We start from the raw sequence: 144179 nt of genomic DNA, 5'->3' as shown, positions 1-144179 counted from the left end.
CTGCACCAAGGCACCCACCCTTTTGCCCTTGCCATCCATACGGCTCTCCCACCAACACTTCCCTCCTCCTTTTCCTCCCCTCCTCCTGTTTTTGACAGCCCTGACCACACTTCCCCACTACAGCAGACACTCTCCTCCAACACCCAACTACCAACAACAGCCACCACAACCTGCACCAAGGCACCCACCCTTTTGCCCTTGCCATCCATACGGCTCTCCCACCAACACTTCCCTCCTCCTTTTCCTCCCCTCCTCCGACTTTCAACAGCCCGAACCACACTTCCCCACTACAGCAGACACTCTCCTCCAACACCGGACTACCAACAACAGCCACCACAACCTGACCCAAGGCACCCACCCTTTGGCCCTTGCCATCCATACGGCTCTCCCACCAACACTTCCCTCCTCCTTTTCCTCCCCTCCTCCTACTTTCAACAGCCCGAACCACACTTCCCCACTACAGCAGACACTCTCCTCGAACACCCAACTACCAACAACAGCCACCACAACCTGACCCAAGGCACCCACCCTTTTGGCACTGGCATGCACACGGCTCTCCCACCAACACTTCCCTCCTCCTTTTCCTCCCCTCCTCCTGTTTTTGACAGCCCTGACCACACTTCCCCACTACAGCAGACACTCTCCTCCAACACCGGACTACCAACAACAGCCACCACAACCTGACCCAAGGCACCCACCCTTTGGCCCTTGCCATCCATACGGCTCTCCCACCAACACTTCCCTCCTCCTTTTCCTCCCCTCCTCCGACTTTCAACAGCCCGAACCACACTTCCCCACTACAGCAGACACTCTCCTCCAACACCCAACTACCAACAACAGCCACCACAACCTGACCCAAGGCACCCACCCTTTTGGCACTGGCATGCACACGGCTCTCCCACCAACACTTCCCTCCTCCTTTTCCTCCCCTCCTCCTGTTTTTGACAGCCCTGACCACACTTCCCCACTACAGCAGACACTCTCCTCCAACACCGGACTACCAACAACAGCCACCACAACCTGACCCAAGGCACCCACCCTTTTGCCCTTGCCATCCATACGGCTCTCCCACCAACACTTCCCTCCTCCTTTTCCTCCCCTCCTCCGACTTTCAACAGCCCGAACCACACTTCCCCACTACAGCAGACACTCTCCTCCAACACCGGACTACCAACAACAGCCACCACAACCTGACCCAAGGCACCCACCCTTTTGCCCTTGCCATCCATACGGCTCTCCCACCAACACTTCCCTCCTCCTTTTCCTCCCCTCCTCCTACTTTCAACAGCCCGAACCACACTTCCCCACTACAGCAGACACTCTCCTCCAACACCGGACTACCAACAACAGCCACCACAACCTGACCCAAGGCACCCACCCTTTGGCCCTTGCCATCCATACGGCTCTCCCACCAACACTTCCCTCCTCCTTTTCCTCCCCTCCTCCGACTTTCAACAGCCCGAACCACACTTCCCCACTACAGCAGACACTCTCCTCCAACACCGGACCACCAACAACAGCCACCACAACCTGACCCAAGGCACCCACCCTTTGGCCCTTGCCATCCATATGGCGCTCCCACCAACACTTCCCTCCTCCTTTTCCTCCCCTCCTCCTGTTTTTGACAGCCCTGACCAAACTTCCCCACTACAGCAGACACTCTCCTCCAACACCGGACTACCAACAACAGCCACCACAACCTGCACCAAGGCACCCACCCTTTTGCCCTTGCCATCCATACGGCTCTCCCACCAACACTTCACTCCTCCTTTTCCTCCCCTCCTCCGACTTTCAACAGACCGAACCACACTTCCCCACTACAGCAGACACTCTCCTCCAACACCGGACTACCAACAACAGCCACCACAACCTGACCCAAGGCACCCACCCTTTGGCCCTTGCCATCCATACGGCTCTCCCACCAACACTTCCCTCATCCTTTTCCTCCCCTCCTCCTACTTTGAAACAGCCCGAACCACACTTCCCCACTACAGCAGACACTCTCCTCCAACACCGGACTACCAACAACAGCCACCACAACCTGACCCAAGGCACCCACCCTTTTGGCACTGGCATGCACACGGCTCTCCCACCAACACTTCCCTCCTCCTTTTCCTCCCCTCCTCCGACTTTCAACAGCCCTGACCACACTTCCCCACTACAGCAGACACTCTCCTCCAACACCGGACTACCAACAACAGCCACCACAACCTGCACCAAGGCACCCACCCTTTGGCCCTTGCCATCCATACCGCTCTCCCACCAACACTTCCCTCCTCCTTTTCCTCCCCTCCTCCTACTTTCAACAGCCCGAACCACACTTCCCCACTACAGCAGACACTCTCCTCCAACACCGGACTACCAACAACAGCCACCACAACCTGCACCAAGGCACCCACCCTTTGGCCCTTGCCATCCATACGGCTCTCCCACCAACATTTCCCTCCTCCTTTTCCTCCCCTCCTCCTACTTTCAACAGCCCTGACCACACTTCCCCACTACAGCAGACACTCTCCTCCAACACCGGACTGCCAACAACAGCCACCACAACCTGCACCAAGGCACCCACCCTTTGGCCCTTGCCATCCATACGGCTCTCCCACCAACACTTCCCTCCTCCTTTTCCTCCCCTCCTCCTGTTTTTGACAGCCCTGACCACACTTCCCCACTACAGCAGACACTCTCCTCCAACACCCAACTACCAACAACAGCCACCACAACCTGCACCAAGGCACCCACCCTTTTGCCCTTGCCATCCATACGGCTCTCCCACCAACACTTCCCTCCTCCTTTTCCTCCCCTCCTCCGACTTTCAACAGCCCGAACCACACTTCCCCACTACAGCAGACACTCTCCTCCAACACCCAACTACCAACAACAGCCACCACAACCTGACCCAAGGCACCCACCCTTTGGCCCTTGCCATCCATACGGCTCTCCCACCAACACTTCCCTCCTCCTTTTCCTCCCCTCCTCCGACTTTCAACAGCCCGAACCACACTTCCCCACTACAGCAGACACTCTCCTCGAACACCCAACTACCAACAACAGCCACCACAACCTGACCCAAGGCACCCACCCTTTTGGCACTGGCATGCACACGGCTCTCCCACCAACACTTCCCTCCTCCTTTTCCTCCCCTCCTCCTACTTTCAACAGCCCGAACCACACTTCCCCACTACAGCAGACATTCTCCTCCAACACCGGACTACCAACAACAGCCACCACAACCTGACCCAAGGCACCCACCCTTTTGCCCTTGCCATCCATACGGCTCTCCCACCAACACTTCCCTCCTCCTTTTCCTCCCCTCCTCCTACTTTCAACAGCCCGAACCACACTTCCCCACTACAGCAGACACTCTCCTCCAACACCGGACTACCAACAACAGCCACCACAACCTGACCCAAGGCACCCCCCCCCTTTTGGCATTGGCATACACACGGCTCTCCCACCAACACTTCCCTCCTCCTTTTCCTCCCCTCCTCCTACTTTCAACAGCCCGAACCACACTTCCCCACTACAGCAGACACTCTCCTCCAACGCCGGACTACCAACAACAGCCACCACAACCTGACCCAAGGCACCCACCCTTTGGCCCTTGCCATCCATACGGCTCTCCCACCAACACTTCCCTCCTCCTTTTCCTCCCATCCTCCGACTTTCAACAGCCCGAACCACACTTCCCCACTACAGCAGACACTCTCCTCCAACACCGGACTACCAACAACAGCCACCACAACCTGACCCAAGGCACCCACCCTTTGGCCCTTGCCATCCATACGGCTCTCCCACCAACACTTCCCTCCTCCTTTTCCTCCCCTCCTCCGACTTTCAACAGCCCGAACCACACTTCCCCACTACAGCAGACACTCTCCTCCAACACCGGACCACCAACAACAGCCACCACAACCTGCACCAAGGCACCCACCCTTTGGCCCTTGCCATCCATACGGCTCTCCCACCAACATTTCCCTCCTCCTTTTCCTCCCCTCCTCCTACTTTCAACAGCCCTGACCACACTTCCCCACTACAGCAGACACTCTCCTCCAACACCGGACTACCAACAACAGCCACCACAACCTGCACCAAGGCACCCACCCTTTTGCCCTTGCCATCCATACGGCTCTCCCACCAACACTTCCCTCCTCCTTTTCCTCCCCTCCTCCTGTTTTTGACAGCCCTGACCACACTTCCCCACTACAGCAGACACTCTCCTCCAACACCCAACTACCAACAACAGCCACCACAACCTGCACCAAGGCACCCACCCTTTTGCCCTTGCCATCCATACGGCTCTCCCACCAACACTTCCCTCCTCCTTTTCCTCCCCTCCTCCGACTTTCAACAGCCCGAACCACACTTCCCCACTACAGCAGACACTCTCCTCCAACACCGGACTACCAACAACAGCCACCACAACCTGACCCAAGGCACCCACCCTTTGGCCCTTGCCATCCATACGGCTCTCCCACCAACACTTCCCTCCTCCTTTTCCTCCCCTCCTCCGACTTTCAACAGCCCGAACCACACTTCCCCACTACAGCAGACACTCTCCTCCAACACCCAACTACCAACAACAGCCACCACAACCTGACCCAAGGCACCCACCCTTTTGGCACTGGCATGCACACGGCTCTCCCACCAACACTTCCCTCCTCCTTTTCCTCCCCTCCTCCTGTTTTTGACAGCCCTGACCACACTTCCCCACTACAGCAGACACTCTCCTCCAACACCGGACTACCAACAACAGCCACCACAACCTGACCCAAGGCACCCACCCTTTGGCCCTTGCCATCCATACGGCTCTCCCACCAACACTTCCCTCCTCCTTTTCCTCCCCTCCTCCTACTTTCAACAGCCCGAACCACACTTCCCCACTACAGCAGACACTCTCCTCCAACACCGGACTACCAACAACAGCCACCACAACCTGACCCAAGGCACCCCCCCCCCTTTTGGCATTGGCATACACACGGCTCTCCCACCAACACTTCCCTCCTCCTTTTCCTCCCCTCCTCCGACTTTCAACAGCCCGAACCACACTTCCCCACTACAGCAGACACTCTCCTCCAACGCCGGACTACCAACAACAGCCACCACAACCTGACCCAAGGCACCCACCCTTTGGCCCTTGCCATCCATACGGCTCTCCCACCAACACTTCCCTCCTCCTTTTCCTCCCATCCTCCGACTTTCAACAGCCCGAACCACACTTCCCCACTACAGCAGACACTCTCCTCCAACACCGGACTACCAACAACAGCCACCACAACCTGACCCAAGGCACCCACCCTTTGGCCCTTGCCATCCATACGGCTCTCCCACCAACACTTCCCTCCTCCTTTTCCTCCCCTCCTCCGACTTTCAACAGCCCGAACCACACTTCCCCACTACAGCAGACACTCTCCTCCAACACCGGACCACCAACAACAGCCACCACAACCTGACCCAAGGCACCCACCCTTTGGCCCTTGCCATCCATATGGCGCTCCCACCAACACTTCCCTCCTCCTTTTCCTCCCCTCCTCCTGTTTTTGACAGCCCTGACCAAACTTCCCCACTACAGCAGACACTCTCCTCCAACACCCAACTACCAACAACAGCCACCACAACCTGACCCAAGGCACCCACCCTTTTGCCCTTGCCATCCATACGGCTCTCCCACCAACACTTCCCTCCTCCTTTTCCTCCCCTCCTCCTACTTTCAACAGCCCGAACCACACTTCCCCACTACAGCAGACACTCTCCTCCAACACCGGACTACCAACAACAGCCACCACAACCTGACCCAAGGCACCCACCCTTTGGCCCTTGCCATCCATACGGCTCTCCCACCAACACTTCCCTCCTCCTTTTCCTCCCCTCCTCCTACTTTCAACAGCCCGAACCACACTTCCCCACTACAGCAGACACTCTCCTCCAACACCGGACTGCCAACAACAGCCACCACAACCTGCACCAAGGCACCCACCCTTTTGCCCTTGCCATCCATACGGCTCTCCCACCAACACTTCCCTCCTCCTTTTCCTCCCCTCCTCCTGTTTTTGACAGCCCTGACCACACTTCCCCACTACAGCAGACACTCTCCTCCAACACCCAACTACCAACAACAGCCACCACAACCTGCACCAAGGCACCCACCCTTTTGCCCTTGCCATCCATACGGCTCTCCCACCAACACTTCCCTCCTCCTTTTCCTCCCCTCCTCCGACTTTCAACAGCCCGAACCACACTTCCCCACTACAGCAGACACTCTCCTCCAACACCGGACTACCAACAACAGCCACCACAACCTGCACCAAGGCACCCACCCTTTGGCCCTTGCCATCCATACGGCTCTCCCACCAACACTTCCCTCCTCCTTTTCCTCCCCTCCTCCGACTTTCAACAGCCCGAACCACACTTCCCCACTACAGCAGACACTCTCCTCGAACACCGGACTACCAACAACAGCCACCACAACCTGACCCAAGGCACCCACCCTTTTGGCACTGGCATGCACACGGCTCTCCCACCAACACTTCCCTCCTCCTTTTCCTCCCCTCCTCCTGTTTTTGACAGCCCTGACCACACTTCCCCACTACAGCAGACACTCTCCTCCAACACCGGACTACCAACAACAGCCACCACAACCTGACCCAAGGCACCCACCCTTTTGCCCTTGCCATCCATACGGCTCTCCCACCAACACTTCCCTCCTCCTTTTCCTCCCCTCCTCCTACTTTCAACAGCCCGAACCACACTTCCCCACTACAGCAGACACTCTCCTCCAACACCGGACTACCAACAACAGCCACCACAACCTGACCCAAGGCACCCCCCCCCTTTTGGCATTGGCATACACACGGCTCTCCCACCAACACTTCCCTCCTCCTTTTCCTCCCCTCCTCCTACTTTCAACAGCCCGAACCACACTTCCCCACTACAGCAGACACTCTCCTCCAACGCCGGACTACCAACAACAGCCACCACAACCTGACCCAAGGCACCCACCCTTTGGCCCTTGCCATCCATACGGCTCTCCCACCAACACTTCCCTCCTCCTTTTCCTCCCATCCTCCGACTTTCAACAGCCCGAACCACACTTCCCCACTACAGCAGACACTCTCCTCCAACACCGGACTACCAACAACAGCCACCACAACCTGCACCAAGGCACCCACCCTTTGGCCCTTGCCATCCATACGGCTCTCCCACCAACACTTCCCTCCTCCTTTTCCTCCCCTCCTCCGACTTTCAACAGCCCGAACCACACTTCCCCACTACAGCAGACACTCTCCTCCAACACCGGACCACCAACAACAGCCACCACAACCTGACCCAAGGCACCCACCCTTTGGCCCTTGCCATCCATACGGCTCTCCCACCAACATTTCCCTCCTCCTTTTCCTCCCCTCCTCCTACTTTCAACAGCCCTGACCACACTTCCCCACTACAGCAGACACTCTCCTCCAACACCGGACTACCAACAACAGCCACCACAACCTGCACCAAGGCACCCACCCTTTTGCCCTTGCCATCCATACGGCTCTCCCACCAACACTTCCCTCCTCCTTTTCCTCCCCTCCTCCTGTTTTTGACAGCCCTGACCACACTTCCCCACTACAGCAGACACTCTCCTCCAACACCCAACTACCAACAACAGCCACCACAACCTGCACCAAGGCACCCACCCTTTTGCCCTTGCCATCCATACGGCTCTCCCACCAACACTTCCCTCCTCCTTTTCCTCCCCTCCTCCGACTTTCAACAGCCCGAACCACACTTCCCCACTACAGCAGACACTCTCCTCCAACACCGGACTACCAACAACAGCCACCACAACCTGACCCAAGGCACCCACCCTTTGGCCCTTGCCATCCATACGGCTCTCCCACCAACACTTCCCTCCTCCTTTTCCTCCCCTCCTCCGACTTTCAACAGCCCGAACCACACTTCCCCACTACAGCAGACACTCTCCTCGAACACCCAACTACCAACAACAGCCACCACAACCTGACCCAAGGCACCCACCCTTTTGGCACTGGCATGCACACGGCTCTCCCACCAACACTTCCCTCCTCCTTTTCCTCCCCTCCTCCTGTTTTTGACAGCCCTGACCACACTTCCCCACTACAGCAGACACTCTCCTCCAACACCGGACTACCAACAACAGCCACCACAACCTGACCCAAGGCACCCACCCTTTTGCCCTTGCCATCCATACGGCTCTCCCACCAACACTTCCCTCCTCCTTTTCCTCCCCTCCTCCTACTTTCAACAGCCCGAACCACACTTCCCCACTACAGCAGACACTCTCCTCCAACACCGGACTACCAACAACAGCCACCACAACCTGACCCAAGGCACCCCCCCCCCTTTTGGCATTGGCATACACACGGCTCTCCCACCAACACTTCCCTCCTCCTTTTCCTCCCCTCCTCCTACTTTCAACAGCCCGAACCACACTTCCCCACTACAGCAGACACTCTCCTCCAACGCCGGACTACCAACAACAGCCACCACAACCTGACCCAAGGCACCCACCCTTTGGCCCTTGCCATCCATACGGCTCTCCCACCAACACTTCCCTCCTCCTTTTCCTCCCATCCTCCGACTTTCAACAGCCCGAACCACACTTCCCCACTACAGCAGACACTCTCCTCCAACACCGGACTACCAACAACAGCCACCACAACCTGACCCAAGGCACCCACCCTTTGGCCCTTGCCATCCATACGGCTCTCCCACCAACACTTCCCTCCTCCTTTTCCTCCCCTCCTCCGACTTTCAACAGCCCGAACCACACTTCCCCACTACAGCAGACACTCTCCTCCAACACCGGACCACCAACAACAGCCACCACAACCTGACCCAAGGCACCCACCCTTTGGCCCTTGCCATCCATATGGTGCTCCCACCAACACTTCCCTCCTCCTTTTCCTCCCCTCCTCCTGTTTTTGACAGCCCTGACCAAACTTCCCCACTACAGCAGACACTCTCCTCCAACACCGGACTACCAACAACAGCCACCACAACCTGACCCAAGGCACCCACCCTTTTGCCCTTGCCATCCATACGGCTCTCCCACCAACACTTCCCTCCTCCTTTTCCTCCCCTCCTCCTACTTTCAACAGCCCGAACCACACTTCCCCACTACAGCAGACACTCTCCTCCAACACCGGACTACCAACAACAGCCACCACAACCTGACCCAAGGCACCCACCCTTTGGCCCTTGCCATCCATACGGCTCTCCCACCAACACTTCCCTCCTCCTTTTCCTCCCCTCCTCCTACTTTCAACAGCCCGAACCACACTTCCCCACTACAGCAGACACTCTCCTCCAACACCGGACTGCCAACAACAGCCACCACAACCTGCACCAAGGCACCCACCCTTTTGCCCTTGCCATCCATACGGCTCTCCCACCAACACTTCCCTCCTCCTTTTCCTCCCCTCCTCCTGTTTTTGACAGCCCTGACCACACTTCCCCACTACAGCAGACACTCTCCTCCAACACCCAACTACCAACAACAGCCACCACAACCTGCACCAAGGCACCCACCCTTTTGCCCTTGCCATCCATACGGCTCTCCCACCAACACTTCCCTCCTCCTTTTCCTCCCCTCCTCCGACTTTCAACAGCCCGAACCACACTTCCCCACTACAGCAGACACTCTCCTCCAACACCGGACTACCAACAACAGCCACCACAACCTGACCCAAGGCACCCACCCTTTGGCCCTTGCCATCCATACGGCTCTCCCACCAACACTTCCCTCCTCCTTTTCCTCCCCTCCTCCGACTTTCAACAGCCCGAACCACACTTCCCCACTACAGCAGACACTCTCCTCGAACACCGGACTACCAACAACAGCCACCACAACCTGACCCAAGGCACCCACCCTTTTGGCACTGGCATGCACACGGCTCTCCCACCAACACTTCCCTCCTCCTTTTCCTCCCCTCCTCCTACTTTCAACAGCCCTGACCACACTTCCCCACTACAGCAGACACTCTCCTCCAACACCGGACTACCAACAACAGCCACCACAACCTGCACCAAGGCACCCACCCTTTTGGCACTGGCATGCACACGGCTCTCCCACCAACACTTCCCTCCTCCTTTTCCTCCCCTCCTCCTACTTTCAACAGCCCGAACCACACTTCCCCACTACAGCAGACACTCTCCTCCAACACCCAACTACCAACAACAGCCACCACAACCTGCACCAAGGCACCCACCCTTTTGCCCTTGCCATCCATACGGCTCTCCCACCAACACTTCCCTCCTCCTTTTCCTCCCCTCCTCCTGTTTTTGACAGCCCTGACCAAACTTCCCCACTACAGCAGACACTCTCCTCCAACACCGGACTACCAACAACAGCCACCACAACCTGCACCAAGGCACCCACCCTTTTGGCACTGGCATGCACACGGCTCTCCCACCAACACTTCCCTCCTCCTTTTCCTCCCCTCCTCCTACTTTCAACAGCCCGAACCACACTTCCCCACTACAGCAGACACTCTCCTCCAACACCCAACTACCAACAACAGCCACCACAACCTGCACCAAGGCACCCACCCTTTTGCCCTTGCCATCCATACGGCTCTCCCACCAACACTTCCCTCCTCCTTTTCCTCCCCTCCTCCTACTTTCAACAGCCCGAACCACACTTCCCCACTACAGCAGACACTCTCCTCCAACACCCAACTACCAACAACAGCCACCACAACCTGCACCAAGGCACCCACCCTTTGGCCCTTGCCATCCATACGGCTCTCCCACCAACACTTCCCTCCTCCTTTTCCTCCCCTCCTCCGACTTTCAACAGCCCTAACCACACTTCCCCACTACAGCAGACACTCTCCTCCAACACCGGACCACCAACAACAGCCACCACAACCTGCACCAAGGCACCCACCCTTTGGCCCTTGCCATCCATACGGCTCTCCCACCAACACTTCCCTCCTCCTTTTCCTCCCCTCCTCCTACTTTCAACAGCCCGAACCACACTTCCCCACTACAGCAGACACTCTCCTCCAACACCGGACCACCAACAACAGCCACCACAATCTGACCCAAGGCACCCACCCTTTGGCCCTTACCATCCATATGGCGCTCCCACCAACACTTCCCTCCTCCTTTTCCTCCCCTCCTCCTACTTTCAACAGCCCGAACCACACTACCCCACTACAGCAGACACTCTCCTCCAACACCGGACTACCAACAACAGCCACCACAACCTGCACCAAGGCACCCACCCTTTTGCCCTTGCCATCCATACGGCTCTCCCACCAACACTTCCCTCCTCCTTTTCCTCCCCTCCTCCGACTTTCAACAGCCCGAACCACACTTCCCCACTACAGCAGACACTCTCCTCCAACACCCAACTACCAACAACAGCCACCACAACCTGACCCAAGGCACCCACCCTTTTGGCACTGGCATGCACACGGCTCTCCCACCAACACTTCCCTCCTCCTTTTCCTCCCCTCCTCCTGTTTTTGACAGCCCTGACCACACTTCCCCACTACAGCAGACACTCTCCTCCAACACCGGACTACCAACAACAGCCACCACAACCTGACCCAAGGCACCCACCCTTTTGCCCTTGCCATCCATACGGCTCTCCCACCAACACTTCCCTCCTCCTTTTCCTCCCCTCCTCCGACTTTCAACAGCCCGAACCACACTTCCCCACTACAGCAGACACTCTCCTCCAACACCGGACTACCAACAACAGCCACCACAACCTGCACCAAGGCACCCACCCTTTTGCCCTTGCCATCCATACGGCTCTCCCACCAACACTTCCCTCCTCCTTTTCCTCCCCTCCTCCTACTTTCAACAGCCCGAACCACACTTCCCCACTACAGCAGACACTCTCCTCCAACACCCAACTACCAACAACAGCCACCACAACCTGACCCAAGGCACCCACCCTTTGGCCCTTGCCATCCATACGGCTCTCCCACCAACACTTCCCTCCTCCTTTTCCTCCCCTCCTCCGACTTTCAACAGCCCGAACCACACTTCCCCACTACAGCAGACACTCTCCTCCAACACCGGACCACCAACAACAGCCACCACAACCTGACCCAAGGCACCCACCCTTTGGCCCTTGCCATCCATATGGCGCTCCCACCAACACTTCCCTCCTCCTTTTCCTCCCCTCCTCCTGTTTTTGACAGCCCTGACCACACTTCCCCACTACAGCAGACACTCTCCTCCAACACCCAACTACCAACAACAGCCACCACAACCTGACCCAAGGCACCCACCCTTTTGCCCTTGCCATCCATACGGCTCTCCCACCAACACTTCCCTCCTCCTTTTCCTCCCCTCCTCCGACTTTCAACAGCCCGAACCACACTTCCCCACTACAGCAGACACTCTCCTCCAACACCGGACTACCAACAACAGCCACCACAACCTGACCCAAGGCACCCACCCTTTTGCCCTTGCCATCCATACGGCTCTCCCACCAACACTTCCCTCCTCCTTTTCCTCCCCTCCTCCTACTTTCAACAGCCCGAACCACACTTCCCCACTACAGCAGACACTCTCCTCCAACACCGGACTACCAACAACAGCCACCACAACCTGCACCAAGGCACCCACCCTTTTGCAACTGGCATGCATACGGCTCTCCCACCAACTCTTCCCTCCTCCTTTTCCTCCCCTCCTCCGACTTTCAACAGCCCGAACCACACTTCCCCACTACAGCAGACACTCTCCTCCAACACCGGACTACCAACAACAGCCACCACAACCTGCACCAAGGCACCCACCCTTTTGCCCTTGCCATCCATACGGCTCTCCCACCAACACTTCCCTCCTCCTTTTCCTCCCATCCTCCTACTTTCAACAGCCCGAACCACACTTCCCCACTACAGCAGACACTCTCCTCCAACACCGGACTACCAACAACAGCCACCACAACCTGACCCAAGGCACCCACCCTTTGGCCCTTGCCATCCATACGGCTCTCCCACCAACACTTCCCTCCTCCTTTTCCTCCCCTCCTCCGACTTTCAACAGCCCTAACCACACTTCCCCACTACAGCAGACACTCTCCTCCAACACCCAACTACCAACAACAGCCACCACAACCTGCACCAAGGCACCCACCCTTTGGCCCTTGCCATCCATACGGCTCTCCCACCAACACTTCCCTCCTCCTTTTCCTCCCCTCCTCCTACTTTCAACAGCCCGAACCACACTTCCCCACTACAGCAGACACTCTCCTCCAACACCGGACCACCAACAACAGCCACCACAATCTGACCCAAGGCACCCACCCTTTGGCCCTTGCCATCCATATGGCGCTCCCACCAACACTTCCCTCCTCCTTTTCCTCCCCTCCTCCTACTTTCAACAGCCCGAACCACACTACCCCACTACAGCAGACACTCTCCTCCAACACCCAACTACCAACAACAGCCACCACAACCTGACCCAAGGCACCCACCCTTTGGCCCTTGCCATCCATACGGCTCTCCCACCAACACTTCCCTCCTCCTTTTCCTCCCCTCCTCCGACTTTCAACAGCCCGAACCACACTTCCCCACTACAGCAGACACTCTCCTCCAACACCCAACTACCAACAACAGCCACCACAACCTGACCCAAGGCACCCACCCTTTGGCCCTTGCCATCCATACGGCTCTCCCACCAACACTTCCCTCCTCCTTTTCCTCCCCTCCTCCGACTTTCAACAGCCCTAACCACACTTCCCCACTACAGCAGACACTCTCCTCCAACACCGGACCACCAACAACAGCCACCACAACCTGCACCAAGGCACCCACCCTTTGGCCCTTGCCATCCATACGGCTCTCCCACCAACACTTCCCTCCTCCTTTTCCTCCCCTCCTCCTACTTTCAACAGCCCGAACCACACTTCCCCACTACAGCAGACACTCTCCTCCAACACCGGACCACCAACAACAGCCACCACAATCTGACCCAAGGCACCCACCCTTTGGCCCTTACCATCCATATGGCGCTCCCACCAACACTTCCCTCCTCCTTTTCCTCCCCTCCTCCTACTTTCAACAGCCCGAACCACACTACCCCACTACAGCAGACACTCTCCTCCAACACCGGACTACCAACAACAGCCACCACAACCTGCACCAAGGCACCCACCCTTTTGCCCTTGCCATCCATACGGCTCTCCCACCAACACTTCCCTCCTCCTTTTCCTCCCCTCCTCCGACTTTCAACAGCCCGAACCACACTTCCCCACTACAGCAGACACTCTCCTCCAACACCGGACTACCAACAACAGCCACCACAACCTGACCCAAGGCACCCACCCTTTGGCCCTTGCCATCCATACGGCTCTCCCACCAACACTTCCCTCCTCCTTTTCCTCCCCTCCTCCGACTTTCAACAGCCCGAACCACACTTCCCCACTACAGCAGACACTCTCCTCCAACACCCAACTACCAACAACAGCCACCACAACCTGCACCAAGGCACCCACCCTTTTGGCACTGGCATGCACACGGCTCTCCCACCAACACTTCCCTCCTCCTTTTCCTCCCCTCCTCCTGTTTTTGACAGCCCTGACCACACTTCCCCACTACAGCAGACACTCTCCTCCAACACCGGACTACCAACAACAGCCACCACAACCTGCACCAAGGCACCCACCCTTTTGCCCTTGCCATCCATACGGCTCTCCCACCAACACTTCCCTCCTCCTTTTCCTCCCCTCCTCCTACTTTCAACAGCCCGAACCACACTTCCCCACTACAGCAGACACTCTCCTCCAACACCGGACTACCAACAACAGCCACCACAACCTGCACCAAGGCACCCACCCTTTTGCCCTTGCCATCCATACGGCTCTCCCACCAACACTTCCCTCCTCCTTTTCCTCCCCTCCTCCTACTTTCAACAGCCCGAACCACACTTCCCCACTACAGCAGACACTCTCCTCCAACACCGGACTACCAACAACAGCCACCACAACCTGACCCAAGGCACCCACCCTTTGGCCCTTGCCATCCATACGGCTCTCCCACCAACACTTCCCTCCTCCTTTTCCTCCCCTCCTCCTACTTTCAACAGCCCGAACCACACTTCCCCACTACAGCAGACACTCTCCTCCAACACCGGACCACCAACAACAGCCACCACAACCTGACCCAAGGCACCCACCCTTTGGCCCTTGCCATCCATATGGCGCTCCCACCAACACTTCCCTCCTCCTTTTCCTCCCCTCCTCCTGTTTTTGACAGCCCTGACCAAACTTCCCCACTACAGCAGACACTCTCCTCCAACACCGGACTACCAACAACAGCCACCACAACCTGACCCAAGGCACCCACCCTTTGGCCCTTGCCATCCATACGGCTCTCCCACCAACACTTCCCTCCTCCTTTTCCTCCCCTCCTCCTACTTTCAACAGCCCGAACCACACTTCCCCACTACAGCAGACACTCTCCTCCAACACCGGACTACCAACAACAGCCACCACAACCTGACCCAAGGCACCCACCCTTTTGCCCTTGCCATCCATACGGCTCTCCCACCAACACTTCCCTCCTCCTTTTCCTCCCCTCCTCCTACTTTCAACAGCCCGAACCACACTTCCCCACTACAGCAGACACTCTCCTCCAACACCGGACTGCCAACAACAGCCACCACAACCTGCACCAAGGCACCCACCCTTTTGGCACTGGCATGCACACGGCTCTCCCACCAACACTTCCCTCCTCCTTTTCCTCCCCTCCTCCTGTTTTTGACAGCCCTGACCACACTTCCCCACTACAGCAGACACTCTCCTCCAACACCCAACTACCAACAACAGTCACCACAACCTGCACCAAGGCACCCACCCTTTTGCCCTTGCCATCCATACGGCTCTCCCACCAACACTTCCCTCCTCCTTTTCCTCCCCTCCTCCGACTTTCAACAGCCCGAACCACACTTCCCCACTACAGCAGACACTCTCCTCCAACACCGGACTACCAACAACAGCCACCACAACCTGACCCAAGGCACCCACCCTTTGGCCCTTGCCATCCATACGGCTCTCCCACCAACACTTCCCTCCTCCTTTTCCTCCCCTCCTCCGACTTTCAACAGCCCGAACCACACTTCCCCACTACAGCAGACACTCTCCTCGAACACCGGACTACCAACAACAGCCACCACAACCTGCACCAAGGCACCCACCCTTTTGGCACTGGCATGCACAGGGCTCTCCCACCAACACTTCCCTCCTCCTTTTCCTCCCCTCCTCCTACTTTCAACAGCCCTGACCACACTTCCCCACTACAGCAGACACTCTCCTCCAACACCGGACTACCAACAACAGCCACCACAACCTGCACCAAGGCACCCACCCTTTTGCCCTTGCCATCCATACGGCTCTCCCACCAACACTTCCCTCCTCCTTTTCCTCCCCTCCTCCTACTTTCAACAGCCCGAACCACACTTCCCCACTACAGCAGACACTCTCCTCCAACACCGGACTACCAACAACAGCCACCACAACCTGCACCAAGGCACCCACCCTTTTGCCCTTGCCATCCATACGGCTCTCCCACCAACACTTCCCTCCTCCTTTTCCTCCCCTCCTCCTACTTTCAACAGCCCGAACCACACTTCCCCACTACAGCAGACACTCTCCTCCAACACCGGACTGCCAACAACAGCCACCACAACCTGCACCAAGGCACCCACCCTTTTGCCCTTGCCATCCATACGGCTCTCCCACCAACACTTCCCTCCTCCTTTTCCTCCCCTCCTCCTGTTTTTGACAGCCCTGACCACACTTCCCCACTACAGCAGACACTCTCCTCCAACACCCAACTACCATAAACAGCCACCACAACCTGCACCGAGGCACCCACCCTTTTGCCCTTGCCATCCATACGGCTCTCCCACCAACACTTCCCTCCTCCTTTTCCTCCCCTCCTCCGACTTTCAACAGCCCGAACCACACTTCCCCACTACAGCAGACACTCTCCTCCAACACCGGACTACCAACAACAGCCACCACAACCTGCACCAAGGCACCCACCCTTTGGCCCTTGCCATCCATACGGCTCTCCCACCAACACTTCCCTCCTCCTTTTCCTCCCCTCCTCCGACTTTCAACAGCCCGAACCACACTTCCCCACTACAGCAGACACTCTCCTCCAACACCCAACTACCAACAACAGCCACCACAACCTGACCCAAGGCACCCACCCTTTTGGCACTGGCATGCACACGGCTCTCCCACCAACACTTCCCTCCTCCTTTTCCTCCCCTCCTCCTGTTTTTGACAGCCCTGACCACACTTCCCCACTACAGCAGACACTCTCCTCCAACACCGGACTACCAACAACAGCCACCACAACCTGCACCAAGGCACCCACCCTTTGGCCCTTGCCATCCATACGGCTCTCCCACCAACACTTCCCTCCTCCTTTTCCTCCCCTCCTCCTACTTTCAACAGCCCGAACCACACTTCCCCACTACAGCAGACACTCTCCTCCAACACCGGACTACCAACAACAGCCACCACAACCTGACCCAAGGCACCCCCCCCTTTTGGCATTGGCATACACACGGCTCTCCCACCAACACTTCCCTCCTCCTTTTCCTCCCCTCCTCCTACTTTCAACAGCCCGAACCACACTTCCCCACTACAGCAGACACTCTCCTCCAACACCGGACTACCAACAACAGCCACCACAACCTGACCCAAGGCACCCACCCTTTGGCCCTTGCCATCCATACGGCTCTCCCACCAACACTTCCCTCCTCCTTTTCCTCCCCTCCTCCGACTTTCAACAGCCCGAACCACACTTCCCCACTACAGCAGACACTCTCCTCCAACACCGGACTACCAACAACAGCCACCACAACCTGCACCAAGGCACCCACCCTTTGGCCCTTGCCATCCATACGGCTCTCCCACCAACACTTCCCTCCTCCTTTTCCTCCCCTCCTCCGACTTTCAACAGCCCGAACCACACTTCCCCACTACAGCAGACACTCTCCTCCAACACCGGACCACCAACAACAGCCACCACAACCTGACCCAAGGCACCCACCCTTTGGCCCTTGCCATCCATATGGCGCTCCCACCAACACTTCCCTCCTCCTTTTCCTCCCCTCCTCCTGTTTTTGACAGCCCTAACCAAACTTCCCCACTACAGCAGACACTCTCCTCCAACACCGGACTACCAACAACAGCCACCACAACCTGACCCAAGGCACCCACCCTTTTGCCCTTGCCATCCATACGGCTCTCCCACCAACACTTCCCTCCTCCTTTTCCTCCCCTCCTCCTACTTTCAACAGCCCGAACCACACTTCCCCACTACAGCAGACACTCTCCTCCAACACCGGACTACCAACAACAGCCACCACAACCTGACCCAAGGCACCCACCCTTTTGGCACTGGCATGCACACGGCTCTCCCACCAACACTTCCCTCCTCCTTTTCCTCCCCTCCTCCGACTTTCAACAGCCCGAACCACACTTCCCCACTACAGCAGACACTCTCCTCCAACACCGGACTACCAACAACAGCCACCACAACCTGCACCAAGGCACCCACCCTTTGGCCCTTGCCATCCATACGGCTCTCCCACCAACACTTCCCTCCTCCTTTTCCTCCCCTCCTCCTACTTTCAACAGCCCGAACCACACTTCCCCACTACAGCAGACACTCTCCTCCAACACCGGACTACCAACAACAGCCACCACAACCTGCACCAAGGCACCCACCCTTTGGCCCTTGCCATCCATACCGCTCTCCCACCAACACTTCCCTCCTCCTTTTCCTCCCCTCCTCCGACTTTCAACAGCCCGAACCACACTTCCCCACTACAGCAGACACTCTCCTCCAACACCGGACCACCAACAACAGCCACCACAACCTGCACCAAGGCACCCACCCTTTGGCCCTTGCCATCCATACGGCTCTCCCACCAACACTTCCCTCCTCCTTTTCCTCCCCTCCTCCGACTTTCAACAGCCCGAACCACACTTCCCCACTACAGCAGACACTCTCCTCCAACACCGGACCACCAACAACAGCCACCACAATCTGACCCAAGGCACCCACCCTTTGGCCCTTGCCATCCATATGGCGCTCCCACCAACACTTCCCTCCTCCTTTTCCTCCCCTCCTCCTACTTTCAACAGCCCGAACCACACTACCCCACTACAGCAGACACTCTCCTCCAACACCGGACTACCAACAACAGCCACCACAACCTGCACCAAGGCACCCACCCTTTTGCCCTTGCCATCCATACGGCTCTCCCACCAACACTTCCCTCCTCCTTTTCCTCCCCTCCTCCTGTTTTTGACAGCCCTGACCACACTTCCCCACTACAGCAGACACTCTCCTCCAACACCCAACTACCAACAACAGCCACCACAACCTGACCCAAGGCACCCACCCTTTTGCCATTGCCATCCATACGGCTCTCCCACCAACACTTCCCTCCTCCTTTTCCTCCCCTCCTCCTACTTTCAACAGCCCGAACCACACTTCCCCACTACAGCAGACACTCTCCTCCAACACCGGACTACCAACAACAGCCACCACAACCTGACCCAAGGCACCCACCCTTTTGGCACTGGCATGCACACGGCTCTCCCACCAACACTTCCCTCCTCCTTTTCCTCCCCTCCTCCTGTTTTTGACAGCCCTGACCACACTTCCCCACTACAGCAGACACTCTCCTCCAACACCGGACTACCAACAACAGCCACCACAACCTGACCCAAGGCACCCACCCTTTTGCCCTTGCCATCCATACGGCTCTCCCACCAACACTTCCCTCCTCCTTTTCCTCCCCTCCTCCTACTTTCAACAGCCCGAACCACACTTCCCCACTACAGCAGACACTCTCCTCCAACACCGGACTACCAACAACAGCCACCACAACCTGCACCAAGGCACCCACCCTTTTGCCCTTGCCATCCATACGGCTCTCCCACCAACACTTCCCTCCTCCTTTTCCTCCCCTCCTCCTACTTTCAACAGCCCGAACCACACTTCCCCACTACAGCAGACTCTCTCCTCCAACACCCAACTACCAACAACAGCCACCACAACCTGCACCAAGGCACCCACCCTTTGGCCCTTGCCATCCATACGGCTCTCCCACCAACACTTCCCTCCTCCTTTTCCTCCCCTCCTCCGACTTTCAACAGCCCGAACCACACTTCCCCACTACAGCAGACATTCTCCTCCAACACCGGACTACCAACAACAGCCACCACAACCTGCACCAAGGCACCCACCCTTTGGCCCTTGCCATCCATACGGCTCTCCCACCAACACTTCCCTCCTCCTTTTCCTCCCCTCCTCCGACTTTCAACAGCCCGAACCACACTTCCCCACTACAGCAGACACTCTCCTCCAACACCGGACCACCAACAACAGCCACCACAACCTGACCCAAGGCACCCACCCTTTGGCCCTTGCCATCCATATGGCGCTCCCACCAACACTTCCCTCCTCCTTTTCCTCCCCTCCTCCTGTTTTTGACAGCCCTGACCACACTTCCCCACTACAGCAGACACTCTCCTCCAACACCGGACTACCAACAACAGCCACCACAACCTGCACCAAGGCACCCACCCTTTTGCCCTTGCCATCCATACGGCTCTCCCACCAACACTTCCCTCCTCCTTTTCCTCCCCTCCTCCTACTTTCAACAGCCCGAACCACACTTCCCCACTACAGCAGACACTCTCCTCCAACACCGGACTACCAACAACAGCCACCACAACCTGACCCAAGGCACCCACCCTTTGGCCCTTGCCATCCATACGGCTCTCCCACCAACACTTCCCTCCTCCTTTTCCTCCCCTCCTCCGACTTTCAACAGCCCGAACCACACTTCCCCACTACAGCAGACACTCTCCTCCAACACCCAACTACCAACAACAGCCACCACAACCTGACCCAAGGCACCCACCCTTTGGCCCTTGCCATCCATACGGCTCTCCCACCAACACTTCCCTCCTCCTTTTCCTCCCATCCTCCTACTTTCAACAGCCCGAACCACACTTCCCCACTACAGCAGACACTCTCCTCCAACACCGGACTACCAACAACAGCCACCACAACCTGCACCAAGGCACCCACCCTTTTGCCCTTGCCATCCATACGGCTCTCCCACCAACACTTCCCTCCTCCTTTTCCTCCCCTCCTCCGACTTTCAACAGCCCGAACCACACTTCCCCACTACAGCAGACACTCTCCTCCAACACCCAACTACCAACAACAGCCACCACAACCTGCACCAAGGCACCCACCCTTTGGCCCTTGCCATCCATACGGCTCTCCCACCAACACTTCCCTCCTCCTTTTCCTCCCCTCCTCCTACTTTCAACAGCCCGAACCACACTTCCCCACTACAGCAGACACTCTCCTCCAACACCGGACCACCAACAACAGCCACCACAATCTGACCCAAGGCACCCACCCTTTGGCCCTTGCCATCCATATGGCGCTCCCACCAACACTTCCCTCCTCCTTTTCCTCCCCTCCTCCTACTTTCAACAGCCCGAACCACACTACCCCACTACAGCAGACACTCTCCTCCAACACCCAACTACCAACAACAGCCACCACAACCTGCACCAAGGCACCCACCCTTTTGCCCTTGCCATCCATACGGCTCTCCCACCAACACTTCCCTCCTCCTTTTCCTCCCCTCCTCCGACTTTCAACAGCCCGAACCACACTTCCCCACTACAGCAGACACTCTCCTCCAACACCCAACTACCAACAACAGCCACCACAACCTGACCCAAGGCACCCACCCTTTGGCCCTTGCCATCCATACGGCTCTCCCACCAACACTTCCCTCCTCCTTTTCCTCCCCTCCTCCGACTTTCAACAGCCCTAACCACACTTCCCCACTACAGCAGACACTCTCCTCCAACACCGGACCACCAACAACAGCCACCACAACCTGCACCAAGGCACCCACCCTTTGGCCCTTGCCATCCATACGGCTCTCCCACCAACACTTCCCTCCTCCTTTTCCTCCCCTCCTCCTACTTTCAACAGCCCGAACCACACTTCCCCACTACAGCAGACACTCTCCTCCAACACCGGACCACCAACAACAGCCACCACAATCTGACCCAAGGCACCCACCCTTTGGCCCTTACCATCCATATGGCGCTCCCACCAACACTTCCCTCCTACTTTTCCTCCCCTCCTCCTACTTTCAACAGCCCGAACCACACTACCCCACTACAGCAGACACTCTCCTCCAACACCGGACTACCAACAACAGCCACCACAACCTGCACCAAGGCACCCACCCTTTTGCCCTTGCCATCCATACGGCTCTCCCACCAACACTTCCCTCCTCCTTTTCCTCCCCTCCTCCGACTTTCAACAGCCCGAACCACACTTCCCCACTACAGCAGACACTCTCCTCCAACACCGGACTACCAACAACAGCCACCACAACCTGACCCAAGGCACCCACCCTTTGGCCCTTGCCATCCATACGGCTCTCCCACCAACACTTCCCTCCTCCTTTTCCTCCCCTCCTCCTACTTTCAACAGCCCGAACCACACTTCCCCACTACAGCAGACACTCTCCTCCAACACCCAACTACCAACAACAGCCACCACAACCTGCACCAAGGCACCCACCCTTTTGGCACTGGCATGCACACGGCTCTCCCACCAACACTTCCCTCCTCCTTTTCCTCCCCTCCTCCTGTTTTTGACAGCCCTGACCACACTTCCCCACTACAGCAGACACTCTCCTCCAACACCGGACTACCAACAACAGCCACCACAACCTGCACCAAGGCACCCACCCTTTTGCCCTTGCCATCCATACGGCTCTCCCACCAACACTTCCCTCCTCCTTTTCCTCCCCTCCTCCTACTTTCAACAGCCCGAACCACACTTCCCCACTACAGCAGACACTCTCCTCCAACACCGGACTACCAACAACAGCCACCACAACCTGCACCAAGGCACCCACCCTTTTGCCCTTGCCATCCATACGGCTCTCCCACCAACACTTCCCTCCTCCTTTTCCTCCCCTCCTCCTACTTTCAACAGCCCGAACCACACTTCCCCACTACAGCAGACACTCTCCTCCAACACCGGACTACCAACAACAGCCACCACAACCTGACCCAAGGCACCCACCCTTTGGCCCTTGCCATCCATACGGCTCTCCCACCAACACTTCCCTCCTCCTTTTCCTCCCCTCCTCCTACTTTCAACAGCCCGAACCACACTTCCCCACTACAGCAGACACTCTCCTCCAACACCGGACCACCAACAACAGCCACCACAACCTGACCCAAGGCACCCACCCTTTGGCCCTTGCCATCCATATGGCGCTCCCACCAACACTTCCCTCCTCCTTTTCCTCCCCTCCTCCTGTTTTTGACAGCCCTGACCAAACTTCCCCACTACAGCAGACACTCTCCTCCAACACCGGACTACCAACAACAGCCACCACAACCTGACCCAAGGCACCCACCCTTTGGCCCTTGCCATCCATACGGCTCTCCCACCAACACTTCCCTCCTCCTTTTCCTCCCCTCCTCCTACTTTCAACAGCCCGAACCACACTTCCCCACTACAGCAGACACTCTCCTCCAACACCGGACTACCAACAACAGCCACCACAACCTGACCCAAGGCACCCACCCTTTTGCCCTTGCCATCCATACGGCTCTCCCACCAACACTTCCCTCCTCCTTTTCCTCCCCTCCTCCTACTTTCAACAGCCCGAACCACACTTCCCCACTACAGCAGACACTCTCCTCCAACACCGGACTACCAACAACAGCCACCACAACCTGCACCAAGGCACCCACCCTTTTGGCACTGGCATGCACACGGCTCTCCCACCAACACTTCCCTCCTCCTTTTCCTCCCCTCCTCCTGTTTTTGACAGCCCTGACCACACTTCCCCACTACAGCAGACACTCTCCTCCAACACCCAACTACCAACAACAGCCACCACAACCTGCACCAAGGCACCCACCCTTTTGCCCTTGCCATCCATACGGCTCTCCCACCAACACTTCCCTCCTCCTTTTCCTCCCCTCCTCCGACTTTCAACAGCCCGAACCACACTTCCCCACTACAGCAGACACTCTCCTCCAACACCGGACTACCAACAACAGCCACCACAACCTGACCCAAGGCACCCACCCTTTGGCCCTTGCCATCCATACGGCTCTCCCACCAACACTTCCCTCCTCCTTTTCCTCCCCTCCTCCGACTTTCAACAGCCCGAACCACACTTCCCCACTACAGCAGACACTCTCCTCGAACACCGGACTACCAACAACAGCCACCACAACCTGCACCAAGGCACCCACCCTTTTGGCACTGGCATGCACAGGGCTCTCCCACCAACACTTCCCTCCTCCTTTTCCTCCCCTCCTCCTACTTTCAACAGCCCTGACCACACTTCCCCACTACAGCAGACACTCTCCTCCAACACCGGACTACCAACAACAGCCACCACAACCTGCACCAAGGCACCCACCCTTTTGCCCTTGCCATCCATACGGCTCTCCCACCAACACTTCCCTCCTCCTTTTCCTCCCCTCCTCCTACTTTCAACAGCCCGAAACACACTTCCCCACTACAGCAGACACTCTCCTCCAACACCGGACTACCAACAACAGCCACCACAACCTGCACCAAGGCACCCACCCTTTTGCCCTTGCCATCCATACGGCTCTCCCACCAACACTTCCCTCCTCCTTTTCCTCCCCTCCTCCTACTTTCAACAGCCCGAACCACACTTCCCCACTACAGCAGACACTCTCCTCCAACACCGGACTGCCAACAACAGCCACCACAACCTGCACCAAGGCACCCACCCTTTGGCCCTTGCCATCCATACGGCTCTCCCACCAACACTTCCCTCCTCCTTTTCCTCCCCTCCTCCTGTTTTTGACAGCCCTGACCACACTTCCCCACTACAGCAGACACTCTCCTCCAACACCCAACTACCATAAACAGCCACCACAACCTGCACCGAGGCACCCACCCTTTTGCCCTTGCCATCCATACGGCTCTCCCACCAACACTTCCCTCCTCCTTTTCCTCCCCTCCTCCGACTTTCAACAGCCCGAACCACACTTCCCCACTACAGCAGACACTCTCCTCCAACACCGGACTACCAACAACAGCCACCACAACCTGCACCAAGGCACCCACCCTTTGGCCCTTGCCATCCATACGGCTCTCCCACCAACACTTCCCTCCTCCTTTTCCTCCCCTCCTCCGACTTTCAACAGCCCGAACCACACTTCCCCACTACAGCAGACACTCTCCTCCAACACCCAACTACCAACAACAGCCACCACAACCTGACCCAAGGCACCCACCCTTTTGGCACTGGCATGCACACGGCTCTCCCACCAACACTTCCCTCCTCCTTTTCCTCCCCTCCTCCTACTTTCAACAGCCCTGACCACACTTCCCCACTACAGCAGACACTCTCCTCCAACACCGGACTACCAACAACAGCCACCACAACCTGACCCAAGGCACCCACCCTTTGGCCCTTGCCATCCATACGGCTCTCCCACCAACACTTCCCTCCTCCTTTTCCTCCCCTCCTCCTACTTTCAACAGCCCGAACCACACTTCCCCACTACAGCAGACACTCTCCTCCAACACCGGACTACCAACAACAGCCACCACAACCTGACCCAAGGCACCCCCCCCTTTTGGCATTGGCATACACACGGCTCTCCCACCAACACTTCCCTCCTCCTTTTCCTCCCCTCCTCCTACTTTCAACAGCCCGAACCACACTTCCCCACTACAGCAGACACTCTCCTCCAACACCGGACTACCAACAACAGCCACCACAACCTGACCCAAGGCACCCACCCTTTGGCCCTTGCCATCCATACGGCTCTCCCACCAACACTTCCCTCCTCCTTTTCCTCCCCTCCTCCGACTTTCAACAGCCCGAACCACACTTCCCCACTACAGCAGACACTCTCCTCCAACACCGGACTACCAACAACAGCCACCACAACCTGACCCAAGGCACCCACCCTTTGGCCCTTGCCATCCATACGGCTCTCCCACCAACACTTCCCTCCTCCTTTTCCTCCCCTCCTCCGACTTTCAACAGCCCGAACCACACTTCCCCACTACAGCAGACACTCTCCTCCAACACCGGACCACCAACAACAGCCACCACAACCTGACCCAAGGCACCCACCCTTTGGCCCTTGCCATCCATATGGCGCTCCCACCAACACTTCCCTCCTCCTTTTCCTCCCCTCCTCCTGTTTTTGACAGCCCTAACCAAACTTCCCCACTACAGCAGACACTCTCCTCCAACACCGGACTACCAACAACAGCCACCACAACCTGACCCAAGGCACCCACCCTTTTGCCCTTGCCATCCATACGGCTCTCCCACCAACACTTCCCTCCTCCTTTTCCTCCCCTCCTCCTACTTTCAACAGCCCGAACCACACTTCCCCACTACAGCAGACACTCTCCTCCAACACCGGACTACCAACAACAGCCACCACAACCTGACCCAAGGCACCCACCCTTTTGGCACTGGCATGCACACGGCTCTCCCACCAACACTTCCCTCCTCCTTTTCCTCCCCTCCTCCGACTTTCAACAGCCCGAACCACACTTCCCCACTACAGCAGACACTCTCCTCCAACACCGGACTACCAACAACAGCCACCACAACCTGCACCAAGGCACCCACCCTTTGGCCCTTGCCATCCATACGGCTCTCCCACCAACACTTCCCTCCTCCTTTTCCTCCCATCCTCCTACTTTCAACAGCCCGAACCACACTTCCCCACTACAGCAGACACTCTCCTCCAACACCGGACTACCAACAACAGCCACCACAACCTGCACCAAGGCACCCACCCTTTGGCCCTTGCCATCCATACCGCTCTCCCACCAACACTTCCCTCCTCCTTTTCCTCCCCTCCTCCGACTTTCAACAGCCCGAACCACACTTCCCCACTACAGCAGACACTCTCCTCCAACACCGGACCACCAACAACAGCCACCACAACCTGCACCAAGGCACCCACCCTTTGGCCCTTGCCATCCATACGGCTCTCCCACCAACACTTCCCTCCTCCTTTTCCTCCCCTCCTCCGACTTTCAACAGCCCGAACCACACTTCCCCACTACAGCAGACACTCTCCTCCAACACCGGACCACCAACAACAGCCACCACAATCTGACCCAAGGCACCCACCCTTTGGCCCTTGCCATCCATATGGCGCTCCCACCAACACTTCCCTCCTCCTTTTCCTCCCCTCCTCCTACTTTCAACAGCCCGAACCACACTACCCCACTACAGCAGACACTCTCCTCCAACACCGGACTACCAACAACAGCCACCACAACCTGCACCAAGGCACCCACCCTTTTGCCCTTGCCATCCATACGGCTCTCCCACCAACACTTCCCTCCTCCTTTTCCTCCCCTCCTCCTGTTTTTGACAGCCCTGACCACACTTCCCCACTACAGCAGACACTCTCCTCCAACACCCAACTACCAACAACAGCCACCACAACCTGACCCAAGGCACCCACCCTTTTGCCATTGCCATCCATACGGCTCTCCCACCAACACTTCCCTCCTCCTTTTCCTCCCCTCCTCCTACTTTCAACAGCCCGAACCACACTTCCCCACTACAGCAGACACTCTCCTCCAACACCGGACTACCAACAACAGCCACCACAACCTGACCCAAGGCACCCACCCTTTTGGCACTGGCATGCACACGGCTCTCCCACCAACACTTCCCTCCTCCTTTTCCTCCCCTCCTCCTGTTTTTGACAGCCCTGACCACACTTCCCCACTACAGCAGACACTCTCCTCCAACACCGGACTACCAACAACAGCCACCACAACCTGCACCAAGGCACCCACCCTTTTGCCCTTGCCATCCATACGGCTCTCCCACCAACACTTCCCTCCTCCTTTTCCTCCCCTCCTCCTACTTTCAACAGCCCGAACCACACTTCCCCACTACAGCAGACACTCTCCTCCAACACCGGACTACCAACAACAGCCACCACAACCTGCACCAAGGCACCCACCCTTTTGCCCTTGCCATCCATACGGCTCTCCCACCAACACTTCCCTCCTCCTTTTCCTCCCCTCCTCCTACTTTCAACAGCCCGAACCACACTTCCCCACTACAGCAGACTCTCTCCTCCAACACCCAACTACCAACAACAGCCACCACAACCTGCACCAAGGCACCCACCCTTTGGCCCTTGCCATCCATACGGCTCTCCCACCAACACTTCCCTCCTCCTTTTCCTCCCCTCCTCCGACTTTCAACAGCCCGAACCACACTTCCCCACTACAGCAGACATTCTCCTCCAACACCGGACTACCAACAACAGCCACCACAACCTGCACCAAGGCACCCACCCTTTGGCCCTTGCCATCCATACGGCTCTCCCACCAACACTTCCCTCCTCCTTTTCCTCCCCTCCTCCGACTTTCAACAGCCCGAACCACACTTCCCCACTACAGCAGACACTCTCCTCCAACACCGGACCACCAACAACAGCCACCACAACCTGACCCAAGGCACCCACCCTTTGGCCCTTGCCATCCATATGGCGCTCCCACCAACACTTCCCTCCTCCTTTTCCTCCCCTCCTCCTGTTTTTGACAGCCCTGACCACACTTCCCCACTACAGCAGACACTCTCCTCCAACACCGGACTACCAACAACAGCCACCACAACCTGCACCAAGGCACCCACCCTTTTGCCCTTGCCATCCATACGGCTCTCCCACCAACACTTCCCTCCTCCTTTTCCTCCCCTCCTCCTACTTTCAACAGCCCGAACCACACTTCCCCACTACAGCAGACACTCTCCTCCAACACCGGACTACCAACAACAGCCACCACAACCTGACCCAAGGCACCCACCCTTTTGCCCTTGCCATCCATACGGCTCTCCCACCAACACTTCCCTCCTCCTTTTCCTCCCCTCCTCCTACTTTCAACAGCCCGAACCACACTTCCCCACTACAGCAGACACTCTCCTCCAACACCGGACTACCAACAACAGCCACCACAACCTGACCCAAGGCACCCACCCTTTTGGCACTGGCATGCACACGGCTCTCCCACCAACACTTCCCTCCTCCTTTTCCTCCCCTCCTCCGACTTTCAACAGCCCGAACCACACTTCCCCACTACAGCAGACACTCTCCTCCAACACCCAACTACCAACAACAGCCACCACAACCTGCACCAAGGCACCCACCCTTTTGCCCTTGCCATCCATACGGCTCTCCCACCAACACTTCCCTCCTCCTTTTCCTCCCCTCCTCCTACTTTCAACAGCCCGAACCACACTTCCCCACTACAGCAGACACTCTCCTCCAACACCGGACTACCAACAACAGCCACCACAACCTGCACCAAGGCACCCACCCTTTGGCCCTTGCCATCCATACGGCTCTCCCACCAACACTTCCCTCCTCCTTTTCCTCCCCTCCTCCTACTTTCAACAGCCCGAACCACACTTCCCCACTACAGCAGACACTCTCCTCCAACACCGGACCACCAACAACAGCCACCACAACCTGACCCAAGGCACCCACCCTTTTGGCATTGGCATACACACGGCTCTCCCACCAACACTTCCCTCCTCCTTTTCCTCCCCTCCTCCGACTTTCAACAGCCCGAACCACACTTCCCCACTACAGCAGACACTCTCCTCCAACACCCAACTACCAACAACAGCCACCACAACCTGACCCAAGGCACCCACCCTTTTGCCCTTGCCATCCATACGGCTCTCCCACCAACACTTCCCTCCTCCTTTTCCTCCCCTCCTCCTACTTTCAACAGCCCGAACCACACTTCCCCACTACAGCAGACACTCTCCTCCAACACCGGACTACCAACAACAGCCACCACAACCTGACCCAAGGCACCCACCCTTTTGCCCTTGCCATCCATACGGCTCTCCCACCAACACTTCCCTCCTCCTTTTCCTCCCCTCCTCCGACTTTCAACAGCCCGAACCACACTTCCCCACTACAGCAGACACTCTCCTCCAACACCGGACCACCAACAACAGCCACCACAACCTGACCCAAGGCACCCACCCTTTGGCCCTTGCCATCCATACGGCTCTCCCACCAACACTTCCCTCCTCCTTTTCCTCCCCTCCTCCGACTTTCAACAGCCCGAACCACACTTCCCCACTACAGCAGACACTCTCCTCCAACACCGGACCACCAACAACAGCCACCACAATCTGACCCAAGGCACCCACCCTTTTGCCCTTGCCATCCATATGGCGCTCCCACCAACACTTCCCTCCTCCTTTTCCTCCCCTCCTCCTACTTTCAACAGCCCGAACCACACTTCCCCACTACAGCAGACACTCTCCTCCAACACCGGACTACCAACAACAGCCACCACAACCTGCACCAAGGCACCCACCCTTTTGCCCTTGCCATCCATACGGCTCTCCCACCAACACTTCCCTCCTCCTTTTCCTCCCCTCCTCCGACTTTCAACAGCCCGAACCACACTTCCCCACTACAGCAGACACTCTCCTCCAACACCGGACTACCAACAACAGCCACCACAACCTGACCCAAGGCACCCACCCTTTTGGCACTGGCATACACACGGCTCTCCCACCAACACTTCCCTCCTCCTTTTCCTCCCCTCCTCCTACTTTCAACAGCCCTGACCACACTTCCCCACTACAGCAGACACTCTCCTCCAACACCGGACCACCAACAACAGCCACCACAACCTGACCCAAGGCACCCACCCTTTTGCCCTTGCCATCCATACGGCTCTCCCACCAACACTTCCCTCCTCCTTTTCCTCCCCTCCTCCTGTTTTTGACAGCCCTGACCACACTTCCCCACTACAGCAGACACTCTCCTCCAACACCGGACTACCAACAACAGCCACCACAACCTGACCCAAGGCACCCACCCTTTTGGCATTGGCATGCACACGGCTCTCCCACCAACACTTCCCTCCTCCTTTTCCTCCCCTCCTCCTACTTTCAACAGCCCGAACCACACTTCCCCACTACAGCAGACACTCTCCTCCAACACCGGACTACCAACAACAGCCACCACAACCTGCACCAAGGCACCCACCCTTTTGCCCTTGCCATCCATACGGCTCTCCCACCAACACTTCCCTCATCCTTTTCCTCCCCTCCTCCTACTTTCAACAGCCCGAACCACACTTCCCCACTACAGCAGACACTCTCCTCCAACACCGGACTACCAACAACAGCCACCACAACCTGACCCAAGGCACCCACCCTTTGGCCCTTGCCATCCATACGGCTCTCCCACCAACACTTCCCTCCTCCTTTTCCTCCCATCCTCCTACTTTCAACAGCCCTGACCACACTTCCCCACTACAGCAGACACTCTCCTCCAACACCCAACTACCAACAACAGCCACCACAACCTGCACCAAGGCACCCACCCTTTTGCCCTTGCCATCCAAACGGCTCTCCCACCAACACTTCCCTCCTCCTTTTCCTCCCCTCCTCCTACTTTCAACAGCCCGAAACACACTTCCCCACTACAGCAGACACTCTCCTCCAACACCGGACTACCAACAACAGCCACCACAACCTGCACCAAGGCACCCACCCTTTTGCCCTTGCCATCCATACGGCTCTCCCACCAACACTTCCCTCCTCCTTTTCCTCCCCTCCTCCTACTTTCAACAGCCCTGACCACACTTCCCCACTACAGCAGACACTCTCCTCCAACACCGGACTACCAACAACAGCCACCACAACCTGCACCAATCCACCCACCCTTTTGCCCTTGCCATCCATACGGCTCTCCCACCAACACTTCCCTCCTCCTTTTCCTCCCCTCCTCCGACTTTCAACAGCCCGAACCACACTTCCCCACTACAGCAGACACTCTCCTCCAACACCGGACTACCAACAACAGCCACCACAACCTGCACCAAGGCACCCACCCTTTGGCCCTTGCCATCCATACGGCTCTCCCACCAACACTTCCCTCCTCCTTTTCCTCCCCTCCGCCTACTTTCAACAGCCCGAACCACACTACCCCACTACAGCAGACACTCTCCTCCAACACCGGACTACCAACAACAGCCACCACAACCTGCACCAAGGCACCCACCCTTTTGCCCTTGCCATCCATACGGCTCTCCCACCAACACTTCCCTCCTCCTTTTCCTCCCCTCCTCCGACTTTCAACAGCCCGAACCACACTTCCCCACTACAGCAGACACTCTCCTCCAACACCGGACTACCAACAACAGCCACCACAACCTGCACCAAGGCACCCACCCTTTGGCCCTTGCCATCCATACGGCTCTCCCACCAACACTTCCCTCCTCCTTTTCCTCCCCTCCTCCTACTTTCAACAGCCCGAACCACACTTCCCCACTACAGCAGACACTCTCCTCCAACACCGGACCACCAACAACAGCCACCACAACCTGACCCAAGGCACCCACCCTTTGGCCCTTGCCATCCATATGGCGCTCCCACCAACACTTCCCTCCTCCTTTTCCTCCCCTCCTCCTGTTTTTGACAGCCCTGACCAAACTTCCCCACTACAGCAGACACTCTCCTCCAACACCGGACTACCAACAACAGCCACCACAACCTGACCCAAGGCACCCACCCTTTGGCCCTTGCCATCCATACGGCTCTCCCACCAACACTTCCCTCCTCCTTTTCCTCCCCTCCTCCTACTTTCAACAGCCCGAACCACACTTCCCCACTACAGCAGACACTCTCCTCCAACACCGGACTACCAACAACAGCCACCACAACCTGACCCAAGGCACCCACCCTTTTGCCCTTGCCATCCATACGGCTCTCCCACCAACACTTCCCTCCTCCTTTTCCTCCCCTCCTCCTACTTTCAACAGCCCGAACCACACTTCCCCACTACAGCAGACACTCTCCTCCAACACCGGACTGCCAACAACAGCCACCACAACCTGCACCAAGGCACCCACCCTTTTGCCCTTGCCATCCATACGGCTCTCCCACCAACACTTCCCTCCTCCTTTTCCTCCCCTCCTCCTGTTTTTGACAGCCCTGACCACACTTCCCCACTACAGCAGACACTCTCCTCCAACACCCAACTACCAACAACAGCCACCACAACCTGCACCAAGGCACCCACCCTTTTGCCCTTGCCATCCATACGGCTCTCCCACCAACACTTCCCTCCTCCTTTTCCTCCCCTCCTCCGACTTTCAACAGCCCGAACCACACTTCCCCACTACAGCAGACACTCTCCTCCAACACCGGACTACCAACAACAGCCACCACAACCTGACCCAAGGCACCCACCCTTTGGCCCTTGCCATCCATACGGCTCTCCCACCAACACTTCCCTCCTCCTTTTCCTCCCCTCCTCCGACTTTCAACAGCCCGAACCACACTTCCCCACTACAGCAGACACTCTCCTCCAACACCGGACTACCAACAACAGCCACCACAACCTGACCCAAGGCACCCACCCTTTTGGCACTGGCATGCACACGGCTCTCCCACCAACACTTCCCTCCTCCTTTTCCTCCCCTCCTCCTACTTTCAACAGCCCTGACCACACTTCCCCACTACAGCAGACACTCTCCTCCAACACCGGACTACCAACAACAGCCACCACAACCTGCACCAAGGCACCCACCCTTTGGCCCTTGCCATCCATACGGCTCTCCCACCAACACTTCCCTCCTCCTTTTCCTCCCCTCCTCCTACTTTCAACAGCCCGAACCACACTTCCCCACTACAGCAGACACTCTCCTCCAACACCGGACTACCAACAACAGCCACCACAACCTGCACCAAGGCACCCACCCTTTTGCCCTTGCCATCCATACGGCTCTCCCACCAACACTTCCCTCATCCTTTTCCTCCCCTCCTCCTACTTTCAACAGCCCGAACCACACTTCCCCACTACAGCAGACACTCTCCTCCAACACCGGACTGCCAACAACAGCCACCACAACCTGCACCAAGGCACCCACCCTTTTGCCCTTGCCATCCATACGGCTCTCCCACCAACACTTCCCTCCTCCTTTTCCTCCCCTCCTCCTGTTTTTGACAGCCCTGACCACACTTCCCCACTACAGCAGACACTCTCCTCCAACACCCAACTACCAACAACAGCCACCACAACCTGCACCGAGGCACCCACCCTTTTGCCCTTGCCATCCATACGGCTCTCCCACCAACACTTCCCTCCTCCTTTTCCTCCCCTCCTCCGACTTTCAACAGCCCGAACCACACTTCCCCACTACAGCAGACACTCTCCTCCAACACCGGACTACCAACAACAGCCACCACAACCTGCACCAAGGCACCCACCCTTTGGCCCTTGCCATCCATACGGCTCTCCCACCAACACTTCCCTCCTCCTTTTCCTCCCCTCCTCCGACTTTCAACAGCCCGAACCACACTTCCCCACTACAGCAGACACTCTCCTCCAACACCGGACTACCAACAACAGCCACCACAACCTGACCCAAGGCACCCACCCTTTTGCCCTTGCCATCCATACGGCTCTCCCACCAACACTTCCCTCCTCCTTTTCCTCCCCTCCTCCTGTTTTTGACAGCCCTGACCACACTTCCCCACTACAGCAGACACTCTCCTCCAACACCCAACTACCAACAACAGCCACCACAACCTGCACCAAGGCACCCACCCTTTTGCCCTTGCCATCCATACGGCTCTCCCACCAACACTTCCCTCCTCCTTTTCCTCCCCTCCTCCGACTTTCAACAGCCCGAACCACACTTCCCCACTACAGCAGACACTCTCCTCCAACACCGGACTACCAACAACAGCCACCACAACCTGACCCAAGGCACCCACCCTTTGGCCCTTGCCATCCATACGGCTCTCCCACCAACACTTCCCTCCTCCTTTTCCTCCCCTCCTCCGACTTTCAACAGCCCGAACCACACTTCCCCACTACAGCAGACACTCTCCTCCAACACCGGACTACCAACAACAGCCACCACAACCTGACCCAAGGCACCCACCCTTTTGGCACTGGCATGCACACGGCTCTCCCACCAACACTTCCCTCCTCCTTTTCCTCCCCTCCTCCTACTTTCAACAGCCCTGACCACACTTCCCCACTACAGCAGACACTCTCCTCCAACACCGGACTACCAACAACAGCCACCACAACCTGCACCAAGGCACCCACCCTTTGGCCCTTGCCATCCATACGGCTCTCCCACCAACACTTCCCTCCTCCTTTTCCTCCCCTCCTCCTACTTTCAACAGCCCGAACCACACTTCCCCACTACAGCAGACACTCTCCTCCAACACCGGACTACCAACAACAGCCACCACAACCTGCACCAAGGCACCCACCCTTTTGCCCTTGCCATCCATACGGCTCTCCCACCAACACTTCCCTCATCCTTTTCCTCCCCTCCTCCTACTTTCAACAGCCCGAACCACACTTCCCCACTACAGCAGACACTCTCCTCCAACACCGGACTGCCAACAACAGCCACCACAACCTGCACCAAGGCACCCACCCTTTTGCCCTTGCCATCCATACGGCTCTCGCACCAACACTTCCCTCCTCCTTTTCCTCCCCTCCTCCTGTTTTTGACAGCCCTGACCACACTTCCCCACTACAGCAGACACTCTCCTCCAACACCCAACTACCAACAACAGCCACCACAACCTGCACCGAGGCACCCACCCTTTTGCCCTTGCCATCCATACGGCTCTCCCACCAACACTTCCCTCCTCCTTTTCCTCCCCTCCTCCGACTTTCAACAGCCCGAACCACACTTCCCCACTACAGCAGACACTCTCCTCCAACACCGGACTACCAACAACAGCCACCACAACCTGCACCAAGGCACCCACCCTTTGGCCCTTGCCATCCATACGGCTCTCCCACCAACACTTCCCTCCTCCTTTTCCTCCCCTCCTCCGACTTTCAACAGCCCGAACCACACTTCCCCACTACAGCAGACACTCTCCTCCAACACCGGACTACCAACAACAGCCACCACAACCTGACCCAAGGCACCCACCCTTTTGGCACTGGCATGCACACGGCTCTCCCACCAACACTTCCCTCCTCCTTTTCCTCCCCTCCTCCTGTTTTTGACAGCCCTGACCACACTTCCCCACTACAGCAGACACTCTCCTCCAACACCGGACTACCAACAACAGCCACCACAACCTGCACCAAGGCACCCACCCTTTGGCCCTTGCCATCCATACGGCTCTCCCACCAACACTTCCCTCCTCCTTTTCCTCCCCTCCTCCTACTTTCAACAGCCCGAACCACACTTCCCCACTACAGCAGACACTCTCCTCCAACACCGGACTACCAACAACAGCCACCACAACCTGACCCAAGGCACCCCCCCCTTTTGGCATTGGCATACACACGGCTCTCCCACCAACACTTCCCTCCTCCTTTTCCTCCCCTCCTCCTACTTTCAACAGCCCGAACCACACTTCCCCACTACAGCAGACACTCTCCTCCAACACCGGACTACCAACAACAGCCACCACAACCTGCACCAAGGCACCCACCCTTTGGCCCTTGCCATCCATACGGCTCTCCCACCAACACTTCCCTCCTCCTTTTCCTCCCCTCCTCCGACTTTCAACAGCCCGAACCACACTTCCCCACTACAGCAGACACTCTCCTCCAACACCGGACTACCAACAACAGCCACCACAACCTGCACCAAGGCACCCACCCTTTGGCCCTTGCCATCCATACGGCTCTCCCACCAACACTTCCCTCCTCCTTTTCCTCCCCTCCTCCGACTTTCAACAGCCCGAACCACACTTCCCCACTACAGCAGACACTCTCCTCCAACACCGGACCACCAACAACAGCCACCACAACCTGACCCAAGGCACCCACCCTTTGGCCCTTGCCATCCATATGGCGCTCCCACCAACACTTCCCTCCTCCTTTTCCTCCCCTCCTCCTGTTTTTGACAGCCCTAACCAAACTTCCCCACTACAGCAGACACTCTCCTCCAACACCGGACTACCAACAACAGCCACCACAACCTGCACCAAGGCACCCACCCTTTTGCCCTTGCCATCCATACGGCTCTCCCACCAACACTTCCCTCCTCCTTTTCCTCCCCTCCTCCTACTTTCAACAGCCCGAACCACACTTCCCCACTACAGCAGACACTCTCCTCCAACACCGGACTACCAACAACAGCCACCACAACCTGACCCAAGGCACCCACCCTTTTGGCACTGGCATGCACACGGCTCTCCCACCAACACTTCCCTCCTCCTTTTCCTCCCCTCCTCCGACTTTCAACAGCCCGAACCACACTTCCCCACTACAGCAGACACTCTCCTCCAACACCGGACTACCAACAACAGCCACCACAACCTGCACCAAGGCACCCACCCTTTGGCCCTTGCCATCCATACGGCTCTCCCACCAACACTTCCCTCCTCCTTTTCCTCCCATCCTCCTACTTTCAACAGCCCGAACCACACTTCCCCACTACAGCAGACACTCTCCTCCAACACCGGACTACCAACAACAGCCACCACAACCTGCACCAAGGCACCCACCCTTTGGCCCTTGCCATCCATACGGCTCTCCCACCAACACTTCCCTCCTCCTTTTCCTCCCCTCCTCCGACTTTCAACAGCCCTAACCACACTTCCCCACTACAGCAGACACTCTCCTCCAACACCGGACCACCAACAACAGCCACCACAACCTGCACCAAGGCACCCACCCTTTGGCCCTTGCCATCCATACGGCTCTCCCACCAACACTTCCCTCCTCCTTTTCCTCCCCTCCTCCTACTTTCAACAGCCCGAACCACACTTCCCCACTACAGCAGACACTCTCCTCCAACACCGGACCACCAACAACAGCCACCACAATCTGACCCAAGGCACCCACCCTTTGGCCCTTGCCATCCATATGGCGCTCCCACCAACACTTCCCTCCTCCTTTTCCTCCCCTCCTCCTACTTTCAACAGCCCGAACCACACTACCCCACTACAGCAGACACTCTCCTCCAACACCGGACTACCAACAACAGCCACCACAACCTGCACCAAGGCACCCACCCTTTTGCCCTTGCCATCCATACGGCTCTCCCACCAACACTTCCCTCCTCCTTTTCCTCCCCTCCTCCTGTTTTTGACAGCCCTGACCACACTTCCCCACTACAGCAGACACTCTCCTCCAACACCCAACTACCAACAACAGCCACCACAACCTGACCCAAGGCACCCACCCTTTTGCCATTGCCATCCATACGGCTCTCCCACCAACACTTCCCTCCTCCTTTTCCTCCCCTCCTCCTACTTTCAACAGCCCGAACCACACTTCCCCACTACAGCAGACACTCTCCTCCAACACCGGACTACCAACAACAGCCACCACAACCTGACCCAAGGCACCCACCCTTTTGGCACTGGCATGCACACGGCTCTCCCACCAACACTTCCCTCCTCCTTTTCCTCCCCTCCTCCGACTTTCAACAGCCCGAACCACACTTCCCCACTACAGCAGACTCTCTCCTCCAACACCCAACTACCAACAACAGCCACCACAACCTGCACCAAGGCACCCACCCTTTGGCCCTTGCCATCCATACGGCTCTCCCACCAACACTTCCCTCCTCCTTTTCCTCCCCTCCTCCGACTTTCAACAGCCCGAACCACACTTCCCCACTACAGCAGACACTCTCCTCCAACACCGGACCACCAACAACAGCCACCACAACCTGACCCAAGGCACCCACCCTTTGGCCCTTGCCATCCATATGGCGCTCCCACCAACACTTCCCTCCTCCTTTTCCTCCCCTCCTCCTGTTTTTGACAGCCCTGACCACACTTCCCCACTACAGCAGACACTCTCCTCCAACACCCAACTACCAACAACAGCCACCACAACCTGCACCAAGGCACCCACCCTTTTGCCCTTGCCATCCATACGGCTCTCCCACCAACACTTCCCTCCTCCTTTTCCTCCCCTCCTCCGACTTTCAACAGCCCGAACCACACTTCCCCACTACAGCAGACACTCTCCTCCAACACCGGACTACCAACAACAGCCACCACAACCTGACCCAAGGCACCCACCCTTTGGCCCTTGCCATCCATACGGCTCTCCCACCAACACTTCCCTCCTCCTTTTCCTCCCCTCCTCCTACTTTCAACAGCCCGAACCACACTTCCCCACTACAGCAGACACTCTCCTCCAACACCGGACTACCAACAACAGCCACCACAACCTGACCCAAGGCACCCACCCTTTTGGCACTGGCATGCACACGGCTCTCCCACCAACACTTCCCTCCTCCTTTTCCTCCCCTCCTCCGACTTTCAACAGCCCGAACCACACTTCCCCACTACAGCAGACACTCTCCTCCAACACCCAACTACCAACAACAGCCACCACAACCTGCACCAAGGCACCCACCCTTTTGCCCTTGCCATCCATACGGCTCTCCCACCAACACTTCCCTCCTCCTTTTCCTCCCCTCCTCCTACTTTCAACAGCCCGAACCACACTTCCCCACTACAGCAGACACTCTCCTCCAACACCGGACTACCAACAACAGCCACCACAACCTGCACCAAGGCACCCACCCTTTGGCCCTTGCCATCCATACGGCTCTCCCACCAACACTTCCCTCCTCCTTTTCCTCCCCTCCTCCTACTTTCAACAGCCCGAACCACACTTCCCCACTACAGCAGACACTCTCCTCCAACACCGGACCACCAACAACAGCCACCACAACCTGACCCAAGGCACCCACCCTTTTGGCATTGGCATACACACGGCTCTCCCACCAACACTTCCCTCCTCCTTTTCCTCCCCTCCTCCTGTTTTTGACAGCCCGAACCACACTTCCCCACTACAGCAGACACTCTCCTCCAACACCCAACTACCAACAACAGCCACCACAACCTGACCCAAGGCACCCACCCTTTGGCCCTTGCCATCCATATGGCGCTCCCACCAACACTTCCCTCCTCCTTTTCCTCCCCTCCTCCTGTTTTTGACAGCCCTAACCAAACTTCCCCACTACAGCAGACACTCTCCTCCAACACCGGACTACCAACAACAGCCACCACAACCTGCACCAAGGCACCCACCCTTTTGCCCTTGCCATCCATACGGCTCTCCCACCAACACTTCCCTCCTCCTTTTCCTCCCCTCCTCCTACTTTCAACAGCCCGAACCACACTTCCCCACTACAGCAGACACTCTCCTCCAACACCGGACTACCAACAACAGCCACCACAACCTGACCCAAGGCACCCACCCTTTTGGCACTGGCATGCACACGGCTCTCCCACCAACACTTCCCTCCTCCTTTTCCTCCCCTCCTCCGACTTTCAACAGCCCGAACCACACTTCCCCACTACAGCAGACACTCTCCTCCAACACCGGACTACCAACAACAGCCACCACAACCTGCACCAAGGCACCCACCCTTTGGCCCTTGCCATCCATACGGCTCTCCCACCAACACTTCCCTCCTCCTTTTCCTCCCATCCTCCTACTTTCAACAGCCCGAACCACACTTCCCCACTACAGCAGACACTCTCCTCCAACACCGGACTACCAACAACAGCCACCACAACCTGCACCAAGGCACCCACCCTTTGGCCCTTGCCATCCATACGGCTCTCCCACCAACACTTCCCTCCTCCTTTTCCTCCCCTCCTCCGACTTTCAACAGCCCTAACCACACTTCCCCACTACAGCAGACACTCTCCTCCAACACCGGACCACCAACAACAGCCACCACAACCTGCACCAAGGCACCCACCCTTTGGCCCTTGCCATCCATACGGCTCTCCCACCAACACTTCCCTCCTCCTTTTCCTCCCCTCCTCCTACTTTCAACAGCCCGAACCACACTTCCCCACTACAGCAGACACTCTCCTCCAACACCGGACCACCAACAACAGCCACCACAATCTGACCCAAGGCACCCACCCTTTGGCCCTTGCCATCCATATGGCGCTCCCACCAACACTTCCCTCCTCCTTTTCCTCCCCTCCTCCTACTTTCAACAGCCCGAACCACACTACCCCACTACAGCAGACACTCTCCTCCAACACCGGACTACCAACAACAGCCACCACAACCTGCACCAAGGCACCCACCCTTTTGCCCTTGCCATCCATACGGCTCTCCCACCAACACTTCCCTCCTCCTTTTCCTCCCCTCCTCCTGTTTTTGACAGCCCTGACCACACTTCCCCACTACAGCAGACACTCTCCTCCAACACCCAACTACCAACAACAGCCACCACAACCTGACCCAAGGCACCCACCCTTTTGCCATTGCCATCCATACGGCTCTCCCACCAACACTTCCCTCCTCCTTTTCCTCCCCTCCTCCTACTTTCAACAGCCCAAACCACACTTCCCCACTACAGCAGACACTCTCCTCCAACACCGGACTACCAACAACAGCCACCACAACCTGACCCAAGGCACCCACCCTTTTGGCACTGGCATGCACACGGCTCTCCCACCAACACTTCCCTCCTCCTTTTCCTCCCCTCCTCCGACTTTCAACAGCCCGAACCACACTTCCCCACTACAGCAGACTCTCTCCTCCAACACCCAACTACCAACAACAGCCACCACAACCTGCACCAAGGCACCCACCCTTTGGCCCTTGCCATCCATACGGCTCTCCCACCAACACTTCCCTCCTCCTTTTCCTCCCCTCCTCCGACTTTCAACAGCCCGAACCACACTTCCCCACTACAGCAGACACTCTCCTCCAACACCGGACCACCAACAACAGCCACCACAACCTGACCCAAGGCACCCACCCTTTGGCCCTTGCCATCCATATGGCGCTCCCACCAACACTTCCCTCCTCCTTTTCCTCCCCTCCTCCTGTTTTTGACAGCCCTGACCACACTTCCCCACTACAGCAGACACTCTCCTCCAACACCCAACTACCAACAACAGCCACCACAACCTGCACCAAGGCACCCACCCTTTTGCCCTTGCCATCCATACGGCTCTCCCACCAACACTTCCCTCCTCCTTTTCCTCCCCTCCTCCGACTTTCAACAGCCCGAACCACACTTCCCCACTACAGCAGACACTCTCCTCCAACACCGGACTACCAACAACAGCCACCACAACCTGACCCAAGGCACCCACCCTTTGGCCCTTGCCATCCATACGGCTCTCCCACCAACACTTCCCTCCTCCTTTTCCTCCCCTCCTCCTACTTTCAACAGCCCGAACCACACTTCCCCACTACAGCAGACACTCTCCTCCAACACCGGACTACCAACAACAGCCACCACAACCTGACCCAAGGCACCCACCCTTTTGGCACTGGCATGCACACGGCTCTCCCACCAACACTTCCCTCCTCCTTTTCCTCCCCTCCTCCGACTTTCAACAGCCCGAACCACACTTCCCCACTACAGCAGACACTCTCCTCCAACACCCAACTACCAACAACAGCCACCACAACCTGCACCAAGGCACCCACCCTTTTGCCCTTGCCATCCATACGGCTCTCCCACCAACACTTCCCTCCTCCTTTTCCTCCCCTCCTCCTACTTTCAACAGCCCGAACCACACTTCCCCACTACAGCAGACACTCTCCTCCAACACCGGACTACCAACAACAGCCACCACAACCTGCACCAAGGCACCCACCCTTTGGCCCTTGCCATCCATACGGCTCTCCCACCAACACTTCCCTCCTCCTTTTCCTCCCCTCCTCCTACTTTCAACAGCCCGAACCACACTTCCCCACTACAGCAGACACTCTCCTCCAACACCGGACCACCAACAACAGCCACCACAACCTGACCCAAGGCACCCACCCTTTTGGCATTGGCATACACACGGCTCTCCCACCAACACTTCCCTCCTCCTTTTCCTCCCCTCCTCCTGTTTTTGACAGCCCGAACCACACTTCCCCACTACAGCAGACACTCTCCTCCAACACCCAACTACCAACAACAGCCACCACAACCTGACCCAAGGCACCCACCCTTTTGCCCTTGCCATCCATACGGCTCTCCCACCAACACTTCCCTCCTCCTTTTCCTCCCCTCCTCCTACTTTCAACAGCCCGAACCACACTTCCCCACTACAGCAGACACTCTCCTCCAACACCGGACTACCAACAACAGCCACCACAACCTGACCCAAGGCACCCACCCTTTTGCCCTTGCCATCCATACGGCTCTCCCACCAACACTTCCCTCCTCCTTTTCCTCCCCTCCTCCGACTTTCAACAGCCCGAACCACACTTCCCCACTACAGCAGACACTCTCCTCCAACACCGGACCACCAACAACAGCCACCACAACCTGACCCAAGGCACCCACCCTTTGGCCCTTGCCATCCATACGGCTCTCCCACCAACACTTCCCTCCTCCTTTTCCTCCCCTCCTCCGACTTTCAACAGCCCGAACCACACTTCCCCACTACAGCAGACACTCTCCTCCAACACCGGACCACCAACAACAGCCACCACAATCTGACCCAAGGCACCCACCCTTTGGCCCTTGCCATCCATATGGCGCTCCCACCAACACTTCCCTCCTCCTTTTCCTCCCCTCCTCCTACTTTCAACAGCCCGAACCACACTACCCCACTACAGCAGACACTCTCCTCCAACACCGGACTACCAACAACAGCCACCACAACCTGCACCAAGGCACCCACCCTTTTGCCCTTGCCATCCATACGGCTCTCCCACCAACACTTCCCTCCTCCTTTTCCTCCCCTCCTCCGACTTTCAACAGCCCGAACCACACTTCCCCACTACAGCAGACACTCTCCTCCAACACCGGACTACCAACAACAGCCACCACAACCTGACCCAAGGCACCCACCCTTTTGGCACTGGCATACACACGGCTCTCCCACCAACACTTCCCTCCTCCTTTTCCTCCCCTCCTCCTACTTTCAACAGCCCTGACCACACTTCCCCACTACAGCAGACACTCTCCTCCAACACCGGACCACCAACAACAGCCACCACAACCTGACCCAAGGCACCCACCCTTTTGCCCTTGCCATCCATACGGCTCTCCCACCAACACATCCCTCCTCCTTTTCCTCCCCTCCTCCTGTTTTTGACAGCCCTGACCACACTTCCCCACTACAGCAGACACTCTCCTCCAACACCGGACTACCAACAACAGCCACCACAACCTGACCCAAGGCACCCACCCTTTTGGCATTGGCATGCACACGGCTCTCCCACCAACACTTCCCTCCTCCTTTTCCTCCCCTCCTCCTACTTTCAACAGCCCGAACCACACTTCCCCACTACAGCAGACACTCTCCTCCAACACCGGACTACCAACAACAGCCACCACAACCTGCACCAAGGCACCCACCCTTTTGCCCTTGCCATCCATACGGCTCTCCCACCAACACTTCCCTCCTCCTTTTCCTCCCCTCCTCCTACTTTCAACAGCCCGAACCACACTTCCCCACTACAGCAGACACTCTCCTCCAACACCGGACTACCAACAACAGCCACCACAACCTGACCCAAGGCACCCACCCTTTGGCCCTTGCCATCCATACGGCTCTCCCACCAACACTTCCCTCCTCCTTTTCCTCCCATCCTCCTACTTTCAACAGCCCTGACCACACTTCCCCACTACAGCAGACACTCTCCTCCAACACCCAACTACCAACAACAGCCACCACAACCTGCACCAAGGCACCCACCCTTTTGCCCTTGCCATCCAAACGGCTCTCCCACCAACACTTCCCTCCTCCTTTTCCTCCCCTCCTCCGACTTTCAACAGCCCGAAACACACTTCCCCACTACAGCAGACACTCTCCTCCAACACCGGACTACCAACAACAGCCACCACAACCTGCACCAAGGCACCCCCCCCTTTTGGCATTGGCATGCACACGGCTCTCCCACCAACACTTCCCTCCTCCTTTTCCTCCCCTCCTCCTACTTTCAACAGCCCTAACCACACTTCCCCACTACAGCAGACACTCTCCTCCAACACCGGACCACCAACAACAGCCACCACAACCTGACCCAAGGCACCCACCCTTTTGGCACTGGCATGCACACGGCTCTCCCACCAACACTTCCCTCCTCCTTTTCCTCCCCTCCTCCTACTTTCAACAGCCCGAACCACACTTCCCCACTACAGCAGACACTCTCCTCCAACACCCAACTACCAACAACAGCCACCACAACCTGCACCAAGGCACCCACCCTTTTGCCCTTGCCATCCATACGGCTCTCCCACCAACACTTCCCTCCTCCTTTTCCTCCCCTCCTCCTACTTTCAACAGCCCGAACCACACTTCCCCACTACAGCAGACACTCTCCTCCAACACCCAACTACCAACAACAGCCACCACAACCTGCACCAAGGCACCCACCCTTTTGCCCTTGCCATCCATACGGTTCTCCCACCAACACTTCCCTCCTCCTTTTCCTCCCCTCCTCCTACTTTCAACAGCCCGAACCACACTTCCCCACTACAGCAGACACTCTCCTCCAACACCGGACTACCAACAACAGCCACCACAACCTGCACCAAGGCACCCACCCTTTGGCCCTCGCCATCCATACGGCTCTCCCACCAACACTTCCCTCCTCCTTTTCCTCCCCTCCTCCTACTTTCAACAGCCCGAACCACACTTCCCCACTACAGCAGACACTCTCCTCCAACACCCAACTACCAACAACAGCCACCACAACTGCACCAAGGCACCCACCCTTTTGCCCTTGCCATCCATATGGCGCTCCCACCAACACTTCCCTCCTCCTTTTCCTCCCCTCCTCCTGTTTTTGACAGCCCTGACCACACTTCCCCACTACAGCAGACACTCTCCTCCAACACCGGACTACCAACAACAGCCACCACAACCTGCACCAAGGCACCCACCCTTTTGCCCTTGCCATCCATACGGCTCTCCCACCAACACTTCCCTCCTCCTTTTCCTCCCCTCCTCCGACTTTCAACAGCCCGAACCACACTTCCCCACTACAGCAGACACTCTCCTCCAACACCGGACTACCAACAACAGCCACCACAACCTGACCCAAGGCACCCACCCTTTTGGCACTGGCATACACACGGCTCTCCCACCAACACTTCCCTCCTCCTTTTCCTCCCCTCCTCCTACTTTCAACAGCCCTGACCACACTTCCCCACTACAGCAGACACTCTCCTCCAACACCGGACCACCAACAACAGCCACCACAACCTGACCCAAGGCACCCACCCTTTTGCCCTTGCCATCCATACGGCTCTCCCACCAACACATCCCTCCTCCTTTTCCTCCCCTCCTCCTGTTTTTGACAGCCCTGACCACACTTCCCCACTACAGCAGACACTCTCCTCCAACACCGGACTACCAACAACAGCCACCACAACCTGACCCAAGGCACCCACCCTTTTGGCATTGGCATGCACACGGCTCTCCCACCAACACTTCCCTCCTCCTTTTCCTCCCCTCCTCCTACTTTCAACAGCCCGAACCACACTTCCCCACTACAGCAGACACTCTCCTCCAACACCGGACTACCAACAACAGCCACCACAACCTGCACCAAGGCACCCACCCTTTTGCCCTTGCCATCCATACGGCTCTCCCACCAACACTTCCCTCCTCCTTTTCCTCCCCTCCTCCTACTTTCAACAGCCCGAACCACACTTCCCCACTACAGCAGACACTCTCCTCCAACACCGGACTACCAACAACAGCCACCACAACCTGACCCAAGGCACCCACCCTTTGGCCCTTGCCATCCATACGGCTCTCCCACCAACACTTCCCTCCTCCTTTTCCTCCCATCCTCCTACTTTCAACAGCCCTGACCACACTTCCCCACTACAGCAGACACTCTCCTCCAACACCCAACTACCAACAACAGCCACCACAACCTGCACCAAGGCACCCACCCTTTTGCCCTTGCCATCCAAACGGCTCTCCCACCAACACTTCCCTCCTCCTTTTCCTCCCCTCCTCCGACTTTCAACAGCCCGAAACACACTTCCCCACTACAGCAGACACTCTCCTCCAACACCGGACTACCAACAACAGCCACCACAACCTGCACCAAGGCACCCCCCCCTTTTGGCATTGGCATGCACACGGCTCTCCCACCAACACTTCCCTTCTCCTTTTCCTCCCCTCCTCCTACTTTCAACAGCCCTAACCACACTTCCCCACTACAGCAGACACTCTCCTCCAACACCGGACCACCAACAACAGCCACCACAACCTGACCCAAGGCACCCACCCTTTTGGCACTGGCATGCACACGGCTCTCCCACCAACACTTCCCTCCTCCTTTTCCTCCCCTCCTCCTACTTTCAACAGCCCGAACCACACTTCCCCACTACAGCAGACACTCTCCTCCAACACCCAACTACCAACAACAGCCACCACAACCTGCACCAAGGCACCCACCCTTTTGCCCTTGCCATCCATACGGCTCTCCCACCAACACTTCCCTCCTCCTTTTCCTCCCCTCCTCCTACTTTCAACAGCCCGAACCACACTTCCCCACTACAGCAGACACTCTCCTCCAACACCCAACTACCAACAACAGCCACCACAACCTGCACCAAGGCACCCACCCTTTTGCCCTTGCCATCCATACGGTTCTCCCACCAACACTTCCCTCCTCCTTTTCCTCCCCTCCTCCTACTTTCAACAGCCCGAACCACACTTCCCCACTACAGCAGACACTCTCCTCCAACACCGGACTACCAACAACAGCCACCACAACCTGCACCAAGGCACCCACCCTTTGGCCCTCGCCATCCATACGGCTCTCCCACCAACACTTCCCTCCTCCTTTTCCTCCCCTCCTCCTACTTTCAACAGCCCGAACCACACTTCCCCACTACAGCAGACACTCTCCTCCAACACCCAACTACCAACAACAGCCACCACAACTGCACCAAGGCACCCACCCTTTTGCCCTTGCCATCCATATGGCGCTCCCACCAACACTTCCCTCCTCCTTTTCCTCCCCTCCTCCTGTTTTTGACAGCCCTGACCACACTTCCCCACTACAGCAGACACTCTCCTCCAACACCGGACTACCAACAACAGCCACCACAACCTGCACCAAGGCACCCACCCTTTTGCCCTTGCCATCCATACGGCTCTCCCACCAACACTTCCCTCCTCCTTTTCCTCCCCTCCTCCGACTTTCAACAGCCCGAACCACACTTCCCCACTACAGCAGACACTCTCCTCCAACACCGGACTACCAACAACAGCCACCACAACCTGCACCAAGGCACCCACCCTTTGGCCCTTGCCATCCATACGGCTCTCCCACCAACACTTCCCTCCTCCTTTTCCTCCCCTCCTCCTACTTTCAACAGCCCGAACCACACTTCCCCACTACAGCAGACACTCTCCTCCAACACCCAACTACCAAAAACAGTCACCACAACCTGCACCAAGGCACCCACCCTTTTGGCACTGGCATGCACACGGCTCTCCCACCAACACTTCCCTCCTCCTTTTCCTCCCCTCCTCCTACTTTCAACAGCCCTGACCACACTTCCCCACTACAGCAGACACTCTCCTCCAACACCAGACCACCAACAACAGCCACCACAACCTGACCCAAGGCACCCACCCTTTGGCCCTTGCCATCCATACGGCTCTCCCACCAACACTTCCCTCCTCCTTTTCCTCCCCTCCTCCTACTTTCAACAGCCCGAACCACACTTCCCCACTACAGCAGACTCTCTCCTCCAACACCGGACTACCAACAACAGCCACCACAACCTGACCCAAGGCACCCACCCTTTGGCCCTTGCCATCCATACGGCTCTCCCACCAACACTTCCCTCCTCCTTTTCCTCCCCTCCTCCGACTTTCAACAGCCCGAACCACACTTCCCCACTACAGCAGACACTCTCCTCGAACACCGGACTACCAACAACAGCCACCACAACCTGACCCAAGGCACCCACCCTTTTGGCACTGGCATGCACACGGCTCTCCCACCAACACTTCCCTCCTCCTTTTCCTCCCCTCCTCCTACTTTCAACAGCCCGAACCACACTTCCCCACTACAGCAGACACTCTCCTCCAACACCGGACTACCAACAACAGCCACCACAACCTGACCCAAGGCACCCACCCTTTTGCCCTTGCCATCCATATGGCTCTCCCACCAACACTTCCCTCCTCCTTTTCCTCCCCTCCTCCTACTTTCAACAGCCCGAACCACACTTCCCCACTACAGCAGACACTCTCCTCCAACACCGGACCACCAACAACAGCCACCACAACCTGCACCAAGGCACCCACCCTTTTGCCCTTGCCATCCATACGGCTCTCCCACCAACACTTCCCTCCTCCTTTTCCTCCCCTCCTCCTACTTTCAACAGCCCGAACCACACTTCCCCACTACAGCAGACACTCTCCTCCAACACCCAACTACCAACAACAGCCACCACAACCTGACCCAAGGCACCCACCCTTTTGCCCTTGCCATCCATATGGCGCTCCCACCAACACTTCCCTCCTCCTTTTCCTCCCATCCTCCTACTTTCAACAGCCCGAACCACACTTCCCCACTACAGCAGACACTCTCCTCCAACACCGGACTACCAACAACAGCCACCACAACCTGCACCAAGGCACCCACCCTTTGGCCCTTGCCATCCATACGGCTCTCCCACCAACACTTCCCTCCTCCTTTTCCTCCCCTCCTCCTACTTTCAACAGCCCGAACCACACTTCCCCACTACAGCAGACACTCTCTTCCAACACCGGACTACCAACAACAGCCACCACAACCTGCACCAAGGCACCCACCCTTTTGCCCTTGCCATCCATACGGCTCTCCCACCAACACTTCCCTCCTCCTTTTCCTCCCCTCCTCCGACTTTCAACAGCCCGAACCACACTTCCCCACTACAGCAGACACTCTCCTCCAACACCGGACTATCAACAACAGCCACCACAACCTGACCCAAGGCATCCACCCTTTGGCCCTTGCCATCCATACGGCTCTCCCACCAACACTTCCCTCCTCCTTTTCCTCCCCTCCTCCTACTTTCAACAGCCCGAACCACACTTCCCCACTACAGCAGACACTCTCCTCCAACACCGGACCACCAACAACAGCCACCACAACCTGACCCAAGGCACCCACCCTTTGGCCCTTGCCATCCATACGGCGCTCCCACCAACACTTCCCTCCTCCTTTTCCTCCCCTCCTCCTACTTTCAACAGCCCTGACCACACTTCCCCACTACAGCAGACACTCTCCTCCAACACCCAACTACCAACAACAGCCACCACAACCTGCACCAAGGCACCCACCCTTTTGCCCTTGCCATCCATACGGCTCTCCCACCAACACTTCCCTCCTCCTTTTCCTCCCCTCCTCCTACTTTCAACAGCCCGAACCACACTTCCCCACTACAGCAGACACTCTCCTCCAACACCGGACCACCAACAACAGCCACCACAACCTGCACGAAGGCACCCACCCTTTTGGCACTGGCATGCATACGGCTCTCCGACCAACACTTCCCTCCTCCTTTTCCTCCCCTCCTCCTACTTTCAACAGCCCGAACCACACTTCCCCACTACAGCAGACACTCTCCTCCAACACCGGACTACCAACAACAGCCACCACAACCTGACCCAAGGCACCCCCCCCTTTTGGCATTGGCATGCACACGGCTCTCCCACCAACACTTCCCTCCTCCTTTTCCTCCCCTCCTCCTACTTTCAACAGCCCGAACCACACTTCCCCACTACAGCAGACACTCTCCTCCAACACCGGACCACCAACAACAGCCACCACAACCTGACCCAAGGCACCCACCCTTTTGGCACTGGCATGCACACGGCTCTCCCACCAACACTTCCCTCCTCCTTTTCCTCCCCTCCTCCTACTTTCAACAGCCCGAACCACACTTCCCCACTACAGCAGACACTCTCCTCCAACACCGGACTACCAACAACAGCCACCACAACCTGCACCAAGGCACCCACCCTTTTGCCCTTGCCATCCATACGGCTCTCCCACCAACACTTCCCTCCTCCTTTTCCTCCCCTCCTCCGACTTTCAACAGCCCTGACCACACTTCCCCACTACAGCAGACACTCTCCTCCAACACCCAACTACCAACAACAGCCACCACAACCTGACCCAAGGCACCCCCCCCTTTTGGCATTGGCATGCACACGGCTCTCCCACCAACACTTCCCTCCTCCTTTTCCTCCCCTCCTCCGACTTTCAACAGCCCGAACCACACTTCCCCACTACAGCAGACACTCTCCTCCAACACCGGACTACCAACAACAGCCACCACAACCTGACCCAAGGCACCCACCCTTTTGGCACTGGCATGCACACGGCTCTCCCACCAACACTTCCCTCCTCCTTTTCCTCCCCTCCTCCTACTTTCAACAGCCCGAACCACACTTCCCCACTACAGCAGACACTCTCCTCCAACACCGGACTACCAACAACAGCCACCACAACCTGACCCAAGGCACCCACCCTTTGGCCCTTGCCATCCATACGGCGCTCCCACCAACACTTCCCTCCTCCTTTTCCTCCCCTCCTCCGACTTTCAACAGCCCGAACCACACTTCCCCACTACAGCAGACACTCTCCTCCAACACCCAACTACCAACAACAGCCACCACAACCTGACCCAAGGCACCCACCCTTTGGCCCTCGCCATCCATACGGCTCTCCCACCAACACTTCCCTCCTCCTTTTCCTCCCCTCCTCCTACTTTCAACAGCCCGAACCACACTTCCCCACTACAGCAGACACTCTCCTCCAACACCCAACTACCAACAACAGCCACCACAACCTGCACCAAGGCACCCACCCTTTTGCCCTTGCCATCCATACGGCTCTCCCACCAACACTTCCTTCCTCCTTTTCCTCCCCTCCTCCTACTTTCAACAGCCCTAACCACACTTCCCCACTACAGCAGACACTCTCCTCCAACACCGGACCACCAACAACAGCCACCACAACCTGCACGAAGGCACCCACCCTTTTGGCACTGCCATGCATACGGCTCTCCGACCAACACTTCCCTCCTCCTTTTCCTCCCCTCCTCCTACTTTCAACAGCCCGAACCACACTTCCCCACTACAGCAGACACTCTCCTCCAACACCCAACTACCAACAACAGCCACCACAACCTGACCCATGGCACCCCCCCCTTTTGGCATTGGCATGCACACGGCTCTCCCACCAACACTTCCCTCCTCCTTTTCCTCCCCTCCTCCTACTTTCAACAGCCCTAACCACACTTCCCCACTACAGCAGACACTCTCCTCCAACACCCAACTACCAACAACAGCCACCACAACCTGACCCAAGGCACCCACCCTTTGGCCCTTGCCATCCATACGGCTCTCCCACCAACACTTCCCTCCTCCTTTTCCTCCCCTCCTCCGACTTTCAACAGCCCTGACCACACTTCCCCACTACAGCAGACACTCTCCTCCAACACCGGACTACCAACAACAGCCACCACAACCTGCACCAAGGCACCCACCCTTTGGCCCTTGCCATCCATACGGCTCTCCCACCAACACTTCCCTCCTCCTTTTCCTCCCCTCCTCCTACTTTCAACAGCCCGAACCACACTTCCCCACTACAGCAGACACTCTCCTCCAACACCGGACTACCAACAACAGCCACCACAACCTGACCCAAGGCACCCACCCTTTGGCCCTTGCCATCCATACGGCTCTCCCACCAACACTTCCCTCCTCCTTTTCCTCCCCTCCTCCTACTTTCAACAGCCCGAACCACACTTCCCCACTACAGCAGACACTCTCCTCCAACACCCAACTACCAAAAACAGTCACCACAACCTGCACCAAGGCACCCACCCTTTTGGCACTGGCATGCACACGGCTCTCCCACCAACACTTCCCTCCTCCTTTTCCTCCCCTCCTCCTACTTTCAACAGCCCGAACCACACTTCCCCACTACAGCAGACACTCTCCTCCAACACCAGACCACCAACAACAGCCACCACAACCTGACCCAAGGCACCCACCCTTTGGCCCTTGCCATCCATACGGCTCTCCCACCAACACTTCCCTCCTCCTTTTCCTCCCCTCCTCCTACTTTCAACAGCCCGAACCACACTTCCCCACTACAGCAGACTCTCTCCTCCAACACCGGACTACCAACAACAGCCACCACAACCTGACCCAAGGCACCCACCCTTTGGCCCTTGCCATCCATACGGCTCTCCCACCAACACTTCCCTCCTCCTTTTCCTCCCCTCCTCCTACTTTCAACAGCCCGAACCACACTTCCCCACTACAGCAGACACTCTCCTCCAACACCGGACTACCAACAACAGCCACCACAACCTGACCCAAGGCACCCACCCTTTGGCCCTTGCCATCCATACGGCTCTCCCACCAACACTTCCCTCCTCCTTTTCCTCCCCTCCTCCTGTTTTTGACAGCCCTGACCACACTTCCCCACTACAGCAGACACTCTCCTCCAACACCGGACTACCAACAACAGCCACCACAACCTGACCCAAGGCACCCACCCTTTTGCCCTTGCCATCCATACGGCTCTCCCACCAACACTTCCCTCCTCCTTTTCCTCCCCTCCTCCGACTTTCAACAGCCCGAACCACACTTCCCCACTACAGCAGACACTCTCCTCCAACACCGGACTACCAACAACAGCCACCACAACCTGCACGAAGGCACCCACCCTTTTGGCACTGGCATGCATACGGCTCTCCCACCAACACTTCCCTCCTCCTTTTCCTCCCCTCCTCCTACTTTCAACAGCCCGAACCACACTTCCCCACTACAGCAGACACTCTCCTCCAACACCGGACTACCAACAACAGCCACCACAACCTGACCCAAGGCACCCACCCTTTTGGCACTGGCATGCACACGGCTCTCCCACCAACACTTCCCTCCTCCTTTTCCTCCCCTCCTCCTACTTTCAACAGCCCGAACCACACTTCCCCACTACAGCAGACACTCTCCTCCAACACCGGACTACCAACAACAGCCACCACAACCTGACCCAAGGCACCCACCTTTTGGCACTGGCATGCACACGGCTCTCCCACCAACACTTCCCTCCTCCTTTTCCTCCCCTCCTCCTACTTTCAACAGCCTGAACCACACTTCCCCACTACAGCAGACACTCTCCTCCAACACCCAACTACCAACAACAGCCACCACAACCTGACCCAAGGCACCCACCCTTTGGCCCTTGCCATCCATACGGCTCTCCCACCAACACTTCCCTCCTCCTTTTCCTCCCCTCCTCCGACTTTCAACAGCCCGAACCACACTTCCCCACTACAGCAGACACTCTCCTCCAACACCGGACTACCAACAACAGCCACCACAACCTGCACCAAGGCACCCACCCTTTGGCCCTTGCCATCCATACGGCTCTCCCACCAACACTTCCCTCCTCCTTTTCCTCCCCTCCTCCTACTTTCAACAGCCCGAACCACACTTCCCCACTACAGCAGACACTCTCCTCCAACACCGGACTACCAACAACAGCCACCACAACCTGACCCAAGGCACCCACCCTTTTGCCCTTGCCATCCATACGGCTCTCCCACCAACACTTCCCTCCTCCTTTTCCTCCCCTCCTCCTACTTTCAACAGCCCGAACCACACTTCCCCACTACAGCAGACACTCTCCTCCAACACCGGACTACCAACAACAGCCACCACAACCTGACCCAAGGCACCCACCCTTTGGCCCTTGCCATCCATACGGCTCTCCCACCAACACTTCCCTCCTCCTTTTCCTCCCCTCCTCCTACTTTCAACAGCCCGAACCACACTTCCCCACTACAGCAGACACTCTCCTCCAACACCGGACTACCAACAACAGCCACCACAACCTGACCCAAGGCACCCACCCTTTTGCCCTTGCCATCCATACGGCTCTCCCACCAACACTTCCGTCCTCCTTTTCCTCCCCTCCTCCTGTTTTTGACAGCCCTGACCACACTTCCCCACTACAGCAGACACTCTCCTCCAACACCGGACTACCAACAACAGCCACCACAACCTGACCCAAGGCACCCACCCTTTGGCCCTTGCCATCCATACGGCTCTCCCACCAACACTTCCCTCCTCCTTTTCCTCCCCTCCTCCGACTTTCAACAGCCCGAACCACACTTCCCCACTACAGCAGACACTCTCCTCCAACACCGGACTACCAACAACAGCCACCACAACCTGACCCAAGGCACCCACCCTTTGGCCCTTGCCATCCATACGGCTCTCCCACCAACACTTCCCTCCTCCTTTTCCTCCCCTCCTCCTACTTTCAAGAGCCCGAACCACACTTCCCCACTACAGCAGACACTCTCCTCCAACACCCAACTACCAAAAACAGTCACCAAAACCTGCACCAAGGCACCCACCCTTTTGGCACTGGCATGCACACGGCTCTCCCACCAACACTTCCCTCCTCCTTTTCCTCCCCTCCTCCTACTTTCAACAGCCCGAACCACACTTCCCCACTACAGCAGACACTCTCCTCCAACACCAGACCACCAACAACAGCCACCACAACCTGCACCAAGGCACCCACCCTTTGGCCCTTGCCATCCATACGGCTCTCCCACCAACACTTCCCTCCTCCTTTTCCTCCCCTCCTCCTACTTTCAACAGCCCTGACAACACTTCCCCACTACAGCAGACTCTCTCCTCCAACACCGGACTACCAACAACAGCCACCACAACCTGCACCAAGGCACCCACCCTTTGGCCCTTGCCATCCATACGGCTCTCCCACCAACACTTCCCTCCTCCTTTTCCTCCCCTCCTCCTACTTTCAACAGCCCGAACCACACTTCCCCACTACAGCAGACACTCTCCTCCAACACCGGACTACCAACAACAGCCACCACAACCTGACCCAAGGCACCCACCCTTTTGCCCTTGCCATCCATACGGCTCTCCCACCAACACTTCCCTCCTCCTTTTCCTCCCCTCCTCCTGTTTTTGACAGCCCTGACCACACTTCCCCACTACAGCAGACACTCTCCTCCAACACCGGACTACCAACAACAGCCACCACAACCTGACCCAAGGCACCCACCCTTTTGCCCTTGCCATCCATACGGCTCTCCCACCAACACTTCCCTCCTCCTTTTCCTCCCCTCCTCCGACTTTCAACAGCCCGAACCACACTTCCCCACTACAGCAGACACTCTCCTCCAACACCGGACTACCAACAACAGCCACCACAACCTGCACCAAGGCACCCACCCTTTTGCCCTTGCCATCCATACGGCTCTCCCACCAACACTTCCCTCCTCCTTTTCCTCCCCTCCTCCTACTTTCAACAGCCCGAACCACACTTCCCCACTACAGCAGACACTCTCCTCCAACACCGGACTACCAACAACAGCCACCACAACCTGACCCAAGGCACCCACCCTTTTGGCACTGGCATGCACACGGCTCTCCCACCAACACTTCCCTCCTCCTTTTCCTCCCCTCCTCCTACTTTCAACAGCCCGAACCACACTTCCCCACTACAGCAGACACTCTCCTCCAACACCGGACTATCAACAACAGCCACCACAACCTGACCCAAGGCACCCACCTTTTGGCACTGGCATGCACACGGCTCTCCCACCAACACTTCCCTCCTCCTTTTCCTCCCCTCCTCCTACTTTCAACAGCCTGAACCACACTTCCCCACTACAGCAGACACTCTCCTCCAACACCCAACTACCAACAACAGCCACCACAACCTGACCCAAGGCACCCACCCTTTGGCCCTTGCCATCCATACGGCTCTCCCACCAACACTTCCCTCCTCCTTTTCCTCCCCTCCTCCGACTTTCAACAGCCCGAACCACACTTCCCCACTACAGCAGACACTCTCCTCCAACACCAGACTACCAACAACAGCCACCACAACCTGACCCAAGGCACCCACCCTTTGGCCCTTGCCATCCATACGGCTCTCCCACCAACACTTCCCTCCTCCTTTTCCTCCCCTCCTCCGACTTTCAACAGCCCGAACCACACTTCCCCACTACAGCAGACACTCTCCTCCAACACCGGACTACCAACAACAGCCACCACAACCTGACCCAAGGCACCCACCCTTTGGCCCTTGCCATCCATACGGCTCTCCCACCAGCACTTCCCTCCTCCTTTTCCTCCCCTCCTCCTACTTTCAACAGCCCGAACCACACTTCCCCACTACAGCAGACACTCTCCTCCAACACCCAACTACCAACAACAGCCACCACAACCTGCACCAAGGCACCCACCCTTTTGCTCTTGCCATCCATATGGCTCTCCCACCAACACTTCCCTCCTCCTTTTCCTCCCCTCCTCCTACTTTCAACAGCCCGAACCACACTTCCCCACTACAGCAGACACTCTCCTCCAACACCGGACTACCAACAACAGCCACCACAACCTGACCCAAGGCACCCACCCTTTGGCCCTTGCCATCCATACGGCTCTCCCACCAACACTTCCCTCCTCCTTTTCCTCCCCTCCTCCTGTTTTTGACAGCCCTGACCACACTTCCCCACTACAGCAGACACTCTCCTCCAACACCGGACTACCAACAACAGCCACCACAACCTGCACCAAGGCACCCACCCTTTTGCCCTTGCCATCCATACGGCTCTCCCACCAACACTTCCCTCCTCCTTTTCCTCCCCTCCTCCTACTTTCAACAGCCCGAACCACACTTCCCCACTACAGCAGACACTCTCCTCCAACACCGGACTACCAACAACAGCCACCACAACCTGCACCAAGGCACCCACCCTTTGGCCCTTGCCATCCATACAGCTCTCCCACCAACACTTCCCTCCTCCTTTTCCTCCCCTCCTCCGACTTTCAACAGCCCGAACCACACTTCCCCACTACAGCAGACACTCTCCTCCAACACCGGACTACCAACAACAGCCACCACAACCTGACCCAAGGCACCCACCCTTTTGCCCTTGCCATCCATACGGCTCTCCCACCAACACTTCCGTCCTCCTTTTCCTCCCCTCCTCCTGTTTTTGACAGCCCTGACCACACTTCCCCACTACAGCAGACACTCTCCTCCAACACCGGACTACCAACAACAGCCACCACAACCTGACCCAAGGCACCCACCCTTTTGCCCTTGCCATCCATACGGCTCTCCCACCAACACTTCCCTCCTCCTTTTCCTCCCCTCCTCCGACTTTCAACAGCCCGAACCACACTTCCCCACTACAGCAGACACTCTCCTCCAACACCGGACTACCAACAACAGCCACCACAACCTGCACCAAGGCACCCACCCTTTTGCCCTTGCCATCCATACGGCTCTCCCACCAACACTTCCCTCCTCCTTTTCCTCCCCTCCTCCTACTTTCAACAGCCCGAACCACACTTCCCCACTACAGCAGACACTCTCCTCCAACACCGGACTACCAACAACAGCCACCACAACCTGACCCAAGGCACCCACCCTTTTGGCACTGGCATGCACACGGCTCTCCCACCAACACTTCCCTCCTCCTTTTCCTCCCCTCCTCCTAATTTCAACAGCCCGAACCACACTTCCCCACTACAGCAGACACTCTCCTCCAACACCGGACTACCAACAACAGCCACCACAACCTGACCCAAGGCACCCACCTTTTGGCACTGGCATGCACACGGCTCTCCCACCAACACTTCCCTCCTCCTTTTCCTCCCCTCCTCCTACTTTCAACAGCCTGAACCACACTTCCCCACTACAGCAGACACTCTCCTCCAACACCGGACTACCAACAACAGCCACCACAACCTGACCCAAGGCACCCACCCTTTTGGCACTGGCATGCACACGGCTCTCCCACCAACACTTCCCTCCTCCTTTTCCTCCCCTCCTCCTACTTTCAACAGCCCGAACCACACTTCCCCACTACAGCAGACACTCTCCTCCAACACCGGACTACCAACAACAGCCACCACAACCTGACCCAAGGCACCCACCTTTTGGCACTGGCATGCACACGGCTCTCCCACCAACACTTCCCTCCTCCTTTTCCTCCCCTCCTCCTACTTTCAACAGCCTGAACCACACTTCCCCACTACAGCAGACACTCTCCTCCAACACCCAACTACCAACAACAGCCACCACAACCTGACCCAAGGCACCCACCCTTTTGCCCTTGCCATCCATACGGCTCTCCCACCAACACTTCCCTCCTCCTTTTCCTCCCCTCCTCCTACTTTCAACAGCCCGAACCACACTTCCCCACTACAGCAGACACTCTCCTCCAACACCCAACTACCAACAACAGCCACCACAACCTGACCCAAGGCACCCACCCTTTGGCCCTTGCCATCCATACGGCTCTCCCACCAACACTTCCCTCCTCCTTTTCCTCCCCTCCTCCTACTTTCAACAGCCCGAACCACACGTCCCCACTACAGCAGACACTCTCCTCCAACACCGGACTACCAACAACAGCCACCACAACCTGCACCAAGGCACCCACCCTTTGGCCCTTGCCATCCATACGGCTCTCCCACCAACACTTCCCTCCTCCTTTTCCTCCCCTCCTCCTACTTTCAACAGCCCGAACCACACTTCCCCACTACAGCAGACACTCTCCTCCAACACCCAACTACCAACAACAGCCACCACAACCTGCACCAAGGCACCCACCCTTTTGCTCTTGCCATCCATATGGCTCTCCCACCAACACTTCCCTCCTCCTTTTCCTCCCCTCCTCCTACTTTCAACAGCCCGAACCACACTTCCCCACTACAGCAGACACTCTCCTCCAACACCGGACTACCAACAACAGCCACCACAACCTGACCCAAGGCACCCACCCTTTGGCCCTTGCCATCCATACGGCTCTCCCACCAACACTTCCCTCCTCCTTTTCCTCCCCTCCTCCTGTTTTTGACAGCCCTGACCACACTTCCCCACTACAGCAGACACTCTCCTCCAACACCGGACTACCAACAACAGCCACCACAACCTGCACCAAGGCACCCACCCTTTTGCCCTTGCCATCCATACGGCTCTCCCACCAACACTTCCCTCCTCCTTTTCCTCCCCTCCTCCTACTTTCAACAGCCCGAACCACACTTCCCCACTACAGCAGACACTCTCCTCCAACACCGGACTACCAACAACAGCCACCACAACCTGCACCAAGGCACCCACCCTTTGGCCCTTGCCATCCATACGGCTCTCCCACCAACACTTCCCTCCTCCTTTTCCTCCCCTCCTCCTACTTTCAACAGCCCGAACCACACTTCCCCACTACAGCAGACACTCTCCTCCAACACCGGACTACCAACAACAGCCACCACAACCTGACCCAAGGCACCCACCCTTTTGCCCTTGCCATCCATACGGCTCTCCCACCAACACTTCCGTCCTCCTTTTCCTCCCCTCCTCCTGTTTTTGACAGCCCTGACCACACTTCCCCACTACAGCAGACACTCTCCTCCAACACCGGACTACCAACAACAGCCACCACAACCTGACCCAAGGCACCCACCCTTTTGCCCTTGCCATCCATACGGCTCTCCCACCAACACTTCCCTCCTCCTTTTCCTCCCCTCCTCCGACTTTCAACAGCCCGAACCACACTTCCCCACTACAGCAGACACTCTCCTCCAACACCGGACTACCAACAACAGCCACCACAACCTGCACCAAGGCACCCACCCTTTTGCCCTTGCCATCCATACGGCTCTCCCACCAACACTTCCCTCCTCCTTTTCCTCCCCTCCTCCTACTTTCAACAGCCCGAACCACACTTCCCCACTACAGCAGACACTCTCCTCCAACACCGGACTACCAACAACAGCCACCACAACCTGACCCAAGGCACCCACCCTTTTGGCACTGGCATGCACACGGCTCTCCCACCAACACTTCCCTCCTCCTTTTCCTCCCCTCCTCCTACTTTCAACAGCCCGAACCACACTTCCCCACTACAGCAGACACTCTCCTCCAACACCGGACTACCAACAACAGCCACCACAACCTGACCCAAGGCACCCACCTTTTGGCACTGGCATGCACACGGCTCTCCCACCAACACTTCCCTCCTCCTTTTCCTCCCCTCCTCCTACTTTCAACAGCCTGAACCACACTTCCCCACTACAGCAGACACTCTCCTCCAACACCCAACTACCAACAACAGCCACCACAACCTGACCCAAGGCACCCACCCTTTGGCCCTTGCCATCCATACGGCTCTCCCACCAACACTTCCCTCCTCCTTTTCCTCCCCTCCTCCTACTTTCAACAGCCCGAACCACACTTCCCCACTACAGCAGACACTCTCCTCCAACACCGGACTACCAACAACAGCCACCACAACCTGCACCAAGGCACCCACCCTTTGGCCCTTGCCATCCATACGGCTCTCCCACCAACACTTCCCTCCTCCTTTTCCTCCCCTCCTCCGACTTTCAACAGCCCGAACCACACTTCCCCACTACAGCAGACACTCTCCTCCAACACCGGACTACCAACAACAGCCACCACAACCTGACCCAAGGCACCCACCCTTTGGCCCTTGCCATCCATACGGCTCTCCCACCAACACTTCCCTCCTCCTTTTCCTCCCCTCCTCCTACTTTCAACAGCCCGAACCACACTTCCCCACTACAGCAGACACTCTCCTCCAACACCCAACTACCAACAACAGCCACCACAACCTGCACCAAGGCACCCACCCTTTTGCTCTTGCCATCCATACGGCTCTCCCACCAACACTTCCCTCCTCCTTTTCCTCCCCTCCTCCTACTTTCAACAGCCCGAACCACACTTCCCCACTACAGCAGACACTCTCCTCCAACACCGGACTACCAACAACAGCCACCACAACCTGGCCCAAGGCACCCACCCTTTGGCCCTTGCCATCCATACGGCTCTCCCACCAACACTTCCCTCCTCCTTTTCCTCCCCTCCTCCTACTTTCAACAGCCCTGACCACACTTCCCCACTACAGCAGACACTCTCCTCCAACACCGGACTACCAACAACAGCCACCACAACCTGCACCAAGGCACCCACCCTTTTGCCCTTGCCATCCATACGGCTCTCCCACCAACACTTCCCTCCTCCTTTTCCTCCCCTCCTCCGACTTTCAACAGCCCGAACCACACTTCCCCACTACAGCAGACACTCTCCTCCAACACCCAACTACCAACAACAGCCACCACAACCTGCACCAAGGCACCCACCCTTTGGCCCTTGCCATCCATACGGCTCTCCCACCAACACTTCCCTCCTCCTTTTCCTCCCCTCCTCCGACTTTCAACAGCCCGAACCACACTTCCCCACTACAGCAGACACTCTCCTCCAACACCGGACTACCAACAACAGCCACCACAACCTGCACCAAGGCACCCACCCTTTTGCCCTTGCCATCCATACGGCTCTCCCACCAACACTTCCCTCCTCCTTTTCCTCCCCTCCTCCTACTTTCAACAGCCCGAACCACACTTCCCCACTACAGCAGACACTCTCCTCCAACACCGGACTACCAACAACAGCCACCACAACCTGACCCAAGGCACCCACCCTTTTGGCACTGGCATGCACACGGCTCTCCAACCAACACTTCCCTCCTCCTTTTCCTCCCCTCCTCCTACTTTCAACAGCCCGAACCACACTTCCCCACTACAGCAGACACTCTCCTCCAACACCGGACTACCAACAACAGCCACCACAACCTGCACCAATCCACCCACCCTTTTGGCATTGGCATGCACACGGCTCTCCCACCAACACTTCCCTCCTCCTTTTCCTCCCCTCCTCCTAATTTCAACAGCCCGAACCACACTTCCCCACTACAGCAGACACTCTCCTCCAACACCGGACCACCAACAACAGCCACCACAACCTGACCCAAGGCACCCACCCTTTTGCCCTTGCCATCCATATGGCTCTCCCACCAACACTTCCCTCCTCCTTTTCCTCCCCTCCTCCTACTTTCAACAGCCCGAACCACACTTCCCCACTACAGCAGACACTCTCCTCCAACACCCAACTACCAACAACAGCCACCACAACCTGACCCAAGGCACCCACCCTTTTGGCACTGGCATGCACACGGCTCTCCCACCAACACTTCCCTCCTCCTTTTCCTCCCCTCCTCCTACTTTCAACAGCCCGAACCACACTTCCCCACTACAGCAGACACTCTCCTCCAACACCGGACTACCAACAACAGCCACCACAACCTGACCCAAGGCACCCACCCTTTTGGCACTGGCATGCACACGGCTCTCCCACCAACACTTCCCTCCTCCTTTTCCTCCCCTCCTCCGACTTTCAACAGCCCGAACCACACTTCCCCACTACAGCAGACTCTCTCCTCCAACACCCAACTACCAACAACAGCCACCACAACCTGACCCAAGGCACCCACCCTTTGGCCCTTGCCATCCATACGGCTCTCCCACCAACACTTCCCTCCTCCTTTTCCTCCCCTCCTCCGACTTTCAACAGCCCGAACCACACTTCCCCACTACAGCAGAAACTCTCCTCCAACACCGGACCACCAACAACAGCCACCACAAACTGCACCAAGGCACCCACCCTTTTGGCACTGGCATGCACACGGCTCTCCCACCAACACTTCCCTCCTCCTTTTCCTCCCCTCCTCCTTTTTTTGACAGCCCTGACAACACTTCCCCACTACAGCAGACACTCTCCTCCAACACCGGACTACCAACAACAGCCACCACAACCTGCACCAAGGCACCCACCCTTTTGGCATTGGCATGCACACGGCTCTCCCACCAACACTTCCTTCCTCCTTTTCCTCCCCTCCTCCTACTTTCAACAGCCCGAACCACACTTCCCCACTACAGCAGACACTCTCCTCCAACACCGGACCACCAACAACAGCCACCACAACCTGACCCAAGGCACCCACCCTTTTGGCACTGGCATGCACACGGCTCTCCCACCAACACTTCCCTCCTCCTTTTCCTCCCCTCCTCCTACTTTCAACAGCCCGAACCACACTTCCCCACTACAGCAGACACTCTCCTCCAACACCGGACTACCAACAACAGCCACCACAACCTGACCCAAGGCACCCACCCTTTGGCCCTTGCCATCCATACGGCTCTCCCACCAACACTTCCCTCCTCCTTTTCCTCCCCTCCTCCTACTTTCAACAGCCCGAACCACACTAACCACACTTCCCCACTACAGCAGACACTCTCCTCCAACACCGGACTACCAACAACAGCCACCACAACCTGACCCAAGGCACCCACCCTTTGGCCCTTGCCATCCATACGGCTCTCCCACCAACACTTCCCTCCTCCTTTTCCTCCCCTCCTCCTACTTTCAACAGCCCGAACCACACTAACCACACTTCCCCACTACAGCAGACACTCTCCTCCAACACCGGACTACCAACAACAGCCACCACAACCTGACCCAAGGCACCCACCCTTTTGGCACTGGCATGCATACGGCTCTCCCACCAACACTCCCCTCCTCCTTTTCCTCCCCTAATCCTACTTTCAACAGCCCGAACCACACTTCCCCACTACAGCAGACACTCTCCTCCAACACCGGACTACCAACAACAGCCACCACAACCTGCACCAATCCACCCACCCTTTTGGCACTGGCATGCACACGGCTCTCCAACCAACACTTCCCTCCTCCTTTTCCTCCCCTCCTCCTACTTTCAACAGCCCGAACCACACTTCCCCACTACAGCAGACACTCTCCTCCAACACCGGACCACCAACAACAGCCACCACAACCTGACCCAAGGCACCCACCCTTTGGCCCTTGCCATCCATACGGCTCTCCCACCAACACTTCCCTCCTCCTTTTCCTCCCCTCCTCCTACTTTCAACAGCCCGAACCACACTTCCCCACTACAGCAGACACTCTCCTCCAACACCCAACTACCAACAACAGCCACCACAACCTGCACCAAGGCACCCACCCTTTGGCCCTTGCCATCCATAGGCTCTCCCACCAACACTTCCCTCCTCCTTTTCCTCCCCTCCTCCGACTTTCAACAGCCCGAACCACACTTCCCCACTACAGCAGACACTCTCCTCCAACACCGGACTACCAACAACAGCCACCACAACCTGACCCAAGGCACCCACCCTTTTGGCACTGGCATGCACACGGCTCTCCCACCAACACTTCCCTCCTCCTTTTCCTCCCCTCCTCCTACTTTCAACAGCCCGAACCACACTTCCCCACTACAGCAAACACTCTCCTCCAACACCGGACTACCAACAACAGCCACCACAACCTGCACCAAGGCACCCACCCTTTTGGCACTGGCATGCACACAGCTCTCCCACCAACACTTCCCTCCTCCTTTTCCTCCCCTCCTCCTTTTTTTGACAGCCCTGACAACACTTCCCCATTACAGCAGACACTCTCCTCCAACACCGGACTACCAACAACAGCCACCACAACCTGACCAAAGGCACCCACCCTTTGGCCCTTGCCATCCATACGGCTCTCCCACCAACACTTCCCTCCTCCTTTTCCTCCCCTCCTCCTACTTTCAACAGCCCGAACCACACTTCCCCACTACAGCAGACACTCTCCTCCAACACCCAACTACCAACAACAGCCACCACCACCTGACCCAAGGCACCCACCCTTTTGCTCTTGCCATCCATACGGCTCTCCCACCAACACTTCCTTCCTCCTTTTCCTCCCCTCCTCCTACTTTCAACAGCCCGAACCACACTTCCCCACTACAGCAGACACTCTCCTCCAACACCGGACCACCAACAACAGCCACCACAACCTGACCCAAGGCACCCACCCTTTTGGCACTGGCATGCACACGGCTCTCCCACCAACACTTCCCTCCTCCTTTTCCTCCCCTCCTCCGACTTTCAACAGCCCGAACCACACTTCCCCACTACAGCAGACACTCTCCTCCAACACCGGACTACCAACAACAGCCACCACAACCTGACCCAAGGCACCCACCCTTTGGCCCTTGCCATCCATACGGCTCTCCCACCAACACTTCCCTCCTCCTTTTCCTCCCCTCCTCCGACTTTCAACAGCCCGAACCACACTAATGACACTTCCCCACTACAGCAGACACTCTCCTCCAACACCGGACTACCAACAACAGCCACCACAACCTGCACCAAGGCACCCACCCTTTGGCCCTTGCCATCCATACGGCTCTCCCACCAACACTTCCCTCCTCCTTTTCCTCCCCTCCTCCTACTTTCAACAGCCCGAACCACACTAACCACACTTCCCCACTACAGCAGACACTCTCCTCCAACACCGGACTACCAACAACAGCCACCACAACCTGACCCAAGGCACCCACCCTTTTGGCACTGGCATGCACACGGCTCTCCCACCAACACTCCCCTCCTCCTTTTCCTCCCCTCCTCCTACTTTCAACAGCCCGAACCACACTTCCCCACTACAGCAGACACTCTCCTCCAACACCCAACTACCAACAACAGCCACCACAACCTGCACCAATCCACCCACCCTTTTGGCATTGGCATGCACACGGCTCTCCCACCAACACTTCCCTCCTCCTTTTCCTCCCCTCCTCCTACTTTCAACAGCCCGAACCACACTTCCCCACTACAGCAGACACTCTCCTCCAACACCGGACCACCAACAACAGCCACCACAACCTGCACCAAGGCACCCACCCTTTGGCCCTTGCCATCCATACGGCTCTCCCACCAACACTTCCCTCCTCCTTTTCCTCCCCTCCTCCGACTTTCAACAGCCCGAACCACACTTCCCCACTACAGCAGACACTCTCCTCCAACACCGGACTACCAACAACAGCCACCACAACCTGACCCAAGGCACCCACCCTTTGGCCCTTGCCATCCATACGGCTCTCCCACCAACACTTCCCTCCTCCTTTTCCTCCCCTCCTCCTACTTTCAACAGCCCGAACCACACTTCCCCACTACAGCAGACACTCTCCTCCAACACCCAACTACCAACAACAGCCACCACAACCTGCACCAAGGCACCCACCCTTTGGCCCTTGCCATCCATACGGCTCTCCCACCAACACTTCCCTCCTCCTTTTCCTCCCCTCCTCCGACTTTCAACAGCCCGAACCACACTTCCCCACTACAGCAGACACTCTCCTCCAACACCGGACTACCAACAACAGCCACCACAACCTGCACCAAGGCACCCACCCTTTGGCCCTTGCCATCCATACGGCTCTCCCACCAACACTTCCCTCCTCCTTTTCCTCCCCTCCTCCGACTTTCAACAGCCCGAACCACACTTCCCCACTACAGCAGACACTCTCCTCCAACACCGGACTACCAACAACAGCCACCACAACCTGCACCAAGGCACCCACCCTTTTGGCACTGGCATGCACACGGCTCTCCCACCAACACTTCCCTCCTCCTTTTCCTCCCCTCCTCCTACTTTCAACAGCCCGAACCACACTTCCCCACTACAGCAGACACTCTCCTCCAACACCGGACTACCAACAACAGCCACCACAACCTGCACCAAGGCACCCACCCTTTTGGCACTGGCATGCACACGGCTCTCCAACCAACACTTCCCTCCTCCTTTTCCTCCCCTCCTCCTACTTTCAACAGCCCGAACCACACTTCCCCACTACAGCAGACACTCTCCTCCAACACCCAACTACCAACAACAGCCACCACAACCTGCACCAAGGCACCCACCCTTTTGGCATTGGCATGCACACGGCTCTCCCACCAACACTTCCCTCCTCCTTTTCCTCCCCTCCTCCTACTTTCAACAGCCCGAACCACACTTCCCCACTACAGCAGACACTCTCCTCCAACACCGGACCACCAACAACAGCCACCACAACCTGCACCAAGGCACCCACCCTTTTGCCCTTGCCATCCATACGGCTCTCCCACCAACACTTCCCTCCTCCTTTTCCTCCCCTCCTCCTACTTTCAACAGCCCGAACCACACTTCCCCACTACAGCAGACACTCTCCTCCAACACCGGACCACCAACAACAGCCACCACAACCTGCACCAAGGCACCCACCCTTTTGCCCTTGCCATCCATACGGCTCTCCCACCAACACTTCCCTCCTCCTTTTCCTCCCCTCCTCCTACTTTCAACAGCCCGAACCACACTTCCCCACTACAGCAGACACTCTCCTCCAACACCGGACTACCAACAACAGCCACCACAACCTGACCCAAGGCACCCACCCTTTTGGCACTGGCATGCACACGGCTCTCCCACCAACACTTCCCTCCTCCTTTTCCTCCCCTCCTCCTACTTTCAACAGCCCGAACCACACTTCCCCACTACAGCAGACACTCTCCTCCAACACCGGACTACCAACAACAGCCACCACAACCTGACCCAAGGCACCCACCCTTTGGCCCTTGCCATCCATACGGCTCTCCCACCAACACTTCCCTCCTCCTTTTCCTCCCCTCCTCCTACTTTCAACAGCCCGAACCACACTTCCCCACTACAGCAGACACTCTCCTCCAACACCGGACCACCAACAACAGCCACCACAACCTGCACCAAGGCACCCACCCTTTGGCCCTTGCCATCCATACGGCTCTCCCACCAACACTTCCCTCCTCCTTTTCCTCCCATCCTCCTGTTTTTGACATCCCGAACCACACTTCCCCACTACAGCAGACACTCTCCTCCAACACCCAACTACCAACAACAGCCACCACAACCTGCACCAAGGCACCCACCCTTTGGCCCTTGCCATCCATACGGCTCTCCCACCAACACTTCCCTCCTCCTTTTCCTCCCCTCCTCCGACTTTCAACAGCCCGAACCACACTTCCCCACTACAGCAGACACTCTCCTCCAACACCGGACTACCAACAACAGCCACCACAAACTGCACCAAGGCACCCACCCTTTTGGCACTGGCATGCACACGGCTCTCCCACCAACACTTCCCTCCTCCTTTTCCTCCCCTCCTCCTTTTTTTGACAGCCCTGACAACACTTCCCCACTACAGCAGACACTCTCCTCCAACACCGGACCACCAACAACAGCCACCACAACCTGCACCAAGGCACCCACCCTTTGGCCCTTGCCATCCATACGGCTCTCCCACCAACACTTCCCTCCTCCTTTTCCTCCCCTCCTCCTACTTTCAACAGCCCGAACCACACTTCCCCACTACAGCAGACACTCTCCTCCAACACCGGACTACCAACAACAGCCACCACAACCTGCACCAAGGCACCCACCCTTTTGGCATTGGCATGCACACGGCTCTCCCACCAACACTTCCCTCCTCCTTTTCCTCCCCTCCTCCTACTTTCAACAGCCCGAACCACACTTCCCCACTACAGCAGACACTCTCCTCCAACACCGGACTACCAACAACAGCCACCACAACCTGACCCAAGGCACCCACCCTTTTGGCACTGGCATGCACACGGCTCTCCCACCAACACTTCCCTCCTCCTTTTCCTCCCCTCCTCCTACTTTCAACAGCCCGAACCACACTTCCCCACTACAGCAGACACTCTCCTCCAACACCGGACTACCAACAACAGCCACCACAACCTGACCCAAGGCACCCACCCTTTGGCCCTTGCCATCCATACGGCTCTCCCACCAACACTTCCCTCCTCCTTTTCCTCCCCTCCTCCTACTTTCAACAGCCCGAACCACACTTCCCCACTACAGCAGACACTCTCCTCCAACACCGGACTACCAACAACAGCCACCACAACCTGCACCAAGGCACCCACCCTTTGGCCCTTGCCATCCATACGGCTCTCCCACCAACACTTCCCTCCTCCTTTTCCTCCCCTCCTCCTACTTTCAACAGCCCGAACCACACTTCCCCACTACAGCAGACACTCTCCTCCAACACCGGACTACCAACAACAGCCACCACAACCTGACCCAAGGCACCCACCCTTTGGCCCTTGCCATCCATACGGCTCTCCCACCAACACTTCCCTCCTCCTTTTCCTCCCATCCTCCTACTTTCAACAGCCCGAACCACACTAATCACACTTCCCCACTACAGCAGACACTCTCCTCCAACACCGGACTACCAACAACAGCCACCACAACCTGCACCAAGGCACCCACCCTTTGGCCCTTGCCATCCATACGGCTCTCCCACCAACACTTCCCTCCTCCTTTTCCTCCCCTCCTCCGACTTTCAACAGCCCGAACCACACTTCCCCACTACAGCAGACACTCTCCTCCAACACCGGACTACCAACAACAGCCACCACAACCTGCACCAAGGCACCCACCCTTTTGGCACTGGCATGCACACGGCTCTCCCACCAACACTCCCCTCCTCCTTTTCCTCCCCTCCTCCTACTTTCAACAGCCCGAACCACACTTCCCCACTACAGCAGACACTCTCCTCCAACACCGGACTACCAACAACAGCAACCACAACCTGCACCAAGGCACCCACCCTTTTGCCCTTGCCATCCATACGGCTCTCCCACCAACACTTCCCTCCTCCTTTTCCTCCCCTCCTCCGACTTTCAACAGCCCGAACCACACTTCCCCACTACAGCAGACACTCTCCTCCAACACCGGACTACCAACAACAGCCACCACAACCTGACCCAAGGCACCCACCCTTTGGCCCCTGCCATCCATACGGCTCTCCCACCAACACTTCCCTCCTCCTTTTCCTCCCCTCCTCCGACTTTCAACAGCCCGAACCACACTTCCCCACTACAGCAGACACTCTCCTCCAACACCGGACTACCAACAACAGCCACCACAACCTGCACCAAGGCACCCACCCTTTGGCCCTTGCCATCCATACGGCTCTCCCACCAACACTTCCCTCATCCTTTTCCTCCCCTCCTCCTACTTTCAACAGCCCGAACCACACTTCCCCACTACAGCAGACACTCTCCTCCAACACCCAACTACCAACAACAGCCACCACAACCTGCACCAATCCACCCACCCTTTTGGCATTGGCATGCACACGGCTCTCCCACCAACACTTCCCTCCTCCTTTTCCTCCCCTCCTCCTAATTTCAACAGCCCGAACTACACTTCCCCACTACAGCAGACACTCTCCTCCAACACCGGACCACCAACAACAGCCACCACAACCTGCACCAAGGCACCCACCCTTTGGCCCTTGCCATCCATACGGCTCTCCCACCAACACTTCCCTCCTCCTTTTCCTCCCCTCCTCCTGTTTTTGACAGCCCGAACCACACTTCCCCACTACAGCAGACACTCTCCTCCAACACCGGACTACCAACAACAGCCACCACAACCTGACCCAAGGCACCCACCCTTTGGCCCTTGCCATCCATACGGCTCTCCCACCAACACTTCCCTCCTCCTTTTCCTCCCATCCTCCTACTTTCAACAGCCCGAACCACACTAATCACACTTCCCCACTACAGCAGACACTCTCCTCCAACACCGGACTACCAACAACAGCCACCACAACCTGCACCAAGGCACCCACCCTTTGGCCCTTGCCATCCATACGGCTCTCCCACCAACACTTCCCTCCTCCTTTTCCTCCCCTCCTCCGACTTTCAACAGCCCGAACCACACTTCCCCACTACAGCAGACACTCTCCTCCAACACCGGACTACCAACAACAGCCACCACAACCTGCACCAAGGCACCCACCCTTTTGGCACTGGCATGCATACGGCTCTCCCACCAACACTCCCCTCCTCCTTTTCCTCCCCTCCTCCTACTTTCAACAGCCCGAACCACACTTCCCCACTACAGCAGACACTCTCCTCCAACACCGGACTACCAACAACAGCAACCACAACCTGCACCAAGGCACCCACCCTTTTGCCCTTGCCATCCATACGGCTCTCCCACCAACACTTCCCTCCTCCTTTTCCTCCCCTCCTCCGACTTTCAACAGCCCGAACCACACTTCCCCACTACAGCAGACACTCTCCTCCAACACCGGACTACCAACAACAGCCACCACAACCTGCACCAAGGCACCCACCCTTTGGCCCCTGCCATCCATACGGCTCTCCCACCAACACTTCCCTCCTCCTTTTCCTCCCCTCCTCCGACTTTCAACAGCCCGAACCACACTTCCCCACTACAGCAGACACTCTCCTCCAACACCGGACTACCAACAACAGCCACCACAACCTGACCCAAGGCACCCACCCTTTGGCCCTTGCCATCCATACGGCTCTCCCACCAACACTTCCCTCCTCCTTTTCCTCCCCTCCTCCTACTTTCAACAGCCCGAACCACACTTCCCCACTACAGCAGACACTCTCCTCCAACACCCAACTACCAACAACAGCCACCACAACCTGCACCAATCCACCCACCCTTTTGGCATTGGCATGCACACGGCTCTCCCACCAACACTTCCCTCCTCCTTTTCCTCCCCTCCTCCTAATTTCAACAGCCCGAACTACACTTCCCCACTACAGCAGACACTCTCCTCCAACACCGGACCACCAACAACAGCCACCACAACCTGCACCAAGGCACCCACCCTTTGGCCCTTGCCATCCATACGGCTCTCCCACCAACACTTCCCTCCTCCTTTTCCTCCCCTCCTCCTACTTTCAACAGCCCGAACCACACTTCCCCACTACAGCAGACACTCTCCTCCAACACCGGACCACCAACAACAGCCACCACAACCTGCACCAAGGCACCCACCCTTTGGCCCTTGCCATCCATACGGCTCTCCCACCAACACTTCCCTCCTCCTTTTCCTCCCCTCCTCCTACTTTCAACAGCCCGAACCACACTTCCCCACTACAGCAGACACTCTCCTCCAACACCGGACTACCAACAACAGCCACCACAACCTGACCCAAGGCACCCACCCTTTTGGCACTGGCATGCACACGGCTCTCCCACCAACACTTCCCTCCTCCTTTTCCTCCCCTCCTCCTACTTTCAACAGCCCGAACCACACTTCCCCACTACAGCAGACACTCTCCTCCAACACCGGACTACCAACAACAGCCACCACAACCTGCACCAAGGCACCCACCCTTTTGGCACTGGCATGCACACGGCTCTCCCACCAACACTCCCCTCCTCCTTTTCCTCCCCTCCTCCTACTTTCAACAGCCCGAACCACACTTCCCCACTACAGCAGACACTCTCCTCCAACACCGGACCACCAACAACAGCCACCACAACCTGCACCAAGGCACCCACCCTTTGGCCCTTGCCATCCATACGGCTCTCCCACCAACACTTCCCTCATCCTTTTCCTCCCCTCCTCCTGTTTTTGACATCCCGAACCACACTTCCCCACTACAGCAGACACTCTCCTCCAACACCGGACTACCAACAACAGCCACCACAACCTGACCCAAGGCACCCACCCTTTGGCCCTTGCCATCCATACGGCTCTCCCACCAACACTTCCCTCCTCCTTTTCCTCCCCTCCTCCGACTTTCAACAGCCCGAACCACACTTCCCCACTACAGCAGACACTCTCCTCCAACACCGGACTACCAACAACAGCCACCACAACCTGACCCAAGGCACCCACCCTTTGGCCCTTGCCATCCATACCGCTCTCCCACCAACACTTCCCTCCTCCTTTTCCTCCCCTCCTCCTACTTTCAACAGCCCGAACCACACTTCCCCACTACAGCAGACACTCTCCTCCAACACCCAACTACCAACAAAAGCCACCACAACCTGCACCAAGGCACCCACCCTTTGGCCCTGGCCATCCATACGGCTCTCCCACCAACACTTCCCTCCTCCTTTTCCTCCCCTCCTCCTACTTTCAACAGCCCGAACCACACTTCCCCACTACAGCAGACACTCTCCTCCAACACCCAACTACCAACAACAGCCACCACAACCTGCACCAAGGCACCCACCCTTTGGCCCTTGCCATCCATACGGCTCTCCCACCAACACTTCCCTCCTCCTTTTCCTACCCTCCTCCCACTTTCAACAGCCCGAACCACACTTCCCCACTACAGCAGACACTCTCCTCCAACACCCAACTACCAACAACAGCCACCACAACCTGACCCAAGGCACCCACCCTTTGGCCCTTGCCATCCATACGGCTCTCCCACCAACACTTCCCTCCTCCTTTTCCTCCCCTCCTCCTGTTTTTGACAGCCCTGACAACACTTCCCCACTACAGCAGACACTCTCCTCCAACACCCAACTACCAACAACAGCCACCACAACCTGCACCAAGGCACCCACCCTTTGGCCCTTGCCATCCATACGGCTCTCCCACCAACACTTCCCTCCTCCTTTTCCTCCCCTCCTCCGACTTTCAACAGCCCGAACCACACTTCCCCACTACAGCAGACACTCTCCTCCAACACCGGACTACCAACAACAGCCACCACAACCTGACCCAAGGCACCCACCCTTTTGGCACTGGCATGCACACGGCTCTCCCACCAACACTTCCCTCCTCCTTTTCCTCCCCTCCTCCTACTTTCAACAGCCCGAACCACACTTCCCCACTACAGCAGACACTCTCCTCCAACACCCAACTACCAACAACAGCCACCACAACCTGCACCAAGGCACCCACCCTTTGGCCCTTGCCATCCATACGGCTCTCCCACCAACACTTCCCTCCTCCTTTTCCTCCCCTCCTCCTACTTTCAACAGCCCGAACCACACTTCCCCACTACAGCAGACACTCTCCTCCAACACCCAACTACCAACAACAGCCACCACAACCTGACCCAAGGCACCCACCCTTTGGCCCTTGCCATCCATACGGCTCTCCCACCAACACTTCCCTCCTCCTTTTCCTCCCCTCCTCCTGTTTTTGACAGCCCTGACCACACTTCCCCACTACAGCAGACACTCTCCTCCAACACCGGACTACCAACAACAGCCACCACAACCTGACCCAAGGCACCCACCCTTTGGCCCTTGCCATCCATACGGCTCTCCCACCAACACTTCCCTCCTCCTTTTCCTCCCCTCCTCCTACTTTCAACAGCCCGAACCACACTTCCCCACTACAGCAGACACTCTCCTCCAACACCCAACTACCAACAACAGCCACCACAACCTGACCCAAGGCACCCACCCTTTGGCCCTTGCCATCCATACGGCTCTCCCACCAACACTTCCCTCCTCCTTTTCCTCCCCTCCTCCTACTTTCAACAGCCCGAACCACACTTCCCCACTACAGCAGACACTCTCCTCCAACACCGGACTACCAACAACAGCCACCACAACCTGACCCAAGGCACCCACCCTTTGGCCCTTGCCATCCATACGGCTCTCCCACCAACACTTCCCTCCTCCTTTTCCTCCCCTCCTCCGACTTTCAACAGCCCGAACCACACTTCCCCACTACAGCAGACACTCTCCTCCAACACCGGACTACCAACAACAACCACCACAACCTGACCCAAGGCACCCACCCTTTTGGCACTGGCATGCACAAGGCTCTCCCACCAACACTTCCCTCCTCCTTTTCCTCCCCTCCTCCGACTTTCAACAGCCCGAACCACACTTCCCCACTACAGCAGACACTCTCCTCCAACACCGGACCACCAACAACAGCCACCACAACCTGACCCAAGGCACCCACCCTTTTGGCACTGGCATGCACACGGCTCTCCCACCAACACTTCCCTCATCCTTTTCCTCCCCTCCTCCGACTTTCAACAGCCCGAACCACACTTCCCCACTACAGCAGACACTCTCCTCCAACACCGGACTACCAACAACAGCCACCACAACCTGCACCAAGGCACCCACCCTTTGGCCCTTGCCATCCATACGGCTCTCCCACCAACACTTCCCTCCTCCTTTTCCTCCCCTCCTCCTACTTTCAACAGCCCGAACCACACTTCCCCACTACAGCAGACACTCTCCTCCAACACCGGACCACCAACAACAGCCACCACAACCTGCACCAAGGCACCCACCCTTTGGCCCTTGCCATCCATACGGCTCTCCCACCAACACTTCCCTCCTCCTTTTCCTCCCCTCCTCCTACTTTCAACAGCCCGAACCACACTTCCCCACTACAGCAGACACTCTCCTCCAACACCGGACTACCAACAACAGCCACCACAACCTGACCCAAGGCACCCACCCTTTGGCCCTTGCCATCCATACGGCTCTCCCACCAACATTTCCCTCCTCCTTTTCCTCCCCTCCTCCGACTTTCAACAGCCCGAACCACACTTCCCCACTACAGCAGACGCTCTCCTCCAACACCGGACTACCAACAACAGCCACCACAACCTGACCCAAGGCACCCACCCTTTGGCCCTTGCCATCCATACGGCTCTCCCACCAACACTTCCCTCCTCCTTTTCCTCCCCTCCTCCTACTTTCAACAGCCCGAACCACACTTCCCCACTACAGCAGACACTCTCCTCCAACACCGGACTACCAACAACAGCAACCACAACCTGACCCAAGGCACCCACCCTTTGGCCCTTGCCATCCATACGGCTCTCCCACCAACACTTCCCTCCTCCTTTTCCTCCCCTCCTCCTACTTTCAACAGCCCGAACCACACTTCCCCACTACAGCAGACACTCTCCTCCAACACCCAACTACCAACAACAGCCACCACAACCTGCACCAAGGCACCCACCCTTTGGCCCTCGCCATCCATACGGCTCTCCCACCAACACTTCCCTCCTCCTTTTCCTCCCCTCATCCTACTTTCAACAGCCCGAACCACACTTCCCCACTACAGCAGACACTCTCCTCCAACACCCAACTACCAACAACAGCCACCACAACCTGCACCAAGGCACCCACCCTTTGGCCCTTGCCATCCATACGGCTCTCCCACCAACACTTCCCTCCTCCTTTTCCTCCCCTCCTCCTACTTTCAACAGCCCGAACCACACTAATCACACTTCCCCACTACAGCAGACACTCTCCTCCAACACCGGACTACCAACAACAGCCACCACAACCTGACCCAAGGCACCCACCCTTTGGCCCTCGCCATCCATACGGCTCTCCCACCAACACTTCCCTCCTCCTTTTCCTCCCCTCCTCCTACTTTCAACAGCCCGAAACACACTTCCCCACTACAGCAGACACTCTCCTCCAACACCGGACCACCAACAACAGCCACCACAACCTGCACCAAGGCACCCACCCTTTGGCCCTTGCCATCCATACGGCTCTCCAACCAACACTTCCCTCCTCCTTTTCCTCCCCTCCTCCGACTTTCAACAGCCCGAACCACACTAATCACACTTCCCCACTACAGCAGACACTCTCCTCCAACACCGGACTACCAACAACAGCCACCACAACCTGCACCAAGGCACCCACCCTTTGGCCCTCGCCATCCATACGGCTCTCCCACCAACACTTCCCTCCTCCTTTTCCTCCCCTCCTCCTACTTTCAACAGCCCGAACCACACTTCCCCACTACAGCAGACACTCTCCTCCAACACCGGACTACCAACAACAGCCACCACAACCTGCACCAAGGCACCCACCCTTTGGCCCTCGCCATCCATACGGCTCTCCCACCAACACTTCCCTCCTCCTTTTCCTCCCCTCCTCCTACTTTCAACAGCCCGAACCACACTTCCCCACTACAGCAGACACTCTCCTCCAACACCGGACTACCAACAACAGCCACCACAACCTGCACCAAGGCACCCACCCTTTGGCCCTTGCCATCCATACGGCTCCCCCACCAACACTTCCCTCCTCCTTTTCCTCCCCTCCTCCTACTTTCAACAGCCCGAACCACACTTCCCCACTACAGCAGACACTCTCCTCCAACACCCAACTACCAACAACAGCCACCACAACCTGACCCAAGGCACCCACCCTTTGGCCCTTGCCATCCATACGGCTCTCCAACCAACACTTCCCTCCTCCTTTTCCTCCCCTCCTCCGACTTTCAACAGCCCGAACCACACTAATCACACTTCCCCACTACAGCAGACACTCTCCTCCAACACCGGACTACCAACAACAGCCACCACAACCTGCACCAAGGCACCCACCCTTTGGCCCTCGCCATCCATACGGCTCTCCCACCAACACTTCCCTCCTCCTTTTCCTCCCCTCCTCCTACTTTCAACAGCCCGAACCACACTTCCCCACTACAGCAGACACTCTCCTCCAACACCGGACTACCAACAACAGCCACCACAACCTGACCCAAGGCACCCACCCTTTGGCCCTCGCCATCCATACGGCTCTCCCACCAACACTTCCCTCCTCCTTTTCCTCCCCTCCTCCGACTTTCAACAGCCCGAACCACACTTCCCCACTACAGCAGACACTCTCCTCCAACACCGGACTACCAACAACAGCCGCCACAACCTGACCCAAGGCACCCACCCTTTGGCCCTTGCCATCCATACGGCTCTCCCACCAACACTTCCCTCCTCCTTTTCCTCCCCTCCTCCGACTTTCAACAGCCCGAACCACACTTCCCCACTACAGCAGACACTCTCCTCCAACACCGGACTACCAACAACAGCCACCACAACCTGCACCAAGGCACCCACCCTTTTGCCCTCGCCATCCATACGGCTCTCCCACCAACACTTCCCTCCTCCTTTTCCTCCCCTCCTCCCACTTTCAACAGCCCGAACCACACTTCCCCACTACAGCAGACACTCTCCTCCAACACCGGACTACCAACAACAGCCACCACAACCTGCACCAAGGCACCCACCCTTTGGCCCTCGCCATCCATACGGCTCTCCCACCAACACTTCCCTCCTCCTTTTCCTCCCCTCCTCCGACTTTCAACAGCCCGAACCACACTTCCCCACTACAGCAGACACTCTCCTCCAACACCCAACTACCAACAAAAGCCACCACAACCTGCACCAAGGCACCCACCCTTTGGCCCTTGCCATCCATACGGCTCTCCCACCAACACTTCCCTCCTCCTTTTCCTCCCCTCCTCCTACTTTCAACAGCCCGAACCACACTTCCCCACTACAGCAGACACTCTCCTCCAACACCGGACTACCAACAACAGCCACCACAACCTGACCCAAGGCACCCACCCTTTGGCCCTTGCCATCCATACGGCTCTCCCACCAACACTTCCCTCCTCCTTTTCCTCCCCTCCTCCGACTTTCAACAGCCCGAACCACACTTCCCCACTACAGCAGACACTCTCCTCCAACACCGGACCACCAACAACAGCCACCACAACCTGCACCAAGGCACCCACCCTTTCGCCCTTGCCATCCATACGGCTCTCCCACCAACACTTCCCTCCTCCTTTTCCTCCCCTCCTCCTACTTTCAACAGCCCGAACCACACTTCCCCACTACAGCAGACACTCTCCTCCAACACCCAACTACCAACAACAGCCACCACAACCTGCACCAAGGCACCCACCCTTTGGCCCTTGCCATCCATACGGCTCTCCCACCAACACTTCCCTCCTCCTTTTCCTCCCCTCCTCCGACTTTCAACAGCCCGAACCACACTTCCCCACTACAGCAGACACTCTCCTCCAACACCGGACTACCAACAACAGCCACCACAACCTGCACCAAGGCACCCACCCTTTGGCCCTTGCCATCCATACGGCTCTCCCACCAACACTTCCCTCCTCCTTTTCCTCCCCTCCTCCTACTTTCAACAGCCCGAAACACACTTCCCCACTACAGAAGACACTCTCCTCCAACACCGGACCACCAACAACAGCCACCACAACCTGCACCAAGGCACCCACCCTTTGGCCCTTGCCATCCATACGGCTCTCCCACCAACACTTCCCTCCTCCTTTTCCTCCCCTCCTCCGACTTTCAACAGCCCGAACCACACTTCCCCACTACAGCAGACACTCTCCTCCAACACCCAACTACCAACAACAGCCACCACAACCTGCACCAAGGCACCCACCCTTTGGCCCTTGCCATCCATAGGCTCTCCCACCAACACTTCCCTCCTCCTTTTCCTCCCCTCCTCCGACTTTCAACAGCCCGAACCACACTAATCACACTTCCCCACTACAGCAGACACTCTCCTCCAACACCGGACTACCAACAACAGCCACCACAACCTGACCCAAGGCACCCACCCTTTGGCCCTCGCCATCCATACGGCTCTCCCACCAACACTTCCCTCCTCCTTTTCCTCCCCTCCTCCTACTTTCAACAGCCCGAACCACACTTCCCCACTACAGCAGACACTCTCCTCCAACACCGGACTACCAACAACAGCCACCACAACCTGCACCAAGGCACCCACCCTTTCGCCCTTGCCATCCATACGGCTCTCCCACCAACACTTCCCTCCTCCTTTTCCTCCCCTCCTCCTGTTTTTGACAGCCCGAACCACACTTCCCCACTACAGCAGACACTCTCCTCCAACACCGGACTACCAACAACAGCCACCACAACCTGCACCAAGGCACCCACCCTTTGGCCCTTGCCATCCATACGGCTCTCCCACCAACACTTCCCTCCTCCTTTTCCTCCCCTCCTCCGACTTTCAACAGCCCGAACCACACTAATCACACTTCCCCACTACAGCAGACACTCTCCTCCAACACCCAACTACCAACAACAGCCACCACAACCTGACCCAAGGCACCCACCCTTTGGCCCTTGCCATCCATACGGCACGGCTCTCCCACCAACACTTCCCTCCTCCTTTTCCTCCCCTCCTCCTACTTTCAACAGCCCGAACCACACTTCCCCACTACAGCAGACACTCTCCTCCAACACCGGACCACCAACAACAGCCACCACAACCTGCACCAAGGCACCCACCCTTTGGCCCTTGCCATCCATACGGCTCTCCCACCAACACTTCCCTCCTCCTTTTCCTCCCCTCCTCCTACTTTCAACAGCCCGAACCACACTTCCCCACTACAGCAGACACTCTCCTCCAACACCGGACTACCAACAACAGCCACCACAACCTGCACCAAGGCACCCACCCTTTTGGCACTGGCATGCACACGGCTCTCCCACCAACACTTCCCTCCTCCTTTTCCTCCCCTCCTCCTACTTTCAACAGCCCTGACCACACTTCCCCACTACAGCAGACACTCTCCTCCAACACCGGACTACCAACAACAGCCACCACAACCTGCACCAAGGCACCCACCCTTTGGCCCTCGCCATCCATACGGCTCTCCCACCAACACTTCCCTCCTCCTTTTCCTCCCCTCCTCCTACTTTCAACAGCCCGAACCACACTTCCCCACTACAGCAGACACTCTCCTCCAACACCGGACCACCAACAACAGCCACCACAACCTGACCCAAGGCACCCACCCTTTGGCCCTTGCCATCCATACGGCTCTCCCACCAACACTTCCCTCCTCCTTTTCCTCCCCTCCTCCGACTTTCAACAGCCCGAACCACACTTCCCCACTACAGCAGACACTCTCCTCCAACACCGGACTACCAACAACAGCCACCACAACCTGACCCAAGGCACCCACCCTTTGGCCCTTGCCATCCATACGGCTCTCCCACCAACACTTCCCTCCTCCTTTTCCTCCCCTCCTCCGACTTTCAACAGCCCGAACCACACTTCCCCACTACAGCAGACACTCTCCTCCAACACCCAACTACCAACAACAGCCACCACAACCTGACCCAAGGCACCCACCCTTTGGCCCTTGCCATCCATACGGCTCTCCCACCAACACTTCCCTCATCCTTTTCCTCCCCTCCTCCTACTTTCAACAGCCCGAACCACACTTCCCCACTACAGCAGACACTCTCCTCCAACACCCAACTACCAACAACAGCCACCACAACCTGCACCAAGGCACCCACCCTTTGGCCCTTGCCATCCATACGGCTCCCCCACCAACACTTCCCTCCTCCTTTTCCTCCCCTCCTCCTACTTTCAACAGCCCGAAACACACTTCCCCACTACAGCAGACACTCTCCTCCAACACCGGACCACCAACAACAGCCACCACAACCTGCACCAAGGCACCCACCCTTTGGCCCTTGCCATCCATACGGCTCTCCCACCAACACTTCCCTCCTCCTTTTCCTCCCCTCCTCCGACTTTCAACAGCCCGAACCACACTTCCCCACTACAGCAGACACTCTCCTCCAACACCGGACTACCAACAACAGCCACCACAACCTGCACCAAGGCACCCACCCTTTTGCCCTTGCCATCCATACCGCTCTCCCACCAACACTTCCCTCCTCCTTTTCCTCCCCTCCTCCTACTTTCAACAGCCCGAACCACACTAATCACACTTCCCCACTACAGCAGACACTCTCCTCCAACACCGGACTACCAACAACAGCCACCACAACCTGCACCAAGGCACCCACCCTTTTGGCACTGGCATGCACACGGCTCTCCCACCAACACTTCCCTCCTCCTTTTCCTCCCCTCCTCCTACTTTCAACAGCCCGAACCACACTTCCCCACTACAGCAGACACTCTCCTCCAACACCGGACTACCAACAACAGCCACCACAACCTGCACCAAGGCACCCACCCTTTGGCCCTTGCCATCCATACGGCTCTCCCACCAACACTTCCCTCCTCCTTTTCCTCCCCTCCTCCGACTTTCAACAGCCCGAACCACACTTCCCCACTACAGCAGACACTCTCCTCCAACACCGGACTACCAACAACAGCCACCACAACCTGACCCAAGGCACCCACCCTTTGGCCCTTGCCATCCATACGGCTCTCCCACCAACACTTCCCTCCTCCTTTTCCTCCCCTCCTCCGACTTTCAACAGCCCGAACCACACTTCCCCACTACAGCAGACACTCTCCTCCAACACCCAACTACCAACAACAGCCACCACAACCTGACCCAAGGCACCCACATTTTTGACATTGGCATGCACACGGCTCTCCCACCAACACTTCCCTCCTCCTTTTCCTCCCCTCCTCCTACTTTCAACAGCCCGAACCACACTTCCCCACTACAGCAGACACTCTCCTCCAACACCGGACCACCAACAACAGCCACCACAACCTGCACCAAGGCACCCACCCTTTGGCCCTTGCCATCCATACGGCTCTCCCACCAACACTTCCCTCCTCCTTTTCCTCCCCTCCTCCTGTTTTTGACAGCCCGAACCACACTTCCCCACTACAGCAGACACTCTCCTCCAACACCGGACTACCAACAACAGCCACCACAACCTGCACCAAGGCACCCACCCTTTGGCCCTTGCCATCCATACGGCTCTCCCACCAACACTTCCCTCCTCCTTTTCCTCCCCTCCTCCGACTTTCAACAGCCCGAACCACACTAATCACACTTCCCCACTACAGCAGACACTCTCCTCCAACACCGGACTACCAACAACAGCCACCACAACCTGCACCAAGGCACCCACCCTTTGGCCCTTGCCATCCATACGGCTCTCCCACCAACACTTCCCTCATCCTTTTCCTCCCCTCCTCCTACTTTCAACAGCCCGAACCACACTTCCCCACTACAGCAGACACTCTCCTCCAACACCGGACTACCAACAACAGCCACCACAACCTGCACCAAGGCACCCACCCTTTTGCCCTTGCCATCCATACGGCTCTCCCACCAACACTTCCCTCCTCCTTTTCCTCCCCTCCTCCTACTTTCAACAGCCCGAAACACACTTCCCCACTACAGCAGACACTCTCCTCCAACACCGGACCACCAACAACAGCCACCACAACCTGCACCAAGGCACCCACCCTTTGGCCCTTGCCATCCATACGGCTCTCCCACCAACACTTCCCTCCTCCTTTTCCTCCCCTCCTCCGACTTTCAACAGCCCGAACCACACTAATCACACTTCCCCACTACAGCAGACACTCTCCTCCAACACCGGACTACCAACAACAGCCACCACAACCTGCACCAAGGCACCCACCCTTTGGCCCTCGCCATCCATACGGCTCTCCCACCAACACTTCCCTCCTCCTTTTCCTCCCCTCCTCCTACTTTCAACAGCCCGAACCACACTTCCCCACTACAGCAGACACTCTCCTCCAACACCCAACTACCAACAACAGCCACCACAACCTGCACCAAGGCACCCACCCTTTGGCCCTCGCCATCCATACGGCTCTCCCACCAACACTTCCCTCCTCCTTTTCCTCCCCTCCTCCTACTTTCAACAGCCCGAACCACACTTCCCCACTACAGCAGACACTCTCCTCCAACACCGGACTACCAACAACAGCCACCACAACCTGCACCAAGGCACCCACCCTTTGGCCCTTGCCATCCATACGGCTCCCCCACCAACACTTCCCTCCTCCTTTTCCTCCCCTCCTCCTACTTTCAACAGCCCGAACCACACTTCCCCACTACAGCAGACACTCTCCTCCAACACCCAACTACCAACAACAGCCACCACAACCTGACCCAAGGCACCCACCCTTTGGCCCTTGCCATCCATACGGCTCTCCAACCAACACTTCCCTCCTCCTTTTCCTCCCCTCCTCCGACTTTCAACAGCCCGAACCACACTAATCACACTTTCCCACTACAGCAGACACTCTCCTCCAACACCGGACTACCAACAACAGCCACCACAACCTGCACCAAGGCACCCACCCTTTGGCCCTCGCCATCCATACGGCTCTCCCACCAACACTTCCCTCCTCCTTTTCCTCCCCTCCTCCTACTTTCAACAGCCCGAACCACACTTCCCCACTACAGCAGACACTCTCCTCCAACACCCAACTACCAACAACAGCGACCACAACCTGCACCAAGGCACCCACCCTTTCGCCCTTGCCATCCATACGGCTCTCCCACCAACACTTCCCTCCTCCTTTTCCTCCCCTCCTCCTGTTTTTGACAGCCCGAACCACACTTCCCCACTACAGCAGACACTCTCCTCCAACACCGGACTACCAACAACAGCCACCACAACCTGCACCAAGGCACCCACCCTTTGGCCCTTGCCATCCATACGGCTCTCCCACCAACACTTCCCTCCTCCTTTTCCTCCCCTCCTCCTACTTTCAACAGCCCGAACCACACTTCCCCACTACAGCAGACACTCTCCTCCAACACCCAACTACCAACAACAGCCACCACAACCTGCACCAAGGCACCCACCCTTTCGCCCTTGCCATCCATACGGCTCTCCCACCAACACTTCCCTCATCCTTTTCCTCCCCTCCTCCTACTTTCAACAGCCCGAACCACAATTCCCCACTACAGCAGACACTCTCCTCCAACACCGGACCACCAACAACAGCCACCACAACCTGCACCAAGGCACCCACCCTTTGGCCCTTGCCATCCATACGGCTCTCCCACCAACACTTCCCTCCTCCTTTTCCTCCCCTCCTCCTACTTTCAACAGCCCGAACCACACTTCCCCACTACAGCAGACACTCTCCTCCAACACCGGACCACCAACAACAGCCACCACAACCTGACCCAAGGCACCCACCCTTTTTCCCTTGCCATCCATACGGCTCTCCCACCAACACTTCCCTCCTCCTTTTCCTCCCCTCCTCCTACTTTCAACAGCCCGAACCACACTAATCACACTTCCCCACTACAGCAGACACTCTCCTCCAACACCGGACTACCAACAACAGCCACCACAACCTGCACCAAGGCACCCACCCTTTGGCCCTTGCCATCCATACGGCTCTCCCACCAACACTTCCCTCCTCCTTTTCCTCCCCTCCTCCGACTTTCAACAGCCCGAACCACACTTCCCCACTACAGCAGACACTCTCCTCCAACACCGGACTACCAACAACAGCCACCACAACCTGACCCAAGGCACCCACCCTTTGGCCCTTGCCATCCATACGGCTCTCCCACCAACACTTCCCTCCTCCTTTTCCTCCCCTCCTCCTACTTTCAACAGCCCGAACCACACTAATCACACTTCCCCACTACAGCAGACACTCTCCTCCAACACCCAACTACCAACAACAGCCACCACAAACTGCACCAAGGCACCCACCCTTTGGCCCTCGCCATCCATACGGCTCTCCCACCAACACTTCCCTCCTCCTTTTCCTCCCCTCCTCCTACTTTCAACAGCCCTGACCACACTTCCCCACTACAGCAGACACTCTCCTCCAACACCGGACCACCAACAACAGCCACCACAACCTGCACCAAGGCACCCACACTTTCGCCCTTGCCATCCATACGGCTCTCCCACCAACACTTCCCTCATCCTTTTCCTCCCCTCCTCCTGTTTTTGACAGCCCGAACCACACTTCCCCACTACAGCAGACACTCTCCTCCAACACCGGACTACCAACAACAGCCACCACAACCTGACCCAAGGCACCCACCCTTTGGCCCTTGCCATCCATACGGCTCTCCCACCAACACTTCCCTCCTCCTTTTCCTCCCCTCCTCCGACTTTCAACAGCCCGAACCACACTTCCCCACTACAGCAGACACTCTCCTCCAACACCGGACTACCAACAACAGCCACCACAACCTGCACCAAGGCACCCACCCTTTGGCCCTTGCCATCCATACGGCTCTCCCACCAACACTTCCCTCCTCCTTTTCCTCCCCTCCTCCTACTTTCAACAGCCCGAACCACACTTCCCCACTACAGCAGACACTCTCCTCCAACACCCAACTACCAACAACAGCCACCACAACCTGACCCAAGGCACCCACCCTTTGGCTCTTGCCATCCATACGGCTCTCCCACCAACACTTCCCTCCTCCTTTTCCTCCCCTCCTCCGACTTTCAACAGCCCGAACCACACTTCCCCACTACAGCAGACACTCTCCTCCAACACCGGACCACCAACAACAGCCACCACAACCTGACCCAAGGCACCCACCATTTGGCCCTTGCCATCCATACGGCTCTCCCACCAACACTTCCCTCCTCCTTTTCCTCCCCTCCTCCGACTTTCAACAGCCCGAACCACACTTCCCCACTACAGCAGACACTCTCCTCCAACACCCAACTACCAACAACAGCCACCACAACCTGCACCAAGGCACCCACCCTTTGGCCCTTGCCATCCATAGGCTCTCCCACCAACACTTCCCTCCTCCTTTTCCTCCCCTCCTCCTACTTTCAACAGCCCGAACCACACTAATAACACTTCCCCACTACAGCAGACACTCTCCTCCAACACCGGACTACCAACAACAGCCACCACAACCTGCACCAAGGCACCCACCCTTTGGCCCTTGCCATCCATACGGCTCTCCCACCAACACTTCCCTCCTCCTTTTCCTCCCCTCCTCCGACTTTCAACAGCCCGAACCACACTTCCCCACTACAGCAGACACTCTCCTCCAACACCGGACCACCAACAACAGCCACCACAACCTGCACCAAGGCACCCACCCTTTGGCCCTTGCCATCCATACGGCTCTCCCACCAACACTTCCCTCCTCCTTTTCCTCCCCTCCTCCTGTTTTTGACAGCCCGAACCACACTTCCCCACTACAGCAGACACTCTCCTCCAACACCCAACTACCAACAACAGCCACCACAACCTGCACCAAGGCACCCACCCTTTGGCCCTTGCCATCCATACGGCTCTCCCACCAACACTTCCCTCCTCCTTTTCCTCCCCTCCTCCGACTTTCAACAGCCCGAACCACACTTCCCCACTACAGCAGACACTCTCCTCCAACACCGGACTACCAACAACAGCCACCACAACCTGACCCAAGGCACCCACCCTTTGGCCCTTGCCATCCATACGGCTCTCCCACCAACACTTCCCTCCTCCTTTTCCTCCCCTCCTCCGACTTTCAACAGCCCGAACCACACTTCCCCACTACAGCAGACACTCTCCTCCAACACCGGACTACCAACAACAGCCACCACAACCTGACCCAAGGCACCCACCCTTTGGCCCTTGCCATCCATACGGCTCTCCCACCAACACTTCCCTCCTCCTTTTCCTCCCCTCCTCCGACTTTCAACAGCCCGAACCACACTAATCACACTTCCCCACTACAGCAGACACTCTCCTCCAACACCGGACCACCAACAACAGCCACCACAACCTGACCCAAGGCACCCACCCTTTCGCCCTTGCCATCCATACGGCTCTCCCACCAACACTTCCCTCCTCCTTTTCCTCCCCTCCTCCTGTTTTTGACAGCCCGAACCACACTTCCCCACTACAGCAGACACTCTCGTCCAACACCCAACTACCAACAACAGCCACCACAACCTGCACCAAGGCACCCACCCTTTGGCCCTTGCCATCCATACGGCTCTCCCACCAACACTTCCCTCCTCCTTTTCCTCCCCTCCTCCGACTTTCAACAGCCCGAACCACACTTCCCCACTACAGCAGACACTCTCCTCCAACACCGGACTACCAACAACAGCCACCACAACCTGACCCAAGGCACCCACCCTTTGGCCCTTGCCATCCATACGGCTCTCCCACCAACACTTCCCTCCTCCTTTTCCTCCCCTCCTCCGACTTTCAACAGCCCGAACCACACTTCCCCACTACAGCAGACACTCTCCTCCAACACCGGACTACCAACAACAGCCACCACAACCTGACCCAAGGCACCCACCCTTTGGCCCTTGCCATCCATACGGCTCTCCCACCAACACTTCCCTCCTCCTTTTCCTCCCCTCCTCCGACTTTCAACAGCCCGAACCACACTAATCACACTTCCCCACTACAGCAGACACTCTCCTCCAACACCGGACCACCAACAACAGCCACCACAACCTGCACCAAGGCACCCACCCTTTGGCCCTTGCCATCCATACGGCTCTCCCACCAACACTTCCCTCCTCCTTTTCCTCCCCTCCTCCTACTTTCAACAGCCCGAACCTCACTTCCCCACTACAGCAGACACTCTCCTCCAACACCCGACTACCAACAACAGCCACCACAACCTGCACCAAGGCACCCACCCTTTGGCCCTTGCCATCCATACGGCACGGCTCTCCCACCAACACTTCCCTCCTCCTTTTCCTCCCCTCCTCCGACTTTCAACAGCCCGAACCACACTTCCCCACTACAGCAGACACTCTCCTCCAACACCGGACTACCAACAACAGCCACCACAACCTGACCCAAGGCACCCACCCTTTGGCCCTCGCCATCCATACGGCTCTCCCACCAACACTTCCCTCCTCCTTTTCCTCCCCTCCTCCTACTTTCAACAGCCCTGACCACACTTCCCCACTACAGCAGACACTCTCCTCCAACACCGGACTACCAACAACAGCCACCACAACCTGACCCAAGGCACCCACCCTTTGGCCCTCGCCATCCATACGGCTCTCCCACCAACACTTCCCTCCTCCTTTTCCTCCCCTCCTCCTACTTTCAACAGCCCGAACCACACTTCCCCACTACAGCAGACACTCTCCTCCAACACCCAACTACCAACAACAGCCACCACAACCTGACCCAAGGCACCCACCCTTTGGCCCTTGCCATCCATACGGCTCTCCCACCAACACTTCCCTCCTCCTTTTCCTCCCCTCCTCCTACTTTCAACAGCCCGAACCACACTTCCCCACTACAGCAGACACTCTCCTCCAACACTGGACTACCAACAACAGCCACCACAACCTGCACCAAGGCACCCACCCTTTTGGCACTGGCATGCACACGGCTCTCCCACCAACACTTCCCTCCTCCTTTTCCTCCCCTCCTCCTACTTTCAACAGCCCTGACCACACTTCCCCACTACAGCAGACACTCTCCTCCAACACCGGACTACCAACAACAGCCACCACAACCTGCACCAAGGCACCCACCCTTTGGCCCTCGCCATCCATACGGCTCTCCCACCAACACTTCCCTCCTCCTTTTCCTCCCCTCCTCCTGTTTTTGACAGCCCGAACCACACTTCCCCACTACAGCAGACACTCTCCTCCAACACCCAACTACCAACAACAGCCACCACAACCTGACCCAAGGCACCCACCCTTTGGCCCTTGCCATCCATACGGCTCTCCCACCAACACTTCCCTCCTCCTTTTCCTCCCCTCCTCCGACTTTCAACAGCCCGAACCACACTTCCCCACTACAGCAGACACTCTCCTCCAACACCAGACTACCAACAACAGCCACCACAACCTGACCCAAGGCACCCACCCTTTGGCCCTTGCCATCCATACGGCTCTCCCACCAACACTTCCCTCCTCCTTTTCCTCCCCTCCTCCTACTTTCAACAGCCCGAACCACACTTCCCCACTACAGCAGACACTCTCCTCCAACACCGGACCACCAACAACAGCCACCACAACCTGCACCAAGGCACCCACCCTTTGGCCCTTGCCATCCATACGGCTCTCCCACCAACACTTCCCTCCTCCTTTTCCTCCCCTCCTCCTACTTTCAACAGCCCGAACCACACTTCCCCACTACAGCAGACACTCTCCTCCAACACCGGACTACCAACAACAGCCACCACAACCTGCACCAAGGCACCCACCCTTTGGCCCTTGCCATCCATACGGCTCTCCCACCAACACTTCCCTCCTCCTTTTCCTCCCCTCCTCCGACTTTCAACAGCCCGAACCACACTAATCACATTTCCCCACTACAGCAGACACTCTCCTCCAACACCGGACTACCAACAACAGCCACCACAACCTGCACCAAGGCACCCACCCTTTGGCCCTTGCCATCCATACGGCTCTCCCACCAACACTTCCCTCATCCTTTTCCTCCCCTCCTCCTACTTTCAACAGCCCGAAACACACTTCCCCACTACAGCAGACACTCTCCTCCAACACCCAACTACCAACAACAGCCACCACAACCTGCACCAAGGCACCCACCCTTTGGCCCTTGCCATCCATACGGCTCCCCCACCAACACTTCCCTCCTCCTTTTCCTCCCCTCCTCCTACTTTCAACAGCCCGAACCACACTTCCCCACTACAGCAGACACTCTCCTCCAACACCGGACCACCAACAACAGCCACCACAACCTGCACCAAGGCACCCACCCTTTGGCCCTTGCCATCCATACGGCTCTCCCACCAACACTTCCCTCCTCCTTTTCCTCCCCTCCTCCGACTTTCAACAGCCCTGACCACACTTCCCCACTACAGCAGACACTCTCCTCCAACACCGGACTACCAACAACAGCCACCACAACCTGCACCAAGGCACCCACCCTTTGGCCCTTGCCATCCATAGGCTCTCCCACCAACACTTCCCTCCTCCTTTTCCTCCCCTCCTCCTACTTTCAACAGCCCGAACCACACTAATCACACTTCCCCACTACAGCAGACACTCTCCTCCAACACCGGACTACCAACAACAGCCACCACAACCTGACCCAAGGCACCCACCCTTTGGCCCTCGCCATCCATACGGCTCTCCCACCAACACTTCCCTCCTCCTTTTCCTCCCCTCCTCCTACTTTCAACAGCCCGAACCACACTTCCCCACTACAGCAGACACTCTCCTCCAACACCGGACCACCAACAACAGCCACCACAACCTGCACCAAGGCACCCACCCTTTCGCCCTTGCCATCCATACGGCTCTCCCACCAACACTTCCCTCCTCCTTTTCCTCCCCTCCTCCTGTTTTTGACAGCCCGAACCACACTTCCCCACTACAGCAGACACTCTCCTCCAACACCGGACTACCAACAACAGCCACCACAACCTGACCCAAGGCACCCACCCTTTGGCCCTTGCCATCCATACGGCTCTCCCACCAACACTTCCCTCCTCCTTTTCCTCCCCTCCTCCGACTTTCAACAGCCCGAACCACACTTCCCCACTACAGCAGACACTCTCCTCCAACACCGGACTACCAACAACAGCCACCACAACCTGACCCAAGGCACCCACCCTTTTGGCACTGGCATGCACACGGCTCTCCCACCAACACTTCCCTCCTCCTTTTCCTCCCCTCCTCCTACTTTCAACAGCCCGAACCACACTAATCACACTTCCCCACTACAGCAGACACTCTCCTCCAACACCGGACTACCAACAACAGCCACCACAACCTGCACCAAGGCACCCACCCTTTGGCCCTTGCCATCCATATGGCTCTCCCACCAACACTTCCCTCCTCCTTTTCCTCCCCTCCTCCGACTTTCAACAGCCCGAACCACACTTCCCCACTACAGCAAACACTCTCCTCCAACACCGGACTACCAACAACAGCCACCACAACCTGACCCAAGGCACCCACATTTTTGACATTGGCATGCACACGGCTCTCCCACCAACACTTCCCTCCTCCTTTTCCTCCCCTCCTCCGACTTTCAACAGCCCGAACCACACTTCCCCACTACAGCAGACACTCTCCTCCAACACCCAACTACCAACAACAGCCACCACAACCTGCACCAAGGCACCCACCCTTTGGCCCTTGCCATCCATACGGCTCTCCCACCAACACTTCCCTCCTCCTTTTCCTCCCCTCCTCCTACTTTCAACAGCCCGAACCACACTTCCCCACTACAGCAGACACTCTCCTCCAACACCGGACTACCAACAACAGCCACCACAACCTGACCCAAGGCACCCACCCTTTTGGCACTGGCATGCACACGGCTCTCCCACCAACACTTCCCTCCTCCTTTTCCTCCCCTCCTCCTACTTTCAACAGCCCGAACCACACTTCCCCACTACAGCAGACACTCTCCTCCAACACCGGACCACCAACAACAGCCACCACAACCTGCACCAAGGCACCCACCCTTTGGCCCTTGCCATCCATACGGCTCTCCCACCAACACTTCCCTCCTCCTTTTCCTCCCCTCCTCCTACTTTCAACAGCCCGAACCACACTTCCCCACTACAGCAGACACTCTCCTCCAACACCCAACTACCAACAACAGCCACCACAACCTGCACCAAGGCACCCACCCTTTTGGCACTGGCATGCACACGGCTCTCCCACCAACACTTCCCTCCTCCTTTTCCTCCCCTCCTCCTACTTTCAACAGCCCGAACCACACTTCCCCACTACAGCAGACACTCTCCTCCAACACCGGACCACCAACAACAGCCACCACAACCTGCACCAAGGCACCCACCCTTTGGCCCTTGCCATCCATACGGCTCTCCCACCAACACTTCCCTCCTCCTTTTCCTCCCCTCCTCCTACTTTCAACAGCCCTGACCACACTTCCCCACTACAGCAGACACTCTCCTCCAACACCGGACTACCAACAACAGCCACCACAACCTGCACCAAGGCACCCACCCTTTGGCCCTTGCCATCCATACGGCTCTCCCACCAACACTTCCCTCCTCCTTTTCCTCCCCTCCTCCTACTTTCAACACCCCGAACCACACTTCCCCACTACAGCAGACACTCTCCTCCAACACCCAACTACCAACAACAGCCACCACAACCTGACCCAAGGCACCCACATTTTTGACATTGGCATGCACACGGCTCTCCCACCAACACTTCCCTCCTCCTTTTCCTCCCCTCCTCCTACTTTCAACAGCCCGAACCACACTTCCCCACTACAGCAGACACTCTCCTCCAACACCGGACTACCAACAACAGCCACCACAACCTGCACCAAGGCACCCACCCTTTTGCCCTTGCCATCCATACGGCGCTCCCACCAACACTTCCCTCCTCCTTTTCCTCCCCTCCTCCTACTTTCAACAGCCCGAACCACACTTCCCCACTACAGCAGACACTCTCCTCCAACACCGGACCACCAACAACAGCCACCACAACCTGACCCAAGGCACCCACCCTTTGGCCCTTGCCATCCATACGGCTCTCCCACCAACACTTCCCTCCTCCTTTTCCTCCCCTCCTCCGACTTTCAACAGCCCGAACCACACTTCCCCACTACAGCAGACACTCTCCTCCAACACCCAACTACCAACAACAGCCACCACAACCTGCACCAAGGCACCCACCCTTTGGCCCTCGCCATCCATACGGCTCTCCCACCAACACTTCCCTCCTCCTTTTCCTCCCCTCCTCCTACTTTCAACAGCCCGAACCACACTTCCCCACTACAGCAGACACTCTCCTCCAACACCGGACTACCAACAACAGCCACCACAACCTGCACCAAGGCACCCACCCTTTTGGCACTGGCATGCACACGGCTCTCCCACCAACACTTCCCTCCTCCTTTTCCTCCCCTCCTCCTACTTTCAACAGCCCTGACCACACTTCCCCACTACAGCAGACACTCTCCTCCAACACCGGACTACCAACAACAGCCACCACAACCTGACCCAAGGCACCCACCCTTTTGCCCTTGCCATCCATACGGCGCTCCCACCAACACTTCCCTCCTCCTTTTCCTCCCCTCCTCCTACTTTCAACAGCCCGAACCACACTTCCCCACTACAGCAGACACTCTCCTCCAACACCGGACTACCAACAACAGCCACCACAACCTGCACCAAGGCACCCACCCTTTTGCCCTTGCCATCCATACGGCTCTCCCACCAACACTTCCCTCCTCCTTTTCCTCCCCTCCTCCTGTTTTTAACAGCCCTGACCACACTTCCCCACTACAGCAGACACTCTCCTCCAACACCGGACTACCAACAACAGCCACCACAACCTGACCCAAGGCACCCACCCTTTGGCCCTTGCCATCCATACGGCTCTCCCACCAACACTTCCCTCCTCCTTTTCCTCCCCTCCTCCTACTTTCAACAGCCCGAACCACACTTCCCCACTACAGCAGACACTCTCCTCCAACACCGGACTACCAACAACAGCCACCACAACCTGCACCAAGGCACCCACCCTTTTGGCACTGGCATGCACACGACTCTCCCACCAACACTTCCCTCCTCCTTTTCCTCCCCTCCTCCTACTTTCAACAGCCCGAACCACACTTCCCCACTACAGCAGACACTCTCCTCCAACACCGGACTACCAACAACAGCCACCACAACCTGACCCAAGGCACCCACCCTTTGGCCCTTGCCATCCATACCGCTCTCCCACCAACACTTCCCTCCTCCTTTTCCTCCCCTCCTCCTACTTTCAACAGCCCGAACCACACTTCCCCACTACAGCAAACACTCTCCTCCAACACCCAACTACCAACAACAGCCACCACAACCTGACCCAAGGCACCCACATTTTTGACATTGGCATGCACACGGCTCTCCCACCAACACTTCCCTCCTCCTTTTCCTCCCCTCCTCCTACTTTCAACAGCCCGAACCACACTTCCCCACTACAGCAGACACTCTCCTCCAACACCCAACTACCAACAACAGCCACCACAACCTGACCCAAGGCACCCACCCTTTTGGCACTGGCATGCACACGGCTCTCCCACCAACACTTCCCTCCTCCTTTTCCTCCCCTCCTCCTACTTTCAACAGCCCGAACCACACTTCCCCACTACAGCAGACACTCTCCTCCAACACCGGACCACCAACAACAGCCACCACAACCTGACCCAAGGCACCCACCCTTTGGCCCTTGCCATCCATACGGCTCTCCCACCAACACTTCCCTCCTCCTTTTCCTCCCCTCCTCCTACTTTCAACAGCCCGAACCACACTTCCCCACTACAGCAGACACTCTCCTCCAACACCCAACTACCAACAACAGCCACCACAACCTGCACCAAGGCACCCACCCTTTTGGCACTGGCATGCACACGGCTCTCCCACCAACACTTCCCTCCTCCTTTTCCTCCCCTCCTCCTACTTTCAACAGCCCGAACCACACTTCCCCACTACAGCAGACACTCTCCTCCAACACCGGACTACCAACAACAGCCACCACAACCTGACCCAAGGCACCCACCCTTTGGCCCTTGCCATCCATACGGCTCTCCCACCAACACTTCCCTCCTCCTTTTCCTCCCCTCCTCCTACTTTCAACAGCCCGAACCACACTTCCCCACTACAGCAGACACTCTCCTCCAACACCGGACTACCAACAACAGCCACCACAACCTGCACCAAGGCACCCACCCTTTGGCCCTTGCCATCCATACGGCTCTCCCACCAACACTTCCCTCCTCCTTTTCCTCCCCTCCTCCTGTTTTTAACAGCCCTGACCACACTTCCCCACTACAGCAGACACTCTCCTCCAACACCGGACTACCAACAACAGCCACCACAACCTGACCCAAGGCACCCACCCTTTTGGCACTGGCATGCACACGACTCTCCCACCAACACTTCCCTCCTCCTTTTCCTCCCCTCCTCCGACTTTCAACAGCCCGAACCACACTTCCCCACTACAGCAGACACTCTCCTCCAACACCGGACTACCAACAACAGCCACCACAACCTGACCCAAGGCACCCACCCTTTGGCCCTTGCCATCCATACGGCTCTCCCACCAACACTTCCCTCCTCCTTTTCCTCCCCTCCTCCTACTTTCAACAGCCCGAACCACACTAATCACACTTCCCCACTACAGCAGACACTCTCCTCCAACACCGGACTACCAACAACAGCCACCACAACCTGACCCAAGGCACCCACCCTTTGGCCCTTGCCATCCATACGGCTCTCCCACCAACACTTCCCTCCTCCTTTTCCTCCCCTCCTCCTACTTTCAACAGCCCGAACCACACTTCCCCACTACAGCAAACACTCTCCTCCAACACCCAACTACCAACAACAGCCACCACAACCTGACCCAAGGCACCCACATTTTTGACATTGGCATGCACACGGCTCTCCCACCAACACTTCCCTCCTCCTTTTCCTCCCCTCCTCCTACTTTCAACAGCCCGAACCACACTTCCCCACTACAGCAGACACTCTCCTCCAACACCCAACTACCAACAACAGCCACCACAACCTGCACCAAGGCACCCAACCTTTTGCCCTTGCCATCCATACGGCTCTCCCACCAACACTTCCCTCCTCCTTTTCCTCCCCTCCTCCTACTTTCAACAGCCCGAACCACACTTCCCCACTACAGCAGACACTCTCCTCCAACACCCAACTACCAACAACAGCCACCACAACCTGACCCAAGGCACCCACCCTTTTGGCACTGGCATGCACACGGCTCTCCCACCAACACTTCCCTCCTCCTTTTCCTCCCCTCCTCCTACTTTCAACAGCCCGAACCACACTTCCCCACTACAGCAGACACTCTCCTCCAACACCGGACCACCAACAACAGCCACCACAACCTGACCCAAGGCACCCACCCTTTGGCCCTTGCCATCCATACGGCTCTCCCACCAACACTTCCCTCCTCCTTTTCCTCCCCTCCTCCTACTTTCAACAGCCCGAACCACACTTCCCCACTACAGCAGACACTCTCCTCCAACACCCAACTACCAACAACAGCCACCACAACCTGCACCAAGGCACCCACCCTTTTGGCACTGGCATGCACACGGCTCTCCCACCAACACTTCCCTCCTCCTTTTCCTCCCCTCCTCCTACTTTCAACAGCCCGAACCACACTTCCCCACTACAGCAGACACTCTCCTCCAACACCGGACTACCAACAACAGCCACCACAACCTGCACCAAGGCACCCACCCTTTGGCCCTTGCCATCCATACGGCTCTCCCACCAACACTTCCCTCCTCCTTTTCCTCCCCTCCTCCTACTTTCAACAGCCCGAACCACACTTCCCCACTACAGCAGACACTCTCCTCCAACACCGGACTACCAACAACAGCCACCACAACCTGCACCAAGGCACCCACCCTTTGGCCCTTGCCATCCATACGGCTCTCCCACCAACACTTCCCTCCTCCTTTTCCTCCCCTCCTCCTACTTTCAACAGCCCTGACCACACTTCCCCACTACAGCAGACACTCTCCTCCAACACCGGACTACCAACAACAGCCACCACAACCTGACCCAAGGCACCCACCCTTTGGCCCTTGCCATCCATACGGCTCTCCCACCAACACTTCCCTCCTCCTTTTCCTCCCCTCCTCCTACTTTCAACAGCCCTGACCACACTTCCCCACTACAGCAGACACTCTCCTCCAACACCGGACTACCAACAACAGCCACCACAACCTTACCCAAGGCACCCACCCTTTTGGCACTGGCATGCACACGACTCTCCCACCAACACTTCCCTCCTCCTTTTCCTCCCCTCCTCCGACTTTCAACAGCCCGAACCACACTTCCCCACTACAGCAGACACTCTCCTCCAACACCGGACTACCAACAACAGCCACCACAACCTGACCCAAGGCACCCACCCTTTGGCCCTTGCCATCCATACGGCTCTCCCACCAACACTTCCCTCCTCCTTTTCCTCCCCTCCTCCTACTTTCAACAGCCCGAACCACACTAATCACACTTCCCCACTACAGCAGACACTCTCCTCCAACACCGGACTACCAACAACAGCCACCACAACCTGACCCAAGGCACCCACCCTTTGGCCCTTGCCATCCATACGGCTCTCCCACCAACACTTCCCTCCTCCTTTTCCTCCCCTCCTCCTACTTTCAACAGCCCGAACCACACTTCCCCACTACAGCAAACACTCTCCTCCAACACCCAACTACCAACAACAGCCACCACAACCTGACCCAAGGCACCCACATTTTTGACATTGGCATGCACACGGCTCTCCCACCAACACTTCCCTCCTCCTTTTCCTCCCCTCCTCCTACTTTCAACAGCCCGAACCACACTTCCCCACTACAGCAGACACTCTCCTCCAACACCCAACTACCAACAACAGCCACCACAACCTGCACCAAGGCACCCAACCTTTTGCCCTTGCCATCCATACGGCTCTCCCACCAACACTTCCCTCCTCCTTTTCCTCCCCTCCTCCTACTTTCAACAGCCCGAACCACACTTCCCCACTACAGCAGACACTCTCCTCCAACACCCAACTACCAACAACAGCCACCACAACCTGACCCAAGGCACCCACCCTTTTGGCACTGGCATGCACACGGCTCTCCCACCAACACTTCCCTCCTCCTTTTCCTCCCCTCCTCCTACTTTCAACAGCCCGAACCACACTTCCCCACTACAGCAGACACTCTCCTCCAACACCGGACCACCAACAACAGCCACCACAACCTGACCCAAGGCACCCACCCTTTGGCCCTTGCCATCCATACGGCTCTCCCACCAACACTTCCCTCCTCCTTTTCCTCCCCTCCTCCTACTTTCAACAGCCCGAACCACACTTCCCCACTACAGCAGACACTCTCCTCCAACACCCAACTACCAACAACAGCCACCACAACCTGCACCAAGGCACCCACCCTTTTGGCACTGGCATGCACACGGCTCTCCCACCAACACTTCCCTCCTCCTTTTCCTCCCCTCCTCCTACTTTCAACAGCCCGAACCACACTTCCCCACTACAGCAGACACTCTCCTCCAACACCGGACTACCAACAACAGCCACCACAACCTGCACCAAGGCACCCACCCTTTGGCCCTTGCCATCCATACGGCTCTCCCACCAACACTTCCCTCCTCCTTTTCCTCCCCTCCTCCTACTTTCAACAGCCCGAACCACACTTCCCCACTACAGCAGACACTCTCCTCCAACACCGGACTACCAACAACAGCCACCACAACCTGCACCAAGGCACCCACCCTTTTGGCACTGGCATGCACACGACTCTCCCACCAACACTTCCCTCCTCCTTTTCCTCCCCTCCTCCTACTTTCAACAGCCCGAACCACACTTCCCCACTACAGCAGACACTCTCCTCCAACACCGGACTACCAACAACAGCCACCACAACCTGACCCAAGGCACCCACCCTTTGGCCCTTGCCATCCATACCGCTCTCCCACCAACACTTCCCTCCTCCTTTTCCTCCCCTCCTCCTACTTTCAACAGCCCGAACCACACTTCCCCACTACAGCAGACACTCTCCTCCAACACCCAACTACCAACAACAGCCACCACAACCTGCACCAAGGCACCCACATTTTTGACATTGGCATGCACACGGCTCTCCCACCAACACTTCCCTCCTCCTTTTCCTCCCCTCCTCCTACTTTCAACAGCCCGAACCACACTTCCCCACTACAGCAGACACTCTCCTCCAACACCCAACTACCAACAACAGCCACCACAACCTGCACCAAGGCACCCACCCTTTGGCCCTGGCCATCCATACGGCTCTCCCACCAACACTTCCCTCCTCCTTTTCCTCCCCTCCTCCTACTTTCAACAGCCCGAACCACACTTCCCCACTACAGCAGACACTCTCCTCCAACACCGGACCACCAACAACAGCCACCACAACCTGACCCAAGGCACCCACCCTTTGGCCCTTGCCATCCATACGGCTCTCCCACCAACACTTCCCTCCTCCTTTTCCTCCCCTCCTCCGACTTTCAACAGCCCTGACCACACTTCCCCACTACAGCAGACACTCTCCTCCAACACCCAACTACCAACAACAGCCACCACAACCTGACCCAAGGCACCCACCCTTTGGCCCTTGCCATCCATACGGCTCTCCCACCAACACTTCCCTCCTCCTTTTCCTCCCCTCCTCCTACTTTCAACAGCCCGAACCACACTTCCCCACTACAGCAGACACTCTCCTCCAACACCGGACTACCAACAACAGCCACCACAACCTGACCCAAGGCCCCACCCCCTTTTGACACTGGCATGCACACGGCTCTCCCACCAACACTTCCCTCCTCCTTTTCCTCCCCTCCTCCTACTTTCAACAGCCCTGACCACACTTCCCCACTACAGCAGACACTCTCCTCCAACACCGGACTACCAACAACAGCCACCACAACCTGACCCAAGGCACCCACCCTTTGGCCCTTGCCATCCATACGGCTCTCCCACCAACACTTCCCTCCTCCTTTTCCTCCCCTCCTCCGACTTTCAACAGCCCGAACCACACTAATCACACTTCCCCACTACAGCAGACACTCTCCTCCAACACCGGACTACCAACAACAGCCACCACAACCTGACCCAAGGCACCCACCCTTTGGCCCTTGCCATCCATACGGCTCTCCCACCAACACTTCCCTCCTCCTTTTCCTCCCCTCCTCCTACTTTCAACAGCCCGAACCACACTTCCCCACTACAGCAAACACTCTCCTCCAACACCCAACTACCAACAACAGCCACCACAACCTGACCCAAGGCACCCACCCTTTGGCCCTTGCCATCCATACGGCTCTCCCACCAACACTTCCCTCCTCCTTTTCCTCCCCTCCTCCTACTTTCAACAGCCCGAACCACACTTCCCCACTACAGCAGACACTCTCCTCCAACACCCAACTACCAACAACAGCCACCACAACCTGCACCAAGGCACCCAACCTTTTGCCCTTGCCATCCATACGGCTCTCCCACCAACACTTCCCTCCTCCTTTTCCTCCCCTCCTCCGACTTTCAACAGCCCGAACCACACTTCCCCACTACAGCAGACACTCTCCTCCAACACCCAACTACCAACAACAGCCACCACAACCTGACCCAAGGCACCCACCCTTTTGGCACTGGCATGCACACGGCTCTCCCACCAACACTTCCCTCCTCCTTTTCCTCCCCTCCTCCGACTTTCAACAGCCCGAACCACACTTCCCCACTACAGCAGACACTCTCCTCCAACACCGGACCACCAACAACAGCCACCACAACCTGACCCAAGGCACCCACCCTTTGGCCCTTGCCATCCATACGGCTCTCCCACCAACACTTCCCTCCTCCTTTTCCTCCCCTCCTCCGACTTTCAACAGCCCGAACCACACTTCCCCACTACAGCAGACACTCTCCTCCAACACCCAACTACCAACAACAGCCACCACAACCTGCACCAAGGCACCCACCCTTTTGGCACTGGCATGCACACGGCTCTCCCACCAACACTTCCCTCCTCCTTTTCCTCCCCTCCTCCTACTTTCAACAGCCCGAACCACACTTCCCCACTACAGCAGACACTCTCCTCCAACACCGGACTACCAACAACAGCCACCACAACCTGACCCAAGGCACCCACCCTTTGGCCCTTGCCATCCATACGGCTCTCCCACCAACACTTCCCTCCTCCTTTTCCTCCCCTCCTCCTACTTTCAACAGCCCGAACCACACTTCCCCACTACAGCAGACACTCTCCTCCAACACCGGACTACCAACAACAGCCACCACAACCTGACCCAAGGCACCCACCCTTTGGCCCTTGCCATCCATACGGCTCTCCCACCAACACTTCCCTCCTCCTTTTCCTCCCCTCCTCCTACTTTCAACAGCCCTGACCACACTTCCCCACTACAGCAGACACTCTCCTCCAACACCGGACTACCAACAACAGCCACCACAACCTGACCCAAGGCACCCACCCTTTGGCCCTTGCCATCCATACGGCTCTCCCACCAACACTTCCCTCCTCCTTTTCCTCCCCTCCTCCTACTTTCAACAGCCCGAACCACACTTCCCCACTACAGCAGACACTCTCCTCCAACACCCAACTACCAACAACAGCCACCACAACCTGACCCAAGGCACCCACCCTTTTGGCACTGGCATGCACACGGCTCTCCCACCAACACTTCCCTCCTCCTTTTCCTCCCCTCCTCCTACTTTCAACAGCCCGAACCACACTTCCCCACTACAGCAGACACTCTCCTCCAACACCGGACTACCAACAACAGCCACCACAACCTGCACCAAGGCACCCACCCTTTTGCCCTTGCCATCCATACGGCGCTCCCACCAACACTTCCCTCCTCCTTTTCCTCCCCTCCTCCTACTTTCAACAGCCCTGACCACACTTCCCCACTACAGCAGACACTCTCCTCCAACACCCAACTACCAACAACAGCCACCACAACCTGACCCAAGGCACCCACCCTTTGGCCCTTGCCATCCATACGGCTCTCCCACCAACACTTCCCTCCTCCTTTTCCTCCCCTCCTCCTACTTTCAACAGCCCGAACCACACTTCCCCACTACAGCAGACACTCTCCTCCAACACCGGACTACCAACAACAGCCACCACAACCTGACCCAAGGCCCCACCCCCTTTTGACACTGGCATGCACACGGCTCTCCCACCAACACTTCCCTCCTCCTTTTCCTCCCCTCCTCCTACTTTCAACAGCCCTGACCACACTTCTCCACTACAGCAGACACTCTCCTCCAACACCGGACTACCAACAACAGCCACCACAACCTGCACCAAGGCACCCACCCTTTTGCCCTTGCCATCCATACGGCTCTCCCACCAACACTTCCCTCCTCCTTTTCCTCCCCTCCTCCTGTTTTTAACAGCCCTGACCACACTTCCCCACTACAGCAGACACTCTCCTCCAACACCGGACTACCAACAACAGCCACCACAACCTGACCCAAGGCACCCACCCTTTGGCCCTTGCCATCCATACGGCTCTCCCACCAACACTTCCCTCCTCCTTTTCCTCCCCTCCTCCTACTTTCAACAGCCCTGACCACACTTCCCCACTACAGCAGACACTCTCCTCCAACACCGGACTACCAACAACAGCCACCACAACCTGCACCAAGGCACCCACCCTTTGGCCCTCGCCATCCATACGGCTCTCCCACCAACACTTCCCTCCTCCTTTTCCTCCCCTCCTCCTACTTTCAACAGCCCGAACCACACTTCCCCACTACAGCAGACACTCTCCTCCAACACCGGACTACCAACAACAGCCACCACAACCTGCACCAAGGCACCCACCCTTTTGGCGCTGGCATGCACACGGCTCTCCCAAGAACACTTCCCTCCTCCTTTTCCTCCCCTCCTCCTACTTTCAACAGCCCTGACCACACTTCCCCACTACAGCAGACACTCTCCTCCAACACCGGACTACCAACAACAGCCACCACAACCTGACCCAAGGCACCCACCCTTTTGCCCTTGCCATCCATACGGCGCTCCCACCAACACTTCCCTCCTCCTTTTCCTCCCCTCCTCCTACTTTCAACAGCCCGAACCACACTTCCCCACTACAGCAGACACTCTCCTCCAACACCCAACTACCAACAACAGCCACCACAACCTGACCCAAGGCACCCACCCTTTTGCCCTTGCCATCCATACGGCTCTCCCACCAACACTTCCCTCCTCCTTTTCCTCCCCTCCTCCTACTTTCAACAGCCCGAACCACACTTCCCCACTACAGCAGACACTCTCCTCCAACACCGGACCACCAACAACAGCCACCACAACCTGACCCAAGGCACCCACCCTTTTGGCACTGGCATGCACACGGCTCTCCCACCAACACTTCCCTCCTCCTTTTCCTCCCCTCCTCCTACTTTCAACAGCCCGAACCACACTTCCCCACTACAGCAGACACTCTCCTCCAACACCCAACTACCAACAACAGCCACCACAACCTGCACCAAGGCACCCACCCTTTGGCCCTTGCCATCCATATGGCTCTCCCACCAACACTTCCCTCCTCCTTTTCCTCCCCTCCTCCTACTTTCAACAGCCCTGACCACACTTCCCCACTACAGCAGACACTCTCCTCCAACACCGGACTACCAACAACAGCCACCACAACCTGACCCAAGGCACCCACCCTTTGGCCCTTGCCATCCATACGGCTCTCCCACCAACACTTCCCTCCTCCTTTTCCTCCCCTCCTCCTACTTTCAACAGCCCGAACCACACTTCCCCACTACAGCAGACACTCTCCTCCAACACCCAACTACCAACAACAGCCACCACAACCTGACCCAAGGCACCCACATTTTTGACATTGGCATGCACACGGCTCTCCCACCAACACTTCCCTCCTCCTTTTCCTCCCCTCCTCCTACTTTCAACAGCCCGAAACACACTTCCCCACTACAGCAGACACTCTCCTCCAACACCGGACTACCAACAACAGCCACCACAACCTGACCCAAGGCACCCACCCTTTGGCCCTTGCCATCCATACGGCTCTCCCACCAACACTTCCCTCCTCCTTTTCCTCCCCTCCTCCTACTTTCAACAGCCCGAACCACACTTCCCCACTACAGCAGACACTCTCCTCCAACACCGGACTACCAACAACAGCCACCACAACCTGACCCAAGGCCCCACCCCCTTTTGACACTGGCATGCACACGGCTCTCCCACCAACACTTCCCTCCTCCTTTTCCTCCCCTCCTCCTACTTTCAACAGCCCTGACCACACTTCCCCACTACAGCAGACACTCTCCTCCAACACCGGACCACCAACAACAGCCACCACAACCTGACCCAAGGCACCCACCCTTTTGCCCTTGCCATCCATACGGCTCTCCCACCAACACTTCCCTCCTCCTTTTCCTCCCCTCCTCCTGTTTTTAACAGCCCTGACCACACTTCCCCACTACAGCAGACACTCTCCTCCAACACCCAACTACCAACAACAGCCACCACAACCTGACCCAAGGCACCCACCCTTTGGCCCTTGCCATCCATACGGCTCTCCCACCAACACTTCCCTCCTCCTTTTCCTCCCCTCCTCCTACTTTCAACAGCCCGAACCACACTTCCCCACTACAGCAGACACTCTCCTCCAACACCGGACTATCAACAACAGCCACCACAACCTGACCCAAGGCACCCACCCTTTGGCCCTCGCCATCCATACGGCTCTCCCACCAACACTTCCCTCCTCCTTTTCCTCCCCTCCTCCTACTTTCAACAGCCCTGACCACACTTCCCCACTACAGCAGACACTCTCCTCCAACACCGGACTACCAACAACAGCCACCACAACCTGCACCAAGGCACCCACCCTTTTGGCACTGGCATGCACACGGCTCTCCCACCAACACTTCCCTCCTCCTTTTCCTCCCCTCCTCCTACTTTCAACAGCCCTGACCACACTTCCCCACTACAGCAGACACTCTCCTCCAACACCGGACTACCAACAACAGCCACCACAACCTGACCCAAGGCACCCACCCTTTTGCCCTTGCCATCCATACGGCGCTCCCACCAACACTTCCCTCCTCCTTTTCCTCCCCTCCTCCTACTTTCAACAGCCCGAACCACACTTCCCCACTACAGCAGACACTCTCCTCCAACACCGGACTACCAACAACAGCCACCACAACCTGCACCAAGGCACCCACCCTTTTGCCCTTGCCATCCATACGGCTCTCCCACCAACACTTCCCTCCTCCTTTTCCTCCCCTCCTCCTGTTTTTAACAGCCCTGACCACACTTCCCCACTACAGCAGACACTCTCCTCCAACACCGGACTACCAACAACAGCCACCACAACCTGACCCAAGGCACCCACCCTTTGGCCCTTGCCATCCATACGGCTCTCCCACCAACACTTCCCTCCTCCTTTTCCTCCCCTCCTCCTGTTTTTGACAGCCCGAACCACACTTCCCCACTACAGCAGACACTCTCCTCCAACACCGGACTACCAACAACAGCCACCACAACCTGACCCAAGGCACCCACCCTTTTGGCACTGGCATGCACACGACTCTCCCACCAACACTTCCCTCCTCCTTTTCCTCCCCTCCTCCGACTTTCAACAGCCCGAACCACACTTCCCCACTACAGCAGACACTCTCCTCCAACACCCAACTACCAACAACAGCCACCACAACCTGACCCAAGGCACCCACCCTTTTGGCACTGGCATGCACACGGCTCTCCCACCAACACTTCCCTCCTCCTTTTCCTCCCCTCCTCCTACTTTCAACAGCCCGAACCACACTTCCCCACTACAGCAGACACTCTCCTCCAACACCGGACTACCAACAACAGCCACCACAACCTGACCCAAGGCACCCACCCTTTTGCCCTTGCCATCCATACGGCGCTCCCACCAACACTTCCCTCCTCCTTTTCCTCCCCTCCTCCTACTTTCAACAGCCCGAACCACACTTCCCCACTACAGCAGACACTCTCCTCCAACACCGGACTACCAACAACAGCCACCACAACCTGACCCAAGGCACCCACCCTTTGGCCCTTGCCATCCATACGGCTCTCCCACCAACACTTCCCTCCTCCTTTTCCTCCCCTCCTCCTACTTTCAACAGCCCTGACCACACTTCCCCACTACAGCAGACACTCTCCTCCAACACCGGACTACCAACAACAGCCACCACAACCTGCACCAAGGCACCCACCCTTTTGCCCTTGCCATCCATACGGCTCTCCCACCAACACTTCCCTCCTCCTTTTCCTCCCCTCCTCCTACTTTCAACAGCCCTGACCACACTTCCCCACTACAGCAGACACTCTCCTCCAACACCGGACTACCAACAACAGCCACCACAACCTGCACCAAGGCACCCACCCTTTGGCCCTTGCCATCCATACGGCTCTCCCACCAACACTTCCCTCCTCCTTTTCCTCCCCTCCTCCGACTTTCAACAGCCCGAACCACACTTCCCCACTACAGCAGACACTCTCCTCCAACACCGGACTACCAACAACAGCCACCACAACCTGCACCAAGGCACCCACCCTTTTGCCCTTGCCATCCATACGGCTCTCCCACCAACACTTCCCTCCTCCTTTTCCTCCCCTCCTCCTACTTTCAACAGCCCGAACCACACTTCCCCACTACAGCAGACACTCTCCTCCAACACCGGACTACCAACAACAGCCACCACAACCTGCACCAAGGCACCCACCCTTTGGCCCTTGCCATCCATACGGCTCTCCCACCAACACTTCCCTCCTCCTTTTCCTCCCATCCTCCGACTTTCAACAGCCCGAACCACACTTCCCCACTACAGCAGACACTCTCCTCCAACACCGGACTACCAACAACAGCCACCACAACCTGCACCAAGGCACCCACCCTTTTGGCACTGGCATGCACACGGCTCTCCCACCAACACTTCCCTCCTCCTTTTCCTCCCCTCCTCCTACTTTCAACAGCCCGAACCACACTTCCCCACTACAGCAGACACTCTCCTCCAACACCGGACTACCAACAACAGCCACCACAACCTGACCCAAGGCACCCACCCTTTTGCCCTTGCCATCCATACGGCTCTCCCACCAACACTTCCCTCCTCCTTTTCCTCCCCTCCTCCGACTTTCAACAGCCCTAACCACACTTCCCCACTACAGCAGACACTCTCCTCCAACACCCAACTACCAACAACAGCCACCACAACCTGACCCAAGGCACCCACCCTTTTGCCCTTGCCATCCATACGGCTCTCCCACCAACACTTCCCTCCTCCTTTTCCTCCCCTCCTCCTACTTTCAACAGCCCGAACCACACTTCCCCACTACAGCAGACACTCTCCTCCAACACCGGACTACCAACAACAGCCACCACAACCTGACCCAAGGCACCCACCCTTTTGGCACTGGCATGCACACGGCTCTCCCACCAACACTTCCCTCCTCCTTTTCCTCCCCTCCTCCTACTTTCAACAGCCCGAACCACACTTCCCCACTACAGCAGACACTCTCCTCCAACACCGGACTACCAACAACAGCCACCACAACCTGACCCAAGGCACCCACCCTTTGGCCCTTGCCATCCATACGGCTCTCCCACCAACACTTCCCTCCTCCTTTTCCTCCCCTCCTCCTGTTTTTGACAGCCCTGACCACACTTCCCCACTACAGCAGACACTCTCCTCCAACACCGGACTACCAACAACAGCCACCACAACCTGCACCAAGGCACCCACCCTTTTGCCCTTGCCATCCATACGGCTCTCCCACCAACACTTCCCTCCTCCTTTTCCTCCCCTCCTCCTACTTTCAACAGCCCGAACCACACTTCCCCACTACAGCAGACACTCTCCTCCAACACCCAACTACCAACAACAGCCACCACAACCTGCACCAAGGCACCCACCCTTTTGCCCTTGCCATCCATACGGCTCTCCCACCAACACTTCCCTCATCTTTTTCCTCCCCTCCTCCTACTTTCAACAGCCCGAACCACACTTCCCCACTACAGCAGACACTCTCCTCCAACACCGGACTACCAACAACAGCCACCACAACCTGACCCAAGGCACCCACCCTTTGGCCCTTGCCATCCATACGGCTCTCCCACCAACACTTCCCTCCTCCTTTTCCTCCCCTCCTCCGACTTTCAACAGCCCGAACCACACTTCCCCACTACAGCAGACACTCTCCTCCAACACCGGACTACCAACAACAGCCACCACAACCTGCACCAAGGCACCCAACCTTTGGCCCTTGCCATCCATACGGCTCTCCCACCAACACTTCCCTCCTCCTTTTCCTCCCCTCCTCCTACTTTCAACAGCCCGAACCACACTTCCCCACTACAGCAGACACTCTCCTCCAACACCGGACTACCAACAACAGCCACCACAACCTGCACCAAGGCACCCACCCTTTGGCCCTTGCCATCCATACGGCTCTCCCACCAACACTTCCCTCCTCCTTTTCCTCCCCTCCTCCGACTTTCAACAGCCCGAACCACACTTCCCCACTACAGCAGACACTCTCCTCCAACACCGGACTACCAACAACAGCCACCACAACCTGACCCAAGGCACCCACCCTTTGGCCCTTGCCATCCATACGGCTCTCCCACCAACACTTCCCTCCTCCTTTTCCTCCCCTCCTCCTACTTTCAACAGCCCGAACCACACTTCCCCACTACAGCAGACACTCTCCTCCAACACCAGACTACCAACAACAGCCACCACAACCTGACCCAAGGCACCCACCCTTTGGCCCTTGCCATCCATACGGCTCTCCCACCAACACTTCCCTCCTCCTTTTCCTCCCCTCCTCCTACTTTCAACAGCCCGAACCACACTTCCCCACTACAGCAGACACTCTCCTCCAACACCCAACTACCAACAACAGCCACCACAACCTGACCCAAGGCACCCACCCTTTGGCCCTTGCCATCCATACGGCTCTCCCACCAACACTTCCCTCCTCCTTTTCCTCCCCTCCTCCTACTTTCAACAGCCCGAACCACACTTCCCCACTACAGCAGACACTCTCCTCCAACACCGGACTACCAACAACAGCCACCACAACCTGCACCAAGGCACCCACCCTTTTGACATTGGAATGCACACGGCTCTCCCACCAACACTTCCCTCCTCCTTTTCCTCCCCTCCTCCTACTTTCAACAGCCCGAAACACACTTCCCCACTACAGCAGACACTCTCCTCCAACACCGGACTACCAACAACAGCCACCACAACCTGCACCAAGGCACCCACCCTTTGGCCCTTGCCATCCATACGGCTCTCCCACCAACACTTCCCTCCTCCTTTTCCTCCCCTCCTCCTACTTTCAACAGCCCGAACCACACTTCCCCACTACAGCAGACACTCTCCTCCAACACCGGACTACCAACAACAGCCACCACAACCTGACCCAAGGCACCCACCCTTTGGCCCTTGCCATCCATACGGCTCTCCCACCAACACTTCCCTCCTCCTTTTCCTCCCCTCCTCCTGTTTTTGACAGCCCTGACCACACTTCCCCACTACAGCAGACACTCTCCTCCAACACCGGACTACCAACAACAGCCACCACAACCTGCACCAAGGCACCCACCCTTTGGCCCTGGCCATCCATACGGCTCTACCACCAACACTTCCCTCCTCCTTTTCCTCCCCTTCTCCTACTTTCAACAGCCCGAACCACACTTCCCCACTACAGCAGACACTCTCCTCCAACACCGGACTACCAACAACAGCCACCACAACCTGCACCAAGGCACCCACCCTTTGGCCCTTGCCATCCATACGGCTCTCCCACCAACACTTCCCTCCTCCTTTTCCTCCCCTCCTCCTACTTTCAACAGCCCGAACCACACTTCCCCACTACAGCAGACACTCTCCTCCAACACCCAACTACCAACAACAGCCACCACAACCTGCACCAAGGCACCCACCCTTTTGGCACTGGCATGCACACGGCTCTCCCACCAACACTTCCCTCCTCCTTTTCCTCCCCTCCGCCTACTTTCAACAGCCCTGACCACACTTCCCCACTACAGCAGACACTCTCCTCCAACACCCAACTACCAACAACAGCCACCACAACCTGACCCAAGGCACCCACCCTTTGGCCCTTGCCATCCATACGGCTCTCCCACCAACACTTCCCTCCTCCTTTTCCTCCCCTCCTCCGACTTTCAACAGCCCGAACCACACTTCCCCACTACAGCAGACACTCTCCTCCAACACCGGACTACCAACAACAGCCACCACAACCTGCACCAAGGCACCCACCCTTTTGGCACTGGCATGCACACGGCTCTCCCACCAACACTTCCCTCCTCCTTTTCCTCCCCTCCTCCGACTTTCAACAGCCCGAACCACACTTCCCCACTACAGCAGACACTCTCCTCCAACACCGGACTACCAACAACAGCCACCACAACCTGCACCAAGGCACCCACCCTTTTGGCACTGGCATGCACACGGCTCTCCAACCAACACTTCCCTCCTCCTTTTCCTCCCCTCCTCCGACTTTCAACAGCCCGAACCACACTTCCCCACTACAGCAGACACTCTCCTCCAACACCGGACCACCAACAACAGCCACCACAACCTGCACCAAGGCACCCACCCTTTTGGCACTGGCATGCACACGGCTCTCCCACCAACACTTCCCTCCTCCTTTTCCTCCCCTCCTCCTACTTTCAACAGCCCGAACCACACTTCCCCACTACAGCAGACACTCTCCTCCAACACCGGACTACCAACAACAGCCACCACAACCTGACCCAAGGCACCCACCCTTTGGCCCTTGCCATCCATACGGCTCTCCCACCAACACTTCCCTCCTCCTTTTCCTCCCCTCCTCCTACTTTCAACAGCCCGAACCACACTTCCCCACTACAGCAGACACTCTCCTCCAACACCGGACTACCAACAACAGCCACCACAACCTGCACCAAGGCACCCACCCTTTGGCCCTTGCCATCCATACGGCTCTCCCACCAACACTTCCCTCCTCCTTTTCCTCCCCTCCTCCGACTTTCAACAGCCCTGACCACACTTCCCCACTACAGCAGACACTCTCCTCCAACACCGGACTACCAACAACAGCCACCACAACCTGCACCAAGGCACCCACCCTTTGGCCCTTGCCATCCATACGGCTCTCCCACCAACACTTCCCTCCTCCTTTTCCTCCCCTCCTCCTACTTTCAACAGCCCGAACCACACTTCCCCACTACAGCAGACACTCTCCTCCAACACCCAACTACCAACAACAGCCACCACAACCTGACCCAAGGCCCCACCCCCTTTTGACACTGGCATGCACACGGCTCTCCCACCAACACTTCCCTCCTCCTTTTCCTCCCCTCCTCCTACTTTCAACAGCCCTGACCACACTTCCCCACTACAGCAGACACTCTCCTCCAACACCGGACCACCAACAACAGCCACCACAACCTGACCCAAGGCACCCACCCTTTTGCCCTTGCCATCCATACGGCTCTCCCACCAACACTTCCCTCCTCCTTTTCCTCCCCTCCTCCTGTTTTTAACAGCCCTGACCACACTTCCCCACTACAGCAGACACTCTCCTCCAACACCGGACTACCAACAACAGCCACCACAACCTGACCCAAGGTACCCACCCTTTGGCCCTTGCCATCCATACGGCTCTCCCACCAACACTTCCCTCCTCCTTTTCCTCCCCTCCTCCTACTTTCAACAGCCCGAACCACACTTCCCCACTACAGCAGACACTCTCCTCCAACACCGGACTACCAACAACAGCCACCACAACCTGACCCAAGGCACCCACCCTTTGACCCTGGCCATCCATACGGCTCTCCCACCAACACTTCCCTCCTCCTTTTCCTCCCCTCCTCCTACTTTCAACAGCCCGAACCACACTTCCCCACTACAGCAGACACTCTCCTCCAACACCGGACTACCAACAACAGCCACCACAACCTGACCCAAGGCACCCACCCTTTTGGCACTGGCATGCACACGGCTCTCCCACCAACACTTCCCTCCTCCTTTTCCTCCCCTCCTCCTACTTTCAACAGCCCTGACCACACTTCCCCACTACAGCAGACACTCTCCTCCAACACCGGACTACCAACAACAGCCACCACAACCTGACCCAAGGCACCCACCCTTTTGCCCTTGCCATCCATACGGCGCTCCCACCAACACTTCCCTCCTCCTTTTCCTCCCCTCCTCCTACTTTCAACAGCCCGAACCACACTTCCCCACTACAGCAGACACTCTCCTCCAACACCGGACTACCAACAACAGCCACCACAACCTGCACCAAGGCACCCACCCTTTGGCCCTTGCCATCCATACGGCTCTCCCACCAACACTTCCCTCCTCCTTTTCCTCCCCTCCTCCTGTTTTTAACAGTCCTGACCACACTTCCCCACTACAGCAGACACTCTCCTCCAACACCCAACTACCAACAACAGCCACCACAACCTGACCCAAGGCACCCACCCTTTGGCCCTTGCCATCCATACGGCTCTCCCACCAACACTTCCCTCCTCCTTTTCCTCCCCTCCTCCTACTTTCAACAGCCCGAACCACACTTCCCCACTACAGCAGACACTCTCCTCCAACACCGGACTACCAACAACAGCCACCACAACCTGACCCAAGGCACCCACCCTTTTGGCACTGGCATGCACACGACTCTCCCACCAACACTTCCCTCCTCCTTTTCCTCCCCTCCTCCGACTTTCAACAGCCCGAACCACACTTCCCCACTACAGCAGACACTCTCCTCCAACACCCAACTACCAACAACAGCCACCACAACCTGCACCAAGGCACCCACCCTTTTGGCACTGGCATGCACACGGCTCTCCCACCAACACTTCCCTCCTCCTTTTCCTCCCCTCCTCCTACTTTCAACAGCCCGAACCACACTTCCCCACTACAGCAGACACTCTCCTCCAACACCGGACTACCAACAACAGCCACCACAACCTGACCCAAGGCACCCACCCTTTTGCCCTTGCCATCCATACGGCGCTCCCACCAACACTTCCCTCCTCCTTTTCCTCCCCTCCTCCTACTTTCAACAGCCCGAACCACACTTCCCCACTACAGCAGACACTCTCCTCCAACACCGGACTACCAACAACAGCCACCACAACCTGACCCAAGGCACCCACCCTTTGGCCCTTGCCATCCATACGGCTCTCCCACCAACACTTCCCTCCTCCTTTTCCTCCCCTCCTCCTACTTTCAACAGCCCTGACCACACTTCCCCACTACAGCAGACACTCTCCTCCAACACCGGACTACCAACAACAGCCACCACAACCTGCACCAAGGCACCCACCCTTTGGCCCTTGCCATCCATACGGCTCTCCCACCAACACTTCCCTCCTCCTTTTCCTCCCCTCCTCCGACTTTCAACAGCCCTGACCACACTTCCCCACTACAGCAGACACTCTCCTCCAACACCGGACTACCAACAACAACCACCACAACCTGCACCAAGGCACCCACCCTTTGGCCCTTGCCATCCATACGGCTCTCCCACCAACACTTCCCTCCTCCTTTTCCTCCCCTCCTCCTACTTTCAACAGCCCGAACCACACTTCCCCACTACAGCAGACACTCTCCTCCAACACCGGACTACCAACAACAGCCACCACAACCTGCACCAAGGCACCCACCCTTTTGCCCTTGACATCCATACGGCTCTCCCACCAACACTTCCCTCCTCCTTTTCCTCCCCTCCTCCGACTTTCAACAGCCCGAACCACACTTCCCCACTACAGCAGACACTCTCCTCCAACACCGGACTACCAACAACAGCCACCACAACCTGCACCAAGGCACCCACCCTTTGGCCCTTGCCATCCATACGGCTCTCCCACCAACACTTCCCTCCTCCTTTTCCTCCCCTCCTCCGACTTTCAACAGCCCGAACCACACTTCCCCACTACAGCAGACACTCTCCTCCAACACCGGACTACCAACAACAGCCACCACAACCTGCACCAAGGCACCCACCCTTTTGGCACTGGCATGCACACGGCTCTCCCACCAACACTTCCCTCCTCCTTTTCCTCCCCTCCTCCTACTTTCAACAGCCCGAACCACACTTCCCCACTACAGCAGACACTCTCCTCCAACACCGGACTACCAACAACAGCCACCACAACCTGACCCAAGGCACCCACCCTTTTGCCCTTGCCATCCATACGGCTCTCCCACCAACACTTCCCTCCTCCTTTTCCTCCCCTCCTCCGACTTTCAACAGCCCTAACCACACTTCCCCACTACAGCAGACACTCTCCTCCAACACCCAACTACCAACAACAGCCACCACAACCTGCACCAAGGCACCCACCCTTTTGCCCTTGCCATCCATACGGCTCTCCCACCAACACTTCCCTCCTCCTTTTCCTCCCCTCCTCCTACTTTCAACAGCCCGAACCACACTTCCCCACTACAGCAGACACTCTCCTCCAACACCGGACTACCAACAACAGCCACCACAACCTGACCCAAGGCACCCACCCTTTTGGCACTGGCATGCACACGGCTCTCCCACCAACACTTCCCTCCTCCTTTTCCTCCCCTCCTCCTACTTTCAACAGCCCGAACCACACTTCCCCACTACAGCAGACACTCTCCTCCAACACCGGACTACCAACAACAGCCACCACAACCTGACCCAAGGCACCCACCCTTTGGCCCTTGCCATCCATACGGCTCTCCCACCAACACTTCCCTCCTCCTTTTCCTCCCCTCCTCCTGTTTTTGACAGCCCTGACCACACTTCCCCACTACAGCAGACACTCTCCTCCAACACCGGACTACCAACAACAGCCACCACAACCTGCACCAAGGCACCCACCCTTTGGCCCTTGCCATCCATACGGCTCTCCCACCAACACTTCCCTCCTCCTTTTCCTCCCCTCCTCCTACTTTCAACAGCCCGAACCACACTTCCCCACTACAGCAGACACTCTCCTCCAACACCGGACTACCAACAACAGCCACCACAACCTGACCCAAGGCACCCACCCTTTTGCCCTTGCCATCCATACGGCTCTCCCACCAACACTTCCCTCATCCTTTTCCTCCCCTCCTCCTACTTTCAACAGCCCGAACCACACTTCCCCACTACAGCAGACACTCTTCTCCAACACCGGACTACCAACAACAGCCACCACAACCTGCACCAAGGCACCCACCCTTTGGCCCTTGCCATCCATACGGCTCTCCCACCAACACTTCCCTCCTCCTTTTCCTCCCCTCCTCCGACTTTCAACAGCCCGAACCACACTTCCCCACTACAGCAGACACTCTCCTCCAACACCGGACTACCAACAACAGCCACCACAACCTGACCCAAGGCACCCAACCTTTGGCCCTTGCCATCCATACGGCTCTCCCACCAACACTTCCCTCCTCCTTTTCCTCCCCTCCTCCTACTTTCAACAGCCCGAACCACACTTCCCCACTACAGCAGACACTCTCCTCCAACACCGGACTACCAACAACAGCCACCACAACCTGCACCAAGGCACCCACCCTTTGGCCCTTGCCATCCATACAGCTCTCCCACCAACACTTCCCTCCTCCTTTTCCTCCCCTCCTCCGACTTTCAACAGCCCGAACCACACTTCCCCACTACAGCAGACACTCTCCTCCAACACCGGACTACCAACAACAGCCACCACAACCTGACCCAAGGCACCCACCCTTTGGCCCTTGCCATCCATACGGCTCTCCCACCAACACTTCCCTCCTCCTTTTCCTCCCCTCCTCCTACTTTCAACAGCCCGAACCACACTTCCCCACTACAGCAGACACTCTCCTCCAACACCAGACTACCAACAACAGCCACCACAACCTGACCCAAGGCACCCACCCTTTGGCCCTTGCCATCCATACCGCTCTCCCACCAACACTTCCCTCCTCCTTTTCCTCCCCTCCTCCTACTTTCAACAGCCCGAACCACACTTCCCCACTACAGCAGACACTCTCCTCCAACACTGGACTACCAACAACAGCCACCACAACCTGACCCAAGGCACCCACCCTTTGGCCCTTGCCATCCATACGGCTCTCCCACCAACACTTCCCTCCTCCTTTTCCTCCCCTCCTCCTACTTTCAACAGCCCGAACCACACTTCCCCACTACAGCAGACACTCTCCTCCAACACCGGACTACCAACAACAGCCACCACAACCTGACCCAAGGCACCCACCCTTTTGACATTGGAATGCACACGGCTCTCCCACCAACACTTCCCTCCTCCTTTTCCTCCCCTCCTCCTATTTTCAACAGCCCGAACCACACTTCCCCACTACAGCAGACACTCTCCTCCAACACCGGACTACCAACAACAGCCACCACAACCTGACCCAAGGCACCCACCCTTTGGCCCTTGCCATCCATACGGCTCTCCCACCAACACTTCCCTCCTCCTTTTCCTCCCCTCCTCCTACTTTCAACAGCCCGAACCACACTTCCCCACTACAGCAGACACTCTCCTCCAACACCGGACTACCAACAACAGCCACCACAACCTGCACCAAGGCACCCACCCTTTGGCCCTTGCCATCCATACGGCTCTCCCACCAACACTTCCCTCCTCCTTTTCCTCCCCTCCTCCTGTTTTTGACAGCCCTGACCACACTTCCCCACTACAGCAGACACTCTCCTCCAACACCCAACTACCAACAACAGCCACCACAACCTGACCCAAGGCACCCACCCTTTGGCCCTGGCCATCCATACGGCTCTCCCACCAACACTTCCCTCCTCCTTTTCCTCCCCTTCTCCTACTTTCAACAGCCCTGACCACACTTCCCCACTACAGCAGACACTCTCCTCCAACACCGGACTACCAACAACAGCCACCACAACCTGCACCAAGGCACCCACCCTTTGGCCCTTGCCATCCATACGGCTCTCCCACCAACACTTCCCTCCTCCTTTTCCTCCCCTCCTCCTACTTTCAACAGCCCGAACCACACTTCCCCACTACAGCAGACACTCTCCTCCAACACCCAACTACCAACAACAGCCACCACAACCTGACCCAAGGCACCCACCCTTTTGGCACTGGCATGCACACGGCTCTCCCACCAACACTTCCCTCCTCCTTTTCCTCCCCTCCGCCTACTTTCAACAGCCCTGACCACACTTCCCCACTACAGCAGACACTCTCCTCCAACACCCAACTACCAACAACAGCCACCACAACCTGCACCAAGGCACCCACCCTTTGGCCCTTGCCATCCATACGGCTCTCCCACCAACACTTCCCTCCTCCTTTTCCTCCCCTCCTCCTACTTTCAACAGCCCGAACCACACTTCCCCACTACAGCAGACACTCTCCTCCAACACCCAACTACCAACAACAGCCACCACAACCTGCACCAAGGCACCCACCCTTTTGGCACTGGCATGCACACGGCTCTCCCACCAACACTTCCCTCCTCCTTTTCCTCCCCTCCTCCTACTTTCAACAGCCCAAACCACACTTCCCCACTACAGCAGACACTCTCCTCCAACACCGGACTACCAACAACAGCCACCACAACCTGCACCAAGGCACCCACCCTTTTGGCACTGGCATGCACACGGCTCTCCAACCAACACTTCCCTCCTCCTTTTCCTCCCCTCCTCCTACTTTCAACAGCCCGAACCACACTTCCCCACTACAGCAGACACTCTCCTCCAACACCCAACTACCAACAACAGCCACCACAACCTGACCCAAGGCACCCACCCTTTTGCCCTTGCCATCCATACGGCTCTCCCACCAACACTTCCCTCCTCCTTTTCCTCCCCTCCTCCTACTTTCAACAGCCCGAACCACACTTCCCCACTACAGCAGACACTCTCCTCCAACACCCAACTACCAACAACAGCCACCACAACCTGACCCAAGGCACCCACCCTTTTGGCACTGGCATGCACACGGCTCTCCCACCAACACTTCCCTCCTCCTTTTCCTCCCCTCCGCCTACTTTCAACAGCCCTGACCACACTTCCCCACTACAGCAGACACTCTCCTCCAACACCCAACTACCAACAACAGCCACCACAACCTGCACCAAGGCACCCACCCTTTGGCCCTTGCCATCCATACGGCTCTCCCACCAACACTTCCCTCCTCCTTTTCCTCCCCTCCTCCGACTTTCAACAGCCCGAACCACACTTCCCCACTACAGCAGACACTCTCCTCCAACACCGGACTACCAACAACAGCCACCACAACCTGCACCAAGGCACCCACCCTTTTGACATTGGCATGCACACGGCTCTCCCACCAACACTTCCCTCCTCCTTTTCCTCCCCTCCTCCTACTTTCAACAGCCCGAACCACACTTCCCCACTACAGCAGACACTCTCCTCCAACACCCAACTACCAACAACAGCCACCACAACCTGCACCAAGGCACCCACCCTTTTGGCACTGGCATGCACACGGCTCTCCAACCAACACTTCCCTCCTCCTTTTCCTCCCCTCCTCCTACTTTCAACAGCCCGAACCACACTTCCCCACTACAGCAGACACTCTCCTCCAACACCCAACTACCAACAACAGCCACCACAACCTGACCCAAGGCACCCACCCTTTTGCCCTTGCCATCCATACGGCTCTCCCACCAACACTTCCCTCCTCCTTTTCCTCCCCTCCTCCTGTTTTTGACAGCCCTGACCACACTTCCCCACTACAGCAGACACTCTCCTCCAACACCGGACTACCAACAACAGCCACCACAACCTGACCCAAGGCACCCACCCTTTGGCCCTTGCCATCCATACGGCTCTCCCACCAACACTTCCCTCCTCCTTTTCCTCCCCTCCTCCTACTTTCAACAGCCCGAACCACACTTCCCCACTACAGCAGACACTCTCCTCCAACACCGGACTACCAACAACAGCCACCACAACCTGCACCAAGGCACCCACCCTTTGGCCCTTGCCATCCATACGGCTCTCCCACCAACACTTCCCTCCTCCTTTTCCTCCCCTCCTCCGACTTTCAACAGCCCTGACCACACTTCCCCACTACAGCAGACACTCTCCTCCAACACCGGACTACCAACAACAGCCACCACAACCTGCACCAAGGCACCCACCCTTTGGCCCTTGCCATCCATACGGCTCTCCCACCAACACTTCCCTCCTCCTTTTCCTCCCCTCCTCCTACTTTCAACAGCCCGAACCACACTTCCCCACTACAGCAGACACTCTCCTCCAACACCCAACTACCAACAACAGCCACCACAACCTGACCCAAGGCACCCACCCTTTTGGCACTGGCATGCACACGGCTCTCCCACCAACACTTCCCTCCTCCTTTTCCTCCCCTCCGCCTACTTTCAACAGCCCTGACCACACTTCCCCACTACAGCAGACACTCTCCTCCAACACCCAACTACCAACAACAGCCACCACAACCTGCACCAAGGCACCCACCCTTTGGCCCTTGCCATCCATACGGCTCTCCCACCAACACTTCCCTCCTCCTTTTCCTCCCCTCCTCCGACTTTCAACAGCCCTGACCACACTTCCCCACTACAGCAGACACTCTCCTCCAACACCGGACCACCAACAACAGCCACCACAACCTGACCCAAGGCACCCACCCTTTTGCCCTTGCCATCCATACGGCTCTCCCACCAACACTTCCCTCCTCCTTTTCCTCCCCTCCTCCTACTTTCAACAGCCCGAACCACACTTCCCCACTACAGCAGACACTCTCCTCCAACACCAGACTACCAACAACAGCCACCACAACCTGACCCAAGGCACCCACCCTTTGGCCCTTGCCATCCATACGGCTCTCCCACCAACACTTCCCTCCTCCTTTTCCTCCCCTCCTCCTACTTTCAACAGCCCGAACCACACTTCCCCACTACAGCAGACACTCTCCTCCAACACCGGACTACCAACAACAGCCACCACAACCTGACCCAAGGCACCCACCCTTTTGCCCTTGCCATCCATACAGCTCTCCCACCAACACTTCCCTCCTCCTTTTCCTCCCCTCCTCCTACTTTCAACAGCCCGAACCACACTTCCCCACTACAGCAGACACTCTCCTCCAACACCGGACCACCAACAACAGCCACCACAACCTGCACCAAGGCACCCAACCTTTTGCCCTTGCCATCCATACGGCTCTCCCACCAACACTTCCCTCCTCCTTTTCCTCCCCTCCTCCTGTTTTTGACAGCCCTGACCACACTTCCCCACTACAGCAGACACTCTCCTCCAACACCCAACTACCAACAACAGCCACCACAACCTGCACCAAGGCACCCACCCTTTTGGCACTGGCATGCACACGGCTCTCCCACCAACACTTCCCTCCTCCTTTTCCTCCCCTCCTCCGACTTTCAACAGCCCTGACCACACTTCCCCACTACAGCAGACACTCTCCTCCAACACCGGACCACCAACAACAGCCACCACAACCTGACCCAAGGCACCCACCCTTTGGCCCTTGCCATCCATACGGCTCTCCCACCAACACTTCCCTCCTCCTTTTCCTCCCCTCCTCCTACTTTCAACAGCCCGAACCACACTTCCCCACTACAGCAGACACTCTCCTCCAACACCAGACTACCAACAACAGCCACCACAACCTGACCCAAGGCACCCACCCTTTGGCCCTTGCCATCCATACCGCTCTCCCACCAACACTTCCCTCCTCCTTTTCCTCCCCTCCTCCTACTTTCAACAGCCCGAACCACACTTCCCCACTACAGCAGACACTCTCCTCCAACACCGGACTACCAACAACAGCCACCACAACCTGACCCAAGGCACCCACCCTTTTGCCCTTGCCATCCATACGGCTCTCCCACCAACACTTCCCTCCTCCTTTTCCTCCCCTCCTCCTACTTTCAACAGCCCGAACCACACTTCCCCACTACAGCAGACACTCTCCTCCAACACCGGACCACCAACAACAGCCACCACAACCTGCACCAAGGCACCCAACCTTTTGCCCTTGCCATCCATACGGCTCTCCCACCAACACTTCCCTCCTCCTTTTCCTCCCCTCCTCCGACTTTCAACAGCCCGAACCACACTTCCCCACTACAGCAGACACTCTCCTCCAACACCCAACTACCAACAACAGCCACCACAACCTGCACCAAGGCACCCACCCTTTTGGCACTGGCATGCACACGGCTCTCCCACCAACACTTCCCTCCTCCTTTTCCTCCCCTCCTCCTACTTTCAACAGCCCTGACCACACTTCCCCACTACAGCAGACACTCTCCTCCAACACCGGACCACCAACAACAGCCACCACAACCTGCACCAAGGCACCCACCCTTTGGCCCTTGCCATCCATACCGCTCTCCCACCAACACTTCCCTCCTCCTTTTCCTCCCCTCCTCCTACTTTCAACAGCCCGAACCACGCTTCCCCACTACAGCAGACACTCTCCTCCAACACCCAACTACCAACAACAGCCACCACAACCTGACCCAAGGCACCCACCCTTTTGCCCTTGCCATCCATACGGCTCTCCCACCAACACTTCCCTCCTCCTTTTCCTCCCCTCCTCCTACTTTCAACAGCCCGAACCACACTTCCCCACTACAGCAGACACTCTCCTCCAACACCGGACCACCAACAACAGCCACCACAACCTGCACCAAGGCACCCACCCTTTGGCCCTTGCCATCCATACGGCTCTCCCACTAACACTTCCCTCCTCCTTTTCCTCCCCTCCTCCTACTTTCAACAGCCCTGACAACACTTCCCCACTACAGCAGACACTCTCTTCCAACACCGGACCACCAACAAAAGCCACCACAACCTGACCCAAGGCACCCACCCTTTGGCCCTTGCCATCCATACGGCTCTCCCACCAACACTTCCCTCCTCCTTTTCCTCCCCTCCTCCTACTTTCAACAGCCCTGACCACACTTCCCCACTACAGCAGACACTCTCCTCCAACACCGGACTATCAACAACAGCCACCACAACCTGCACCAAGGCACCCACCCTTTGGCCCTTGCCATCCATACGGCGCTCCCACCAACACTTCCCTCCTCCTTTTCCTCCCCTCCTCCTACTTTCAACAGCCCGAACCACACTTCCCCACTACAGCAGACACTCTCCTCCAACACCGGACTACCAACAACAGCCACCACAACCTGACCCAAGGCACCCACCCTTTGGCCCTTGCCATCCATACGGCTCTCCCACCAACACTTCCCTCCTCCTTTTCCTCCCCTCCTCCTACTTTCAACAGCCCGAACCACACTTCCCCACTACAGCAGACACTCTCCTCCAACACCGGACTACCAACAACAGCCACCACAACCTGCACCAAGGCACCCACCCTTTTGACATTGGAATGCACACGGCTCTCCCACCAACACTTCCCTCCTCCTTTTCCTCCCCTCCTCCTATTTTCAACAGCCCGAACCACACTTCCCCACTACAGCAGACACTCTCCTCCAACACCGGACTACCAACAACAGCCACCACAACCTGCACCAAGGCACCCACCCTTTGGCCCTTGCCATCCATACGGCTCTCCCACCAACACTTCCCTCCTCCTTTTCCTCCCCTCCTCCTACTTTCAACAGCCCGAACCACACTTCCCCACTACAGCAGACACTCTCCTCCAACACCGGACTACCAACAACAGCCACCACAACCTGCACCAAGGCACCCACCCTTTGGCCCTTGCCATCCATACGGCTCTCCCACCAACACTTCCCTCCTCCTTTTCCTCCCCTCCTCCTGTTTTTGACAGCCCTGACCACACTTCCCCACTACAGCAGACACTCTCCTCCAACACCGGACTACCAACAACAGCCACCACAACCTGACCCAAGGCACCCACCCTTTGGCCCTGGCCATCCATACGGCTCTCCCACCAACACTTCCCTCCTCCTTTTCCTCCCCTTCTCCTACTTTCAACAGCCCTGACCACACTTCCCCACTACAGCAGACACTCTCCTCCAACACCGGACTACCAACAACAGCCACCACAACCTGCACCAAGGCACCCACCCTTTGGCCCTTGCCATCCATACGGCTCTCCCACCAACACTTCCCTCCTCCTTTTCCTCCCCTCCTCCTACTTTCAACAGCCCGAACCACACTTCCCCACTACAGCAGACACTCTCCTCCAACACCCAACTACCAACAACAGCCACCACAACCTGACCCAAGGCACCCACCCTTTTGGCACTGGCATGCACACGGCTCTCCCACCAACACTTCCCTCCTCCTTTTCCTCCCCTCCGCCTACTTTCAACAGCCCTGACCACACTTCCCCACTACAGCAGACACTCTCCTCCAACACCCAACTACCAACAACAGCCACCACAACCTGCACCAAGGCACCCACCCTTTGGCCCTTGCCATCCATACGGCTCTCCCACCAACACTTCCCTCCTCCTTTTCCTCCCCTCCTCCTACTTTCAACAGCCCGAACCACACTTCCCCACTACAGCAGACACTCTCCTCCAACACCCAACTACCAACAACAGCCACCACAACCTGCACCAAGGCACCCACCCTTTTGGCACTGGCATGCACACGGCTCTCCCACCAACACTTCCCTCCTCCTTTTCCTCCCCTCCTCCTACTTTCAACAGCCCAAACCACACTTCCCCACTACAGCAGACACTCTCCTCCAACACCCAACTACCAACAACAGCCACCACAACCTGCACCAAGGCACCCACCCTTTTGGCACTGGCATGCACACGGCTCTCCAACCAACACTTCCCTCCTCCTTTTCCTCCCCTCCTCCTACTTTCAACAGCCCGAACCACACTTCCCCACTACAGCAGACACTCTCCTCCAACACCCAACTACCAACAACAGCCACCACAACCTGACCCAAGGCACCCACCCTTTTGCCCTTGCCATCCATACGGCTCTCCCACCAACACTTCCCTCCTCCTTTTCCTCCCCTCCTCCTACTTTCAACAGCCCGAACCACACTTCCCCACTACAGCAGACACTCTCCTCCAACACCCAACTACCAACAACAGCCACCACAACCTGACCCAAGGCACCCACCCTTTTGGCACTGGCATGCACACGGCTCTCCCACCAACACTTCCCTCCTCCTTTTCCTCCCCTCCTCCGACTTTCAACAGCCCGAACCACACTTCCCCACTACAGCAGACACTCTCCTCCAACACCCAACTACCAACAACAGCCACCACAACCTGCACCAAGGCACCCACATTTTTGACATTGGCATGCACACGGCTCTCCCACCAACACTTCCCTCCTCCTTTTCCTCCCCTCCTCCTACTTTCAACAGCCCGAACCACACTTCCCCACTACAGCAGACACTCTCCTCCAACACCGGACTACCAACAACAGCCACCACAACCTGCACCAAGGCACCCACCCTTTGGCCCTTGCCATCCATACGGCTCTCCCACCAACACTTCCCTCCTCCTTTTCCTCCCCTCCTCCTACTTTCAACAGCCCGAACCACACTTCCCCACTACAGCAGACACTCTCCTCCAACACCGGACTACCAACAACAGCCACCACAACCTGCACCAAGGCACCCACCCTTTGGCCCTTGCCATCCATACGGCTCTCCCACCAACACTTCCCTCCTCCTTTTCCTCCCCTCCTCCTGTTTTTGACAGCCCTGACCACACTTCCCCACTACAGCAGACACTCTCCTCCAACACCGGACTACCAACAACAGCCACCACAACCTGACCCAAGGCACCCACCCTTTGGCCCTGGCCATCCATACGGCTCTCCCACCAACACTTCCCTCCTCCTTTTCCTCCCCTTCTCCTACTTTCAACAGCCCTGACCACACTTCCCCACTACAGCAGACACTCTCCTCCAACACCGGACTACCAACAACAGCCACCACAACCTGCACCAAGGCACCCACCCTTTGGCCCTTGCCATCCATACGGCTCTCCCACCAACACTTCCCTCCTCCTTTTCCTCCCCTCCTCCTACTTTCAACAGCCCGAACCACACTTCCCCACTACAGCAGACACTCTCCTCCAACACCCAACTACCAACAACAGCCACCACAACCTGACCCAAGGCACCCACCCTTTTGGCACTGGCATGCACACGGCTCTCCCACCAACACTTCCCTCCTCCTTTTCCTCCCCTCCGCCTACTTTCAACAGCCCTGACCACACTTCCCCACTACAGCAGACACTCTCCTCCAACACCCAACTACCAACAACAGCCACCACAACCTGCACCAAGGCACCCACCCTTTGGCCCTTGCCATCCATACGGCTCTCCCACCAACACTTCCCTCCTCCTTTTCCTCCCCTCCTCCTACTTTCAACAGCCCGAACCACACTTCCCCACTACAGCAGACACTCTCCTCCAACACCCAACTACCAACAACAGCCACCACAACCTGCACCAAGGCACCCACCCTTTTGGCACTGGCATGCACACGGCTCTCCCACCAACACTTCCCTCCTCCTTTTCCTCCCCTCCTCCTACTTTCAACAGCCCAAACCACACTTCCCCACTACAGCAGACACTCTCCTCCAACACCCAACTACCAACAACAGCCACCACAACCTGCACCAAGGCACCCACCCTTTTGGCACTGGCATGCACACGGCTCTCCAACCAACACTTCCCTCCTCCTTTTCCTCCCCTCCTCCTACTTTCAACAGCCCGAACCACACTTCCCCACTACAGCAGACACTCTCCTCCAACACCCAACTACCAACAACAGCCACCACAACCTGACCCAAGGCACCCACCCTTTGGCCCTTGCCATCCATACGGCTCTCCCACCAACACTTCCCTCCTCCTTTTCCTCCCCTCCTCCTACTTTCAACAGCCCGAACCACACTTCCCCACTACAGCAGACACTCTCCTCCAACACCCAACTACCAACAACAGCCACCACAACCTGACCCAAGGCACCCACCCTTTTGGCACTGGCATGCACACGGCTCTCCCACCAACACTTCCCTCCTCCTTTTCCTCCCCTCCTCCGACTTTCAACAGCCCGAACCACACTTCCCCACTACAGCAGACACTCTCCTCCAACACCCAACTACCAACAACAGCCACCACAACCTGCACCAAGGCACCCACATTTTTGACATTGGCATGCACACGGCTCTCCCACCAACACTTCCCTCCTCCTTTTCCTCCCCTCCTCCTACTTTCAACAGCCCGAACCACACTTCCCCACTACAGCAGACACTCTCCTCCAACACCGGACTACCAACAACAGCCACCACAACCTGCACCAAGGCACCCACCCTTTGGCCCTTGCCATCCATACGGCTCTCCCACCAACACTTCCCTCCTCCTTTTCCTCCCCTCCTCCTACTTTCAACAGCCCTGACCACACTTCCCCACTACAGCAGACACTCTCCTCCAACACCCAACTACCAACAACAGCCACCACAACCTGCACCAAGGCACCCACCCTTTTGGCACTGGCATGCACACGGCTCTCCCACCAACACTTCCCTCCTCCTTTTCCTCCCCTCCTCCGACTTTCAACAGCCCTGACCACACTTCCCCACTACAGCAGACACTCTCCTCCAACACCGGACCACCAACAACAGCCACCACAACCTGACCCAAGGCACCCACCCTTTGGCCCTTGCCATCCATACGGCTCTCCCACCAACACTTCCCTCCTCCTTTTCCTCCCCTCCTCCTACTTTCAACAGCCCGAACCACACTTCCCCACTACAGCAGACACTCTCCTCCAACACCAGACTACCAACAACAGCCACCACAACCTGACCCAAGGCACCCACCCTTTGGCCCTTGCCATCCATACCGCTCTCCCACCAACACTTCCCTCCTCCTTTTCCTCCCCTCCTCCTACTTTCAACAGCCCGAACCACACTTCCCCACTACAGCAGACACTCTCCTCCAACACCGGACTACCAACAACAGCCACCACAACCTGCACCAAGGCACCCACCCTTTTGCCCTTGCCATCCATACGGCTCTCCCACCAACACTTCCCTCCTCCTTTTCCTCCCCTCCTCCTGTTTTTGACAGCCCTGACCACACTTCCCCACTACAGCAGACACTCTCCTCCAACACCGGACCACCAACAACAGCCACCACAACCTGACCCAAGGCACCCAACCTTTTGCCCTTGCCATCCATACGGCTCTCCCACCAACACTTCCCTCCTCCTTTTCCTCCCCTCCTCCGACTTTCAACAGCCCGAACCACACTTCCCCACTACAGCAGACACTCTCCTCCAACACCCAACTACCAACAACAGCCACCACAACCTGACCCAAGGCACCCACCCTTTTGGCACTGGCATGCACACGGCTCTCCCACCAACACTTCCCTCCTCCTTTTCCTCCCCTCCTCCTACTTTCAACAGCCCTGACCACACTTCCCCACTACAGCAGACACTCTCCTCCAACACCGGACCACCAACAACAGCCACCACAACCTGACCCAAGGCACCCACCCTTTGGCCCTTGCCATCCATACCGCTCTCCCACCAACACTTCCCTCCTCCTTTTCCTCCCCTCCTCCTACTTTCAACAGCCCGAACCACGCTTCCCCACTACAGCAGACACTCTCCTCCAACACCCAACTACCAACAACAGCCACCACAACCTGACCCAAGGCACCCACCCTTTTGCCCTTGCCATCCATACGGCTCTCCCACCAACACTTCCCTCCTCCTTTTCCTCCCCTCCTCCTACTTTCAACAGCCCGAACCACACTTCCCCACTACAGCAGACACTCTCCTCCAACACCGGACCACCAACAACAGCCACCACAACCTGCACCAAGGCACCCACCCTTTGGCCCTTGCCATCCATACGGCTCTCCCACTAACACTTCCCTCCTCCTTTTCCTCCCCTCCTCCTACTTTCAACAGCCCTGACAACACTTCCCCACTACAGCAGACACTCTCTTCCAACACCGGACCACCAACAAAAGCCACCACAACCTGACCCAAGGCACCCACCCTTTGGCCCTTGCCATCCATACCGCTCTCGCACCAACACTTCCCTCCTCCTTTTCCTCCCCTCCTCCTACTTTCAACAGCCCTGACCACACTTCCCCACTACAGCAGACACTCTCCTCCAACACCGGACTATCAACAACAGCCACCACAACCTGCACCAAGGCACCCACCCTTTGGCCCTTGCCATCCATACGGCGCTCCCACCAACACTTCCCTCCTCCTTTTCCTCCCCTCCTCCTACTTTCAACAGCCCGAACCACACTTCCCCACTACAGCAGACACTCTCCTCCAACACCGGACTACCAACAACAGCCACCACAACCTGACCCAAGGCACCCACCCTTTGGCCCTTGCCATCCATACGGCTCTCCCACCAACACTTCCCTCATCCTTTTCCTCCCCTCCTCCTACTTTCAACAGCCCTGACCACACTTCCCCACTACAGCAGACACTCTCCTCCAACACCCAACTACCAACAACAGCCACCACAACCTGACCCAAGGCACCCACCCTTTGGCCCTTGCCATCCATACGGCTCTCCCACCAACACTTCCCTCCTCCTTTTCCTCCCCTCCTCCTACTTTCAACAGCCCGAACCACACTTCCCCACTACAGCAGACACTCTCCTCCAACACCGGACTACCAACAACAACCACCACAACCTGACCCAAGGCACCCACCCTTTGGCCCTGGCCATCCATACGGCTCTCCCACCAACACTTCCCTCCTCCTTTTCCTCCCCTCCTCCGACTTTCAACAGCCCGAACCACACTTCCCCACTACAGCAGACACTCTCCTCCAACACCGGACTACCAACAACAGCCACCACAACCTGACCCAAGGCATCCACCCTTTTGCCCTTGCCATCCATACGGCTCTCCCACCAACACTTCCCTCCTCCTTTTCCTCCCCTCCTCCTACTTTCAACAGCCCGAACCACACTTCCCCACTACAGCAGACACTCTCCTCCAACACCGGACTACCAACAACAGCCACCACAACCTGCACCAAGGCACCCACCCTTTTGGCACTGGCATGCACACGGCTCTCCCACCAACACTTCCCTCCTCCTTTTCCTCCCCTCCTCCTACTTTCAACAGCCCGAACCACACTTCCCCACTACAGCAGACACTCTCCTCCAACACCCAACTACCAACAACAGCCACCACAACCTGCACCAAGGCACCCACCCTTTGGCCCTTGACATCCATACGGTTCTCCCACCAACACTTCCCTCCTCCTTTTCCTCCCCTCCTCCTACTTTCAACAGCCCGAACCACACTTCCCCACTACAGCAGACACTCTCCTCCAACACTGGACTACCAACAACAGCCACCACAACCTGCACCAAGGCACCCACATTTTTGACATTGGCATGCACACGGCTCTCCCACCAACACTTCCCTCCTCCTTTTCCTCCCCTCCTCCTACTTTCAACAGCCCGAACCACACTTCCCCACTACAGCAGACACTCTCCTCCAACACCCAACTACCAACAACAGCCACCACAACCTGCACCAAGGCACCCACCCTTTTGCCCTTGCCATCCATACGGCGCTCCCACCAACACTTCCCTCCTCCTTTTCCTCCCCTCCTCCTACTTTCAACAGCCCGAACCACACTTCCCCACTACAGCAGACACTCTCCTCCAACACCAGACCACCAACAACAGCCACCACAACCTGCACCAAGGCACCCACCCTTTGGCCCTTGCCATCCATACGGCTCTCCCACCAACACTTCCCTCCTCCTTTTCCTCCCCTCCTCCTACTTTCAACAGCCCTGACCACACTTCCCCACTACAGCAGACACTCTCCTCCAACACCCAACTACCAACAACAGCCACCACAACCTGACCCAAGGCACCCACCCTTTGGCCCTTGCCATCCATACGGCTCTCCCACCAACACTTCCCTCCTCCTTTTCCTCCCCTCCTCCTACTTTCAACAGCCCGAACCACACTTCCCCACTACAGCAGACACTCTCCTCCAACACCCAACTACCAACAACAGCCACCACAACCTGACCCAAGGCCCCACCCCCTTTTGACACTGGCATGCACACGGATCTCCCACCAACACTTCCCTCCTCCTTTTCCTCCCCTCCTCCTACTTTCAACAGCCCTGACCACACTTCCCCACTACAGCAGACACTCTCCTCCAACACCGGACTACCAACAACAGCCACCACAACCTGACCCAAGGCACCCACCCTTTGGCCCTTGCCATCCATACGGCTCTCCCACCAACACTTCCCTCCTCCTTTTCCTCCCCTCCTCCTACTTTCAACAGCCCGAACCACACTTCCCCACTACAGCAGACACTCTCCTCCAACACCCAACTACCAACAACAGCCACCACAACCTGACCCAAGGCACCCACATTTTTGACATTGGCATGCACACGGCTCTCCCACCAACACTTCCCTCCTCCTTTTCCTCCCCTCCTCCTACTTTCAACAGCCCGAACCACACTTCCCCACTACAGCAGACACTCTCCTCCAACACCCAACTACCAACAACAGCCACCACAACCTGCACCAAGGCACCCACCCTTTGGCCCTTGCCATCCATACGGCTCTCCCACCAACACTTCCCTCCTCCTTTTCCTCCCATCCTCCTACTTTCAACAGCCCGAACCACACTTCCCCACTACAGCAGACACTCTCCTCCAACACCCAACTACCAACAACAGCCACCACAACCTGACCCAAGGCACCCACCCTTTTGGCACTGGCATGCACACGGCTCTCCCACCAACACTTCCCTCCTCCTTTTCCTCCCCTCCTCCTACTTTCAACAGCCCGAACCACACTTCCCCACTACAGCAGACACTCTCCTCCAACACCGGACCACCAACAACAGCCACCACAACCTGACCCAAGGCACCCACCCTTTGGCCCTTGCCATCCATACGGCTCTCCCACCAACACTTCCCTCCTCCTTTTCCTCCCCTCCTCCTACTTTCAACAGCCCGAACCACACTTCCCCACTACAGCAGACACTCTCCTCCAACACCCAACAACCAACAACAGCCACCACAACCTGCACCAAGGCACCCACCCTTTTGGCACTGGCATGCACACGGCTCTCCCACCAACACTTCCCTCCTCCTTTTCCTCCCCTCCTCCTACTTTCAACAGTCCGAACCACACTTCCCCACTACAGCAGACACTCTCCTCCAACACCGGACTACCAACAACAGCCACCACAACCTGCACCAAGGCACCCACCCTTTGGCCCTTGCCATCCATACGGCTCTCCCACCAACACTTCCCTCCTCCTTTTCCTCCCCTCCTCCTACTTTCAACAGCCCGAACCACACTTCCCCACTACAGCAGACACTCTCCTCCAACACCGGACTACCAACAACAGCCACCACAACCTGCACCAAGGCACCCACCCTTTGGCCCTTGCCATCCATATGGCTCTCCCACCAACACTTCCCTCCTCCTTTTCCTCCCCTCCTCCTACTTTCAACAGCCCGAACCACACTTCCCCACTACAGCAGACACTCTCCTCCAACACCGGACTACCAACAACAGCCACCACAACCTGACCCAAGGCACCCACCCTTTTGGCACTGGCATGCACACGGCTCTCCCACCAACACTTCCCTCCTCCTTTTCCTCCCCTCCTCCTACTTTCAACAGCCCGAACCACACTTCCCCACTACAGCAGACACTCTCCTCCAACACCGGACTACCAACAACAGCCACCACAACCTGCACCAAGGCACCCACCCTTTGGCCCTTGCCATCCATACGGCTCTCCCACCAACACTTCCCTCCTCCTTTTCCTCCCCTCCTCCTACTTTCAACAGCCCGAACCACACTTCCCCACTACAGCAGACACTCTCCTCCAACACCCAACTACCAACAACAGCCACCACAACCTGCACCAAGGCACCCACCCTTTGGCCCTTGCCATCCATACGGCTCTCCCACCAACACTTCCCTCCTCCTTTTCCTCCCCTCCTCCTACTTTCAACAGCCCGAACCACACTTCCCCACTACAGCAGACACTCTCCTCCAACACCGGACTACCAACAACAGCCACCACAACCTGACCCAAGGCACCCACATTTTTGACATTGGCATGCACACGGCTCTCCCACCAACACTTCCCTCCTCCTTTTCCTCCCCTCCTCCTACTTTCAACAGCCCTGACCACACTTCCCCACTACAGCAGACACTCTCCTCCAACACCGGACTACCAACAACAGCCACCACAACCTGCACCAAGGCACCCACCCTTTGGCCCTTGCCATCCATACGGCTCTCCCACCAACACTTCCCTCCTCCTTTTCCTCCCCTCCTCCTACTTTCAACAGCCCTGACCACACTTCCCCACTACAGCAGACACTCTCCTCCAACACCCAACTACCAACAACAGCCACCACAACCTGCACCAAGGCACCCACCCTTTTGGCACTGGCATGCACACGGCTCTCCCACCAACACTTCCCTCCTCCTTTTCCTCCCCTCCTCCTACTTTCAACAGCCCTGACCACACTTCCCCACTACAGCAGACACTCTCCTCCAACACCGGACCACCAACAACAGCCACCACAACCTGACCCAAGGCACCCACCCTTTGGCCCTTGCCATCCATACGGCTCTCCCACCAACACTTCCCTCCTCCTTTTCCTCCCCTCCTCCTACTTTCAACAGCCCGAACCACACTTCCCCACTACAGCAGACACTCTCCTCCAACACCAGACTACCAACAACAGCCACCACAACCTGACCCAAGGCACCCACCCTTTGGCCCTTGCCATCCATACCGCTCTCCCACCAACACTTCCCTCCTCCTTTTCCTCCCCTCCTCCTACTTTCAACAGCCCGAACCACACTTCCCCACTACAGCAGACACTCTCCTCCAACACCGGACTACCAACAACAGCCACCACAACCTGACCCAAGGCACCCACCCTTTTGCCCTTGCCATCCATACGGCTCTCCCACCAACACTTCCCTCCTCCTTTTCCTCCCCTCCTCCTACTTTCAACAGCCCGAACCACACTTCCCCACTACAGCAGACACTCTCCTCCAACACCGGACCACCAACAACAGCCACCACAACCTGACCCAAGGCACCCAAACTTTTGCCCTTGCCATCCATACGGCTCTCCCACCAACACTTCCCTCCTCCTTTTCCTCCCCTCCTCCTACTTTCAACAGCCCGAACCACACTTCCCCACTACAGCAGACACTCTCCTCCAACACCCAACTACCAACAACAGCCACCACAACCTGACCCAAGGCACCCACCCTTTTGGCACTGGCATGCACACGGCTCTCCCACCAACACTTCCCTCCTCCTTTTCCTCCCCTCCTCCTACTTTCAACAGCCCTGACCACACTTCCCCACTACAGCAGACACTCTCCTCCAACACCGGACCACCAACAACAGCCACCACAACCTGACCCAAGGCACCCACCCTTTTGCCCTTGCCATCCATACGGCTCTCCCACCAACACTTCCCTCCTCCTTTTCCTCCCCTCCTCCGACTTTCAACAGCCCGAACCACACTTCCCCACTACAGCAGACACTCTCCTCCAACACCGGACCACCAACAACAGCCACCACAACCTGCACCAAGGCACCCACCCTTTGGCCCTTGCCATCCATACGGCTCTCCCACTAACACTTCCCTCCTCCTTTTCCTCCCCTCCTCCTACTTTCAACAGCCCGAACCACACTTCCCCACTACAGCAGACACTCTCTTCCAACACCGGACCACCAACAACAGCCACCACAACCTGACCCAAGGCACCCACCCTTTGGCCCTTGCCATCCATACCGCTCTCGCACCAACACTTCCCTCCTCCTTTTCCTCCCCTCCTCCTACTTTCAACAGCCCTGACCACACTTCCCCACTACAGCAGACACTCTCCTCCAACACCGGACTACCAACAACAGCCACCACAACCTGCACCAAGGCACCCACCCTTTGGCCCTTGCCATCCATACGGCTCTCCCACCAACACTTCCCTCCTCCTTTTCCTCCCATCCTCCGACTTTCAACAGCCCGAACCACACTTCCCCACTACAGCAGACACTCTCCTCCAACACCGGACTACCAACAACAGCCACCACAACCTGCACCAAGGCACCCACCCTTTGGCCCTTGCCATCCATACGGCTCTCCCACCAACACTTCCCTCCTCCTTTTCCTCCCCTCCTCCTACTTTCAACAGCCCTAACCACACTTCCCCACTACAGCAGACACTCTCCTCCAACACCGGACTACCAACAACAGCCACCACAACCTGACCCAAGGCACCCACCCTTTGGCCCTTGCCATCCATACGGCTCTCCCACCAACACTTCCCTCATCCTTTTCCTCCCCTCCTCCTACTTTCAACAGCCCGAACCACACTTCCCCACTACAGCAGACACTCTCCTCCAACACCCAATTACCAACAACAGCCACCACAACCTGACCCAAGGCACCCACCCTTTTGCCCTTGCCATCCATACGGCTCTCCCACCAACACTTCCCTCCTCCTTTTCCTCCCCTCCTCCTACTTTCAACAGCCCGAACCACACTTCCCCACTACAGCAGACACTCTCCTCCAACACCGGACTACCAACAACAACCACCACAACCTGACCCAAGGCACCCACCCTTTGGCCCTGGCCATCCATACGGCTCTCCCACCAACACTTCCCTCCTCCTTTTCCTCCCCTCCTCCGACTTTCAACAGCCCGAACCACACTTCCCCACTACAGCAGACACTCTCCTCCAACACCGGACTACCAACAACAGCCACCACAACCTGACCCAAGGCATCCACCCTTTTGCCCTTGCCATCCATACGGCTCTCCCACCAACACTTCCCTCCTCCTTTTCCTCCCCTCCTCCTACTTTCAACAGCCCGAACCACACTTCCCCACTACAGCAGACACTCTCCTCCAACACCCAACTACCAACAACAGCCACCACAACCTGACCCAAGGCACCCACCCTTTTGGCACTGGCATGCACACGGCTCTCCCACCAACACTTCCCTCCTCCTTTTCCTCCCCTCCTCCGACTTTCAACAGCCCTGACCACACTTCCCCACTACAGCAGACACTCTCCTCCAACACCCAACTACCAACAACAGCCACCACAACCTGCACCAAGGCACCCACCCTTTGGCCCTTGACATCCATACGGCTCTCCCACCAACACTTCCCTCCTCCTTTTCCTCCCCTCCTCCTACTTTCAACAGCCCGAACCACACTTCCCCACTACAGCAGACACTCTCCTCCAACACCCAACTACCAACAACAGCCACCACAACCTGACCCAAGGCACCCACATTTTTGACATTGGCATGCACACGGCTCTCCCACCAACACTTCCCTCCTCCTTTTCCTCCCCTCCTCCTACTTTCAACAGCCCGAACCACACTTCCCCACTACAGCAGACACTCTCCTCCAACACCGGACTACCAACAACAGCCACCACAACCTGCACCAAGGCACCCACCCTTTTGCCCTTGCCATCCATACGGCGCTCCCACCAACACTTCCCTCCTCCTTTTCCTCCCCTCCTCCTACTTTCAACAGCCCGAACCACACTTCCCCACTACAGCAGACACTCTCCTCCAACACCGGACCACCAACAACAGCCACCACAACCTGACCCAAGGCACCCACCCTTTGGCCCTTGCCATCCATACGGCTCTCCCACCAACACTTCCCTCCTCCTTTTCCTCCCCTCCTCCTACTTTCAACAGCCCGAACCACACTTCCCCACTACAGCAGACACTCTCCTCCAACACCCAACTACCAACAACAGCCACCACAACCTGACCCAAGGCACCCACCCTTTGGCCCTTGCCATCCATACGGCTCTCCCACCAACACTTCCCTCCTCCTTTTCCTCCCCTCCTCCTACTTTCAACAGCCCGAACCACACTTCCCCACTACAGCAGACACTCTCCTCCAACACCGCACTACCAACAACAGCCACCACAACCTGACCCAAGGCCCCACCCCCTTTTGACACTGGCATGCACACGGCTCTCCCACCAACACTTCCCTCCTCCTTTTCCTCCCCTCCTCCTACTTTCAACAGCCCTGACCACACTTCCCCACTACAGCAGACACTCTCCTCCAACACCGGACTACCAACAACAGCCACCACAACCTGCACCAAGGCACCCACCCTTTTGCCCTTGCCATCCATACGGCTCTCCCACCAACACTTCCCTCCTCCTTTTCCTCCCCTCCTCCGACTTTCAACAGCCCGAACCACACTAATCACACTTCCCCACTACAGCAGACACTCTCCTCCAACACCGGACTACCAACAACAGCCACCACAACCTGACCCAAGGCACCCACCCTTTGGCCCTTGCCATCCATACGGCTCTCCCACCAACACTTCCCTCCTCCTTTTCCTCCCCTCCTCCTACTTTCAACAGCCCGAACCACACTTCCCCACTACAGCAAACACTCTCCTCCAACACCCAACTACCAACAACAGCCACCACAACCTGACCCAAGGCACCCACATTTTTGACATTGGCATGCACACGGCTCTCCCACCAACACTTCCCTCCTCCTTTTCCTCCCCTCCTCCTACTTTCAACAGCCCGAACCACACTTCCCCACTACAGCAGACACTCTCCTCCAACACCCAATTACCAACAACAGCCACCACAACCTGCACCAAGGCACCCAACCTTTTGCCCTTGCCATCCATACGGCTCTCCCACCAACACTTCCCTCCTCCTTTTCCTCCCCTCCTCCTACTTTCAACAGCCCGAACCACACTTCCCCACTACAGCAGACACTCTCCTCCAACACCCAACTACCAACAACAGCCACCACAACCTGACCCAAGGCACCCACCCTTTGGCCCTTGCCATCCATACGGCTCTCCCACCAACACTTCCCTCCTCCTTTTCCTCCCCTCCTCCTACTTTCAACAGCCCGAACCACACTTCCCCACTACAGCAGACACTCTCCTCCAACACCGGACCACCAACAACAGCCACCACAACCTGACCCAAGGCACCCACCCTTTGGCCCTTGCCATCCATACGGCTCTCCCACCAACACTTCCCTCCTCCTTTTCCTCCCCTCCTCCGACTTTCAACAGCCCGAACCACACTTCCCCACTACAGCAGACACTCTCCTCCAACACCCAACTACCAACAACAGCCACCACAACCTGCACCAAGGCACCCACCCTTTTGGCACTGGCATGCACACGGCTCTCCCACCAACACTTCCCTCCTCCTTTTCCTCCCCTCCTCCTACTTTCAACAGCCCGAACCACACTTCCCCACTACAGCAGACACTCTCCTCCAACACCGGACTACCAACAACAGCCACCACAACCTGCACCAAGGCACCCACCCTTTGGCCCTTGCCATCCATACGGCTCTCCCACCAACACTTCCCTCCTCCTTTTCCTCCCCTCCTCCTACTTTCAACAGCCCGAACCACACTTCCCCACTACAGCAGACACTCTCCTCCAACACCGGACTACCAACAACAGCCACCACAACCTGCACCAAGGCACCCACCCTTTGGCCCTTGCCATCCATACGGCTCTCCCACCAACACTTCCCTCCTCCTTTTCCTCCCCTCCTCCTACTTTCAACAGCCCGAACCACACTTCCCCACTACAGCAGACACTCTCCTCCAACACCGGACTACCAACAACAGCCACCACAACCTGACCCAAGGCACCCACCCTTTGGCCCTTGCCATCCATACGGCTCTCCCACCAACACTTCCCTCCTCCTTTTCCTCCCCTCCTCCTACTTTCAACAGCCCTGACCACACTTCCCCACTACAGCAGACACTCTCCTCCAACACCGGACTACCAACAACAGCCACCACAACCTGCACCAAGGCACCCACCCTTTTGCCCTTGCCATCCATACGGCTCTCCCACCAACACTTCCCTCCTCCTTTTCCTCCCCTCCTCCTACTTTCAACAGCCCGAACCACACTTCCCCACTACAGCAGACACTCTCCTCCAACACCCAACTACCAACAACAGCCACCACAACCTGACCCAAGGCACCCACATTTTTGACATTGGCATGCACACGGCTCTCCCACCAACACTTCCCTCCTCCTTTTCCTCCCCTCCTCCTACTTTCAACAGCCCGAACCACACTTCCCCACTACAGCAGACACTCTCTTCCAACACCGGACCACCAACAACAGCCACCACAACCTGACCCAAGGCACCCACCCTTTGGCCCTTGCCATCCATACCGCTCTCGCATCAACACTTCCCTCCTCCTTTTCCTCCCCTCCTCCTACTTTCAACAGCCCTGACCACACTTCCCCACTACAGCAGACACTCTCCTCCAACACCGGACTACCAACAACAGCCACCACAACCTGACCCAAGGCACCCACCCTTTGGCCCTTGCCATCCATACGGCTCTCCCACCAACACTTCCCTCCTCCTTTTCCTCCCATCCTCCGACTTTCAACAGCCCGAACCACACTTCCCCACTACAGCAGACACTCTCCTCCAACACCGGACTACCAACAACAGCCACCACAACCTGACCCAAGGCACCCACCCTTTGGCCCTTGCCATCCATACGGCTCTCCCACCAACACTTCCCTCCTCCTTTTCCTCCCCTCCTCCTACTTTCAACAGCCCTAACCACACTTCCCCACTACAGCAGACACTCTCCTCCAACACCGGACTACCAACAACAGCCACCACAACCTGACCCAAGGCACCCACCCTTTGGCCCTTGCCATCCATACGGCTCTCCCACCAACACTTCCCTCATCCTTTTCCTCCCCTCCTCCTACTTTCAACAGCCCTGACCACACTTCCCCACTACAGCAGACACTCTCCTCCAACACCCAACTACCAACAACAGCCACCACAACCTGACCCAAGGCACCCACCCTTTGGCCCTTGCCATCCATACGGCTCTCCCACCAACACTTCCCTCCTCCTTTTCCTCCCCTCCTCCTACTTTCAACAGCCCGAACCACACTTCCCCACTACAGCAGACACTCTCCTCCAACACCGGACCACCAACAACAGCCACCACAACCTGACCCAAGGCACCCACCCTTTGGCCCTTGCCATCCATACGGCTCTCCCACCAACACTTCCCTCCTCCTTTTCCTCCCCTCCTCCGACTTTCAACAGCCCGAACCACACTTCCCCACTACAGCAGACACTCTCCTCCAACACCGGACCACCAACAACAGCCACCACAACCTGACCCAAGGCATCCACCCTTTTGCCCTTGCCATCCATACGGCTCTCCCACCAACACTTCCCTCCTCCTTTTCCTCCCCTCCTCCGACTTTCAACAGCCCGAACCACACTTCCCCACTACAGCAGACACTCTCCTCCAACACCGGACTACCAACAACAGCCACCACAACCTGACCCAAGGCACCCACCCTTTTGGCACTGGCATGCACACGGCTCTCCCACCAACACTTCCCTCCTCCTTTTCCTCCCCTCCTCCTACTTTCAACAGCCCGAACCACACTTCCCCACTACAGCAGACACTCTCCTCCAACACCCAACTACCAACAACAGCCACCACAACCTGCACCAAGGCACCCACCCTTTGGCCCTTGACATCCATACGGCTCTCCCACCAACACTTCCCTCCTCCTTTTCCTCCCCTCCTCCTACTTTCAACAGCCCGAACCACACTTCCCCACTACAGCAGACACTCTCCTCCAACACTGGACTACCAACAACAGCCACCACAACCTGCACCAAGGCACCCACATTTTTGACATTGGCATGCACACGGCTCTCCCACCAACACTTCCCTCCTCCTTTTCCTCCCCTCCTCCTACTTTCAACAGCCCGAACCACACTTCCCCACTACAGCAGACACTCTCTTCCAACACCGGACCACCAACAACAGCCACCACAACCTGACCCAAGGCACCCACCCTTTTGCCCTTGCCATCCATACGGCTCTCCCACCAACACTTCCCTCCTCCTTTTCCTCCCCTCCTCCTACTTTCAACAGCCCGAACCACACTTCCCCACTACAGCAGACACTCTCCTCCAACACCCAACTACCAACAACAGCCACCACAACCTGACCCAAGGCACCCACATTTTTGACATTGGCATGCACACGGCTCTCCCACCAACACTTCCCTCCTCCTTTTCCTCCCCTCCTCCTACTTTCAACAGCCCGAACCACACTTCCCCACTACAGCAGACACTCTCCTCCAACACCCAATTACCAACAACAGCCACCACAACCTGCACCAAGGCACCCAACCTTTTGCCCTTGCCATCCATACGGCTCTCCCACCAACACTTCCCTCCTCCTTTTCCTCCCCTCCTCCTACTTTCAACAGCCCGAACCACACTTCCCCACTACAGCAGACACTCTCCTCCAACACCCAACTACCAACAACAGCCACCACAACCTGACCCAAGGCACCCACCCTTTGGCCCTTGCCATCCATACGGCTCTCCCACCAACACTTCCCTCCTCCTTTTCCTCCCCTCCTCCTACTTTCAACAGCCCGAACCACACTTCCCCACTACAGCAGACACTCTCCTCCAACACCGGACCACCAACAACAGCCACCACAACCTGACCCAAGGCACCCACCCTTTGGCCCTTGCCATCCATACGGCTCTCCCACCAACACTTCCCTCCTCCTTTTCCTCCCCTCCTCCGACTTTCAACAGCCCGAACCACACTTCCCCACTACAGCAGACACTCTCCTCCAACACCCAACTACCAACAACAGCCACCACAACCTGCACCAAGGCACCCACCCTTTTGGCACTGGCATGCACACGGCTCTCCCACCAACACTTCCCTCCTCCTTTTCCTCCCCTCCTCCTACTTTCAACAGCCCGAACCACACTTCCCCACTACAGCAGACACTCTCCTCCAACACCGGACTACCAACAACAGCCACCACAACCTGCACCAAGGCACCCACCCTTTGGCCCTTGCCATCCATACGGCTCTCCCACCAACACTTCCCTCCTCCTTTTCCTCCCCTCCTCCTACTTTCAACAGCCCGAACCACACTTCCCCACTACAGCAGACACTCTCCTCCAACACCGGACTACCAACAACAGCCACCACAACCTGCACCAAGGCACCCACCCTTTGGCCCTGGCCATCCATACGGCTCTCCCACCAACACTTCCCTCCTCCTTTTCCTCCCCTCCTCCTACTTTCAACAGCCCTGACCACACTTCCCCACTACAGCAGACACTCTCCTCCAACACCGGACTACCAACAACAGCCACCACAACCTGACCCAAGGCACCCACCCTTTTGCCCTTGCCATCCATACGGCTCTCCCACCAACACTTCCCTCCTCCTTTTCCTCCCCTCCTCCGACTTTCAACAGCCCGAACCACACTAATCACACTTCCCCACTACAGCAGACACTCTCCTCCAACACCGGACTACCAACAACAGCCACCACAACCTGACCCAAGGCACCCACCCTTTGGCCCTTGCCATCCATACGGCTCTCCCACCAACACTTCCCTCCTCCTTTTCCTCCCCTCCTCCTACTTTCAACAGCCCGAACCACACTTCCCCACTACAGCAAACACTCTCCTCCAACACCCAACTACCAACAACAGCCACCACAACCTGACCCAAGGCACCCACATTTTTGACATTGGCATGCACACGGCTCTCCCACCAACACTTCCCTCCTCCTTTTCCTCCCCTCCTCCTACTTTCAACAGCCCGAACCACACTTCCCCACTACAGCAGACACTCTCCTCCAACACCCAACTACCAACAACAGCCACCACAACCTGCACCAAGGCACCCAACCTTTTGCCCTTGCCATCCATACGGCTCTCCCACCAACACTTCCCTCCTCCTTTTCCTCCCCTCCTCCTACTTTCAACAGCCCGAACCACACTTCCCCACTACAGCAGACACTCTCCTCCAACACCCAACTACCAACAACAGCCACCACAACCTGACCCAAGGCACCCACCCTTTTGCAACTGGCATGCACACGGCTCTCCCACCAACACTTCCCTCCTCCTTTTCCTCCCCTCCTCCTACTTTCAACAGCCCGAACCACACTTCCCCACTACAGCAGACACTCTCCTCCAACACCGGACCACCAACAACAGCCACCACAACCTGACCCAAGGCACCCACCCTTTGGCCCTTGCCATCCATACGGCTCTCCCACCAACACTTCCCTCCTCCTTTTCCTCCCCTCCTCCGACTTTCAACAGCCCGAACCACACTTCCCCACTACAGCAGACACTCTCCTCCAACACCCAACTACCAACAACAGCCACCACAACCTGCACCAAGGCACCCACCCTTTTGGCACTGGCATGCACACGGCTCTCCCACCAACACTTCCCTCCTCCTTTTCCTCCCCTCCTCCTACTTTCAACAGCCCGAACCACACTTCCCCACTACAGCAGACACTCTCCTCCAACACCCAACTACCAACAACAGCCACCACAACCTGCACCAAGGCACCCACCCTTTGGCCCTTGCCATCCATACGGCTCTCCCACCAACACTTCCCTCCTCCTTTTCCTCCCCTCCTCCTACTTTCAACAGCCCGAACCACACTTCCCCACTACAGCAGACACTCTCCTCCAACACCGGACTACCAACAACAGCCACCACAACCTGACCCAAGGCACCCACCCTTTGGCCCTTGCCATCCATACGGCTCTCCCACCAACACTTCCCTCCTCCTTTTCCTCCCCTCCTCCTACTTTCAACAGCCCTGACCACACTTCCCCACTACAGCAGACACTCTCCTCCAACACCGGACTACCAACAACAGCCACCACAACCTGCACCAAGGCACCCACCCTTTTGCCCTTGCCATCCATACGGCTCTCCCACCAACACTTCCCTCCTCCTTTTCCTCCCCTCCTCCGACTTTCAACAGCCCGAACCACACTTCCCCACTACAGCAGACACTCTCCTCCAACACCCAACTACCAACAACAGCCACCACAACCTGACCCAAGGCACCCACATTTTTGACATTGGCATGCACACGGCTCTCCCACCAACACTTCCCTCCTCCTTTTCCTCCCCTCCTCCTACTTTCAACAGCCCGAACCACACTTCCCCACTACAGCAGACACTCTCTTCCAACACCGGACCACCAACAACAGCCACCACAACCTGACCCAAGGCACCCACCCTTTGGCCCTTGCCATCCATACCGCTCTCGCATCAACACTTCCCTCCTCCTTTTCCTCCCCTCCTCCTACTTTCAACAGCCCTGACCACACTTCCCCACTACAGCAGACACTCTCCTCCAACACCGGACTACCAACAACAGCCACCACAACCTGACCCAAGGCACCCACCCTTTGGCCCTTGCCATCCATACGGCTCTCCCACCAACACTTCCCTCCTCCTTTTCCTCCCATCCTCCGACTTTCAACAGCCCGAACCACACTTCCCCACTACAGCAGACACTCTCCTCCAACACCGGACTACCAACAACAGCCACCACAACCTGACCCAAGGCACCCACCCTTTGGCCCTTGCCATCCATACGGCTCTCCCACCAACACTTCCCTCCTCCTTTTCCTCCCCTCC

Source organism: Struthio camelus, chromosome 17 (assembly GCF_040807025.1).
Source record: "Struthio camelus isolate bStrCam1 chromosome 17, bStrCam1.hap1, whole genome shotgun sequence".
Lineage (NCBI taxonomy): Eukaryota > Metazoa > Chordata > Aves > Struthioniformes > Struthionidae > Struthio > Struthio camelus.
The sequence above is the reverse complement of the archived record's forward strand: the minus strand, read 5'-3'. Positions refer to the sequence as shown.